Source organism: Urocitellus parryii, chromosome 12, assembly GCF_045843805.1.
Source record: "Urocitellus parryii isolate mUroPar1 chromosome 12, mUroPar1.hap1, whole genome shotgun sequence".
Taxonomy (NCBI): Eukaryota; Metazoa; Chordata; class Mammalia; order Rodentia; family Sciuridae; genus Urocitellus; species Urocitellus parryii.
The window spans coordinates 18,471,038-18,577,871 of record NC_135542.1 but is presented as its reverse complement, the minus strand read 5'-3'; the positions used below and the strand labels follow the sequence as shown (position 1 = coordinate 18,577,871).

The 106,834-nt window shown below is 48.5% G+C and overlaps 1 protein-coding gene across 1 annotated transcript; it reads right to left on the bottom strand.

Annotated features, from left to right (window-relative positions):
• Window positions 1-6,271: 6,271 nt before the first annotated feature.
• On the bottom strand, window positions 6,272-106,212 carry Mertk (MER proto-oncogene, tyrosine kinase). Its single transcript, XM_026380056.2, has 19 exons — window positions 106,048-106,212; window positions 85,800-86,202; window positions 74,560-74,660; window positions 72,228-72,401; window positions 56,879-56,965; window positions 52,763-52,878; window positions 46,581-46,764; window positions 43,086-43,237; window positions 33,890-34,043; window positions 31,209-31,362; window positions 27,478-27,563; window positions 25,530-25,625; window positions 24,583-24,663; window positions 21,785-21,877; window positions 20,388-20,506; window positions 14,568-14,677; window positions 12,709-12,868; window positions 11,946-12,082; window positions 6,272-7,322 (listed from the first exon to the last, which is right to left on the bottom strand). The coding sequence occupies exons 1-19, from the start codon at window positions 106,106-106,108 to the stop codon at window positions 6,824-6,826; spliced, it is 2,967 nt and encodes a 988-aa protein (XP_026235841.2). The 5' UTR covers window positions 106,109-106,212; the 3' UTR covers window positions 6,272-6,823.
• Between the last annotated feature and the right edge of the window lie 622 nt (window positions 106,213-106,834).

Genomic DNA, 106,834 nt, shown 5'->3' with positions numbered 1-106,834 from the left:
AAGCACACTGTCCAACCAGTCTCGTCTGTAGTACTGAGCTGTGCTAAGCCAAAGCTGCCTTGTTGATGGTCAGGCTTAAAAGCAAAACCAACTGTAATTTTTAAAAGGCAATAGAGCAGAGCCATCTGGAGTCATACACCGCAGAAAAAATGCCATCCACAGAATAATGAAGGGTAGTCATTAAACAAACAGCAATGACAACCTCTTTTGGGGAAAGAAGTGTTAGAATCCAGAATGTCTGTAATATGTGATCAGAAATATCTAGTTTCACCAAAGATACATGAAAAATATAAACAAGAAAGTTATTTATTCACTGTGCATCAAAACAAACAACAACAAAGTTGACAGATATTGTCTCTGCAGCTATTGGATTTAGCAGACAAATAATTTATTATGAAAACACATCTATTTATAGAGAGATCTAAAGAAAACATGTCTTAAAACTTTTAATTTTTTTTTTTTTAATGGGAGATTGAATCCAAGGGAGTTCAACCACTGAGCCGCATCCCCAGCCCTTTTTTGTATTTTATTTAGAGACAGGGTCTCGCTGAGTTGCTTAGGGCCTCGCTAACTTGCTGGCTTTGAACTCATGTTCCTCCTGCCTCAGCCTTCTGAGCCACTGGAATTATAGGCTTGCAGCACTGTGCCCGGAAAAACATTTTAGTTTTTACTAAAGGATAGCAATAAAGAAATAGAAGTTATTAAAATAACCAGATGGAATGTCCAAAGTTGAAAAAGTACAGTAACTGAGATGAAAAACACTCTAGGGGATTCAACAACATATGTGAACTAGCAGAAGAAAAAAATCAGCAAACCTGAAGTCACATCATTAGAGACCATCTAATCTCCAGTGTGGAAGGACAGAGAGTTGGAGAGCTGCACATTTTTATATAAGAAGCAACTGTGTTTGTTGCAATCAGCCATCAGTAACCACGTGGGTAGAGCAGAAGCCTGTGTTCCTGTAACTTCTCAGATGGTCACTGGTGTGGTGAGTTCTGGTTTCCAAACCCCAAGTCCTGGCCTGTTAACTGTGAGAGCCAAGGTCTGGGGCCTTCCAGCTCCCTTCAGGGAAGGCCAGTGACTCTTGGTGCTGAAGTTTCTTACAGACCCCAAATGGCATCTGCAGGCCTGACTGAGCTGCTTCACAGTGGCATTTGTGGACCTCAACAAAACGTGTGAGTCGGAGCACTGTGAACAACACTCTTTAAGAAAATGACTCATTTGAAGCCATCTGTTCCCTCCTCTGCACTGTCATTTAAGACGGCAAAGCCTATATTGTCGTTGTTTGTAAAGTCCCAATGCCTAGCACAGAGCCCTCCTCTCTGTGAACATGTATGAATAACCAATTTGATTGTCTGTGATCTCATGTGACTGTTGCTCAGAAACACTTTCTTGGTTAGAATTTATAATTGTGCAGTCTCAATAAGTTAATCAAAAACTATCATGCCCTTGTAAGTAATCCCAGCGACTCAGGAAGCTGAGGCAGGAGGATGGTGAGTTCAAAGCCAGCCTCAGCAACTTAGTAAGCCCTAAGCAACTCAGTGAGACCCTGTGTCTACTAAAAATGTAAAAACGGGCTGGGGATGTTGCTAAGAGGTTAAGCATCCCTGGGTTCAATTCCCAGCACCCAAACCAAAAACCTTTCATGTTCTTAAGAGTAGGAAGAGTGAACATATATAATTCTTAAGTTTCTCTTTTAAATATTTATACATGAAACTCCATTTTCATAAAGGGTATTACATATGAGAATATCCTAAAGTAGTGGCCTGTGGGTTACAGTTTCTTGAAATAAGCATTACATTTAAAGACCAATTGAAGTAACGACACATGCTTTCTTGAGGGACGCGGCATGGTGCCGTTTTAAAAGCAAGAAAATAAAATCTAAAAATAGGAACATCTAAATATGGGATCATCACTGATGCCCATTAAAGAAAACAGCACTTCCCATTTTCCCACTTATCACCTAAAGTCACTGAAGGTCTTTGGAGAAGTGAAGTTGCTGCTGCAGCTGGTTTATTTTGGGGTCACTTATTTTCCCATGGAGTCAGCAGAGTTCCGAGTCGAGTCGTCTGTGCCTGGGTGCGGAGAAGTGACAGTCGCCCTGCTGGTTCACACAGGAGGACTGGTCTGGCCAGAATCAGTCTGACCTGTCAGATAAGAGGCTGTGGTTTGGCCCATTTCCTGTGTGGGGAACTTCTGCTCCTTGGAGGTGACGGAGGCACAGAGAGATCCTCCTCTTGCTGGAGGACAGACTCTACCCCATCTGCTATTGATAAGGCCCTGCTGCCAGTCATAACCCACATAGGAGGAGGGGTACTTTGGCTCACCTGGCAGCCTCTGAACCCCAGGAGGAGGTGCCTGCCCAGGAAGGGCGTGGCCTGTGGCTGGCCCTGCCACTGTTGATGCGGGGGATGAGGACCACCTCCTGCATTCTCAACTCCCGGCCTGTGTGTGTCACTGGCTAAGGTGACATTCTCCCTCTCTCTCTTAAAATCAAATTATTTATTAATTTTTGGTGCTGGGGATTCAACCCAGGACCTCACACATGCTCTGCCACTGAGCTTCCTCAACCTGTCCTTCAGTTCTATTTTTGAGTGCATTTGTGTTACTCTGGAGGGAGCTGATAACACAATCAGGGAGAATGTTTGTAATGTGACGATGTTGGTGGGTTTGCACAGCATAAGGTGTGATGCCTCAAATACCTCACTAGCAGGTGTGAAGTTCTCTCGAGGCCTCGCCTCCCTGTTCCTTGCACAGGGTGAGGCAGAGGTGCTATTTTCTGTCCTGCACACTTCAGGAATCCTGGGCCCAAGGAAAGTCAAGTGACCTGCCCAAGACCATCCGAGAAATCTGGCAGGATTCGCTCAGGGCCCAGCTCTTGGGACCTTGCTTCTCCTTTCACTTAGTAAAAAGAGCAAGAAAAGAAAAAAGCCAGGTGTGGTGGCAAACATCTGTAATCCCAGCTGCGTGGGAGGTTGAGGCAGGAGGATCTCGAGTTTGAGGCCAGCCTCCGCAATTTAGCAATACCTTGTCTCAGACTACACAAAAAATAAAAAGGACTGGGGATGGAGCTCAGTGGCTTCAATTTTTAGTACCCAATAAACAAATAAAAGAAAGAGAAAAAAAAAGGAAGGAAGAAGGGAAAGATTCTCCGCCTGAGTCCCAACCTATAGGAATACTTGTAGTGTTTCTGACATTTATTCCCTTGGCCCCTTGACCTCACAGCCCCAGACCTGGCTCAGCTGAAGACAATGACCCCACTTGGTTCTTCCTGTATTCTTTCCCATTTTTTTTGCCCGTAAGAGCCACTCACAAAGTAATTTGAGTTTATACAACATTGAATGTAAAAGGCTGTTTTCAATTTATGCCCAAGAGTTGCCAATAACCATGAGCCAGGGAGCAGGGAAAAAGGTGTGGAGAGAGGGCTCCTCTGGCAAACCCTGATCCTGGCCCCTGCAGGACTGCTCCACCCACCACAGGCATCCTGCCAGCATCTGATAGGATCAAGTGACAGTCTACCTAGTCCCAGGTGGCCACTCTCCCGCCTGCCCCAACTGGTTTCTTGCATAGGAGCAGAAGAAAAGGCTCCTATACAACTTCACCTTTTTACTCAATAAGGCTGATTATCATATGGACTTAGCTGCATTATTAGATGCTAATGAAGCTGAGCAGGTTTTCGCAGGGGACCTCTCAATTCCAGAGAACCTTATGCATATTCAGCCTTGGCTTATGAATATTCACCCCCTAAACAGGCAGGTGCGGCTCTACCTTGGAGCTTGCTGGCACTCAGTTCCTGCTTTCACAGGAAACTTGTTCTGCCACTGAAACTGCTCATCCTGAAGTTTTCTTCTGGAAGATTCAAGAAGAGGTCACCTCAGCCCTAGAGACCTCCTCAGACTCTTGACCCAGGACAAATGGATGGTTTGGAAGTTTCTGCTTTCCAATTTTTCAAGCACTCAAATGTGGCTCAGAACACGGTGGACCCAAAGTGTGCCAAGTCATGGGTGTCCAGTGTCCTCCTCCCTCCACACACCACTTTCACCAATGCCCCAGTGCATGGCTGGGAGCTGGACGGAGTGAATCTCTGCCATGTTTGTGGATGTCTCTGTTCTGCTAGGGCATAACTGGCCGAGGCCCCCAGGTCACATGGAAAACCAGAGTCAACTGTACAGGGTTTGGGGGAGTTGTAGGGGTGGCAGGACATTTGAGGAACTATTCATTAAATATTCTTATATTATAAAATTAAAATTAGAAATATAAAATACAAAGCATAATCACTCTGATACTAAATTTACATGGAACTTCCAAATAATTTTTTCCTTAAATTTTATTTAGCTGCTTCTGTAGCTCACAGATGTGGCCCTTCCTTTCTATATCAGGTTTTTAAAAAAATTTTTTCAATATTTATTTTTTAGTTTTCGGCGGACACAACATCTTTGTTTGTATGTGGTGCTGAGGATCGAACCCGGGCCGCAAGCCTGCCAGGCCAGCGCGCTACCGCTTGAGCCACATCCCCAGCCCCCTAGATCAGGTTTTTGATCTAACCTAGCCACCCTGAATTCCTGATGAAGCCTTTAACAGAAAGTCCTTCAAATCCCTGATGACATCGACAAGAAACTTTGCACAAGGATGTTTTATTCTGATAAAACTAGGGATTGAATCTGATGTTTTATTGATTTTTAAAAATGACCATTTACAATGGGCATGGTGGTGCATGCCTGTAATGCTAGCCACTCAAGAGGCTGAGGCGGGAGTTCAAGGACAGTCTCAGCAATTTAGGGGGGCCCTAAGCCACTTAGTGAGACCGTGTCTCAAAATAAAAAATAAAAAGGTCTGGGGATGCGGCTCAGTGGTATAGGGCCTCTGGGTTCAATCCCAGTACCTCCTCACCCAAAAATTAAATGAATGTTCAAAAATTCTCAACAATATTTCCCCTGCTTTCACTGATCCAAGATAACGCTGGCATTTCTTATAACTATGCAGATTGTTTCCAAACCCTTTGGAACATTTTGCAGTTAGAGAGGAGCAGGCGATGGGGAGCCAGGACAGGGCTGTGGCAGCTGGACCCCTGACCCGTGTGGACGCTGGTCCCTGAAGACTACAGGGGCCTGAGTGAGCCTGCTCACGAGTGGGGAGCAGATGGCTCTGGGGATTCCCTGGCCTGGGCCTGCTGAGCTGCCCCAGGGGCATTGATGGATCCACTGCCCCATGGTAAATGACCTCTTCCAGCCCCAGCCTGACCAGCTGTGGAGCAGGGACATTGGCAGTACCTACCAGTTGGAGTTGTCCTGAGGATTCCATGATGGTTGTGTCTTACCTGGCATGTGGTCAGGACATCTGTTTACTAAATAAAACTGGAAGGTCCGAGGATCTGGAGTGACCCCCTACTTTGATTTGGATAATGTCCCCCCAAAGTCCATTTGTTAAAGGCTTGGTCCCCAGGGTGCTGCTACTGGGAGGTGATGGAACCTGTCGGAGATGGGCCTTAGGTCATTGGGGGAGTGTCCCTAAAAGGGGTCTGTGTGACCCTGACCTGTCTCCCTCTCTAATTCCTAGTTCATGATGTGTGCACTTGACCTGCCATGTGCTCCTACCATGGTCACTGCACCCTCATCAGGGGCCTAACCACTGTGCAGCCCCATCTTGAATCTGAATCTCCAGATTGTGAGCTACACAAACCTTTTCTCTTTGTAAGTGAATTGCCTCAGGTATTTAGTTGTAGTAATGTGCACCTGCCTCAAATCATATACTGAATCAGATGTCCTAAATTTTAGCTCTACCACTCTCTAGGGCACTTAATCCTTCCAGGCCTTGGTTTTCTGGCTTAAACCTGACGCTGGCACTGTACCCACGGCGTAATGACACACATAAAGTGCCTGAAACATGACAAGAGCCCAACAAACAATGGCTATCATGAAGTGGCAGGATGTGGACCAGGGTGTGCTGAGTTCTAGAACTAGGCATCTCCCAAACAGAGAAGTGCCTCCTCACCTATCAGTTCCCTTCTCAATTACTTAAAATCTCTCCCATCAGGTTGTTTTTTTTAACCCTTTATTATTTTGTAGCCCTCATCCGTGGACTCTTGGGGTGGTTTTTCTAAATCTCTAAAGCGCACTGACAAGAACAGTCAGAACAACTCCTGGGAGACCAGCCGTCAGCACATCCCTTCACGGAGGCACTGAGGCTGGGGGGACCGTGTCTCTCTGGGTCTTAAGTAAGCCCAAAGCATCCCTCTGCGTTCATGTTTTATTGGAAAGTCCCATCAGAAAATTAATCAGTTACAAAAATTTAAATATTAAATGAATCACACGATTCACAGAGGCACATCAGATTTCTCAGGAAGACGAGAAGCAAAGTCAAATTTGGCATTTCATTTTACAAATATATTTACACTTCAGAGTCATGAAAAGAACTTTAAAAAAAACACAACTCTGACTCTGTACAAAAGCGATCATCGAGGACTAGCAGGAGCTTAGCTTTTAAGATCTGCAAGGTAAGTGAAATGAAGGGAGTCTTCTTTTATCAAAATATAACATTCTCTCTTTTCACAATATACATATATATTTTTTTCCTCTTTTAAATAAATATATATTATGTATTTTCATTTTCATTTTGGGGGAGTGCTGAGGATGGAACCCAGGGCCTCGGACAGGCTAGCATGTGCTCTGCCCCTGGGCTACACTCCGACCCTACTACGATCTGGAATGGAGATTTACTTGGTGATATCATCCGGTGCTCGGGGCCGTGGGATTGACTTGGAAAGGCCCTGGATCCCCCGACGTGGGCACCTATTCGATTCCCGCACGGCTCCACTCTGCCCGCCTCACACGGGGATTTCTGAGTCTCTGGAGGAGTCGTCTGCGAACAGCAGTTCATCTGACGATGGGTCCCCCCGGGGCAGCGTGCTACAGTGGGACCAGGAGACCCCATTCCTGACGCGTTTGTCCTCCGGTAAAACTCCGTCCCTTCCAGCCGAGTCCGTGGCGGCGGGAGCAGATGCCAGATCGTCCCACTCCTCGCTGCCCCCGTTCAGGATGTACCTTTCTTCCTGCAGGTTGTTCTCATGAACATCCGCGGTGACGGCGGAGGTGCAAGAAGCCATGATGGCATCGGGGTCGATGTGCACGTCCAGCTGAGCGGGAGGCGGCTCCTCGGCCAGGCCCTCGAGGCCCTCCAGCGGCTGGGTGTTGACGTAGATGATGTCCGCCTTGTCCTGCGCCTCAGGCAGACTCTCCAAGAGCTTCTCCAGCTGGAGCCTCAGCGCCGAGAAGGTGGGTCGGTCCAGGGGGTCAGTGCTCCAGCAGGAGTACATTATTTCATACCTGAAAGCCGCAAAAGAGAGAGAATGACCTCCTGGCACCGTTAGTGTCACTCACCCCATTCCATCTGATGTGGGCAGTAGACTACTGTATCTTAGGGACAGAAATGTGCGGTTCCGATATTTCACACTGAATTCCATCCTGCTGACCTCTGGCCAGCTCCACTGACAGGCGGTCCTCTCGCACCCATAGCGCTCACTGATGCAGGCGAGGAACAGCTCTTCTCATCTGTCTGTTTTCTGAGCCTTTGTGGACACTGGCTCACGCCTCCAAGAGGTGGAGATTCTCAGAGCACGGCACATAGGGGCCCTGAGGCTGGGCACAGGACCCTGAGATGACCCTGGGCACCTTCCCCGGTCCCCTAGTCCTGATCCTCATCTTACGCTTAGGAGTTCTTTTTAGTTTCCCTGTTTTACCCTCAGTAGATAGTCATTTAGACTTGGCAGTCAATTTTTATTTGTATTTTTGAGGTTTTCATGGTACAAATCAATTTGCATGACTCTGTTTTCCACAGAGCCTTTCCTGTTTGCAGCCTGAGATGAGCTTTGAGAGACTCGATCCCCGGGGACAGAATGTCCTTTTCATTGCTCCATCGAGGGGCTGCTGCTATGCAACTCACTTCCTTTGATTCCACGTTTCAGGACAAAGTGTCTAATCTGTCTTCCTCCCCCACAGAGAAGAGCAGTGATATCGTTTAGGACTTATTTTCCTTTTGTATTCAATACTTAACGAAACATAAAAACATAAATACAATATTTACAGACACAGTGAGCATGTGTACAGTTTCTCCTGTTCCTATACAAGGGAGATTTCAGGGCGTGGATCAAGGTGATTGACAAGACGCCAGCCCTGGTGGGGAAGAGGAGGCTGGGACATTGGGTGAGTTAGATTTTATGGATGGAAAAAGAAACGTTTGGTCATTGCCACTGGAAGTGGTCATTTTTGTTCTTCAGTTCACATTTTACAAAAGATGTGGCCCTATAGGTTGCCAGAGGACTGTTCAATGGGCACAGAGTTCCAGCTGTGCAGATGAGGAGTGCTCAGGAGATGGGTGACCTGGGTCACACACTGCTACTGAGTCGGATGCCACATGTTTAAGATGGACCATGTTATGCATATTTTGCTATGATTTTTAAAATGCCATCAGATTAACTTGCTAAATGTATGCATTTCTGAATTTACTCATAGTTGTTCAATCTGAGGATGACGGACAGCAGTGTTGGGAGCCTGCTGAGAAATGTCCCCAGCTTCCTTGGCTGGGTGCGTGTCTCTACCCTGGCCAGCCAGGACTGATCCCAGCTCGGCTGCTCGGCCCACGGAGACTCTCAGCCTTTTTCTTTTCTGGGACTGGCCGATGTTGGGTGGAAGTGGAGGAACAGGGGGGGTCAGCAGGTAAAGGGGGCTTCCTCGAGGGGCAGGTGGTGTGCAATGGGTCCTCGGTGCACACAGGCAGCTGGGGCCCGGGTGCCCAGGTGCTGGAGGTTAGCCGTGGGAAAGGTGGGCATATACAGGACAAGGCAGCGCTGTGACGGGTGGGGGGAGCCTAGGGTGGAACCCTGATGAGGACCCAGAGCCAGCATTTCTGGGGTGCGGCCAAGCGTGGGCTGGGTGCCTCAGCCTTCACTCCTCCCTGCAGCCTGTGGGAAGGTGTGAAGAGAGAGTCCGGCTTAGGTTCTACTAACAGTGAGCGCCCAGCCCCTGGGACACCAGCTGCCTGTTCCTACCACTGACGTGTCCTTTGTGTTGACAACCCAAGCCATTGTGCAGCATGTATCTGTGGACAATAGCTTGCTCCCTCGGCCAGCCACCCACCACCCAGGTACACGACCCCACTCAAAGGAAGAACCCGACAGGGGGAGGCCCTCGATCAGATCAAGGGGTGCCCAGCGCCACAGCCCAGCTTCCTAACCACTCAAACACCCTGCCTGTCACAGGTCAGATCCTGAATTTGGGGTTGACCCTAAAGGCAATGGGAACGTGGAAAGGTCATGTCTAGAAGTATTCCATGATCAGATTATAGATTTATTATTTATTTATGGTGCTGGGGATCAAATCCAGGGCCTCATGCATGGGAATCTAGAGCTGTACCACTGAGCCACACCCAGCCTCAATTATACTTTACAGAGGTCACTCTGATTGCCCTCCAGCATGTCCTAGGGACCTGGGGGCAGGGGGAAGGAGAGAGGACAGGTACCACGCATGCTCACTCACTCATTTCTGCTGTGATACCACTGTGACACAGGACAGGGAGCGGATGAGCTCAGGCCCTGTCCAGGGCTGGGGTTCTATGGTCTGACACTATTGGTGACGGGAACAGAGGAGGACAGGGATCTGGAGGACATCTGAAGGCGGATGGGACCCAGCAGGACAAGGATAAAACGAGGTAGCTCCTAAGTGTCATGCCAGGTAGCAGGACCAGCATCAGTGCCGCACACCATGGTGCCAACCAACTGGTGGGAGGGTCCTGAGGGCTGTGGGGACATGACCAGCTCAGCTGGGGAGATGTCCCACAGAGGTCCCCAAGGCATCAGAGAGCAGCATCCCGGGAGTGGGGAGCAGGGCCTGCAGGGTGTGGGGAGGGGTGGCCTGTGAAGGGCAGGACTTGGGAGCAGTGTGATTGACAGCTCTGTGATTGACATCGCTATGTTTCAGAGTTGACTTGAAAAAACCAAAGAGCAACTAAACAGGAGCGAGTTCATCCTCGCCGAGTCCAGACAGCATCCTGGATGAGAAGCTTAGGATATTCCTTTGGCTTTTAAAAGGAAATGCCCCTGGAGGAAGCACAGGGGTCTCCTTGGGGGCGGGGGGACACTTTTGCTAGCCAGCATCCAGATGTGGGGACAGTGGCCTATGTGTCCCCGCCTGGCTCCCCAGCCACACTGCAGGTGCTGACTCTGCCACCCTAATGTTTCAAAGGACAGTGACTCTGCAGTTCCGCAGAGTCTGGGTCTATGGAGACATCTCAGAGTCACAATGGGACACAGCTCAGGCCTTGCGAAGACCCAAGCTAAGCACCACGAAGGTCAACTGCTTTGGGGACAGCTAAGGGAGACATCCTGGTGACACTCTCCCAGTCAGTGCTGTGCCACCGACGGTGGGGGGGGGAGTGGGGCTTCCAGAAGCAAACAACTCCTCAACATGGAGCCCTGGGACCGATCCACTCGGGACTTCAGGATTCTCTAAGAGACTCACAGTGTCAGACCACCGTGACCACCGGCAGGGTGGGGGCTTGGGCGGAAACCGTTTCCTTCTGTTTGCCTTAGACAGGCCTGGGGGGCTACCTGGCCTCCCTCCCTCGGGAGCTACAGGGGCTGAGTGGGGCGGCTCTGGGTCCTGCACATGCTCCCTGCCCCAGCGCCCACCATGGCGTCCCAGGGCAACGCCAGCGCAGGGCCAGGCTCCTGAAATGTTCCTGCTGACTATGGGGAGAATGTCCCTCTCCAAGCCATGGCCCTCACTGCACAGGGCAGACTTGGTGCCACAAAGGGTCAAGTCACTGAGACATGGGCAATATTACAGGTCACAGTCACTACTTTGGACAGGACAGCAAGGTGCTTGGGGGATAGATTTGCAGTGCTGCTGTAACAACTGGCATTAGGTGAACACTTCTTCTGTGAGCCTCCCATAGGTGAACCCTCCACGTGCTTCTTCTTTTCTTGACGGGGGTTAATCCAGGAGTGTTCGGCCACTGAGCCGCATCCCTGGCCCTTTTTATTTTTTTATTTTGAGACAGGGTCTTGCTGAGTTGCTGAGGCTGGCCTTGGACTTGCCATCCTCCTGCCTCAGCCTCCCCAGTGGCTGGGATCCCAGCTGTGGTCCCTACGCTAGGCACCGTCCATTGTCTTATTGAGCCTTTACCACAGCTCTCTGAAGACCATCTAGCTAACTGTTCCTGCAGCTGATGAAATGAAGCACAGAGAGGTCAAGTCCATTGTCATGGTCACACGTGGTTAGGAGGTAGCCCAGTCTGTTCTGACCCAGGGCCAGGGTCTCTTCCCCAAAGTGCCTCACCTTGAAGATAAACAGGGACCTGTGGGGATGGGACATGCACCGTGGCAGGAGCTGGGAGCACTCACAGTGGTGTCAGGGAGCATCTTGAAACACACATTTCTAGTCCTAGTTTGTACCAAGAGCATCACAATCTCCAGCCTGAGAAGCTGCATTGTTAGACCATCCCCAGACCATTCTGATGACCAGCCCATCTCAAAGTCATGGGCTCAGATTTCTAAGTTTACTGACAAAAGATATGGACGTAATGGGTGTGTCTGACATGCTGTGTAGAAACAGAAGGACACTGGACCCAAGGAGTCCATTCTAGAACCTCATGCACCATGAAAGAAATCTGTTTACTGATGGGATACATTTCTTGGAGGTGCCTTAGGAGTTTGAGAACATGCGGTTGCCCTGTTTGGATGTGTCCACTGGTCGAGGCTGAGACCACCTGGAAGAGTGAGCCACATCCATGGGGGTGCTCATGGACTACTCCCACACCAGGAACGGCCACTGGCCATGCTCTGCATGCCCACCTGCTAACAGCCAGCCCCCATGGCTGCGTCCCCCCACCCCATCTCTGCAGTCAAGTGGCCACCCCTGCGTAATGCCCAGTGACCCAGAGACCCTACTCACAGGTCGTCCAAGCAGTCCTCGGGCTGCTTCAGCCGGTGGCCGTGGAGAAGGTAGTCATACATCTCGTGGTTCTGGACGCCGGGGTAGGGAGTCATTCCCCGCGTTGCTATTTCCCACATGGTCACGCCAAATGCCCACTGCGAACAAAGCGGCAAGGAGTCAGGACACGAAGTCCTTCCACAGAGGCTGAATGGACTTTTTCATCGGGAAAGGTCATTTCCTTGAAGAGCTAAAGATGGTGCACAAAGCTGCCAATTATGTCTGAGACCCATTGTCTCCTGACCCTGCAAAACCGTGGGGTGGGAGTGACACAGCTCCTCGCTTTTACGAAAGCTGTGCTGGAAAATGCCACAGAGGCAGACGCAGCCTCGCCTTGTTTAGTGGCCAGCTCTGGTTGGCTGTGGGCATGGCTTTTCCCAACCTGGGGCACAGGGTGTAATCACACAACACAGGGGTTCCAAAGAGCCCCTGCCTGAGCTCATCCCCCTCAATGTGAACATGAGATGTCTCAGCTGCAGGCAGGAGCTCATTCTTCCTTAAAAGGAAAATGGGAATCGGGAAGGTCCCATGCAGAGCACAGACTACTAGGCTTGACTGTTCTGCCTAGATTAAAAGATTTAGCATGAAATTAAAGTGAGGTGCCAGCACTCTCCCAATGCTGATTATCAAAGAGCACAATGCCCTGCGAGGCGGCCTCTGTCATTTCTTCCCATGCGTCCCCATCTTTGCACTGGGGCCGAGGCAGAGCCGTGTTTGTACCCACCACGTCACTTTTGCTGGTGTAGACTCGGTCGGCGAGGCTCTCCATGGCAATCCACTTCACGGGCATCTTGGCGATGCGGCCTTGGCGGTAGTAATCACCACTGTAAATCTTCTTGGAGAGGCCAAAGTCCGCCACGCAGACGGTCATGTCATCTCGTAACCTGCAGAGAGCAAGTCTGTGTCCTCAGCAACCTTGGAAGCAGACCTTTCACCCCAGGTCGACACAGACGTCATGGAAAACATTCGTAAGTGACCAAAGAAGTCACAGGACCCCGTGAAGCTGAGGGTCCTGCTTGGGCCAAAGCACAACAAGAGAGGGGACCAGAGGGGTTACCACCTTGCATCACTCTGGCCTGCATGGGGACCAGCCCAGCAAGGGCTGTGCCCAGTGGCAGGAGACACTGGAGGGGGCAGAGACGCAGCACCACAGCTCAAAGCCCAGGCCCTGGTGGACTGAGCTAGTGCCCCACTAGCTGTCCTGCCTGGTGTCCTGAAGCCGTGCTGGCCCCGTGAGCTAAGCAAGCACCAGAGGCAGGGCAGTAAACCGAACAAGAGATGCCGGATTTTTGTTCTGTTTTTGCACTACAGATTGAACCCCGGGGCACTTAACCATGGAGCCACATCCCCAGCCCCTCTTTATTTTTCATTTTGAAACAGAGTCTTCCTAAGTTGCTAAGGGTCTTGCTGAGTTGCTGAGGCTGGCCTTGAACTTGTGATCCTCCTGCCTTAGCCTCCCTAATCACTGGGATTGCAAGCGTGCACCACCGGGCTGGCTCAAGATGCAGGACTTCTTGCTAACACAGTGAGATGGGTGTGTGAGGAATTAACTGAGAAATGAAAAGGGACACGATTGCATTTACAGCCCAAGCTATTAAAACAGGTCCTAGAGAAAAGGAGGAAAAGAAGAAGGGAGGAGAGGCAACGGGGGAACGTGGGGAGCTGGAAGAGAACTGGAGGTAGCTGACTAACTTGTCCCTGTTTGCCTGACACTGATTTGAAAACTGGAGGTCACACATCACACTCTGGGAAATCTCAGTCTAGGGCAAACGGGACAGCTGGTCACTGCAGCTGGTAGGAAAAGGGGAAAGGAAATGTTAAGAGCAAAATAAGTCTTCATGATTCTCCCTTCATGGCAGAAGAAGTATTTAAAGAAAAACCAGTGACAGGCTGGGCTGTGGCTCAGTGGCAGAGCGCTTGCCTGGCACGTGTGAGGCCCTGGGTTCGATTCTCAGCACGGAATATAAATAAATGAATAAAGTAAAGGTCTAGCAACATCTAAAAAAATAAATTAAAAAAACACAGTGACAAAGCCAACGATCACGGTTATTGTCTGTGCAGGTTTGTCCCAGATGATGTCTCCGTCAGGCTGAATCAGAGGGGTGGACTCAAGTCCAGGTTCTTGTAGGGTAGACCCTCGCCCGCTGGGAGGGCAAAGCTCCCGGGGTTCAAGATACAAGGCTCCTTCACTGGGAAGCTGCACGAACATGGGACACGACCTTTACCATTCCCCGTCATCATGTCTTTATGGTCATGGTGTCATGTAAGTCAGGTGACTCACACGGGGATCCAGGTCCAAAGCTAGCTGGTGACCATGGGAAGGACCAGGCAAGTGACAGGGTGGAAATAGAGATGCCAACACATGAGAGCGCTCTGGAGGCCAACCAGACCCTGGGTTCAGGCAGACATGAATCCCCCAAGCAAAACCCCACCAGAACCGGGGCCATGGAGACCCCGCCCAGAGCAGGCCCCGCTGTCCCTTCCAATCTCACTTCCTCCTGGTCAGCAATAGACCACTGCCCAGATTCACAAAGATCAAACGCCAGAAGTCCAGCGCCCTCTAGGATGACCCGGGACACTTACATGCAGTTCCGAGCAGCTAAATCCCGATGAAGAAAATTTTTGTTGCTCAGATACTCCATTCCCAGGGCGATGTCCACCATGAACTTCAACAGGGTCTGCAGGGGAATGTGCTGCGGGCAGAGGAAGACCGTCTTTTAGAGGGAAAACTCGGCAGGATATTTCCATCCTCGGTGCTCTCATTTGTTAGGGTATGGGGTGGCACAGCAGGAAGATATTTCATTTCACATCACCCACATCACAAATATGATTTTTTTTAATTTTAAGTATTTATTCTTTAGCTTTAGGTGGACACATCCTTATTTTATTTGTACGTGGTGCTGAGGATGGAACCCAGTGCCTCACGCCTGCCAGGAGAGCGTGCTACCACTTGGGCCACAACCCCAGCCCACAAATACGGTTTTAATAAAGACATTTTTAAAAACCTGAAAACCTTTTGGCAAATACCACATCTCTTCTCTCCATCTTTAAAACCATTTACAGGGAATACCATTGTTTCTTTTCACAGGTTCTGAGGCCAAAGGCCACCCTCAGTGTCCTAAGAGTCTGTGGGAGGCCAGGAGGACGAGGGGGGGGACGGTGTGGTCCAAGGAGGGCGGATGAGTGCCCAGGTGGCCGGCCTAACGTTTTGGAGGTATTTCCACTGTGAACCCCCAGCCCTTCCACCCACACTGGACGCTGAGATGTTCTGAGGGTACTTCTCTTCCTCTAGGCACCAGTGGCTGGCCCCTTGTGATGGACCGCCCCTTGTGATGGACCAGAATTCAGGTACTCATTCAGGATGCTCACTTTGTTTCTCGAGGGCCCTCCTCCTGTGCCTTTCCACCATCCAGGGTTTCTCCATGTCATAAAAACCAGGCTAGACTGCCGGGAGAGGCCATCTGGCCCTGGCAGAGCTGCCTCCGAGCAAAGTGACCAGGGAAGACCTCCATGGAATAATTAAACGTTTTAACACGGTCACTGCCCTGAAGGAAAGGGCTCACCACAAGTTCCTGGCAACCGCGAGCAGCCGCGTGGGTGTGCCCTCCCCGAGGCAGGGGACGTGTCACGCTGGCTCTCCTGGGAACAAGAGTGTTCCACAGTGATCCTCACAAGCCTCTGCATTTCTAATGACTTCTGTTTCCCAACCAAGACTCACGTCAGTTAGGCACCGCACGTGAAACGAAGACGCCTCAGTGATCCTGGCCCAGAAGTAACGCAGTTACTGAAAATGCCCACAAATATTTGGGGCATTTGATTTTCTGGATGCTAATTTCCAGAAAAGGACTCGGATCCTAAGGAATATCAAATGTGCTGTCATTCATGACAGGGTAATAAGTATCAGGACCTATTCATTTGTACCAAGAATCACTAGGTTATTTTATTATTTTTTAATATTTATTTTTTAGTTTTAGGTGGACACAATATCTTTATTTTATTTTTATGTGGTGTTGAGCATCGAACCCAGCGCCCCGCGCATGCCAGGCGAGCTTGCTACCGCTTGAGCCACATCCCCAGCCCACTATGTTATTTTTTGAAGAGCATGACTAAAAGTCATTCAAAGAACACTTGTGCACCACAATCACCGAGTTCAGTGAGATTGCAGGACACAAGATATACAAAATCGACTGTATCTGTGTCCACTAGCACTGAGCAATCAGAATTGAAATTAAGAAAACTTCATTTATAATAGAATCGGAATAAAGTATTTAGACATAACTTTTCAAAAGATGTGTGAACTTCAATTCTGAAAACCACAAAATGTTGAAAGAAATCAAAGACCTACATTCACAGGAAGAGTGAGTTCTGAGTTCATAGATTGCAAGACTTAATACTGTTATAATGGCAACACCCCCCAGCTGAGCCATCCATTCAGAAAGAAGCCAGAACACCAGCTGACTTCTTTCAAGAAATTAACAAGCTGATCCTTAAGTCATATGAAAACTCCTGGAACCCAGAACACTCAAAACCAGCCCGAATGAGAACAAAGTTGGAGGATCCACACAACACAGACTGACTTCAAACTTACTACAAAGCAACTGTCATTAAGACAACACAGAACTGGGGCAAGGACAGACATAGAGATCAATGGAATAGCACTGAGAGTCCAGGAGGTAGCTTTTACAAAGGACATCAAGACCATTGACCACAGGGAAAGAAGAGTCTTTTGAACAAATGGTTCTGGGACAACTGAAGAGTCACATGCAAAAGAAGGAAACTAGATCCCTATCCCAAATCATACACAAAAACTAACTCAAATTACCAAATGATGGATCAGTTGGGTGCGGTGGTGCATGCCTATAACCCCAGTGGTTCAGGAGGCTGAGGCAGGAGGATTGCAAGTTCAAAGCCAACTTAAGCAACTTAGCAAGACCCTATCTCAAAATCAAATGTAAGAAAGGGCTGGGGATGTGGCTCAGTGGTTAAGCATCCCTGGGTTCAATTCCTGGTACCAAAATAATAATAATAATAATAATAATAATAATAATAATAATAATATAAAAAAAGTGTTAGTAAGGATGTGGAGACTCTTCTTCATTGCTGGGGAGAATCTGCCACTTCAGAAAGCAATCTGGCAGTTTCTCAAAAAGTTAAACATTCAGTTACACTTGACCCAGTAATCTCACAGGTAAGTACAGACCTTAGAAAATTTAAAATCTATGTCAACTCAAAAATTTGTACACGTTATTCTTAGAGTGTTATTCATAAAGCCAAAGGGTAACAGCTCAAACATCCATCAATGGATGGGCTGACAGAATGTGGTATGTCTACACAGTAGAATATTACTGGGCCATGAAAAGGAATGAACTACAGGCAGATATGTGCTGCAACATGGATGAGCCTTGAAAATAGTACGTTAGTGAAAGGAACCAAGCAGAAAAGCCTACAAGTCAATCTGATTCCATTGATTTGCAATGTCCAAAAATATGCCAATAGAGACATAAAGTAGATGAATGGTTGCTTAGAGCGGTGTGTGAGTGGGATGGAAGGACTGGGAGGCAGCTGCTAAGGAATGGGGTGATTTTTTTTTTTTAATGATCATGAAAATCTTCTAAAATTGATTTTACGACTCTTACGAATATATTTAAAGCCATAGAATTAAACACTTTAAATGATAAAATTATATGGTGTTTGAATTATATGTAAAACTGTTACCAAAAGAAAAAAGCCCTGTTACATGGAAATGAGACAGCGTAGAGGGTGGAGGGGAGAGAGAGAGGGGAGAAAGGGGGAAGGGCTGGGCAAAAAGTGGGCTTCTCTCCTTTGTCTCTGGAGGCTGGCATGGGAGGGTGTGATGCCTGGAGGAGCTGCTGCCATCTTGTCACCATGAGGAGAGGTGGCCGCAGAGGAAGAGCAAAGGAAAGGAGCATTTCCAGAGACTCAACGTTGAGGGCAGAAGTGGCCAACTCCAGAGCGGGCTGCCACTGGGCTCCCCCTCTCGAGAACCGGCCCAAAGTCACCCAGCTATCTTCCCTGCTCCACCCCCCTCCTCTCCTCCCAGTGCTCTGCCACTGCCACACGGGACGACCTGCTCTTCCTAAAACACACGTGTGTCCCAGATGGCTCCTTCTGGTCTTGGTCTCGGGCCTCCCGTGGGTCTCCATTATTCCTTCACTCCTTCATTCACCCCTTCCTGAAGCTCCAGGCAGGTGGCTCGTCTCTCTTGTGGCTGCTACCCTTTGTGACGTCAGCCTCTCTGAGAACTGGGGACATCCGTCAGACTGTCCACACCGGGGAAACAGTGGCCCCAGAGGCCCAGCACCTGGGGCCTGCTGGAGAAGCAAGCTTACGTGCCCTGAGACCTGGTCCTGGACCACGCTAGCAGGGGCAAGGGGTCTTCATTCCCAGGAAATCGGCTGCCCAGGCAGTGACAAGAGAACCAAGTCCATCTGTGCGCTCTGTGTCTCGCTGCTCTGTCTGCAGCCACCAAGTATGAACGCACAGTCCTTTCTGATATTTATAGCCTGTGGGCGTTACTCTCCATTCTTGAAGATATTCTTGTATTTTTGCAAAGACAAAACTATTCATGAGTTAGTCAAAGCAGGGTCCTTGCTTCCCTCACTTGTTCAAAAACCTAGGAGACCACAGGAGAACGTCTGGCAGGCACAGACCGGCGCATTCTGACATTTATAGGGCAAGGCATGAAACTAGAATGGCTAAGACAACTCTGAAGAAGTGCAAGAAAGTGGGAGGAGGTACGTCTGCCATCTCAGACTTACAACAAAGCTATAGTGATTGACCAGCGGTCGGGGCGAAGGAGGACAGACGGTCAGACAAGCAGACAGAGGACTCGGAAGCACACCCAGTGTGTACGGCCAGTCGATCTGGACAAAGGCGTAAAGGCAATTCAGGGGATTAAGGGTGGTCCTGCATGAAAACCTCACAGACCTTGAACTAAATCTCACACCGAACTAAAAATAGGTCATACACTGAAATATACCATCGAAAAGCACAGTAGTTTTAGAAGAAAACAGGAGAAAAACTTCTTTTTTTAACCAGAGATATTAGGTACAGAGTTCTCAGACATGACAGCAAAAGGCATGATTTATGGAAGGGAAGTGGAAGCAGGTGTTTCTATTGCACCCAGAGTCTTGCTATGGATTGCAGCCGAGGGGACAAAGGGGGATTGTTGGAGAAAGCCCAGGTGCAGACTGCAAGGTGCTGGTCCCCCCAGGACCTGCAGTGATTTAGGGCAACACCAGCCTGAGTGACTTCTGTCCTAATATAGGGTGACTCCTGACAGGCCAGCCCATCGCTGTCCTCGCATGCTCCGACTAGAACTGGGCAGGACGGTCACCTCTCTGACAGACAGAGAAGGCAAGTGAGAGAAAACAAGGGTGGGGGCCAGCCAGGCACGCAGTAGGACACCCCACAGACCTGCTCACGGTCACATCTGTCCACAAGAAACACCGTGAGAGGGTTTTCATTTCCGACCAGGAGGCCCAGACCTATGTATGCCTCCATCAACGGATTCCCGAAGTCACAATCCTGGAGTCACCACTAAAACGGCCCTCAGGAAGCCAGCCTCTAAATCTGTGGTCTTAAGTTTTCTGGGGATCTCTAACTGCCTCTGCAGCCACATCCAAAATTACCAGGCCTCTTAGTCCCGACTGCTGGTGGGCCAACATAGGAGGTGAAATATCACAAACATATCTAGCTGACAGCTACTACTCAGTGCCCTGGACTCTCCCTCTCTCTCTATCTCGTGTGTGTGTGTGTGTGTGTGTGTGTGTGTGTGTAGAGTTGGGGTCTGAAGCCAGGGCCTCACGCATGCTAGGCAAGTGCTCTGCCACTGAGCTGTGCCCCTGTTCCCTTCTCAAACTTGTTTATGTTGACACAGGATATTGTTAAGTTGCCCTGGCTGGCCTCACACTTTCTGTCCACTGGCCTCCGCATCCTGAGTAGTTGGGATTCCAGGTGTGATTATAACTCATTTTACTAGATTAAGATGATCATAAAAGTGTGTTCCCTAAATACTAGGCACACTTCTCAGGCTGCAGTCGTGACATTGAGGATGGCCTTGTAAGTTTATTTTAGGTGGCCTTCCCGACATCGGTGATCTCTGCAGAGTGTATGACTCGGGGTGCAGGCTGGGGGCCAGGCCCACCTGGCCCCAGAGTCAGGAAGGCTGTGGCCCGAGATGGTGCAGCAGCCAGCCTGCTCCCACCATATATGGGAACCACACTGCCCATGAGCAGGTCTGCCTGGAGGATGGATGCACAGTGGCCACTGAATGAAGGTCAAGGTCAAGGTCCTTTCTACTGTCCTTCTCCTCAGTTTTGAACTCTGAGGCTGGGGCTTTCCCAGCTCTGACATAAAGGAGGGGTGACCAAGCCCACTTACCTTTGGTCCTGTTCCCAGACGGGAATGCAGCAGATAGGTGTGCAGGTCCCCGTACTTCATGAAGGGCAGGACCACCATGGGCTTCGGGACGCCTTGGGAGCCCATCTCTATACACACACCTGAAATTCCAAACAGGAGCAGGGCAAAGTGCCTCATTATACGGGATCGAAGAAGCACTGGGGGGCTACCACTGAAACCAGGTGCCAAAAAGTTAGCCGCTGAAACCCCAAAGCACCTAACTCTGGCTGTGCTGTAGGATCCGGAACCCACGCAGGCTCCACTGCCTCCCATTTTGTTTTTTATTTCCAATTAGGGTCATTCTTTGTGTTTCTGCTAGACTCCCTCTAAGAGGTTGTGACCTCATTAGACTCCGAGGCTAACCTAGCTTCATGGAATAGTGGGTTAATCATGGGAGGAAGTCCACAGCAACTCCGCTTAAAACTACTCAAAGAATTTTGAGGGCCTATAATTCAAACCCACTTTTCTAAATTTTAGTAGTTTCCTAAGGGAGAAGCCACAGCACCATTTACCCTGGTTCTAGAACTAGAGCCTGTCACCTGAGCCTCCTGGCAAGAGTATCCGCCCACTCCTCCTCTGGCCATTACAAAGTGCAATTGTTCTCAGAGTCTGCTACAGCCAAGGGCTGCAAATAAATAACAATTGTTTCTTTGACCAAATATTGTATCCAATAGTCTCTGCATCTCTCTGCAGAGTCAATCCTATCAAACTTTGAAAGACCTCCCAAGAAGTTATCATGTGTCAAGTTAAAGGGCAGAAAGAAAGAAAGAAAAGAAAGAAAGAAAGGAAGAAAGAAAGAAAGAAAGAAAGAAAGAAAGAAAGAAAGAAAGAAAGAAAAGAAAGAAGTGAGCAGAAAATTCCATCATCTCCAGCTGTTTCTCTTAGAATATGCCACACCCACACTTCATCTTGTCTTTCCATCTCGCCCAGCTACAAAACCAGATTATGATAAATCATGTTCCCTGAAAGTGCCCAAGTATCGGAATCATAAATCAGTACTTCCAACATTAGTTCATAAATTCATTTTCAAAGATGATTTATGGAATTTCTCTCCTTTCCCCCAATGGCATCTGATTCACGGATAACCTTAAACTAATCAAGATCATAACATGACCAGCTTTTGTGCCTTGTCTTTGAGCAGCTTCCATTCTTCTGGCATTCTGTAGACACTACCCATCCCTGAGCCCCTCGGTGTCAAGAAACTCTAGCCCATTTTTACTCTCAGCCTCCGAAAACAGAACCCTGAGGGAAAATCTTCTAGGTGAAAAAGCTCAGCGCTGTCAACCCCTCCAGGATAGGAAGTGTGGACTATGAACTACAGCACCGAGGATCTTCCCCTTGGCCCGCCCTGCGCCCCAACCTGCGTTTCCCAGGGGTACCTAGAAGCCGGATAACGTTCGGGTGGTTGAAGTCCTTCATGCAGGCTGCCTCGCTGAGAAACTCCTCGATCTCCCGCTGAGAAAAGTTGTCCACTGCAGAAATAAAGGGAAACTGAGGCATGACGCGTTGACTCGGGAGGGAAAAGGGTGGGTGGTTGCAATTCTGTTCTCTAAGTCTGGAGAAGACTGCACTATGGAAACAGTGAACATGTGAATGGTTGTCAGGGGCTGGGGGCATTGAGGGGAGAGAAGAGAGGCACCCAGAGGAGGAGCACAGGTGGTGAGGGAGGGGGTTTAGAGCCATAAAACTCTCCTGCAACACTCTCATGGTGGCTGCACATTCTTCATACTGATGTCAAAATCCACAGCACTGCACATCACCAAGAGCAGGAATCTAAGGACATCAGCTAACAATGTGTCGCTCTGGGCTCTTAGCTGCGAGACTAAGATGCTCGTCACAGGGGAGACTGTGTGTGGAGGGGAGAGGAATGCATGGAAACTTCTGGACTTTCTGTCCAATTTTTCTGTCAACTTGGAACTGCTCTAAAAGAGGAAAGTATTAGTAAAGAAAAAAGAAACAAAAAGCACCTCCCCCCCAAAAAAAAAACTAAAACTAATCTGTTGCAATTATCTTTATCTTAAATAAGGAAAGAATACCTTACGTCTCTATTTCTGTCCCCATGTGTCACCCAGACTCATTGCTCAATCAGGCCTGTGAGACGGGTACACTTTCATACCAAGTTCTTGGAATGAAACCAATTTAAGAGAACTGATTGAAATCCAGCCTTATACGTCTGAAATAAGCCAGTCACAAGAGGATCTTTACTGTGCGACTCCACCGACAGGAAGTGCTTGGAGTAATGAAATCAGAGTAGAGCAGTGATAGCCAGGGGAGGGGGCGGGAGTTAGTGCTCGACGGGTACAGAGTTTTGGTTTCATAACAGGAAAAGGGTTGGAGACGATGGTGGCGATAGTTGTACAACAATGTGAATGTGTTTACATCGCTGACCCACACACCTGAAAATTGCTGGGATGGTGGATTTTATGTATATTTGACTACAATTCAGCACGACAGACATGTCACAAAGTCAGGCTTGTTCAACAGGAGAGAACGAATGACTGTCAGCCCACCCGAGGCCATCCAGCAGCGCCCGTACCACGTGACTTCTTGATTATTATGTGTTATTTTTAACAATTTTTTAAAAATTATTTTTAGTTGGACACAATACCTTTATTTTATTTGTTTATTTTTTTCTTAATGTGGTGCTGAGGATCGAACCCAGAGCCTCACACATGTTAGGTGAGTGCTTTACCGCTGAGGCACAACCTCAGCCCCTGAATACATTCTTATGATCTAATTTATGCTTTCATGTCTAGTAAAAAGTGGATCTAACTTTTAGGAAGGCTGGGTGCGGTAGCCCACACCTGTAATCCTAGACGCTCAGGAGGCTGAGGCAGGAGGATGGCAAGTTCAAGGCCAGCATCTGCAACTTAGTGAGACCCCATCTCAAAGATCAATAAATAAAATAAAAAATAAAAGGGCTGAGGCTGTGGCTCAGTGGTTAAGTGTCCTCTGGGTTCAATCCCTGGTTCCAAACTGTTAATTGCTTACCCAAAATAATATAGAACAGGTACAGGTGGTTAATAAGGAGGCAAAATCAAGATGGACCCATGTGGGGGGCCATGGCTGGATGGACTCTTGAACAATCTAGCTCAGCTGTGTGGCCCCAGGTCTGCATGTCCTGAGAGCAGGACGTGGGACATGTGCTACCTTGCCACTACAGCGTGGTTATTTTATGGTCACAGAAACAGTCTGGTACAGCTTGTCCCCTTTCCGGCTCTTTGACTTAGATAACTCAGCAAGTCACAATAGTTGCCTTATGTGCATAAATATTTGCACAGACTCTAGAGCTGTAACTGACACCTGCCGTGATTTTTGTGAAGGCTGCAGTGCATTCTCCTCCACTCTGCCACCCAGGGAACTCTCTAGAATGCAACCTGTTCTGTCCCTCTCTTGCTCTACTCCTTGCAGGGTAAATGCAGATTCTGTGCTGACCAGTGAGGCCCTCCCTGCCCCTGAGGGTTCTTCTCTGCTGGCTTGGAGGGTCTACCTTGTGTCAGCACCTCTTCATGTTTTTATTTTTTAAAATTTTTTTTACCAGGGATTGAACTCAGGGCACTCAACCACTGAGCCACATCCCCAGCCCTATTTTGTATTTTATTTAGAGACAGGGTCTCACGGAGTTGCTCAAAGCCTCGATAAGTTGCTGAGGCTGGTTTTGAACTAGCGATCCTCCTGTGTCAGCCTCCCGAGCTGCCAGGATTATAGGTGTGCACCACCATTCCTGGCTCTTCATGTCTTTGATCAAGAAGTTATTTCTCTGCTCTCTGGGAAACTTCCTTCCCAGGAAGCCCACAGCTTCTTGGGACCCATGCAGCCACCTTTGAAGGTGGAAGTGATCCAGCATCCTGGAGAGACGAGCCTCAGCGAGCCCTGGGGTGGGATGCTGCCACCAGGTCACCACTGCCTCAGAAATTTACATCTGAGCTTGACTGGATGAGGCAGAGGGGGCGGGAGGATTCCAGAGATGGCAAAGGTACCACAAGCTGTTGCTTTGGGGGTAAAGAAACATAATGCATGCATGCACGAGGAGCTCACTCCCCGTTAGTACCAGTGGCCCACGCTGCCCTCTGGCCCACTGGCCACGGAGAGCTGAACACCGGCACTGGTCTTGGGAGCATCCCAGGTTAAAGCGCCTGCCTGCTCCAGAGGAGGGGTCTATCCATTGAAAACTCACACTTCATGGTCTTCACTGCCACCTTCTGAGAGGTCCCGTCTGGCTGCTTCAGACTGCCTTCCATCACAGACCCAAACTCTCCTGCAAAGTGAAACAAAGTCTACGTGGATACTGTGCAGATTCTGTCCCCACCACAGAAACCCCAGAGTGCTGACCTGACACTTTCATGTGGTGTGAACGTGACTCATCCCCACGCAGTGGGCACAGCCGGGCACAGGCGGCCGGGGGCAGATGCCTGTACTGGTCTCCCTCCTGCCCTGGGCCTGGGAGGCTCGGACTTTGTTTAGCTCTTCCCTTGGTTGGGCATGACAACTGACCCAAGGCACTCATGGGAGAACATGGCACATGTTACTGAAGCTCACACAGCACAGACTTTCCTTTCTGGTGCCAGGGATGGAAGCCAGGGCCTCCCACATGCCAGGCAAGTGCTCAACCCCGGAGCAGCATCTCCAGCCCGAAGCACATACTCTTGGCATCATTAGCAATCATCCTAAGGACAATTTGGCACATGGAATACCTGTTTCCAATCGTGTTCCTGTTAAACTAGTTAGGAAGGTGCCAAGAGACTCCCTTAAGTCACAGGAATAAACCTGAAACAGGTGGCACGGTTTGATTTCCAATAAAAGAAGGGAATTCATACTTTTCAAGCTTCCTGTGAGATCTAGGGACTGTGGAAGCCTTTTCATATGGTGAAAAAATCACTATTTCCATTTTAAATTATAAGGTAGATCTGTTTGTATTACAACTCAAAGTTACACAATATTTTGTTATTTTTCAGTGCCGGGAATTGAACCCAGGGCCCCACACATGGCAGGCAGGTGGTCTACTACTGAACTAAGTGCCCATGCCTAAGAATGTCAATCTATTTAATAAATACATATTAAATAAAATTCCCCCCAACTACTTACCTTCTTACGGCATGTTTTAAGAGAACTTAAATTGCTCACCTTCGCCCAGAATTTTCCCAAGGATCAGGAGATTCCTGTCAATCACAACATCCTCTAGTTTATTCTGCAGCTCCTCGCTGACTCCCAAGCTGTGCACTGCAGAAGGAGGAACAGAGATGAGGGAGAGTCTGTGCTTTCTTTCATTTATGTACGATTTGCATTCTACTTTAAGTTCTATATAGCATTCCCACAGTTGTCATTTGGTACCCATTATTTCTTTTCCAGAAATTCCACTAATAAAACATCACACCTGATGGTGATTACAGGGTGTTAAACGAATCCTTCAGGGTGGGGTTAATTCTGAACAACTATAAACATTGGAGCCTTGTTTTGGGGGGCAGGTAGCGCAAGCCTATAATCCCAGCAGCTCGGGAGGCTGAGGCAGGAAGATTGTGAGTTCAAAGCAGCTTCAGCAACTTCAAGAGGTCCTAAGCAACTTAACAACAACAACAACAAAAAAGGGCGAGGGGTGTAGCTCAGTGGTTAAGCCTCTGGGTTCAATGCCTAGTACAAAAACAAACAAACAAACAAAAACAACAAAAAGCCCCTATTCTCTAGTAGCAGCAATAAGGAATCAGATTGGTGGAAAAGAGGTTTGCTCTTGATTTAAAAGAGTAAGGAAAATGAGTCAACAGGCACTTGCTAGAAAATCATTTACTATTATATCCCTAACTAGGTGTACGAAAGAGCCATAAGGACGTCCCACCACCCTCACATTCCAGGGAAGCAGGCACACAAATCACAGGGGACATCCTGTGATGTCTCTGCACCCACGATGGGACCTCGGAAGTGCTGAACGGAGTACTTTGGGGAAGGAGAGGGAGAGGTCACCTAGAGTCAGGTGTGCAATATAAAGAGGTCTATCCATCGTGGGCTCGTGGCACTAAGTGTTAGGCATGAGAGGGATTAACCAGAAAAGGAAGAATTCAATCATCATTTGGCAAATGATCCAGTCCGAGCTGCTGAGGCATAAGCCAGACTTGGAATTTTAAAAAAGGAGATCTGAATAATTAGAACACATGAGCTCTTTGGAAAAAAGTCTACCCAAAGGGCTCTCCAAGGAAGGAAGAGATTGTACACAGAAAGCTTTTTTAAAAATGCCAGGATAGATACATGTAAAACACAAGGCATATAGATCAGAAGAGTGAAGGCATCACACTAACGTCCCTCATCAAGTGAGCTCTCACTTCAGAGGAGCACAGCGGGCTCCATCTTCCTTATGTCCTTCTGGTTTTGTCTTGTTTGGGCAAATATCCAGAAGAAGGAATTTGATAATATTTGCACACACTTTCTACACTGTTTCTGAAATTATTCAAGAACACAGTTATCTGTTTGTCTCCACTTTTCAAACCACAGGCCCCACGCTGATTCAGCAAAATACAAACCAGAGTTGCTACTGGCATGTTGGCAAACCAGCCCGAGCTGCTTGCCAGGAAAACAGGAAATGAAGTTCAAGATTAACTCCGTTGCTCTGCTGTTCCCTTTAAACCCCTGGCCTGTACCCCATCTCCAGACCCAGAACGTTCCTCTTTCTGCGTTTCGTGGCGTTATGAAAACCCTTAGCCCTGGTTTCTTTCTTTCTTTTTTTGTCCCAGGGATTAAATCCAGAGGTGCTTAACCACTGAACCACTTTTTATTTTGAGACAGGGTCTTGCTAAGTTGCTGAGGCTGGCTTTGAACTCACGATCCTCCTGCCTCAGCCTCCCGAGCTTCTGGGATTAAAGGCGTGCACCACTGTGCCCAGCACCCCTGGTTTCTTAACTCCAGTTTCACTACAGATTTCCAGTAACTGGGACGGCAAGATGCATGTGACCATGTCTGACTACATTTCACACATTAGCAGTCCCCGCTCTTCACCTTTTTGGCTTTGGTTAGAGTATGTCTGGGGGTCATTCTTTCTTTCCTCTCCACTATTTTACCTTTTGCCAAAAAGGAAAAGTCAACTTACAGGTGAGTTCGATGGCTCGCCGGCAGAAGGACTTCTTCGCTATATAATTTACGACTAATTCAGCATCCTCCTCCGTGAACGCACTCCTGGAGGATGAAAACAAGCACATTCCACCTTAAAAACAGGGATGCAGAGGCACCTGCTGATTCCACAGGCACCTGTCAGCAACAAAAACATTTCCCACAAGGAGAAATAGGTTTCTCTCCTTAGATCTATTTTAGGTTTACTTGGCAATATCAAAATGGCTGTGTCCAGGCACCACCAAGTGCAGAGAATAACTAGAATATTCCCCAATCGACAAACAATCCGAGCAACTAAATAAAGCAGCACAGGATGACCAGTATAAAGTGAATACGGACAAGTCCACGCTGATGTAAACATGGCTGACCCAGGGGGAAGAGATGAATCTCCTGGAAAGAATTCCAAGTGTTTTTTGTGGCTCCCACACCCTTCAGGGGTGAGGGAAGCTCATTCCTCATCTAGTTAACTGAGGGCTGTGAAGTGACTTGCTTCCATAGAGAATTATAGAAAGGGAGAGCAGGTTCACAGCAGAGCGACCTAGCAAACCCTCCCTGAGCCAGGCAAACGAGGTCAACATGGACAGTGAAAAATGGTCGAGGGTCCCCTTGATCTGACGTAATGAAGATGGCACCTCACCTCTGATAACCCACAGCCCCAGGCTAATCGTGAGCAGAACACCTGACCAGGTTCCTGAAAGCTGTCAAGATCGTCAAAGTCAAGGACAGGGAGAAACTGCCCCAGCCCAGGGGAGCCTAGGGAGACCCAACAACTAAATGTTGGGAGGTGGGAACCGAAGTGGGATCGCAGGAAAGAAGAGGGACAATAGGTGAAAACGGAGGAAATCTGAATACAGTGTAGATTTTAGCTAACGATAATGCAACAATATTGGTTTATAAATCATAATAATAAATGCACTATGCCAAATTAAGCTGTTAATAAAGGGGAAATTAGGTACAGGACATATGAAGGTCTTTGTACTATCTTCTTAATTTTTCTATAAATTAAAACTATTCTAAAAAAATAAACTCTACAGGTTGGGAGGTGGCTCAGTGGTAGATTACTCTGCCTGGACAGTGTGAGGTCCTCGGTTTCATCTCCAGCGCTGGGGGGGAAAAGTCCATATAAAAAATTAATTTGGGGCCTGGGGTTGTGATTCAGCGGTAGAGCACTCGCCTCGCATGTGCAAGACCCTGGGTTCGATCCTCAGCACCACATAAAAATAAATAAGTGAAATAAAGGTATTGTGTCCAACTACAACTTAAAAAAATTCATTTAGTCCATTTAAAACTAATCAGTAGGAAAGTAGTATGAATTAATTAGTCTAAATTGTAGAATTGCTGGGCTCAGTGGTACACATCTGTCATCTCAACAACTCGGGAGTCTGAAGCAGGAGGATCACAAGTTTGAGACCAGCCTGAGCAACTAAGGAGATCCTGTCTTAAAATAAAAAATAAAAAGGCTGGGGATGGAGCTAGTGATAGAGCACCCTGGGTTCAATCCACAGTGTCAATCAATAGGCTTCCTTTCATTTTACCTTGGACATATAAATTATTTTAAAAGAGATAAAACAGTTTCGAAAATAATTTATAAATGTTAATATTACTATATAAATAATTAATAATATATATGTAGGCAAAGCAAGGCAGCTTGAAGGAAGGAATATGCCAAAATAGCACTATAACCATGTATGAGCCCAGGTTACAAATGGGTTTCACTTTCTACTTCTGATTATTCTACATAGTCTGATTTTTTAAAACTATAAGAATGTTAATTTTATAACTAGAAAATAAAGATGTTTTCATTAAAACAGGTGCAAAAAAGGTGTCTATACAAAATGAACAAATGAATAGGACTCATTGGGAGGACCCAAGGGAACTGGCTCTAGTAAACATAAAAATAACCTGTTATTAGTTTTTGCTGAGCTTAATGGTTCTTGGAAATAGTTGTATTCCTAAATGTTAGAATAGTTTTGTGACCTTGTTAATGTATTTGCTGAATTTAGCAGCCCCACTTTTTGGTAAATTCTGTAGCTTTCAACCCTAACCTTTCCTAGGTTACTGCAACCAAAGTTCAATCAGCTAATATCTAGCATCCATTTTAGTGTTAGATTTATAAGTCAGTGGAGGCGTAGCTAATAGAAGCACTTCCAAATGAAGCCCTTCTTCTACATTTCTCAGTTGTAGGACTATAAGCCACATGTGGGCAGCCTCCATGCCAGTATCATGCGTCTCTGTCTATTCAGTGCCTATTACAGGGTCAATTTTTTGAACATTCCTTCTTTTCTCTAGATATGAAATGTAATCTTCAACATACCTTCAATTCCTACCTATAAATGGACACCTTGTGTTGTCCATGCACTGAGTTCTCTCAACTTGCACCAATACCTTGCTGTTCACTAGGCATATTTTTATGTTAATGAAGACCAGCACCCTCCATCAAAATTCTGTGTTTTTCAAAATTGCAGATTTACTTTTCCAGAGGAATTTTCAAATCAGCTTGTCAATTTTATCAACAACCCAGCACCAATTTTGATGGTGTTTATATTAAATTTATGGTTACTTTGGGGAGAACCAAGCTCTTGACAATATTCTTTCTCTCTTTCTTTCTTTTACTGGGGACTGAACTCAGGGGTGCTTAACCACTGAGCCACATCCCCAGCCCTATTTTGTATTTTATTTAGAGACAGGGTCTTGCTGAGTTGCTTAGTGCCTCGCTTTTGCTGAGGCTGGCTTTGAACTCACAATCCTGCCTCAGCCTCTCAAGCCTCTGGGATTACAGGTGTGCACCACCAGGCCTGGCTTCTTGATAATATGGAGTCTTCCTATCCATGAACATGGTACATTTCTCTCCACGTATTCAAGTCTTGTCTACTTGAAAAACAACTAACTGCTACAGAAAATGAACAAGATACATTAAAAGAAGGAAAAAAATAAAGAAGGAAAAGAGAAAAGAAAGGAAGGAAGAAAGGAAGGAAGGAAGGGAGGGAGGGAGGGAGGGAGGGAGGAAAGGACAGAGCAAGGGAGGGACCCAGCTACCCACAATGATACCAGCTTTGGTGAATTTTCCCCCCTATATTTTTATCTACTTATACAAGTTGAGTATCCCTTATCTGAAATGTCTAACTGGGACCAGAAGTATTACAAATTTCAGCTTTTTCTTTTTCAAACTCTGGAGTATTTACTTATACATAATGAGATATCATGGGAATGGGACACATGTTCAACAGGAAATTAATTTATATTTCATACATGCCTTATACACACAGCCTGAAAATAATTTTATATATCTGTGATAATTTTGTACATGAAATGAAGCTTCACAGAGCAGCATCATTTGGGTGCTTAGAAAGTTTTAGTCTTTGGAGCATGTCAGATTTTGGATTTGCAGAGCAGGGATGCTCATTAAAAAAATAATAACAGGGTCACTTTTAAGGCTACTGATACAGGTCGTCATGTAACAGCTACCCAGTTTAAGTGGTGAAGGCTTTTGGAGGGTTCCTCTGTACAGCCCTTCACCAGGCTGGCTCTGCTGTTGGATGCCATGGTAGGTAGGAACTGGCCTGGGAAAGGGAGCTGTCTGCTCCAAGCTGCATAAGACAGGGCACCCATCCTGGGCAGCCTGAAGAGCAGGGCCAGCAGGACCAGCACCATGGCCTGACCCAACAACCTCATCAATATCACTGGGCCACAAATTTTCACTGGGAAACTTACCCAAACCTTGTCTCCTGGAGTCTTTTTCTGATGGCCATAGAAATATATAAAACCAGCCCAATCAACATAAATCCACAGAAGCAGCCGAGAATGACCAGCAGGGGCTCTGTGTTGCCAGGCGCCGGAGTTGATGAGGGGGCATAATCCACTTCACCTGGTAAAACACCAGAAAGGTCAAGGCAAAGCGATTCTCTGGGATCCTAAATACCTAAGAAGTACGGCCTGTAATAGGGAAGGACAAACAGTCAAGAGCGTTTAGAACTGGGCTCACCTTCAGTCTTCTACAGATGCAGGCAGCCCCCACTGGTATAATCTGAGACCATTTGGGGTGTTTTGTTTTGGGTAATGGGGATTGAATCCAGGGGTGCTCAGCCACATCCCTGGCTCTTCCTGTTTTGTTTTGTTTTTTTAATTTTTTTTTTATTTATTTTGAAACAGGGTCCTGCTAAGTTGCTCAGGGCCTTCCTAGGTTGCTGAGGCTGTAATACTAGCTACTCAGGAAGCGAAGGCAGAAGAAGCACAAGTTCAAGGCCAGCCTTGACAGCTTAGAAAGACCCTGTCTTAAAATAAAACAGGGCTGCGGTTGTAGCTCAGAGGTAGTGGTCCAATTGGATTCAATCCCAGTACCACAACGAAACAAAGCAAAAGTTCTTACCACTGAGTAGTTTGAACAGGGTTAATCTGCTCTAGTGATGTAACTTTATGACACAGAGAAAACACATTTTGCGTCTTTGGGAGAATTGTCATATGCCTTTCTAAGTTTGGATCAACTTCCAATGTTCTATGTTTTTGTGATTTCAATTTTGCAAAGTCACTTTTGAGAATTATTTTAATATGAAGATTTCTTTTCTTCACACCCCCTGAGCCCCCCACTCCAGTGGAACTACCCAGGCCATGTGCTAGGCAAGCACTCTGCCATTGATCGACATCCCAGTCCAGAATGTGCAGGGGGTTTTGTTTCTCTTTTTTGCTGGTGTCGCTTTCTTTGGAACCTTTCAGCTTTTTCCTCACCACCACTGCATTTATGTTAATCAGCTGACCTCGTTAAATTCCTCAGGCTGCACAGTGAGCCTCCAAACCACTGCAGAGTCAGCGTGGAGACTGCTGCTCTGCTGACCCTCAACACTCAGTTCACTCCCAATGTTATCGCTTCTCTTTCTTTGTGTACTTTCATCCCTGAATCCTCTAGTTTTGCAGAATCAAGTGTGCCTTCACTGGGAGGCTAGAGGCAACCCAGCCACCGCCTTGGCCTTTGCAGGAAGTGCGCCCTCTAAGGACACGAGGGAGCCGAACAATGGTTGCGCAGTGGCCAATCAGCGACTGAGTTTGAAAGGAGCCATCTGATTGGTCGCAATCATCTGCACGTCTCTTATTGATAAGGAGACTTGAGGACTGCACAGCCAGCGGAGGAGTTCATGCTTGATGCAATTACAGTCCATATGCAAGGGCAGCTAAAACTTGGCCGCTGTTGGGCAAATGGTATAATTTAAGCTGCGATAACTGACATTTATGTATGCCGGAGCTGTGCAGAGTGAGCAAAATTTTTAAACACATCATAGTTTATTATGTATGAGACGAAAGTTCTGCGGTCTTAAATAAGCTGTTTTAAGCTATGCCTTTAGTGTGAGGATCTCTCATTGTCTTTGAATCTGTAGGAGGTAGATACACCTTTGTTATCCCATCACCCGTAACTGATGTTCCCAGGTACTGAGGCCTGGGGCTGCAGGAATGTAATATGGTTCAATTCACCACTCAAAGGGAGAGAGCCTGTTTGAGGGTCACTGGGAACAGACAGGAGCTCAATTATGTGCTCTCAAGTCCTGCTACTGGATACAAGGCCAGGCTTGGCAAGAGCTTGTAAATCTGTAACTCACTGGGATACAGATGCTTGCGCATGGATTTTATGACCGTGGTTTACCATCAGACAGCCTAGAGCCGGTCAGAGTTAGAACAAAGGTGGCTCCACTGGTCTGTGGAAGCCAGACCAGCACTTTGGCTGCTCGGGGCACCACGGTGGCACCTTGCCAAGGAACATTCCAGCAACCCGCAAAAGCCAGCATGCGTGGTTGGGCATTTAGCTCAGTCAGCCCAGGGCAGTCGGAAGATGGCTTCTGTAGGAAAGAGGAGGTGTTCTGTGCAGAGTAGATCCCAAAGCACACTACCCATGAGGCGAGAGCGCTGCTTAGAACAGCAAAGCCAACGCCTGCAAATGCACATAATAGAAGGCTCAGCCACATGGCCTGTTCAGCCCAAGCACAAGCGCCTCTTCTAACTACCTTCAACAAGTCAATGTTGGTAGAAATGGCAGGAGGACCTGGCAGTGTGGGGATTCTGTGAAGCGTGTCACCATACTGAGGACCCTGATCCTTGCACACATCTTTTTTTTTTTTTTTTTGTACCAGGGATTGACCCCAGGGCACTTAACCACTGAGCTATATCCCCAAACCCTTTTTATTTTTTATTTTGAGACAGAGTTTCATTAAGTTGCTGAGGCTGGCTTTGAACCTGGGATCCTCCTGCCTCAGCCTCCTGATCTTCTGGGATTATAGGCATGTGCCACTGCACCCGGTGCGAACATGCTTTTTGGTTTTTAACTGGGTGCCATCCTATAGGTCACTATAGCAGTATGTGCACCACCAGGACCGCTGCATCCCATCAGGCAAGAAGGGCCCTGCTCTCACCGTACGCAGGGACAGATATTTCCACTGGGTCGCTGAAAGGCCCAACGCCCCCTTTGGTGATGGCTGCGATCCTCACGGTGCAGGTGGCGTTGTGGACTTGAACAGGGATCTGAGCCTGGCTGCCATTCTGGCCGACTTCTTCAGAGAGCTCCTTCTGGGGATAGAGAAAAAAAAGGAAATGAAATTGGAGGCACCAGCTGCACGGGGTTCCTCCTGTGGAAGGCCATCCCACCCATGTCCCGGGGACAGTGGCCACATCTCCGCTCCACTGCGTTCCTTCCTCACTCAGGACACAGTGGTGGAGTGAACCCAAACACAGGCAGGGACGTGGGCTGGGGCTGGCAGCAACACCAGGCTTTGCAAACTGGGATCAGGAGGGTGAGGCACTTAAGGTGGTCCTTAAAGAAGCTTCCAGAAAGGACAAAGCATGTAGCACTACCTTCAGAAGGCAAGAGCGAGGTGAAGTCCTTGAGACCCCCCTGCAGGATCCCCCATAGCACAATGCAGAGTCACACCATCCCTCAACACTGCAAACCTGGTAACTGCCTAAGCAGGGTCCAGAGTTTTGAAATTTTAAGAATTTGGACTAAAATCTACGTACAAGAGGATACGATACCAATGCTACTCTTTTTTGCTCTCAGTGTGACAAATACGCAATTGGTTTAATCCTCAAAACCTTGTTTTACGTTTATTTTTTAATATTTATTTATTTTTTTAGTTTTAGGTGGACACAATATCTTTATTTTACATTTATGTGGTGCTGAGGATCAAACCCAGTGCCTCATGCATGCTAGGTGAGTGCTCCACCACTAAGTCCCAGCCCTTGTTTTACGTTTATTTATGTTGTTTTTAAAAGTCACTGTTATGTGACTCTGAGCCATTAAAACACAGGGGGAAAAAAAGTGTGTTTACATGACACTTTCCCCTTTGTTTCCCAACCTCCAAGATCAGGATGTTCACTGATGCAGGAAAACGATTCTGCTGGTGGGGCTGGCTCTTGAATGAAAACTGTAAGGTTGTGAAGGCTGAGAGCAAGCCTTGGAACATGGCTGAAGCTCTGAATTTCGAGAATATTAGTTTGGAGAGGGGAGAGAAATATCAGTCTCATGGGGTACAGGTACCATCCATCATCAATAAACAGCAGAGGCAGGGTTTGGAAGGAACTTTATTCCTGGTCAGTCAGTCTCCTGCCCGTCATTCTAGAGATGGTGTAGGACACAGCCAGCTCAGCCCTTACAGACAGGGTGTGACCAAGCAGCCCCTGGGTTGCTATCAGGGATCATTTCTCAATCTAAACAGGAAGTGACCATCAGAGCTCAGAATGCCCCAGACACCCAGGCGTGGTTGAACACGCCTGTAATCCCAGAGGTTCAGGAGGCTAAAGCAGGAGGATGGCAAGTTTGAGGTCAACCTCAGCAATTTAGGGAGGCCCTAAGCAATTTAGCAAGACCCTGTCTCAAAATAAAAATTAAAGGGCTGGAGCTAGGACTCCGTGGCAGAGCGCTTGCCTAGCATGTGTAAGGCACTGGGTTAAATCCTCAGCACCATATAAAAAAATAATAAAATAAATGAATTGTGTCTATCTACAACTAAAAAAAAATTAAATTTAAATTTAAAAAAAATGCTGAGGATGTAGCGCAAAAGGTAAAGCATCCCTGTGTTAAATCCCCAGTACAAAAAAAAAAAAAAAAGAAAGAAAGAAAGAAAGATAAGGGATGAAAGAACAAAATGTGACCTTCAAAAATATGGGGTTTTCTACTCCTCTCGACCGGGAACCTGCAAGATTGGCCATACTTTTTGCTATTGTGGTTAATTATGTACACAAAGGAATAATTCAATTGGGAGATACATTCTGGCAATATCTTTTTTAGAAATAAAGCAATTTTTTTTATGGCAGACCAGTTTTGATGATGGCTCACTTTGTCATTCTGTTTTAATTTGGGGGTAGGGAAATCATTAGGTAGAGAAATTCCAGGGTCTACATCCCAGAGCCCTGCCGTGACTCAGGTCTACCACCGAGAAATAAATAGCACGTCTACGCCACAGTTTATTGCCTAAGAGCTCCTCAAAGTTCAAGGCTGATAAGGAACCCTGGGCCTGTTTCTGGCTGTGTATTTTTTTTTTCCTATAAAGACTCAAATACAATACATCAACATGAGGAATTCTCTCAAAATAAGAGGAAAAGCACGATGCACAATTGGGAAACAATTAAATGCCCAGAAGAACAGAAATCACAACAAAAACCAAATCATCCTTTTGGAAAATTCATAAATATAAATTCACATCCTTTGTGTCCATAAGAGGTTGGTTCTAGATCCCCACTATAGTAAATGCATGTAATTCATCCCTACTGGGTTTTTTTTTTTTTTTTTTTTGGTACCAGGGATTGAACTCAGGGCCACTCAGCCACATTCCCAGCCTTTAAAAAAAAAATATATATATATATATATATATATATATATATATATATATATATATTTTATTTTGACACAGGATCTTGCTAAGTTGCTTAGGGCCTTGCTAAGTTATTGAGGCTGGCTTTGAATTTGCCATCCTCCTGCCTCAGCCTCCCAAACTGCTGCGATTACAGGTGTGCACGACTGTTTTCATGCCAAGTATGTAAAGATGCTCCCGTATCCGTATCCCCAAGGGATTATTTTCATTCTGATTTTTGAAAGTTGTCAGAGAAACCCATTTCAGATTGGATTATGAAAGAGCTAACATTTCGGTACCATCAGGGTGCGGGTCACATAAAGTAGGGCTGTTTCCCTGGCACAGGTGGTCTGGTGGTGGGGCATGTGCGTGCCATGGGCCAATTGCATATTTCTCATTTAAAGAGCCTCCATTTTTTTTTTTTTTTTTTACCAACATAAAGATCATATCCCCAGGCTGTAGAAATCTGAGAGCCTTTTCAGGTACTGGAATTGAATTTAAAATATGACATTGGATTACAATTTCACTTCCATATAAAAGAAGACATAAGGAACTTTGCAGGTCAGGATAGTAATGGTACACCTTTGGCAAGACAATGTCTTTTTTTCTTGTGGGTGGCATTAAAGTTAGGCAGGGTGACTGCAGTGATTTGTTCACAGCTATCCAAAGGCTTTATTATCCCCAGGCTCTGAGAGAATTCACAGCCCTGTGACTCATATAACTGGATTTAAGAATATGGCCCATTTTATAGCCTCAAAGAACAGTAATGCTCAACACAGAAAGAACCATCAGATTCTAAAAGTTGCTGCCACACAATGATCACCAAGGTGACGTGTTCAAAAGGGCTGCAAGCAGTCTCTCAGGCACCAGGCCCACACCCCGACATCTTCCTCTCTGAAACATGTCTTTTTTCTTTTTTTTTTTTGCAGTACTAGAGATTGAGCCCAGGGTTGCTCTGCCGCTGAGCTATTTCCCACTCCATTTTTTATTTTGAGACAAGGTCTTTGAACCTGCCATCCTCCAGCCTCAGCCTCCCAAGCTGTTGGAATTACAGGCGTGAGCCCACACTGCGCCCAGACTGTATCTGTTCTTACTTCTTCCTGCTGAGGGGCCACACTGTGGAGCCTGAATAAGAGACACTGTGTTGGGAAGAGGGTTGAAGGTCTCTGGCAAAAGCGGTGGGCTCAGGGAAGCTCTGGCTTTGGAGTCAGTCACACCTGGGTTCTACACCAGCTCTGCCCGTGCCAAGCTCTGTGACTCTGGGTGGGTTACTCAATGTCTCTGAGCTTCTGTTTTCTTGGCTGAAAACGGAGAATACCATCTTTCTTGAGTTAAATGAGTTCCTATAGGTAAACACCCCAGAACCTGGCATGCTGCAAACAACCAATGGTAGTCATTGGTATCCTCGACTGTGTTTTTCTTGGGTCTTTCTCGCTGTAAACAGAAAGCCCTCTTCCAGGCTGACTCTGGGTATCTTTCAAGTCTTCCTGCAGAGGAGAAAATTACCAAGCTGTCAGTGTCCCAAACCAGGAAGCTGGCTGGACTTGTTTGTGGAGATCACCTCCTGGCAATCTCCTGGCTTCTCCTGGCAAAGTGGACCACCCTCGATGAATCCCTTAAGTAGCCCGTCTCACGAGAACCTGGCCTGTGACTCATGCCTTACCGCCAGCTCAAATGCTCTGCCTCCTCTGGCTGGGAGAGGAGACGAGGAATGAAGGAGGTGTGGGCAGGCGCCGACACGCAGGTGCCTCTCCGCTGCCCTGGCAGCCACTGCCCGCTCAGGAGGAGGCAGAGTCAAGGAACTGTTTTGTGAAGTGCAGCTTCTCTGGGTCTTTGAGGAAGTCACTTTCAAGGCCATGGCGATTTCTGCTGTAAGGCTTCCTGCTAAGATCTCTGTCCTTTTCAAACAGACTAAACCAGCATCAGGGTCATAATCCCTACCAATGAGCTCCAGAAAAACCACACATGAACACATGAGTTCTATGGAACGTGTGGGCAATCCTGGGTCAAAGCTGACTTGCTACACAACATTCAAGGGCCTTGAACTTGCCAGTACACACTCTGGTTCTTCAGGGGCGGTTACCATGCAATATGTTCTAAACTTATTTGCTGAATGAACTCTCTCTTCGTGGAATGGGAACAGGGATGGGGTGGGGAAAAATGAGCCCACATCTCATCAGAGGCACATTCACAGAATGTCTCCAGCTGGCTTGGGTGGTGTGTTGGGGTCCACTCCTTGGTTCCACAGTGCCTACAAGGCAAGTTCAAGGCCTTTTAAAGATAAGCAAGACAGGGCTCCAAGTTAAAAAATAAATAGTGTGTACTTGCTCCTTACCTTTGGACTTTGAGCCCTGTTTTGGAAGGTAAGGGGTATCGAGAAAAATAGAATTTGAAAAGGTAGAAATCAGCCAGGTGCAATGGCACTCGCCTGTAATCCCAGAGGCTTAGGAGGCTGAGGCAGGAGGATTGCAAATTCAAAGCCAGGCTCAGCAACTTAGCAAGACCCTCAGCAACTTAGTGAGATCCTGTCTCAAAATAAAATATAAGAAGGGGCTGGGGATGTGGATCAGTGGTTAAGTGCCCCTGGGTTCAATTCCTGGTACCAAAAAAAAAAAAAAAAGGTAGAATCTTCATTGAGATGTAATAAACATCCATCTAGTGAAGACCAGAGGTTCTTAGTCTGCACACAACACAACAGTTGTGATGACAAGGGCACAGCCCACCCTCCTCATCAGTGCACAAGGCGAGGCTTGCCGGAGTGTTTCCCTGGAGGTGGAGGCCAGCTCTGGAGGCTGAGTGATGGACACCGGCTCACTGCAAACTTCCCTCTGGACAGGTTTGCCTCCCTGCCCTGGACTTCATCCACGTTCTGCCTCTTGTTGCCCATTATGCGCCAGAAGCTTATCTGCATCAGGGCCTGTTCCCAAAGTATCGTGAGCCACCAAGTCTTCTGTTGTCACGAGACCGTCGTGATGCACGGAGTACAGAGTGGGTGCGGGGGCAGATGACCGCCTGGCCGGGATGATCTGGCCCCTGCAGGGAGGTGAGTGACGGGAAGGGTCACCGCCCTCACAGTGGTGGCATCATTCTCACTGCAGAGGGGATAGGTTTGATGACACACAGCACAGCTGAGTGCTGGTGGCACTTGGCTCATGAGGCCACAGTGACCCCTAAAGCTTTCATTGCTGCTGCGCTTCTCATGCCTCAGCTCAAGAGAAGTGGCTTCGTCACGCTGGGAGGAAAGAACAAAGGCTCTCCGGACACGCTGGCTTGGCTTCAGGCCACTCGCGTGTCTGCTGGTGACCCCTACCTTCTGCCAACAGAGGCAGAGGACATTCCTAAGGAACTGAACCACAATTACTGAGCCTTTCGGACAGGCATGTGACGCCGAGTGCCAAGGGGGAAATGCAGCTGGTCCGGGGGCAGCTGGCACAGAGGCCTGGGTAGAACCATCCTCTCCTAGGCGTGAGGCCAAGCGGGCTCTCCCCACTTGGGGACAGTGTTTACGTGAGGCAGAACACGGGCCTGAGCCCTCTTCTTTTTCCTCTATTTATATCACCTCCTGCTTCCAGAAGACTGCTTCCTGACAGGAGGGGAAAAGAAAAAGAATACACCCCGGCTGTCCTTTGGGAAAAGCAGTTCTGATAAATGATGGAGAGTGTGAGAGAGAAAATAACTGCATATCTGTTTCCAGAGCACCCGGAGCAAACCTGCCCCAAAGTTCTACCTTCTCCTCCTCAGGTTTCCCTGGCCAGAGACGCACCAAGTCGTCCCCAAGTGCAAAGCATCCAGCAAACAATGGCAAGGCAGAATGTGCACCTGACTTCCAAGACAGCCCGGGTTATGCTGCCTTAGCCGGCATAGCCCCTTTCTGTCCTGCCCTGTGGACATGCACAGCAATGCCAACTGGAGCAGGCTGGACCCAGGCCCCGGTGCAGTCACCCCAAAGGAATGGAGAGACCACAACCGTGCCAGCTGGTCAACTGTGCCATAACGATAAAGTAAAAGCACTGCGTGCCATTAAAATATGGCATATGGAACATTTCATATGTTTTTGAAATCTTAAAAAAAATGATTGGAATATAATCCCTGCAGCTCAGGAAGCTGAGGCAGGAGGATTGCAAGTTCAAGCAATTTAGCGAGGCTCTAAACAACTTAGCAAGACCTTGTCTCAAAATTCTAAAAAAGGGCTGGGGATGTAGCTCAGTGGTGAAGCACCCCTGGATTCAACTCCTAGTACCAAAAACAAAAACAAAAAACATTGGAACAAAGTTCAGACCGTCATCGAGGGTTGTAGCTGTTGGGCCATTCACCCTGCCCCTCTCCTGCTGAAGAGCTGGACGACTTGTGCAAGGCCACGTGTACATCCTTGAAGATGCTGAGAGGAGGCTGTCACAGGGTGAGATGGGTCTGGGACATGACCACACAAAGGGAGCCTGCTTTCCCTGGTTGGTGAAGGAGAGCCAGTCCCATCAGTGAGACCAGCGCTCCTGCCCTTGTGCGTCAGAGTCAGCATCTCCCCAGTTCTTCCTTTCCCGGTGGGCAGGGGCCCTGTCTGGAAGTTGCCCACCCAGCCACGCTCAGCCTCCATCCCCAGCTGCCCCCGACTTGTCTTGGGCTGAGTTCCTGCGGCAGCAGGGACCTTCAGGATGGGTATGGCTGGTGCTAGGGAGGCAGTCCCTATGTCGCCCAGGATGCCCTTGGCCTTTGTTTGCTCTTGTGGATGGAATGAGCACTCACACTAGGGAATCATTACTGGGTGAAAGGGATCATTTCCAGCCTTGAGGTAGAAGCAGAAGCCACCTGACATACGATGCACCTCACCAATACCTAGCCCAGTACCAAGCACATGCCGGTGGGTATTCAGACTAAACCTTGGTGACATCTGTGATATACATTCTCTGTGAGCCAGAAAACCTTCCAAGACAGGGGAGCTCCCAAGACAGGAAGGAGCTCCCAAGACAGGAAGCCAATTGCTGAGCTCCCTAGCTACTCTTTGTAGACCAGGCAGGTCACCAAGATGCTCTAGTGGAACGAAGGCAAATTTGAAGGCTATTTATATCAATAAACTCAACTTTATTCCATAAACTGACATAATCCTTGTCCATAATCCACAAGCCTCACATCCTACCCCTGGGCTCACGCTTCTCACTGGCTCCCTGGCCATCCACTAACTCTCTCTGCCTCGGCCTGACTTCCACACTACCCATATTGGGGGTCACAGCTCCCCAGTCCAGCTTCACCTCCTACCATGCTGTCACAAAGGACGCATGTTCCGAACCTTCGAGCGAGTCCTCAGTCCCTCAGAGCCACTGCATTGACACCTCCTTCCATGACATCCTTTTCCACCCGAAACTCCTCCATTTTCATCTGTGGAAATCAGGCCAAGCTGGGGCTGGACTGTGGCTCAGCAGTAGAGCGCTCACCTAGCATGTGTGGGGCGCTGGGCTTGATCCTCAGCATCACATAAAAATAAAATAAAGGTATGTGTCCAACTACAACTAAAAACAAAATATTTTTTAAAAAGTTATGCCAAGCTGTGGTGGTTCATGTGTCACCTCCACTGGGTTGTGCAGTGCCTGGCTGTTTGGCTGGACACCGTTTCTGGGTATGTCTGTGAGGATGTTTCCAGAGGAGATCAGCAATAGTATCAGCAGACTGAGGAGAGCGGATGGCCACCCCAGCATGAGAGGGCATTGTCCAGCCCCCATAGGAAAGGATGAGGAGGAGGATTCTGAGATGTGGTCTTCTGCCTTAGACAGAGATCTATGCACAGGGTCCCCTGGTTCTCAGCTTCCAGACCCCCATCCCACCCCTGGCTCTCCTGGGGCTCCAGCTTGCAGATAGCAGCTCCGAAGCCTTCTCGGCCTTTGACTGGGTGGGCCAACTCCTCATAATGAATCTCTTTCTGACCCCTGGCTAAAACAGGCCCAGATCAAGTGCCCCCTTTGCTGGGAGGAACAGTGTGCCACGGGCCTCCAGCATCTTTGCACAGCCTGCAGAACATGCCAATCTGCAAGGCCTCATCTCCCTGACCCTGAGCCATTCCGGGATGGCTCACCTGGCAATGAGGGAAGTCAGTGGCCACGGCAGGACTCCGAGGCAACTGCACCGGGGAGGGCTTGTTTGCTGGCTGCTACACAAGGCTCTCATTAGCTCTTGGCCCTGGGACCCTCAGCCACATGTCCTACCCCTGGGCCCATCATGTGGCCCTGAGGGTCTCGTGCCCCCTGGCTGGGGCTCCTCTGCTGGCTGTGCCATGGGTGGCCATGTGGCTTGGTCTAGTTTGGGCTCCTATGGAGCTGGGCCCTACTGGCCAGCACGCTTGCTTATCCTCTAAGGTTGAGGATCTTCCCTGACAATCTTCCTCAGAGGCTCTGAGCTGTCAGCCTGCCCAACCCCACAGCGCCCTGACCTCACACTGCGATTGCCTGGGTCACCCTCTCATCTTTCTGTAAGAGCCTAAATCCAGGGGCTGGGGAGATAGCTCACTTGGTAGAGTGCCTGCTTCACATGCACAAGGCCCTGGGTTCATCCAGGTGACAACAGAGGATGAGCTCCCAACCCATCTGTTGAACGGAGGCCTGCTCCGTCACCACCAATGCTCATTCAAGTCCCACCAAGAGGTGCCCGGCCTCATGACATCAGTTGCCCGGCCTCATGCCATCAGGCCAGGTCTTCTCAGCAAAACCAGAGCTTCTGTAACAGAAGTGAATCAGCAGGCCGAAAAGGGACAACGTAGGGGACTCAGGCTCTGACTTACGAAAGTCCCCGAGCTCTGCCACACGTGTGATATCCGGTAGCCCACCAGCTGCCCCGCCTGCGGCGCGATCGGGGGCTTCATCCACCTGACGTCCAGGTAACCTCCGGACTCATTCAGGGATACAGTGACGTTTAAAGGTGCCACCGATGGTGCTGCAAAGAAAAGCAGAGGAAGGTAAAGAGCCACAGGGACAAGCGCGGTGGAGCCACTCTCCTGGTTTTCCAGGAATTGGCCTTCAAGGGTCCCATGAAAAGCACACACACACAAAATGGAAACTGAAAACAGATTTCTGTCGTCACTTAGGGTCCATGAAATATGACGGGAGCCCCAACCAGTACGTGGTCCAGGCTCCCGGAGCCTCAAGATTCACTTCTGAAGCTAAAAAGGCCACAAGCACTGAAGTGGGATGACGGAGAAGGGCGGGAAGGAGGCAGGGGGCGCTCGTGGGCTCCTGGAGAGACCCCCAGGGTGGCCTGGACACCTGAGGGCTGCACAGTCCCCAGGCCGACTGGGGAGCAGCTCTGTGGTTTCGAAGATGTTGAAGGCAGGGTTGAGGTGAGTCTGAAACTGCCGCCACATGCAGAGGCAGGTTACTGATCTGAATAGAGATCATCAGTCAATGAAAAGTGTTAGGCAGCCTCCAGGGTCTGCAAGCCATCCATCGCCTGGGGACCACCTCAGACACTGACACAGATGCCCAAGTCCCTCCCACAAAATGCAGGATTTGCACAGAACACCCTCGTCCTGCTCTCAGTCATCTCTAGGCGACTCGTGGTACCTTCAACAGGGTAAACGCTCCATAAATAGCTGTTCTGCTTCATTGCTTAGGGAATAAGGATACCAAGAAATCTGTATGTGTTCAGCACAGTTGCGATTGTTCTCTCAAGTGTTTTTGATCCGTCATTAGTTCGATCTGAGGATGCTGAACCCACGGATGCGGGAGGCCCGCCGAGTGTGTGTTATAAGTGTGTGTGGGTGTAAGGACACAAGTGCATGGGTGCATGGGACACAAGTCAAGACCACTACTACACTCTTTGGGGAGTGAAGAACTTGACAGTGTCGATTAAAATTGAAAACAAGCTCTTTGACCAACGATTTTATTTCCATAAATTCAATCTACAGCTGGAGTTACATTCATTGCAATGTAATGGGAATATATGCCATCGGTCAGTAAATTATAATATAAATTTTGATACATTTCCCAATGGCATACTAACTACCCAGTCACTGAAAAGAATGAGGTATATTATGTGCATTGATACTTAAAAAAAAAAAAAAAACCAACAGGGGGATTGCAAAAAAGTACATGTTGGACCATTTTAGAAATAAAGAAGTGATTTATATAGAGAAGGAATTAAAAAATTGGAATAATATACACCAAACTGTATGTTGCCTATAATTGTATTTAAAGACTCCATATTTCTCATATGTCAGAAAGGAAAACAAAGCAAAATTAAACAAAAAACCACGATAGTCCTCCTCATCCCTACTGACTCTGGGAGCAGAAACCATGAAGGTGAAACTCAGCTCAGCTTGGGAACCGTCACAGTCACATTGCCAGCGCCGTGCCTATGGGATAAGACACACACCTTGCAGTCTGCTGCGGAATTTATGAGTGAGCATGCTGACTCCGCAGGCCTTTGTGTCTGCCTCCTCCTAGAACCCCTCTACAGTGACAAGAAGGAATTTTAAGGGCAAAAAGTAGTCAGTAGGTAGCCGAGTGTAGTGACACACGCCCATAATCCCTGCAACTCTGGAGGCTGAGGCAGGAGGATCATGAGTTCAAAGCCAACCTCAGCAATTTAGTGAGGCCCTAAGCAATTTAGTGAGATCTGGCCTCAAAATAAAACATTAAAAAGGCTAGGGATGTGGCTCAGTGGTTAAAGCACCCCTGGGTTCAATCCCTGGGACCAAAAAAAAAAAAAAAATGGTCAATGGTAGAAGAGAAATTGTAACCCATTTGAGAGCTGTAACTCAGCAAGTCTATTCTCCCCAAAGAACATGGGGAAGCTCAGTAGCCGAGGGCCCAGGTACTAAAATGGGGACAGGTCTGGGAAAATGTACATCACATTTTCTCTGTTCTTTGTGTATGTGATCAAAATAGACTCCACTGTCATGTATAACTAAAAAGAACAAACAAAAATAAAGTAAAACCTGTTCCTAACAACAACAAAGAACAGAGAAAGAGTTAAGGCCAAAAAATCAATAATGGAGATAAATATTTGACTAACCCAAAAGAAGGAAGAACAGGAGAACAAATACACAAAGAACAGAGAAAATGTGATGTACCTCGGTCCACCCCACTCAAATGGCAGTGCCACACTTGAATGGAATAAATGCCCCAATTTAGAGGCAGAGACTGTGAAAGGATTAAAACGCAGTGGGAGTTGGGGGTGGAGCTCGGTGGTAAACCACCGGCTTAGCATGTGTGAGGCCCTGGGTTCAATCTCTACTCCCCTCTAAAAGCAATGTGTATTCTGTACTTGTGCACATCTACACAAACATACATGTAAAATATATGTAAAAACAAAGTATATGCCACCTTATGAAACAGGTGTCGATACAACAGGTAGGAAAAAAAAATCAGTAGGAATACAGGTTGAAAACGACCATCAGCTAACTGGACCTAGTTGTCATTTATAGGTCACTCTCTGCTGTGAGAGCAACATGGTTACCAAGATGACCAGATGAAAGGGTCTCCAAGTTGCTTAGGGCCTTGCTAAATTGCTGAGGCTGGCTTTGAACTTGTGATCCTCCTGCCTCAGCCTCCTGAGCTGCTGGTGTGCACCACGGTGCCTGGCTGTGGCACTGATTTCTAATTTAGCTCAATCCCCCGTCCTCAAGCCCTCAAAATTTCAGATCCAGACCCGTCTCTCCATCTGTACTGACTGTGACGCTGACTGTACAGGGAGGGACACAGGGCGGGGAAGAGCCTGTGTAGGTGAAGTGAGGACCCTGAACTGGGGACAACAGAAACTACGTGACCGGAAGGGGACAGAACTGCCACGGCCATTCCCTTGTTCACAGAAAAGGAAAGAAATCTAAAATCAAAAGCGATACAGAGAAGAGTCTTTAAAGTGTAAGGATAGTACCTAGGTACAGTACCTAGGTAAAGATAATACCTAGGAACAGTACCTAGGTAAAGATAGTGCCTAGTGCCCGCGGCTGGGGTAGGGCCTCATGCAGAACAGCCTGGAAAGCACCTTTGGGCTCCTGGGACCTCGTGGGTGCTGAGCAAATGTTAGCCAGACCCAGGTCACTGTTTCTTGAGTTTAATGCTATGAATAATAACTTTTGTGTATTATATTTTAATTCAAAATGACACTGGTTTTTAAAAGTGTGCATTATCTTCCTGTGTAAAAGAAAACACTACCAGAGGTTAGCATGGATGTTTCCCCTAACCCCTTTTAAAGTGAACACTGAAAACCAGGCGCCAGGAAAAGGTCTGAGTGCTCACACACCCCGGGAGCGTCCACTGTGAGTCCCAGGAATTACCTCCTTCTGTGGTGCTGGCCAGAACCCAAGGGCTCGCTGCTGACCAGCCTATCTCGTTCATGCAGGACACGCCGACGCTGTAATTAGCCAGAGCTTGCAGCTGCTCGATCTGATACAGATGTGGGGTGGGCGAGGTGTAAAAGGTCATGAGCGAGCTGTTACTCAGCGGGTCAACTTCCTTGACCTGAATGAAGTGAAGGTACGGACCAGCATTAGTCAGAGGGTAGGAATGCTCAACCTGGCACACATGCCATCCTCTGCATGTGGCCCTTCCTCTGCACCTGGACGGGGACAGATCTGCTTCCTCTCCGGGCACACATGACTTCTCCCACCATTGCTCAAGCTACTGGGGTAGCCATTGGGGATGGTGGGAAATGCCTATCCTAAAGATTCTCACTGTGGCAGTTAACAAAGCAACTAAGTATGATTATATCATAATGGTTATAGCCCACATTATACTAGAAAATAAAATAAGGTAATCCCTCCTCCCCCAGACCCACTTCTTTTTTTTTAACATTTATTTTTTAGTTGTAGTTGGACACAATATCTTTATTTATTTATTTCTATGTGATGCTGAGGATCGAACCCAGGGCCTCACACATGCTAGGCAAGTGCTGTACCACTGAGCCACAACCCCAGCCCATCCCAGACCCACTTCTATTATTATCATCATTATTATTAATTTTTTTTTTTTGGTACTGGGGATTAAACCCAGGGATGCTTAACCACTGAGCCACATCCCCAGCCCTTTTTATTTTTCATTTTGAGACAAAGTCCCGCTAAGATGCTTAGGGCATTGCTAAGTTGCTAAGGCTGGCTTTGAATTTGTGATCCTCCTTCCTCAGCCTCCCAGGTTTCTGGGATTACAGGCATGTCCCTCTGCCCCATGCCTGGCCCCACCTCGATTCCTGATCTCATATTCCAGATGTTTCACAGAATATGCAACACAGGCAAGACCCTGCATATGACTGGCACAGCCTAAAATATTTACCCTGTGGCCCTTTAAAGACAATGCTTTCCAGATCTTCCTCTGGGTAGATGGATTTGTCGGCTTCACTTTTTAAAGTTCATGTTCTTTATATGATGTAGCCTGAGAATCCCCACTCTTGCCTTGAAGCTAATTTCCGCAGTGTGCCCTTTCTTGTTTCCCGTCTGCACTCAAATAGAAACTCAACTCCACAAGCACACACAGGTAATGCAAATTTTATGGCATTTGGGGGGGGGGGATACAGCAAAGGACCATTTACAGTTCATCCAGAAGTTTGTTCCAAATCTCCTTTAAACACGGATTTCCTCATCCCTTCCCGCACACACTCCACAAGCCTCCCCACACCCCTCTCTAAACGTCTGTGCGCACAGCAAGAGACCCAGAAAAACTCCAGTCCTGGGCCAAAGCTACCTCTCTCCCTCAAGCACACCTCCTGTTTGGGGTTGGGGTGATAGGAGATTTCTTTTTCTCCCACTGCATGTTTTTTTTCTACAACATGAATACTTATAAAACCTGAAAAGACAGACAGTACCATGTAAAACTAACAGCAATTTGGAAAAAAAAAAAATCTCCACTCCATAAGATATTGCTTGCCCTTAATAACAGGCGTGCAATTATGGGATGGGAATGCACGGTGCTGTGATTTCAGCATACGGGTTGCAGTGTAGGGCAGCAGGCCAGAAATAACCATTTTGGAACTCCACATCCCCTGGTGGGTGCCGTGAGGGGGTGGGGGCCGAGCTCCACCTCTGACTCAGATCCTGTGGGGGACAGGAAGGTACCAGTTGTCCCGAGGAGCCACCGGTGGAGAAACAGGACCCTGTGCTTATCTTGGGCGGCAGAATTGACTCTTTGTTTTCTCGAACTGGAGTACACACTCCTTCCTGTGACAAGCCACGAGGACGAGGCAGGCTCTGTCCCCACCCGGTTTCCAGAGTCGCAGGTGGAGCATCCCCAGGCACCCACACTCCTACAGCACGCCCCTGGAAGGAGCCGAGCTTCTGGAAGGTCCTTCTCATGGTCCCTGGGGAGAGGGCCTGGAGCGGCAAGGAGTAGGTGCCAGAGCTAAAATTAGACATGGAGCATGTGGCCCAAAAATGGGTGACGGAAGGGCCTAACGTCAGGACCAAAGGAAGCAGAAGGGTGTGTCCCGCTAGTGTGTGGATCTGAATCTCGTCCAGAACATTCATTTGTTACCAAGTCAGAGTTTAAAATTGTAGCAAAGCACAGAGCCATACTTGGTGGTTTCAGGAATGGGGATTCACTCTCCATCAGCAAAAGGTACAAGGGTAACTCGTGGGGCCCACCCCACTAACCCAGACCTGCTGAGGGAAAAAAGGACACTCGGTTCAATACGAATTTCAAGTAATTTTTAGTACAGATAAATCATAGAGCACTGTGTCCTGTGTTCCTGTGTGCTAAGTCTAGCAGTCCTGGTGGAGAGGAAAGGAGGACAGGATCCAAGATGGGCAAGAGGGCCTGGCCTCAGGCTGTCCCAGGGTGACGTTTCACGGTACAAAAGCCACCGCACAGACAGAGCAGGGAAGGCTTCTCTGTGACCATCTCCCACCTTCAGGGGTGCCTGGCGCTCCCAGTCCTTCCAGCCATCCCTCCCCAACTCACATCTACCCTGACACCCCCTCCCCAAGGTGTGGGGAGGGTCTTCCTCAGAGCCCCCCTCAAGTTAACGGTCCTCAGTAGAGAAGGCAACCCCAGTTTAGCAGGGCCCATTTGAAAAGGGCTGGTCCACATGTCAGTGACGTTATAAATGAAAAATGTCGACTTCTAGGGAAACCCGCTCTGCATGTTCCTAATAATAGAGCCCTAAAACACATGATGAGAAAACTGATAGAACTGAAGGGAGAAACAGACAACTCAAAAATAAAACTTGAGGGGCTGGGGGAGGAGCTCAGCTGCAGAGCACGCACGTTCCATCCCCAGGGGTCCCCCCTTCACAAAGGTTGAGACCTCAGTTTTCCACTTCCAGTTACAGATAGGCTTACTAGGCAGAAGAGCAACAAGGGAACAGAAGACCAACGAGACCACCAACCAACTCGACCCGCCACGTGTAGAACACGCCACCAACTACAGCCAAATACACATTCTTCTCGAGTGCCTCTCAAACAGTCTCCTTAACAAATTTAAAACTACTGAAATCATAATACGTATATTCTCCAGACACGATGTTATTCCATTAGATACCAGCAAAAGAAGAAAATGTGAAATTTTTACAACGACGTGGAAATTAAACAACATACTCCTATAACCAAGAGGACTAGGATGAAATGCCAGGGAAAAAGACAAAAACAAAAAACTTGAGATGACTCAAAACACAATAAAAAGTAACTTTATGTGATGCAGCTAATGCAGTGCTGAGAGGGAAATGCATAGCATATACGCCTCTACTTAAAAAGAAATCTCCCATCAATTACCTAATGGTCTACCTCAGGAAATTAGAAAATAAAGAGAAAATTAAACTGGAGCAAACAGAAGAAATTGAAGACTAAGGCAAAAAGGAATAGGATGGAGGTCAGAAAAACAACAGAAAAAATTTCAAAGAAACAAAGTTGGTTGTTCAAAAAAGATCAGCAAAACTGGCAAATCTTTAGCTAGACTGATCAAGACAAATGAGAAAGGGAAACTGCAAATTACTAAAATCAGGAATGAAAGGAAGGACATTACTATGAACCTCAAAGAATTTAAAAGGACTCTAATGGCATACTATGAATAATGGTAGACCAACAATTAGAAAACTTAGATGAAATGATTGAATTCCTAGAAACACACAGACTATCAAAACTGACTCAAGAAGAAATAGAAATCTGAGTAGACCTACACCAAGTAAAAACACTGAACTAATATTAAAAATCTTCCCAGAAAGAAAACCAGGGACCAGCTGGCTTTGCTGATGGATTCAAGAGAAATTTTTAAAAGATTTAAATATTCAAGAAATAAGGCATACTTCCCAACTCATTAAGCCAGCAAGATGCTAATAACCAAAATCAAAAAGAGCTATCATAAGAAAGCATAAAACGCTGAATAAAAAGCTCTTATGACTATAGACGCAATTAGATGGTGGTGTGGTTGGGAATATACTCAAAACCATTGGACTGTATGCTTTAGATGGGTAACTGTTACAGAATATGAAATAAACCTCAAAAAAAAAAAAAGTGTTTAAAGAAAGGTGGCTATTGGCTGGGGATGTAGCTCCGTGGTAGAGTGTTTGCATGAGGCCGTGGGTTCAATTCCTTCTGCCACACACACAAAAAAAGAGGCTATCCCTGATGATAGCGTGCTGGTACCTGGGAGGTTTACAAAAAAAAAGGTGGACGAAAATTAAGCCAGGATAGGTGATAATGTTAAACTCTTGAAAATATTTGTACTTATTTATACTTTTATGTATAAGAGCTTCTCCATGGCCACATCCCTCTTAACATTTGGTATTATCACACAGTCTTTGTCAGTAGAATGGATGTAAATGGTATTTGTGTCATATTAAAATTTTTGCTGATTTCCAATAATTTTATTCTTATGTTTTATTTTTATTCAGTACAAGGCCTCGTCTATATTGGCCACAATTTTTCAGTTGAGTCAATCTTGCATTTCTTACTGGTCCGTCTTTATTTTTTAAATCTTCTGATATTATTACTTTGTAATTGTTGGGAATATCTTCTCCCACTTGTAATTTGTCTTTTTATTATTTTTTAGATTTCTTTTGTTGAAAAATGTTCTTAAATTTAATATGGGAAATGTATTAATAATTGTGAACAATGCTAATTGAATCAAATTGACACGTTTAAAAAAAATGTTGTCTACTCTTCAACAAAGCCAAAATATATGAACCTAAATTTTCTACTGAAATTTTTAAAATTTTGACAACAAAAATTCTTAATCGATCTAAAAAAAAAAAAAAAATTAAGCCAGGCTTCGAATGGTGGGATGGGGTGAAGGTTATTTTTAGGGATAATGCTTATTTTTATTCCTCAGAGAAGGAACAGCTGTTAGATAGAGTAGGAGGCACTAAGGGCAGAGAAAGTAATTGTTTGCTATCAAAAACATCTGGTTGACAACATTCTTCAGAAGCCACTTCCCTGACTTGGCAGGCTGGCCTATGTGAGGGTGAGACTTTTTTAAGTAATAAACAAGGCATTTAGGAGACAGGACCATCCCTGCCCCAAGGGTGACACGCACGGCAGAATGCGCTCTCGTGATCAGCAGATGACCCTGGTGCTTGGTGACCTGCTCCACGCAGATGCTCCCCAGGCTGCGGAGCACAGGGGTCCCAGCTCTGCTCTGGGTGTCACAGGTGCCCGGGATGCCACTCAGTTCTGCCGCTCAGAGGCTGTGGAAGGGCTCGGACCCTGAAGTGCTCTGTATTTCTAGTCAGGCGTCTGCAAAGTCCCTGGGCCATTGTGGCCACCGGGTAAACAGTAGTGTTAATGCCACCGTTTCCATTTTTGTGAAAGGAATGTCCGGGAGCACAGCTTACATCAGGCCAAGGTACCATTTTAGGACCGTCAGCCTATATTTCTGACAGCATTCTTTTATGCCAGTTCTAAGTAGTGGTTAAAAATGGCTCAAGAGTCACCAAGGCCTGTAATCCCCAAGGTCCCCAGGGAGACACTGCCTAGGTGCTACTTTTAACAGCAGCAGGTGACCTGTGTGCTGCTGGCCCGTTGGTCCTTCACAGCAACAGCCCAGGAGGAGTCCTACTGGGGCTTCTCTCATCAGGAATGTGTTTCTGTAATCAAAAATGGATCCTCACTGGGCGAGGTAGCAAAAGCCTGTAATCCCAGAGACTCGGGAGGCTGAGGCAGGAGGATGGCAAGTTCAAGGTCAGCCTCAGTAACTTAGTGAGGCCCTAAGCAACTCATCGAGACCCTGTTTCTAAATTAAAAAAAAATAAATAAAAAAGGGCTGGAGATGTGGCTCAGTGGTAAAGCATTCTTGGGTTCAATTCCAGGTACTTAAAAAAAAAAAAAGAATTTTCCCTGGTCTCATGATGTTCTCTCTTGGAAACAAGCCTTCTTCTGGTTGGGTGCTGGGCAGTGAAAGAGAAGGAAGCACATGGTGGACAGAGGGTGGTGGACACTAGCGGGGGAGTCGAGGCATGTGGAGCCCGTGGGGGAAGCTGGCAGAGCGGGGCTCAGGAGGCAGGGCGGGGAGCAAGTCCTGCAGGGCACTGCAGGTTTACCTGGATGCTGCAATTGCTGAATGGAGAGTATCCGTCAAAACCTGGGACCCAGGAGATGAGAACGCTGTGAGCCGTGCTCTTGTGGATGCGGACTTCTTTTGGCGGGGAGGGAATTGCTAGGGAAACACAAAGGCACAAGCACAGTCGTGAGCCCTGGAGGCCAAAGCCACTGAACAAATGCGCTTCACCACTTTGTGTCTTGCGATTGGCACGAGGACCCCATTTCCAAGAGGAGCCAGCTGGACTGTAGGGCAACGTCCTTCCAGCAATGGGAGGGCTCTGCTTGTGCCTGGGAAGTGGGACTCGGCTACTTCTCTCATCCCTGAGAAGCCACGTGGAGGGCTTCCCGTCCTTCACTGAGTGCGTATTCTTGACACTGCTTGTGAGGCCACTTGGCTGGACACTGGTGTAGTGAACAGGGGCGAGAGCCACAGCCCTGCCTTTGTGAAGTGCACAGCCCCGTAGGGAGGCCCACATTGGCACCATGATGGTTGGAATATGAGGGATCCCAAGAAAACTCAGGTGTGAAGCACTGTGGGGATAGTCAGAGGCGAAATGATTAGATCGTGAGAGCCGGAACCTAATCAGTGGATTAATCCAGTGACCTGGGTTAATTGGGTGGTAACTGCAGCCAGTAGGGTGCAGCTGGAGAAGGCAGGTCACATGTCTTTGGGGTTTATATTTTTGTCCCTGGTGAGCAGAGCTCTCTCTCTCTCCTGGTGGCTGTGACCTGAGTTCTCTGTCCACCACGCCCTTCCACCATACTGTGCTGCGTCACCTGGGGCCGAAGTTACAAAGTCGGCCATCTAGGCACTGAGACCTCCAGAACTGAGTCCCCAATAAACTACTCCTCTCCTAAGTCGCTCTTGTCGGTCATTTTGGTCCCAACAACACAAAAGCTGACTGCAACCACCAATGACAAGAGGGCCCTGTGAGTAGACGAGAGGGTGGCACAGGGCTGCGTGTGTGTGTCCGTGTGCGTGTGTGTCCGTGTGCGTGTGTGTCCATGTGCATGTGTGTGTGTGTCCGTGGCGAGTCTGTGACCGTGTGTGTGTCCGTGTGCGTGTCTGTGTCCATATGTGTGTCCGTGTCCATGTGTGTCTGTGTGTGTCCGTGTGCATGTGTGTGTGTGTGTGTGCGTGTGTGTGACGCGTGCCTGTGTAGGGGATCAGCTTTCCACTAGGCCACAGGTGAGAATCAGAGGACAGAGCAACTGCTTCTGCTGGGGGCAGGTTCCTGCCACAGTGTGCCTGCAGCCACCTAAGTCCCCTGTGGGACAGGGAGGGCTATCTCAATGACAATCCAAAGGGGATTTGAAAGCTTGGGGCATCTTTTCACATTGAAGTTAATTGTCAGTAAAATTTAATCTAATACAAGACGATGACCAGCATTCTTGTGAGCTTACCATAGGCCATTTTGTGTCATTTGATTGTTGCTAAAACCCTATTAGAGAGCTGGCCTTACAGTCCCTTCCTGCAGATGAGGAAACTGCACAGAGAAATTAAAACTTGCCACAGGTCACAGAGGGGTATGAGCAATAGAAGGCCCTGAGCTCAGGACTGCACGACCCCAGAGCTTGTGTCCTCGGCCAGGACGAGGGAGGCCTACTGTGAGTGATGTAGGCAGATGGGCGGGAGCACCCACGGGCCTGGGAGGCTAGTCCACCACCTGCCCAGGCATGGCCTGGGCACTGTGACGTACCTGCTCTACACACAGTCCCTTCTGTGTAAATGGGGACAGGGAATACCTGCTCCGTGAGGCTGGGGTGGGGCAAGACAAGATCACATGTGTGGCCTGAGCTAGGTGGGGAGGGAAGGAAGCAGGGGGTGGCCTGGGCCACGTTCAGCAGGGAACCATTGAGATGATCTAGATCTGGCATGATGGACCTGCCTCTTCTAGATCCAAATCTGACCACATACGTTCCAGCAATAACACTTTGCAGGAGGTGCCAGGAATTGAACCCAGGGAGCTTTACCCCAGAACTACTTCTCCGGCACTTTCTTTATACAGATATACATTTTTGAGGCAAGATTTTACTAAGTTGCTAAGGCTGGCCTTGAACTTGCAACCCTCCTGTCTCAGCTTCCAGAGAACTAGCATTACAGGGAAACACCACAGTGCCCGGCTTCATAGCAAGAATAATTCAGAAAAAGGGGATCTTGGTTGCTCTGACATAAATTTTAAAATAAATGAAAGCCCAAAACACAAGTTTGGGAAACAAGATTCTTTACAAATTTACACCCACTCACAGATTTCTGAAATTCCCAACATATCTTTTGGAACTGTCATAATGGGACTTGTAAAAAAGGAAGGAAGTTAAACCCTTCCTCCAGGGATCAATTTGAGTTTGCTCACTTTTAAAAAAGTTCCAGTGAACTTTTAGAAACCGCCCTTTCAAAGCCGGGTGCGTTGGCACACACCTGTAATCCCAGCCGCTTGGGAGGCTGAGACAGGATTGTGAGTTCAAAGCCAGCCTCAGCAAAAATGAGGCATTAAGCAACTCAGTGAGACTCTGTCTCTAAATAAAATACAAAATAGGGCTGGGGATGTAGCTCAGTGGCCAAGTGCCCCTGAGTTCAATCCCTGGTTCCAAAAACAAACAAACAAACAACAACAAAAAAAAATAACACGGCACTTTCACAGCCTTTGTCCGGACAGACGACCTGCTGAAACTAAAATCAGCAAAAGAGAAGAAGAGTTTCTTTTGTAGTTTTGCACCCCTCTCCTGTGTGCCAACCTCGACCAGCACCAGCTCAAACAAGCTGCTTCTTTCCTGCATTGTTTCCCCAAAGATAAGATGAAAGAAACACGGTCCCAATATTACCTCTCCAGTGTATGCGATGTATCCAAATTATATAATATATGTATATGTAATATGCATCATATGATGCATTTATGTAATTTATGTAATTTATTAATAATATTAGTAATATAATTAGTAACAGATATGTATTAATTTTATATTAAAATTAATAACATGATTAATAATAAGTTATGTTATTCCATATATTATATGAATACACGTTACTTATTATATAAATTATAATACATTTTATGTGTATGATTTATAATATATTATGCATATGATATGTGATGTAACATTATTATAATATATATATATCTAAATTAAGATCAGATGGCGAAACACGAGGTGTGCTTGGATTCTGAGAGTAAGGAAGAAGACGTGCAAAGAGACAGGGTGGCTTTAGGGTAACCCTTCCTTTCAGTTTCGGTTCCAACACCTCTGGTTGCCACACCCTTGGGTTCCAGAGGAGGGAGGCCATGTGGAGGGTTGGAAGGTCTCCCCAGCCTGCTTCTGTCACTGTCATTCCCAGTGCAGGACACTCAGCCCCACTGAGATCCAAGCTCACAGGAAGCAGGGGGAGGAGGAGGAGGAGCAGGAGCTGGGCCCCCAGAAGACAGACCGTGACCTGCTCTCTCCTCCCGGCTCCTCCCTCTAAGTCAACAGCTGGGGACACTTGTGTCAGGCCCAGGTGGCCCAGGAAGGACAGAGTCTACTTCCTGGACTGACTCCTCAAGCAATCCCTCCTCCAGGGCTCTTCAAAGTTGCTGGGAGAAGCTCAGGGTGGAGGTGGAGGTAGGAGCTACTATGTTCAGAGGTGAACATGTCAGAGCTGCTGTGTTTGCCAAAGACTCATGTGCTAGGTATCATTATTATTACTATTTAGTGCCAGAGATTGAACCCAGGGCACTTAAGCACCGAACCACATCCCCAGCTCTTTTTATTTTTTATTTAGAGACAGGGTCTCGTTGAGTTGCTTAGGGCCAAGTTGCTGAGGCTGACTCTGAACTCACGATCTTCCTGCCTCAGCCTCCCCAGCTGCTGAGTTACAGGCGTGTGCCACCGCGCCTGGCTGTGCTAGGACTGTGTGAGCCCTTTATTTGCATTCGATCATTAAGCCTGGACAATAGGTAAGGTTTTGCAATTATCTCCGTTTTTCAGAACCGAATGCTGAAGCCACAAAGGTGAAGTGACTTGTCCGAGGCCATAAAGAAAGTCAGTGGAAAGCCAGGGCTGGACGGGAGCAGCTGTCTACAGGAGCTCACCCCAGGCACCCCAGCCCCAAGTCCGCGGGCCCTGCCCATGCTGCTCACCTTTGATGTTGATCTGCACGCCCTCGGACACGGTCAGCCCTTTGTCATTGTGAGCCTCGCAACTGAAGACCGCCATCTCCGTCAGACCTGCAGTGGGAAGGCACCATGAGACCTGGAGTAGGGGACGGGCCACTCCTACTGGAATCCTGGGCTCAGCATTCAACCATTTCTCAGCTCACCGCTTCAAGCCCAAAGCACAGAGTTCAGTGAGAAGGTGTGCAGACTGCAGACGACCAAACCATGAACTCACAACAAAAGCCCCTGGTCCCAGAGCAGGCAGCCCTGCACCCCAAAGGCAGCTCCTTCCCCTCCAGGCTCTGACTGGGGAGGTGGCAGCGTTGGTCAGACTTGCAATACTGCAGAGAGAGGGCAGACTCGCTGTCCCAGCTCCAAGAAGAGTGGGTTCTGAGGCTGGTCAGCCGGTTCCACTGTACCCATGTCACTCTGCGGGGGACATTTCAGAATACCAGGGAGAGCAGGGTGAGAGCACAGGGTCAGCATTTCAGATGAGCTTCTGCCGTGGAGCCTCTGCTACCAGTGACGACTGATGGGTTCCCGGAGAATTGCTAAGTGAACACAGGCCCTGTAACTAAAGGGAGGGAAGACGCTGAGCCAAAGGAAGAAGAGTCCATCACTTCAGAGGTGAGAGACACCTGAGAAATGGATCTTGGTTTTTAAAACCACCCTCCAACCAAAGGAACCAGGGCTGCATGGAATAAGGGCGGCTCTCGGTCAGGGCAGGAGCAGAGGGAAATCACCCAGACCGGGCATGTACCACTCGACGGCACATCCCAGGGATGAGCCCACGCAAGCAGTTCTTTCTGATAGTAGCAGGGATAGAACCCGCAAGTGCTCTACCACCAAACCACATCCTCAGCCCTTTTTTCCCTTTTCTTTTCAGACAGGGTCTCACTAAGTTTCTTAGGGCCTCACTAAGTTGCTGAGGCTGGCCTCGAACTTGGAAATCTCCTAATACAAATACAAAATCAGCACTCGGAGTCCACATGATATGGGAACAGCACCTCCTGGAAGGGGAAAGCCCAGGGCGATCCTAAGGAAAGTGCAACCTGCTGCAAACACCTGGAAAGGGCCCAGGTCCAGGACACAAGGAAAGTCTGAGAAACCGAAAGGCACAGGGGAGAGGGCGGAATGTGGAATCGTGAATGAAATCCTGGGACAAGCAAAGGACAGAGGTAGTGACAAAGGAAACCTGAACTCAGTCACCAGGAGGCATCAGGAATGGCGCATCAGTTGTGACAGACGTCCCAAGTGATGGCGATGCCAGTGTTACCGCTGTTTAGCGTCCTTGCTTCCCCCATGTTGAAGTATAACACCAGAGAAGCACACCGAGGCAAGGTCAGAGTGGAAAGCAGAAGCTTTATTAAGGACAGCAGAAAAGACTTCTCCCGGAGGAAGAAGGGGACCCAAGAGGTGGAATCCATGGAAGGGCCAAGTCTTCCCCTTTTTATAGTAAGGTTTTCATCTGCCCCCCCCCCCATTCCTGTCCTTTGTTCTGTTGTTTCAGTGATGGCATGTAGGTGGGAAGGCCCGAAGGGTGGGCCAAAGAAGTAATCTGGGCAGGAAGGACTTTGGGGTCAGCATCTCCAAGTTTGCTGAAAGCTGTTTCATTAACATTTCTTTGGGTTGGGCTCTGGGCCTTGGGGACATTCACATTCTGCTCTGCTTTTCCCAGACTCCATTCTCAACATGGCCTTCATTTTCGATTTTACTCCATATTAGACCCAATTTACCTAACTACACTGACTACCTATCTTTAAATCTGGCTTCTCCAGGACCGCGAAAGTGAAGGTGGGATTTACCCAGATCCCTTGGCCTATCCCCCCGCTTTCTTTAGATCTGAAACTGTGCTAAAATTCAAAAGGTCATGTTTTAAAAACACAGCTCTGTCTACTGTTTTGGTTGATTCTGCATCTCTGGCACACAGAAGTGTCCCTGGTAAAGAAAATGAGGTATATATACACAATGAGCTCCATTCAGCCACAAAGAAGAATGAAATTATGTCATTTGCAGGAAAATGGATGGACCTAGAGATCATGATGTTTGTAAAATAAGCCAAACTCAGAAGGTCAAGGGTTGGGAAACCTCAAGGTATGTGGAAACCAGAGAGAAAAGGAAAAGAAACGTATGGTGTGTGTGGGGGGGTGGTCTCAAGAAAGTCAAAGGGAGGTCAGTAGAGGAGGAATCAGGACGTAGGAGATGGTGGGGGGGAGTGCTGGGAGTGATATTGGCCAAATTATATAGTTACATTGTGTGCATGTACAACTATGTAACATCAAATCCCATCATAGGCACAACTATAATGCACCAATTAAAAAATATGGAGGCCGGGCTCAGTGGTGCATGACTGAAATCCCAGCAGCTTGGGAGGCTGAGGCAGGAGAGTCACAAGTTCAAAGCCAGCCTCAGCAAAAGCAAGGCTCTAAGCAACTCAGCAAGACCCTATCTCAAAATAGAGCTGGGATGTGGCTCAGAGTTCAAGTGCCCCTGAGTTCAATCCATGGTACCAAAACAAAAAGAAAAGAAAAGAAAAAATTAAAAAGCCAGGTGTGGTGGCTCAGGCCTATAATTCCGGTGACCTGGGAGGCTAAGGCAGGAGGATCACAACTTTGAGGCCAGCCTTAGTCCGTAAGCAACTTAGCAAGACTCTGTCTTACAAAAAAAAAAAGCGGGGGGGGGGGGGCGTGCTGGGATGTGGCTCACTGACTAAGTGCCCCTGGGTTCGATCCCCTGTACCAAAAAAGAATTGTGAAAAACACATATCACCTCCTGGATATGTTGAGGCTTGTATTCTAAAAATTTTCATGATTTAAGCAGTTGCAAGGGGCTGGGGATGTAGCTCAAGCGGTAGCGCGCTCGCCTGGCATGCACGCGGCCTGGGTTCGATCCTCAGCACCACATACCAACAAAGATGTTGTGTCTGCCGAAAACTAAAAAATAAATATTAAAAAATTATCTCTCTCTCTCTCTTTAAAAAAAAAAAAAAAGAACTTAAGCAGTTGCAAGAAACATAATTTGAGGACCTTGGGTATCTTCTATGTGTATTGAATACTGTCCTTGAACTTGCTGAGCATGCCCTCTACCACTGAGCAGCACCCAGCCCCACCTGGAATATCTTGGCACTAACATTGACATTGCCCATTGAAAACACTCTTTTTCACTGGGGGTTGAACCCAGGGGTGCTTAACCACTGAGCCACATCCCCAGCCCTTTTTTTATATGTTATTTGGAAACAGGGTCTTGCTGAGTTGCTTAGGGCCTCACTATGTTGCTGAGGCTGGTTTTGAACTTGTGATCCTCCTACCTCAGCCTCCAGAGCTCCTGGGATCACAGCATGCACCATCCTGCTCAGCTTCTTCGCCAGTCATGTACTTCTCCCTGAGAATTCCATCCTAAGAGCATTTGTGTGTGTTTGAAAGTCTTTGATGAATAACCCTAGGATGCTTCTTGACATCAAAAATACACTGAAATTGGAAGAAATTTTTTTTCTGCTGGGTTGATTCTATTTATTGTTAGGATTCAACTGCTTAAAACAATATAAGTAATCTTTAAATTTAAAAATGACAACTTTATTAGTAGTGCACCTTTTTTGCTGGATAAAGTTGGAATTTTCTGTCTATACGGTGGTCAGGAATTTCTTAGCTCCAAGTCAACGTAGCAGGGCAGCCATTCTCAAAGTGCAGCTCAGCGACTCCTTCCAGGACGCACCTTTCCCCACAGTCAGTCTTTCTCAAGTAAAAACCTTTCTCATGATAATAACATGTTGTCTGTTCTTTTCGCTCTCATTGTCTCAGGAATGTATGATGGAATTTTCCGGAAGGGTTTTCCAGAGGCTGCATGTTGTGTGATGACCTCATAACTCTCTCCGTTAGCCCAAAGGAATAGGTGCTGTGTATTCTTGTGTTCTAAAATTTTTCCATTTTAACTTCTAATTCAGATGCAGTTCACATAAAAGAAAGCTGTTGGGTTCTCAAGAATTTTTTTCTTTTATATTGTAGATTTAATACAAGGTGCTTAACCACTACCACTTCCCTAGAGCCTTAAAAAAAAAAAAAATTGAGACAGGGTCTCACTAAATTGCTTAGGGCCTCACTAAGTTGCAAGGCTGGCCTTAACTTGTGATCCTCCTGCCTTAGCCTCCCAAGCCACTGGCATTACATCTGCCACCACAGCTGGCTGAGTTCTCAATAATGCTTAAGACTATACAGGGGTCACTTTTAACCTTCCAGGTCCTGAGCTCCCAAAGGAGATGCTCAGGTCACCCACGAACTTGCTGGCTAGGTTCTTGTCCAAGAGACACAGGGGCTCCCTCAGAAGGCCCCGGGACCTACTCACCCACACTTTTTATGTTCTGGGCGACAGACAGGCAGGTTAAACCCAGCATTGGACTTCAGTTATTCTTATCAAAACTCTCGGAAAACACTACAAAGAACAAAATCTATCCAACCTGGTCAGGAGCAGAAAGTGGAAGACCATGGTGCAGCTGCAGGTCCTTAGAGCCGGTGACGGACGCGCCCCCAGGGAGGCTTGTCCACGCGGGGGAGGGGGGGCACCACTGGAGGTCAGGAGAGAGAGCGTTTTCTTTCTCTCTGCTTCTCTGCAAAGTGTCCACAGCTCAGGACAACCATTCAGAGCAAGCCTCCTGACGCCCACACCAGCTCAGAAGTGCCAACCACTGCAGCAGGGTGGGCACCCACACTGAGGACAGGCCACGGGTGCGCAGAGACGCAGAACCCAACCAAACCGAAGGCATCCTCCCTGCAAGCCAGACGCACCCTTAAAGCCCAATACAGACTTCCATATTAGCGGGGTTTACCGGGGACTGAACCCAGGGGCACTCACTCTTCCACTGAGCCACACCCCAGCCCCTATTTGTATTTTATTTAGAGACAGGGTCTCCCTGAGTTGCTTAGCACCTCTCTGCTGCCGAGGCTGGCTTTGAACGTGCGATCCTCCTGCCTCAGCCTCCCAAGCCACTGGGATTACAGGGGTGCGCCACCCTGCTGGGCCCAATACAGACTTCTTCATGTTCTGTGTGTGTGTGTGTGTGTGTGTGTGTGTGTGTTGCCGGGGACAGAAGCCAGGAACTGGCTCCTGCCAGGCAGGCGCTCCACCACTGAGCTGCAGCCCCCCTGCTCAGATTTTTGAGTTAGACTTTTATGGTTTACGACACTAGCTCCCCACCCAGAGGCTCACTTCTGAGTCTGGAAGGACCAGGGATGAGTGTGCACTAGGAAGGTGGCTTTGTCTTACTGGCCCATTCCCCTTCTGTGGATGGACAGTAACCACCAGACTGGAATAGATCTGTTTGTTTTATAACCCAAACCCTTGTGGTTTTCCAGGGAGAAAACCATCCACCCCGCTAAGTCTCTGAAGTCTCCACCCTGCCTCCCACTCTCTCCTGAAGGTCCCAGGCCACCAAGCCCCGAGTCTGCCCAAGCCAGGGCTTTGCTCCAGGCCACCCCCTCATGGCCACCAGTTCTCCTGCCCAACTCCAGGATCAAGGCTCACACCCTCCTTGCTTGGTCTTCTGCTGGTTTGAAAAAAAGATGGCTATGACACAGATCCAAAAGAAATTGTAAAGGAACATTCAGTAAACAGGATGTCCCCTGGAGGGAAGGACCATCGGAACTGCGGAGTTCCTAGGAAGACAGTCAGGCCAATTCTTGGGGGAGTAAGCAACCCTGCAAAATGACTACAGGAACAAGTTTGCGCCTCATTTAAGTTTTCTGGTGTCCACCTTTCCACCAAAGAAAGCAGCAGTGGAAGAACACACTCCAGAGACAAAGACGGGGGCTCAGAACTCTCCCCGTCCTGCCTGAGGCATTCAGCAAGGGCTCACGGAGTCCTCCCTAGCCACCATTTTTCCAGGAGCTGAGGATATCCATGGATAAAACAAAGGTCCCCGACCTTACAGAACTCACATTTGCATGGAGGAAAATGGACAATAAACAATAATCTCAATAAGTCGGTTGCATGCTGTGTCAGAAGGTGGTAAGTACTAGGGAGGAACAGAAGAAGATCAGAGGGTCAGGGTGGGTGGGAAAGCAGGCTATGATTGCAGGTGGCAGAGGGGCTAGAGGCAGCTCTTTTGAGAAATGAACTCTGGGGAAAGACCTGGGGTGAGGAAATTTGGGGGGTGAGCTGGGAGTCTCCTAGCAAAGGAAACAGGTAAGGCCTTCACTTTTTTCTCAGATTGGGGTAAGACACTTGGAGCTTTGAGCAGAGGACTGATGTGATCTGACTTGTGTTTTACTAGGATCTCTCCAGGGGCTACACAGAGCACAGACTTTAAACAAGCATGTCTCTTAATAGCTCTAAATTGTTTCCTGATTATAAAATAAATATTAAAAATGCCTAACTATGTGGGGTATGGTGGTGCACACCTGTAATCCCAGGGGGCTCAGGAGGCTGAGGCAGGAGGATCATGAGTTCAAAACCAGCCTTAGCAAAAGCGAGGCCCTAAGCAACTCAGTGAGACCCTGATTCTAGATAAAATACAAAAGAAAGCCAGGGGTATGGCTCAGTGGCTGAGTGCCCCTGAGCTCAATCCCTGTACCCCGAAAAAAAAAAAAGCCTAACTATGTCACAGCTGTCTGTGAGATTCAGAGTAAATCTTTACAGAAAGCACTGTGAGACTTCCATATGGATTTGTATAAATTCTGGCTATTGTAACTGTTACTATCATCACAATGAATGTTAATACTATAGCCAACTAAATAAAGTAAAAACTAGCTTAGCCATCTTCTGCATGTGGATTTAAACATAAAACAAGTGTTTTTAGCAAATAAAAACTAGGATCAGCTCAAGTCCATCACTGTCAAGGAAAGGGCAGCTGGAAATGAACAGTTAGTAACCAGTGCACACAAAAATAACATGAAAAAATTGGAAATCGCAACAGGAAGCATGCTATATGCTAGTCCCTTTTTTTTTGGTACCACAGATTGAACCCAGGGAGCTTAACCACTGGGCCACATCCTTAGCCCCTTTTTAATGTTTTATTTAGAGTCAGGGTCTTGCTAAGTTGCTTAAGGCCTTGATAAGTTGCTGTGGTTGGCTTTGAACTCATGATCCTCCTGCCTCAGCCTCCCAAGCCGCTGGGATGACAGGAATGCACCATGGCGCCTGGCTCCTTTTTTCCCCTTCAGTCCTGGGGAAGGAACCCGGGGCCTTGCACATCCTGCACATGCTGGGCACATGCTCTGCTACAGAGCCACCCCCAGTCCCATCAACCATTCCTGTAGCCTGCCCCTGGGACAAGGGCTTTACATTCATTTCACTGAATCCTTACAAACATTGTCTTAAGTAGCCACCCCTGTCCCTAACTGATAGAAAACAGTTCAGTGCTTGCCCAGGGGCCCACGACAGCAGGGTGGCACCAGTCTACACGCCCACCCAAGCCAGAGATCTTCAGCACTAAGCTGTCATGTGCTCCATTGTCATTGGTTATTAAATAAATACCATCCACTCATTTATTTTTGGTGTTGGGTGTTTTTGTTTGCTTGTGTTTGGGGTGCTGAGGATCCAAGCCAGGACGTTGAACACGCTAGGCAAGCGCCTCATCCTTGAGCAACACCCCCAGTGCCTCCCCCAAAGTGCTTCTTTAAAAGGAAAAAAAAAATTTTTTTTTAGTTTGAAAGTCTTTCAGATTCACAAGAAGTTGCAACACTAGCGGAGTCCGTGTGCACCCTTCACCCGGTCCCCACCCACGGGTTACAAGGATCTTACATCCTCCTGGCACAAAGAGCAGAACCAGGAGAGGCTTGGGTACACTGCTGTTCACTACAAGGCAGGACCCGTGAGACGGCGCCAGTTTTCGTCTTGTGTGGCTTGGGGGAGGGGAGGAGGGAGCGGCTCTAGTTTTACTCCCAGGTACAGATTTATGGCCAGAGAATTGTCTGTCACCCAACAGGAGCTCCCTTGAGTCACCCCTACAGGAACAGGCTGTCCCCTTGCTGAGTCCCTGGGAAGAACTGGTCTGTTCTCCAACAGGGTCCTGTGGTCAGCGGGAGAAAGTAATCTCCTCAGCACCGCATGCAACCTGTGCTTGGCAGGGTTCCCTCAGAGTGGAGTCCTAGAGACAAAGCTCCTTGGCTCTTGTCCCTTAAAGACAGCTCTATATCAGAGAGGGGAGGAAAATTTGTATCGAGAGGGGAAAAGCATATGGCCTTCCTTTTCAAAATGAGTTTTTCAATGGAACCAACCTGAGTACCCTCCAACAGATGAACGGATAAAGAAAATGTGGTTCATATACACAGTGGACTATTACTCAGCCATAAAGAAGAATGAAAGTATGGCACTTGCGTAAATGGGTGGAACTGGAGACTATTGTGTTAAGTGAAATAAGCCAGACTCAAGAAACCAAAGGCAGAATATTGTCTCTGATAGGTGGATACTAACAGGCAATAACTCGGGCAGGAGGGAAGAACAGAAGTTCACTGGGTTAGACAAATGGGAATGAAGGGAAGGGATGAGAAAGAGAAAGACAGTGGAATGAATCGGACATCACTTTCCTGTGTTCGTATATGAACACACGACCAGAGAAACTCCACACCACGTCCAACCACAAGAATGGCAAGTTATGCTCCATATATGTAGCATATGTCCAAATACACTCTAGGGTTACGTATATCTAAAAAGAACAAATTAAAAAAAAACATGCTTAGGCACAGCGAAAAAACTAAAAACTAAATAAGCTTGCTCAAAGTGGTCTAACCTCCAGGCCCATCTAACCCACGTCCCCAGGTGGAATTCTCTCAGTAGAAAGGACAGGGCAAGAGCCCCCAGAGGTCAGTGTCAAGAGGGGCTGGGTCCCCCTGTGAGCCTCCTCAGTGGGTGGGGGACACAGGCAGCTCAAGACAGAGGGGTCTCTGACACAGTCCCCCAGCACGCGCCCGGGGGAGGGACTCAGGCATCAAACCAAAGCTTGGGCGAGGTTAAAAATGGATGTAACTAGGTTTTTCTGCAGTTCTTGCACAGCGTTACAAAATCCAAAGGCCTGGGAACACTCAGCAAGAGCTGGCCTGACAGAGTCCCCGCGGGTGGGTGGTGGCCTATGCCATGCAGGGCTCTCCCTGACTAACCCAAGCCTCCTCTGGTTCTGCAGGGGGGGGGGGGGATCTGAAGTCCTGGGCTGGGGCGGGGCTCAGAGGTGGAGCCCTGGATTCCACCTCCAGCACCACAAAAAATACAAACCCCATTCTAGTAACTTCACAGAACTGGCAAAGGCCTGGCAAGAGGGCGCGGTGCATTTGAGGTCCCACTGGAGGCTCATTAGGCCTCGGGAGCAGCCCCCCACTCCACACGCAGGCCAGGAAGGAGACCAGAGGATCTTAGGCACTGCGTGGTAGTAACCCGCGGGTACTGGGAAGTCCAGCCAGAAACGATAACCTGGTATTTTAGAGGTATCCCTCCGCTGAAGCAGAGAGTGACTCACTATGTAGGTGGCTGGGGGCACAGGGCACGAGGACATGCAGCCCAGGACCGTGGTTAGGATGTGACAGCAAAAGTCTTGGCGAGGAGCCAGGAAAGTCTGACTCAAGGCCACAGTGTGCAGGAGCAGAGGGAGGGAGGGGCTGAGCTGGCATCTGAGAACAATGACGTGCAGATCTTGGTGACTGCCGGGTGTCTGGGAAGAGGGAAGAACCTGGCGATGCCTCAGGTGTCTAACGTGGCTGCAAGATCACATCACCCAACCTGCACAGCAGAGCACCAGTTACCCCTTCTGCAGTAAACGGGCATTTGATGAGAGCTGTGGGATTCTGGGCCGGCTGAGCAGAGGTGCTGGGCACTGGTCACCCCCTCCCCAAGGAGCCAAAGCAAAGGTGCACAGCTGCATGCTCAGGCAAATTTTTTTTTTTTGAGGAGGTGGGGTACTGGGGACTGAACTCAAAGGCACTTGGCCACTGAGCCATATATCCAGCCCTGTTTTGTATTTTATTTACAAAACTGAGTTGCTTAGGCCCTTGCTTTTGCTGAGGCTGGCTTTGAACTCCTGATCCTCCTGCCTCAGCCTCTAGAGCTGCTAGGTTTACAGGCATGCAATACCATACCTGGCCCAGGCCATATGAATTGTGATGGAAATTGTCATAAAATAGAATTGATCAAAATGTACATTTAACAAGTTCTTTTGATATCATTAATCTGAATCCTAGTAAAAGTATTCTTTTCTAAAAAAAAAAGAACAACAAAAAAAATGCTTTTTTATTGGTGCATTATAATTATAATCATACAAAATAATGGGATTCTGTGATATATTTGTATTTGCACATAACATAATTTGGTGAATTCTGGTTTCTGTTACCTCCTCTTTCCCTTCCCTCCACCCTGGTCCCCTGTCCCCATCCTCTCCTGGTCTCCCTTCTTAAAAAAAATACTCTTGCTGAGAAGTCAGCAGCCAGCTACTTACCGGCCTCACAACTAGGAAGAGTGCTTGAGCAATGGGTGCTGTTCATTTAGAAACCAGGGCAGAACGTCAACTCGGTAGTTTCAGTAAGAGTTCTTCATTTAGGTCACATCTGTCTCTACCCTGGAAATTCTACCACAGCTGAGTCCAGCTCTCTATGAAATGCTAGTGACCACTTCCACCTGGTGCCGGGCAGGCGTCTTCTTGCCAATGCTGCTCTGCGAGCCCTCGGGCGGGTCACTGCTGCCCTCCCTGCACCAGCCACTGAACTAGTTCTTGAGGATGTGCCCAGAATCATCTCAGGTCCTGCCTCAAAGACATCTCCTGGAAATTGATGGAGGGGTGAATCTGATGCAGAAGTGCCCCTTACCAGCGGGAGAGATCTCAGCGCTGCAGGGGATGCGAGGAACCGTGGACAGTACTGACCCCTGCTACACTGGGGTTTCCTAGAATATATACTGATCGTAAAGCTTCATTTACCACTTAGACACACTGCAAGCTTAACGATGGCATCTAACAGCAAAATAGGAAGGATTACCACAATGTACTACAATAAAAACGATGTGAGTGTGGTCTCTCTGTCTTTCTCTCCCTCACATTTCTGAAAATTTCCATGTGGTATTTTTGGACCTTGGTTAACCATGGATAACAGAAACCATAGAAAGCAAAACCTCAGGGAAGGGGGAACTAGTGCATTCTGAGAGAGTTATCAGACTGGCAAAACCCAAAGGCTGTTACCGTTGCATGTATTATTCTAGGAAAGTGCAAAATGGCCAAGGTCCTTTGAGGAGGAGTTTAAAATGTATCAGAATTTAAAATATGCCCACGTTGTCCTTGAACTCTTTCAGAAATCTTTCCTATACACAGATGGTTTTACACACACACACAAAAAAATTGGTAATTGTATAAGGTAAAGCCTTGGTTAACTCAATAGCATTATACAACGTACACATATCTCAAAACTTCATCTTGTGCCAGGCGGGGTGGCCCATGCCTGTAATCCCAGAAGCTTGGGAAGCTGAGGCAGGAGGATCACAAGTTCAAAGCCAGCCTCAGCACCTTAGTGAGGCCTTAAGCACTTTATTGAGACCGTCTCAAAATAAAAACTAAATAGGGCTGGGGATGAGACTCAGTGGTTAAGTGCCCCTGGGTTCAATCCCTGATATAAAAGAAAGAAAGAAAGAAAGAAAGAAAGAAAGAAAGAAAGAAAGAAAGAAAGAAAGAAAGAAAGGAAGGAAGGAAGGAAGGAAGGAAGGAAGGAAGGAAGGAAGGAAGGAAGGAAGGAAGGAAGGAAGAAAGAAGGGCACAAGATCAGAAATCTTTTCTAAGTCTAAACTAGAATCAGATGTCAAGAAAATAAATTAAAATCACAATACTGGATGACCTGACATCCACTAGGATGTCTAGGATTAAGATGACTGACCGTATCTAGTGTCACCAAGGATGTGGTGGTGACAGGGAACAGACAGCTGGGAGCAGCAGGAATTCGAGGTGAGGGGCTGAGCCCAGAGTGGCCCAGTGCCGACCTGCACGTGCTTTCTTGGAAAGGGCAAATTCCCTGCAGCCTGGCTTAAGGCTGCATTCCTCACCCAAGTACCCCTAGTGCAGGGGGTAGGTAGGGAAAGGCAGGCCCAGGCTCCTCCCAAATGAGCAGCACAAAAGGTACCCTGCAGGGGGCACCTCTGTGACCTTTATTCAGAGCCAAGCCCTCAACCACAACACCTGTAAGAAGGAGGTCTAGGCCCAGCTTAGGCAGAGTCCTGGATTTTCGCGTGTAATAGGAAAGCCTCCCCTCCTTGGGTAAGACCTTGTGCAATGGGGTCTCGGAAGTCTGCGGCAATCCTGCTGTCAGTCAAAGCCAAGGAGTGGACCTGAGTGGGACTCCTGGGAAACGTCCCTGGGACCCCCAGTAAACCTGGAGGGCAAGCTGGATGTGGTGGTGGTGGTGCACGAGACTGCAGCCTTCCCTTCCCCCTCCCTTTCAAGGGGGCTGTGGCCAGGGACTTTCCACCTGGCGGAGGAGACCCGAAATGGCCAATCAGAAGCTGAAGTGGGACGGACCCCAACCACCACAGTTCCCCGCGGCTGAAGCAATCGCCCTGACCAACCCGCTACAGACGATGACCCTAAACTCGGCTGCAGTGTGGATGGTCTGGGCTCCTCATCCCCGTTTCCTTATTAGGACTTCTCCTGCCTTTCCCGCCCCGAGGCCCTCACCCTTTCAGGGGCCAGTGAACCTCCCCCGGGAACGCCCCCCAATAAACCTTCTTGGTGCCTCATTCTTGTTCCCTGGTTCCTGATCCCGCCTGCCCATTTCTGCTTTACAGGGCACACCTGTAATCCCAGCAGCTTGGAGGCTGAGGCAGGAGGATCCAGAGTTCAAAGCCAGACTCAGCAACTCAGCAAGGTACTGAGCAGCTTAGTGAGACCCTGTCTCAAAATAAAAAATCGGGCTGGGGATGTGGCTCAGTGGTGGAGTGCCCATGAGTTCAATCCCCAGAACCAAAAGTCAATAAAACTGGAAGGCAGAGGGCAGGTCATCCCTCTCCTCCCTGGGAGGACCCACTCTCTCCCTCAAGAGTGTCCCCTTTTCCTTTGTTCCTATCCCTTGAATAAACTCATGCCACCTACTATGTGCCACACATTTGATCTTTACAGGGACCACAAGAACTGGTGGGAAGGGACCAGCCGGGTGGCTTTGGCTCTGTGACAGCGGGGGCAACCGGATCTCACCCTCTGTGTCGGGGAATGGAACATGGTATGGTCGCTTGGGAAACCAGTTTGGTGGTTTCTTCAGATGTTCAACATACACCCACTGTGTGACCCTGCCACTCTGTTCCTAGGTGCTTGCTAAGAACAAGTAAAAAACACAAGTCACCGAAAGACTTACAAATGAATGTGCTTGGTATCCATCACAGGCCACGGCCACCATCAGCCCGAGCTTCTCTCAACCAATGGATAAACCAGTCCACTCATGATACATTGGATGACTACCGCAAAATAACCCTCACAGGTCACAGACAACACGGTGCCACAGCAAGGAACATGGTCACAGACACCGTGCCATCGAGGGAAGCCTGCGTGAAGTTCAAGAGGAGGCAAAACCAGCCCAAGATGACAGACAAGGGGCAGTGCTGCCTGTGACTGCCCAGCAGGGACCTCGAGGACGTTCGGAGGGGACAGTGACACTGAGCTGCTGGTTACCCGGTATCTGCGTTGTATGTCAACTTTATCTAGGTGGACAAAGTGTCTCTTAGGGGACTTCAGAGCAGTCACCCTACAGAGGGCAGAGAGCCTGATGTTAAGTAGATTTTGGGCACAGAGTTTGCTTAGTTATCAACCACCTGGAGAAACTCAAACTCAGATGAAGGGAGAAAAACCCCTCAGTTCCTCCTGCAGTCAGGGTTGGAAAAGCAACGCAGGGGCCGTCCCCAGGGATGGCATCCCCCTGCTGACCACCCACGGCCTAAGGAGCCACTGAGCCCTGCTGCAGGCCTGGCCCTGCCTCAGGCCCTGGGTACACAGGTGAACTCCTGGAGAGGACCCATAAGGAGACCTAGGACTTGGACAGCTGCAATGGAAGAATCTGAGAGGAGGAGTCAGTGGAGTGTGGGGATGGGTAATCAGGGAGGGAGTCTCCAGTTGTGGATGGAAGGAAGGGCAGAGGGGAGGACACTTGAGGCAGAAAGGAGAGAGTGCAAAGGTCCTGGGGCAGAAAGGAACGTGACAGGGTGGAGGAGAGAGGGAGGAGCCGGGTGCAGGAGCAAGGCAGGAGGGGCTCTGGGCGACAGTCAAGACAACTAAAGCCACGGCAGGGTTTTCAGCAAATGGCTGACCGACATGGTCTACTGCTAAGGAGAGAGGACAGGAGTGGGGACAGGCCAGTGCGGGAGAGCTGGCGGTGACCGGGATCACAGGATCAGCAATAGGGCTGGAGAAAGGGCCGAGTCAGCTGTACTGTGCAGGCAGAACTCGGAACTGCTGATGGCACTCAACGTGACAAAAGAGGAAAGGGAAGAAAGCATGGGCGGTGGGTGACATTATTTACCCAGAAGGGGAATTTGGGGCGGAACAAGTCTGGGGTGAGGGAGGGTTGCATTTTAAGATGTCCACATACTCAGCAAGCAGAAATACCAGGGGGTAGGGCTGGAGACTCAAGTTCAAGGCCATTGTGGGAGAAGCAGCAGGGCCAGGATTGGGGGGGAGGGTGCTGACATCCAGAACTGACCCCCCCAGCCCCCCCCCAGAAGGAGGCTCAATACAGAGGAGGAGGGTGTCCCCAATGCCCAGCACACCCTCAGGCACAGCAGGGAGGGGACTTCCAGATGCTGCTGAAAGAGGCAGTCAGGGGCAAGGGGACCAAGTCTGTGAACAGCCTTGTCCCCAGGGTGGGGAACAAAGCTGAGGCACCCTTGTTTGCATGGAAATCCAGCCTATGGAGGATGGCAGGCAGGTCAGCCACAGTCCCTCAGCAACTCAGGTTCCTGCCCCTGCAGTGTCCAGTGGCCACTTTCTTGCTATTGATCTCAGTGAGGTCCTCACCTTGGTGGCTTCGCAGGTGCAGCTCCTGCAGGGGCAGCAGGACCAGGGCTGCCCTCTCCCACGGGGTGGTGAGCAGGGCTCGGGCTGACTCGGCCATGTTCAAAGTCACCTGCTTGGCCACCTGACCACCGGAGCAGTGCACTCGCCCACTCCCAAGCCCAGCCCCTGATACCCTCCCACAGTGGTCCCTACCCGCCTGCCCATGCGCCTGGCCCCCTAACCTCGGTGGCCATACCTGCACCTCTCACCCTTCTGTCCTGCCGATGGATGGTGAGCCACCCGGTCACCAAGCTTTTGATCTCTTCTGCCCGAGATCAAATAAATACATAAATTAAAGAAAAATAATAGTAATGAATGAGTACACGAGCACCCGCTTGGGCTTACCGGGCACGGTGAGAATGGAGGGGGATTTTTCGGGCTGTTCATTAATGCGGCTGCTGTTTTGCACCCAGAAAATGTTGACGGGCTCAGGGGGGCCCACGGCCTGACAGGTGAGGTTGAAGGCGGTGTTCCTGGTGACGTTCATGCTCTCGGGCTGCTTGGTGAAGTGAGGAAGTCCTGCAGAGAGAGTTCGGACCACAGCTGTTCCCCACCCAGATCAGAAGCAGAGCCCATGGGAGGTCCCAACTGACCAGCACTTGGGACAGGAGATTTGTGTCCCACTTTGAGGTTGAAATGGACTCCCTAAATTTGGATAAAACAGCCCAGAGGGTCATTCTTGCCAGTCCGTCTCTAGCTGGCTTTCTAGGACAGTCCCCAAAGGTGCTTGGAATGGGGACTCAGAACTGGTTTGACCAGCAGGGGACAGTTCTTAAGTGTTGTTCTGAAGCCTGGACCAGCTGGCAGGTTTCTCACCAGAACAAACAGAGAAGCTATGTAATACAGCGGCCGAGTGTGGAGGCCAGTCTCCTGTGTGTGAAAACGGATTTTGAAATCCAGACCGGACGGCGGTTGGCACACTCAGACCCTGGGCTGGCGCTTCAGCACACGCACCCCACAAAATTCAGACAGTTGTGTAGGGCAGCACACTTTCCAAAGCACGTTCTCAGGTAAACAGGACAGACACAGCTCCATGGTTGTTGTGCTCCTGAGATGTCCTACCGTGACTCGAGACTCAGGGCTACAGGGAAGCTTGGAAAATATCTCTGAGAAGGTGGTGAGTACCATCTCAAACCCACTGTCCCCAGGCATTCAAATTGTGTTCTTTGGGAGCTGGAATCTCGCAGATCTGAGGTGGGACATTTGTGAAATAGGATTCCTTTTCCTGTTTCAAGATTTTCCAAAACTTAATGTGTTTCTTTCCTGGGTCCCCCCTCCCCGGAATTCTAATAAGTAAAATGTCCTCTACATTTTTTCCCCCAGATTAGCAGCAAATCTAGGAGACCCCCTCCCCTTTAGTTGGGGCACTAACAGCCGGACCAGTGCAGCGGTCCAAAGGGACTTCCCAGAGGAGCCCCCTCCACCTCTCCCACCCTCTACCCATTCCTCTCTCCTGCCTCCCTCCTGCGGCACTAGTGGGTATCAAGTTCAGGTTCACAAATGAATGGGTAGCGGAGGAGCCTTTGAGCCTTTAGATGGAAACACTTGTGGCTGAAAAGCCTGTTCTACAACCTGCGACGGGGAGGCTCAGGAAAAAGTAGAAAAGACAGAGGGGACCTGATGGCTCTGCTGGCCGGGCACTTTCGAGGGCAGGGATGCAGATGCCTGGGAGGGGAGCACCCAGGGGAGGAGCAGACCCAGACACGCCAACCCCACCTGCAGGACCGCAGGCCCAGGGTCACCTGTGCTCACCTTTCCCACCCGGTCAGGTTCCTCAAAGGCAGACGCCTTATCTGGTGTCTGACAACTCCCATGTGATGTTGTGAAATAGGGCATGGAATTTCTTCAAGCTATGTGCCCAGAGAAACTGGTGGGGGCCTGAAGCCCCAAGAATAGTCCAGACTCAGCTGCTAACCCAGTCCAGTAAACCAGTCACCCTCCCGTGTTGGACCAAAACACAAACAAGACAGGAAAGAATGCCCAGTAGCACGCAAAGGGCCACTTGCCCAGGAGGGCAGTACCTGTGCCAGCTCCAAGAACTGGACAGCAACGAAAAAAGTCCTTAGCTTTTTTTTTTTTTTTTTTTGGTACCAGGGATTGAACCCAAGGGTGTTTAACAGGGTCTCACTGAGTTGCTTAAGGCCTTACTACGTTGCTGAGGCTGGCTTTGAACTCGCAATGCTCCTGCCTCGCCTCCGGAGCTGCTGGGATTAGAGGTGTGCCCCACGACGCCTGGACAACCTCAGGTTTTTTAAAATGTAAACAACTGTGGACAAGGAGGTCCACAGTCCCTTTTGATTTCTCTGGTGCTAGTACAAAGCTCAGGCTTTTAATGACTGAATTAATTTCACTATGATTTAAAGTCCAAAAAGAGGATCTTGTGAAATTTCGTTGCTGATGGATTTGCAAAGTTTACAGAGTCAAAAAGGGGATAGGCCAGGGGCTGGGGCTGGGGATGGGGCTCAGCGGTCGAGAACTTGCCTTGTAGATGTGAGGCCCTGGGTTTGATCCTCAGCACCACATAAAAATAAGTAAATGAAGATATTTGTGTCCATCTACAACTAAAAAAAAGGGGGGGGGCAGGGGAGATAGGCCAAACGCCAGAACAGTGCACACAAAATGTTTATTACAAGTCCTAAAACAAACAGCTCTTGGGCAATGGGACCCCCGGCCTTACCTTGTACCTCGATGTAGATGGGGTCGGACACAATCTCATCGTTGTTTATCTTCATCTTACAGACATACGACCCATTGTCTGAACGCTGAACACTGATTATACTGCAAAGAAAATACATCAAGATATTTACAGGAGGGGCTGGGGATGTGGCTCAAGCAGTAGCGCGCTCGCCTAGCGTGCGTGCAGCCCGGGTTCGATCCTCAGCACCACATACAAACGAAGATGTTGTGTCCGCCGAGAACTAAGAAAAAATAAATAAATATTAAAATTCTCTCTCTCTCTCTCTGTCCCCCCCCTCTCTCACTCTCTCTTAAAAAAAAAAAAGATATTTACAGGATTATTTTGAGCCCCTAGCACAGGAACATGCAGTTCCTCACCTTCTTTGCTGCGTGCTATGATGGTTGACTTGATGTGTCAGCTGGGCCGGGCGGTGGTACCCAGCTGTCTGGTTTCACACCACCAGAGGCTGCTATAAGGTTTTTCTCAGATGTCATGGACATTTGAATTGGCAGCCTCTGAGTAAAGGAGAGGCTGAGGCAGGAAGATTGCAAGTTCAAGGCCAGCCTCAGCAATTTAGCCAGGCCCTAAGCAACTTAGTGAGAAATTAAAAATTAAGAAATCCTCGGGATGTGGCTCAGTGGCTGAGTGCCCCTGGGTTCAATCCGCAGTGCAAAAAACCAAACTGAACAAAAAAATAGCATCAGTGAAGACTGGGGTGGGGGTGGGGTGTCAGGGCCGCTGTGGCACCTCCTTCTCATTCCTGGTGTCCAGCAGCACCACAGGGCTCTTGCCTGCACTGCCTGATGAACAGGCCCCAGCAGTACTCTTCTGCCTTGGGCTGCTCTGTCTTCCTTTCCCTCCCCTTCCAGTGGGAGCATGATTCTGGAGTGCACCAGGCGAGGTGACGGCATTGTGCACATGTGGGGGGTCAGGGTCAAGGAAAGGCGAGATCCTGCCATGCTTTAGGGCCGTAGCTGCATATCCCAATACCTAGAGGGTACCAGAGACGAAAGAGACCTTGCAGGCCAAGTACCTCCAAGTAGGGGCTAGCTGAGTCCCCGTAAGTCCCTAAATGTCACGGTGATGGGAAGGGGCTGAAGCAGGAGGCACGGAGGCTCCCGTCTCATGGCACCTGGCCACTGAGGGTGAAAATCACTGGCTGCTCAGCAACCCTGCCTTTCAGCAGTTCCGAAGGGTTCTGTACGGCTGACCAGTCTAGGCTTTGCAGCTCCAAGGCAGACCACGGCACTGAAGAGGCGTGGTTCCCACAGACTCCACACCCCACCCATCCTGCTCTCCAGGCAGGGCCCAGGGCTTGACGGAGCCCACTGGGGGATGGCACAGGCAGAGGACACCCAGGCCTTGGAAGACTGGCTCTACCAAAGCTGGGGGCCTCACAGCAGCAACAAGCTTGCCACATGACCCAGCAAGAAAGTGCTTCAGTCAGCGTTGTCTCGCTGGACCAAAACATCCAACAGAACAACTTGAAGAAGTCTATTTTAGTTCACAATTCAGGGGTCTCAGCCCATGGTCAGCCAAGTGCATTGCTCTGGGCCCAAGGTGAAGCACAGCATCACAGCATCCTGGTGGAGAAAAGCTGCTCACATATGGCAGCGGCAAGTAGGGGTTAGAAGGAAGGGGCCACAGGGCAGGGGCCCCCTTCCAGGGCACACCCACAGGGACCCACCTCCTCTGGCCACGCCCTACCTGCCTACAGTGACCAGCCAGTGAGTTCATTCAAACTAGGATCCACAGTAAGGTTACAGCTCTCCTGACCTGTCCCATCGCCTCTGAATCTTCCTGCCTTCACACAGGAGCTCTTGGGGGACACAGGGCATGGCACCAGGAAGGCTGCTGAAAGGGGGTACACCCAGTCCGGGATGCAGAGTACACCTGTGCAGAGCCCCTGAGAGCCCGAGAAACCATTAGATCTAAGCGTCAGTTTGGCTACGCACCTGGGACTGTAGGAATCAGACTGCACAAAATGCCCAGGAATACCTGAAGCCAACCACCAAGGAAATCCAGCCCAGGAATGAAACCAGGATGCAGAGCACAAAGGGAAACCGATCCAAACTTTGCCTTTAAGAACTTAGTGCCAGGTGCAGCCGCTTGGGAAGTTGAGGCAGGAGGATCTCAAGTTCAAAGCCTGCCTCGGCAAAAGCAAGGTGCTAAGCAACTCGGTGAGACTCTGACTCCAAATAAAATATAAAATAGGGCTGGGGATGTGGCTCAGTGGCGGAGTGTTTGCCTAGCACGTGTGAGGCATTGGTTCAATCCTCAGCACCATGTAAAAAATAAATTAATAAATAAAGATATTGTGTGTCCCTCTACAACTAAAAACTAAAAAATAAAATAAAATAGGGTTGGGGATGTGGCTCAGTGGTTGAGTACCCCTGAATTCAATCCCCAGTACCCCCCCAAAAAAAATTACAACAGGAAGTGATTTTCCTATTTGAATTTTGTATCTATCCAAATGACCCTAAGGTCAGAATGGAGAAAGGGGCATTTCTGGACACGTGTGTCCCCAAAAGTTAGTGGATAAGGGCTGGAGATGCCAGAGGGAAAGCCAGGAAGAGGAGGACCTGGGCTCTGGGCAGCAGCACAAGGAACACAGGAGGAGTGGGGTCCCGGGGGGGCAGCACAAGGAACACGGGAGGAGTGGGGTCCCGGGGACAGCACAAGGAACACAGGAGGAGTGGGGTCCCAGGGGCAGCACAGAGGAGGCACAGCTGGGCCCCCGCAGGAGGGAATCCTTTCCACACTGAAGCCTGAGATGGCAGGCAGCCAGGACAGGTGTCTCCCAGGAGGAAATCAGAGCTCAGAGTTCTGCAACTGTGACAGGACAGGACGTAGGACTTTCCTCTCCAATTTGGGGAAGAATGAGCCATCAGTATTGAACAAACCAGCAAGCAAGGAAACTGCTGCATTCAGGGAAATCAAGACGCTACTCAATAATAAAAATGAAAACCACAAAGAAAAAAAGCCATTCAAGAAGTAAAATATAATTATAGCACAGTGCATGACTCAGCCAAAAACAGAACTTCCATAGCCACCAAAAAAATGTGACCCTTGGGTACTGATTCAACCACAGCTATGAGTAACACCGTATTAGATTAACACCCCTCCTGGGACTGGCACACACACACAGACATGCCTGGGATGGCATCAACCATCTTTAGAAAGACACCCAACGGATGGGCAACCTCAGCTCTCCATGGGGAGGTGGCTGGGGGCTGGAGCAGAAGAGAGAAATTCTAAAAAGTCAGACTGTTTTATTATGTGTACACACTGCATTAAAAAAAAAAATGACACAGAAATCTCATCAGGCTTTGGTCAAATTCAGACATGTGAACCAGGGAGGAGAAGAGGACGATGGACTCAGCCACGGCGTCTAGACAGGAACCACCTGGGAGCTGCACCGCTCACTCAGGGCAGTCCGGCTGGTGGCCCCAGGACCTTCTGCCAACTCACAGCAGTCCCTGGCCCTCGGTCTTGCCACGCTGGGCTGCTCTGCTGGGAAAAGGCTCCTAAGTAGTTGCTGAGCTCTGGAATCTCTAAAAGCAATGAGAAGGGACGGGGGGTAATGTACGATGTCACCTATATGCTTCTAGAGATGGAAGGAAAGGTGGGTCCCAGGGGCCGTGGGAGGGAAGAATGGGGAGCTCTTGTTCAAGGGGGACAGAGTTTCAGTTTGGGAAGGTGGAAAAGTTCTGTGGTTGGCTGGCGGCACATCAGTGTGGATGGGGGTGACTTACGCGGTCTAAAAGGGGTGGAATGTTCTGGGTCGTTCACCATGATAAAAAACAAAAAATAAAAATGATGTAATAAAGAAGCACAAAGACCCACTGAGAAGCTTCCTGCTTCTGGAACAGGGCTGATGAGAGATGCCGGAGAAGCCAGGGCAAGGGCTTTGGGCCCAGGATCTCGGGGGTGTGAAGTGAGTCGGTGACCATCGGGCCTCTGCGGCCACCTGCCTGCCACTGGTTTGGCTCAGTTCTCATTTTCTAGCCTTCTGCTGATTGCTCACGTACAATCCCACTTTCACGGCCACCAAAAGCATCAAGATGAAGACCTGTCACGACGCACCAATCAGTCACAAAGGCCAAGCGCAGGAGGGCTTAGCACAGCGCTGGGAGTCTCATGCAGCCAAGAGCCAGCTCGGACCCAGGGGACCCCAAGGGAATCAGGATTCAGGGGACCCAAACTACCCGCTTGACATCTTAACAAAGAAAACTGAGAAAGTATAATTCTTTAGCACTGGGACTGCAGCAGACCCCCAACCAAACAGAAAGCAAACACTCCCCCTCACCACATGTCCCCCAGCAGCCAGATCTGCCCATTCCTAGAACCTTGGTTCCTGTTTGCACTTGAGAGACTGAGGTATCCCCGGTCTTGCTGTCTGATGGCCTCTGCCTTTCTAGAATGCTGACCATCTAAGCTAGAGGCCTTCTGTGTGCTATCCTAGAGTTCAGGGCTAATTATTCCACAAACTACAGCCTCCCTTGGAGACTCCAGGAAGAGGTCTGGGCCAAGCAGCATCCGGGGCCTGGCTGAATGGCCACCCTACCGCCCAGCTGGCACTGGATGCAGACGAGGAGGGTAACGGGCCAGAGAACCCAGGAGGAAGCTCAGCCCAGTGACTCAGGCAAAGGAGGCTGGTAAGGGGGAGTTTGCAGCTGGAGTTCACATGGACCAGGACTGGACAGGAGAGAACGGGGTGGGCTTTCAGCCTTAATCACCAAGCCATCCATGATAATGCAGTACCCGACCCGGGAAGATGACTCCTGGTCCGTCACCACCAGACATCCACGATCAACAGGAAAAAGACAAATGAAAGGTGAATTATTAGCATAAAGTAGACTCAGCTCAGGGGGCACTCGGCAGGAAGTAGCACATTAGTTACTTCCTCCAATGGATATGCCCTTGACCTTGGCATTTGGAACATAACTTACTGCTTTCCCTTTTTAATTTTATTTGCATTATTCTATATTTGCTTCTGTTTTACAATCACAAAATACAGAGGCATAAGGGCAGCCATTAAAGTATTTTGAAAACTTTTAATAATCTAGGGAAATGTTTATGTTAACGAGTGTAATGAATATGACATTATAAGATTATGTTAATAACAACCTGAATGAAAGAGGCTATATAAAATCATCTATATGATAAAAGACTAACTTATTTCAAGAACATTAAACTTACATATGCTTGAAAAGATTTTTTGGGGGGGGTTTGTAAGATATGGAGATATATATATATAATGCCCTATATATTTTTTTTTCCTAGTGATTGCTTTTAAAAATTTTTTTACATCACCCTATTTTTTTATTGGTTCTTTTTTAGTTATACATGACAGGAGAAAGCATTTCAATAAAATTATACAAGCATGGGATATACCTTATTCTAATTAAGACCCCATTCTTATGGGTGGACACTTAGGTATATTTCATATGTGCACATAGGCAAATTATGTTAGATTCTATTTTTTGGTACTGGGGATTGAACTCGGGCACTCAACCACTGAGCCACATCCCCAGCCCTATTTTATATTTTATTTAGAGACAGGGTCTCACTGAGTTGCTTAGTGCCTTGCTGTTGCTGAGGCTGGCTTTGAACCCGAAATCCTCCTCCTCAGCCTCCAGAGTCGCTGGGATTACAGGCGTGCACCACCATGCCCAGTTTATGTTAGATTCTTTCTACCGTCTTTCCTATTCCTATCCCGTCCTTCATTTTGTTCCCCTTTGTCTGATCTACTGAACTTCTCTCCTTCCCTTTATTGTGGTTTAGTTTTCACACATCAGCAAAAGCATTTGACCTTTGGGTTTTGAAGATTGTCTTATTTCACTTAGAATGAGAGTCTCCAGATCCAGATCGTTCCATTCACTGGCAAATGTCATGAACTCATTCTTCTTTATGGCTGAGTAATATTTCACTCTTTATATATACCATAATTTCTTTATCCATTCATCTGTAAAAGGGCACCTAGGTTGGTTCTATAGCTTAGCTATTGTAAATTGGGCTGCTGTAAACATTGATATGGCTATCTCACTGTAGTATGTTGATTTTAACTCCTTTGGGTATATACCAAGAAGTGGGATAAGTGGGTCAAATGGTGATTCCATTCCTAATTTTTTTGGGGGGGGGCAGGGGTACCAGGGATTGAACTCAGGGACACTCAACCACTGAGCCACAACCTCAGCCCTAATTTGTATTTTATTTAGAAACATGGTCTCATTGAGTTGCCTAGCGTCTGGCTTTTTGCTGAAGCTGGCTTTGAACTCAGGATCCTCCTACCTCAGCCTCCTGAGCCACTGGGATTACAGGTGTGTGCTACTGAGCCTGGCCCATTTCTAATTTTTGGAGGGATCTCCATACTGCTTTCCAGAGTGTTTGTACCAATTTGCGGTCCCACCAAGGATTTTTTAAATATACATGTTATCGTTTTCAAAAAATTTAACACACACACACACACACACACACACACACACACACAAAGCTAAGCCCAAGTAGTTGTGAAAATCTTTCAGGAATCATCTCATGAAGAAGTACCCAATCTCTAATCTTTCCAGAGAATGTGGGATTTGTACTTAAATGCTCTTGAACTCTTGACCTATCCATCTTTCTTCCCCTCCAGTTTCAGTGAACGGAGGTCTGACTGCAGGATGCGGTCACTCAGGGTGAGAAGCTCCCTCCCCCAGGTCCTCAGGCTGGGTCCTTCTCCCTTAAAATGACACTTCATGGCCAGACTTGAAGTCCCAGGGCACTCCACCTCAGCACACTAACAGGACCTCGCCGTCCCTGCCCTTGCAGCGGGATCCCCTTCCCTCCGGTCCATCTGTAGCCACAACCAGGGACCAGCGCAGCTAAGAAGGTGAAATAGGGACGGCCCTGGACTTGGGATTTTTCTGACTGCAGGATGGCGTGAAAGCAATTCTCACTCAGCGAGACCCGCACTTTGGTTTGGATCTTGACCTTTTCTCCAGGCTGGCGACAGCAACAGCATTGTGACTGATACTCTGGTGATCCCGGGCAGAGGCCCAGCTGCAGCCGCTGGTCAGCCACCTACAACGTCTTGGTGCTTAAAAGATGAGTGCAGATACAAAGTGTGGGGCCCTCCGTCTGGAGACCTCATCATTTCCAAAATCCAGCAAATTCCACCCACACCTACCTACAGGGACTGCCGTACATGACAGTGACATCTCATAGGAGAACAGCCCCTGACCAGCTCTGTAGGCTGTGTTTCTCTGCTGGGTCCCCTAACCCTTGCCAAGACATACTCTCCATTTTGTGTCCTCTTCCTGTAATTTCATGACCAGCCGGCTGTCTCCTGACCTTAGGCAAGTCACCCTACAAATGGGGACTTCAGAGATCTCAATTGAAGGATAGCAAGTTTAGGGTCTTCAATGTCCTTCAATGCCGAGCAATGCCATACACATTTATAATCTTGATGACGTCACTCTAACTGACTTCCTGGAATCACACTGGACAGACACGGGGGCACCTGAACCCGACCTTCATAAAGTTGGAGTATATCATAAAGATGGATTTGATGTCATGAATGCCACCCAGTTCAGCTGAGTGTTCATCATTCCTACGACTTCTGACCAGGAAACCTGCTTTAAGGCTTGGTTTTGAGGTAGATAAGATTATTCTCCTTTAGAATGGACTGTTCACATAGTAAGTTGAATACAAGCAACAAAATTAATTCAAAGTTTCTCAAAACGTTCACCCAGTTCCTTCTGGGCCCTAACAGCTAAGACCCTGACCTATGCTGAGCTTCAAAACTCTCCCACTCAAATGCTCTTCAACTGGGTCCTTGGAACCCTCCCACAGCTGCCAGGCACTGGTCCATCACTATAGAAAGAAGGCTGGGAGATGTGGCAGCTGACCCAGGGACCCAGGGACACATGGCTGGCCATACCCAGAGAGGCCACAGGGGTGCACTCCCCCCAGATGACACCCAGTGAGACCCAGGTGCCAGCCTTCTCTTTCTTTACGCCTGTAAACAACTCCTCCCTCATTTGTAACTAAATGATGATTTCACTTTTCTCATCGCAAGTTGCATCTATCGGCAGTAAAGCATCTGCATTCTGTAATCAACGCAAAGAAATAAAAAATAAAAAGTCCAATGTCGCGCACGTGGCTGGGTGGACTGGCACACACCTGTAATCCTGTAATTCCAGCAGCTCAGGAGGCTGAGGCAGGAGGATCAGAAGTTCTATACCAACCAGCCTTGACAATTTAGTGAGACTCTACGCAACTTAGAGAGACCCTGTCTCAAAATTAAAAATAAAATAGGGCTGGGGATGTGGGTCACTGGTTAAGTGCCCCTGGGTTCAATCCCTAGTTCCAAAACAAAACAATAGAAAAAAAAAAAAAACCCACACAGAGTTAAGACAACTAAGGGGAGACATGGAATCATGTTGTTTGCCTGGGGACCTCGGCAGACCCAGGAGCAAGCTATGACCTGGGCCAAGAGGGCAGAGAAGTACCTCTCCGTGCAAGTATTGACAGATTAAACTGATGGTGACTCAACCCTGTGCAAGGTGGCTTTCTGAAAAGGAAACAAAATGATTCACCGAAAGGCATGACCCAGTGCGGGACGCTGCCAAGCGTCAGGTCAGGGAAAGTGAACACAGGACACATCCAAGCGGCTGCCGCGCTCCAGGGAGGGAGGATCCCTGGAAGGTTCTTGCTCCCACTGCACCCGGAGAGCAGGCACCAAAACCTAAATGAGGCTGGAGGAGGGGTTTTACTGCCTGCAGCGCAGCGGGAAGGCTACAGGTCACAATAACCTGTGGTCCATTTGAGGACGACCTAGGAGAGGCTCCAAGACCGCAAACACATGAGGAAATGGAAATGTTAACTAAGTGATTGGACAGTGCGCTGTGTGCTGCTGAAACATCACCCTGCACCTCATCCAGATGTCAGATTAACCTGGGCGCAGCACCCGCCAGTAATCCCAGCTACTCAGGAGGCTAAGGCGGGAGGACCAAAAGTTGAAGGCTGTGTTGGACAACCCAGTGAGACTTGTTCCAAAAATTTTAAAAAGGACCTGGCACGGTGGTACACGCCTGTGATCCCAGGAGGATCGCAGGTTCAACCAGCCTCAGCAATTTAGGAGACTGTAAGCAACTTAGTGAGACCGTATCTCAAAATAAAAAATAAAAAGGGCTGGGGATGTGGCTCAGTGGTTCAGTGGTTAAGTAACCCTGGTTTAATCCCAGCTACAATAAATAAGTAAAAAAAAAAAAAAAAAAAAAATTAAGAGAGAGAGATTTTTTTTGAGAAAGAGAGAGAGAATTTTTTAATATTTATGTTTTAGTTTTTGATGGACACAACATCTTTTTTTTTTTTTAATGTGGTTCTGAGGATCGAAGCCAGCGCCCCACGAATGCCAGGGGAGCACACTACCGCTTGAGCCACATCCCCAGCCCAAAAAAGTAAAATTTTAAAAGGGCTGGTAGATAATTCAGTGTTATAACACCCCTGAGCTCAATCCCCAGTTATACACACACACACACACACACACACACACACACACACATAAATGTAAAATTAATACATGCTAATAAATAAAGCTAAGAAACAAAAGAGAAGTGGGGAGAAGCAAACCAACAACCCAACAGCTTCAGAGGAAGTGAAATACCAGCCTCTATCTCAGAGCAAAGCCTGTCCAAGGAAGGGGGCGTGACCCTTGTCCTTGGAAAAACCCATGGAGGGAGCACTCCTAGGCACATACCCACCCTGCTGAGTTGTTTATCTACAAATAACAGGAGAGATCTGCTGCCCCAGATCTCTCAGTCAGGCTAGGTGAGGACCCATAGCAACCCCCTAGCAGCCACCTATCAGCATGAGACAGGGAAATACCTGGGATGCCAGATGACCCCTCAGTAGTTTATGGTGGTTGATAACATGTTGGTAAACCATGTAGTTCAGCACGTACACCCCTCATGGCTTAAACCAATCAGTTCAAAGGAATCCCTCTCTTGTACTGACCAATCACCCCTATGCAACTTGTTCCGGCCAGTGAATGTGCTAATCAACGTTAAGAGTTGTTTTATGATTTTCCCACGGTGTGTGATGATTTGCTAAGAGATGCTATGATGTATTTGGGGTCCCTGCCTTCCCCAAAGAGTGTATAAAACTGCTGCAAACCCTGGGCTCGGGGCCTCTTGAGCTAGCTTGCAATAAACACCTCTTTGCTGTTTACATCGATCTTGGGTCTCTGGTGGTCTTTTGGGGGTCCCGAATTCGAGCATAACAGAAGAAGCGCACGATACCAAAGGGTGGGTGAGAAAGCAGCAGCTGGCTCATGAACCGGGCAGCTCCATCTCTAGTAGAATGAAGCAGTCCCGACACACCTCCCGCCTCGCCTCAGTGGCTCCCTGGCTCCCCAGCTCCTCCTGCTAGCTCTTGCTGAACAAAGTGGAAAACTGAGGTGTGAGGGGCAGCCAAAGACCTGCCTCATGTCCTAGGCTGCTGGCCCTCCACCTCCTCTGCCCGCCTGCCTGAGGGCTGTGGCACAGGCACACAGATCCTTGGGGTCGAGGAGGGCAGAGCAATGTGGTGAATAAAGGGAATGGAGGGCCAACTGTTTTAAAGTCTCCACTAATGGTGACCTTGATACCTTCTAAAGCCCCTTGAAAAACACCTTCCCATGAGCTGGGGCAGAACCTGTGCTTAGTATGCCCAGGGTCTTGGGATTGATCCCCACCACGGCAAAGAAACAAGCACTATTTCTGCTCACTAGTGGAAGTTTTTTGTTTGTCTGTTTTTTTCCCCTACAGGACAGAGGATTGAACCCAGGTGTGCTTAACCTCCAAACCACATCCCCAGCTCTTTTTATTTTTATTTATTTTTTGAGACAGGGTCTTGCTGAGTTCTTAGGGCCTTGCTAAGTTGCTGAGGTTGGCCTCAAATTTTCGGATCCTCTTGCCTCAGCCTCCCGGGTCTCTGGAATTACAGGTGTGCACCACTGCTCCTGGCACTGGTGAGCTCTTTTCCTAGCTGCACTGGACGCTGACCTGCAGCTCAGGGGACAGGTAGCCACCATCTCCCACCCCAATTATCTGCTAACAATCCTAGTGGGGCTCAGTTTAAAAGAAGTCAACAATACAGATGCTCACCTATTTGAGACAACCGAAGGAATAGAAAGGCTGTTTGGTTTGTTGTTTTAAATTAGGAGGCTTTGTTTCAATATAATAACATCTAAAAAGAAAAACAGAAAGCACACACACCTGAAGGATGCAATTATGGATGTGACTTCGTCATCTGGGTAAAACTGGGTGATGGAATGATGGGCTCCAAGCTCCTTCCCGTCTTTCCACCAAGTAATGGCAACGTCCTGGTAGATATTAGGTACACTGATGGAGCAATTGAACTTGACATCTTTGTGTTCAGAAAGTATTATGTGTCCAACCGTGTGATTAAAGGCAATAGGTGGCAGCTTTGACGCAGCCGAGGTTGCCTGGGGGACAGCCGTGTTCCCCGGATGTGGTATTCCAGCCTGGGTTGGTGAAAACATCCAGGCAGGCTGGACCCCGCGGCGGTGGACAGAGGACCGTGGCACGCGGTCAGCTGGCAGGTTCCTGGGGAAAGGTCCTGGGGACAGCTTGGTGTCTTCCTGCACCTCAGCAATGGCTGAAAAGCAGAGAGCCTGAGTGTTAGTCTTCAGTCTGGGGAAGATGCCCCACCTCCCAGCCGGATGGGAAGAAGCAGGGCATCCTCAGTGCCTTCAGCAAGATGCGCAGCCATCACTCAACATGCAGCTCAGCATACGTCTCACGTCCAAGTTCATGCACTTGTTCATAGCCCCCTTCTGAAGACAGCTTCAGAAATAAGACTGAGGCTTGGGATGGGGCTCAGTGGTAGAGCGCTAGCCTGGCACGCACAAGGCCCTGGTTCAATCACCAGGGAGAACTGGGGTGATGGAGAAAGGAAGGGAGGGAGGAAGGAAGGAAAAGAAACCCCCACCCCCCAAAAAAAAATCTTGCTGGGGATGGAGCTCGGTGGTAGAGCATCACAGGGCCCTGGGTTCAGCCCCTAGTACCGCAAAGAAAAAAAAAATCTTTTAAAAGGTGACTCATTCCAAGCCCTTCATACCAGCTTAACAGGAAGGGGCCAGCAAGGAGAGCCAAGATCCCTTTTCTTGCCGTCTGCTCCATCTCAGACTGTGCTATGAATCCTGCCAACAGTCTTGAAGAGACTGACTGGTCCAAAGAGATGAGTTTATGGGTTTGGGGGGGGGCGCAGGGGAGAGGAGTGCTTTTGTTACCAGAGCTGGAGCCTCCAGAAAATGCCTGCCTGCGGGAATGAGCCGGGAGATGTTTTCATTTCATCTGGCTCACAACTGTTTCTAAAAATATAGGCTCACATTAGTTGTACTTTAGGTTTTCTGAAAGGCACATTTGGAGCGTCCATTCTAAGCTGGTTGTTATTGGTTCAAGCAAAAAGATGAGGGAAATGCAGGGCCACGCATCACGCCCTGGGTTAGTGAGGTGGAGCACAGAGAGGGTCCAAACCTGCCCTAGGGCTGTGCCTCTGACTCACTCACCTCAGAACCTCATACCTGCTGGGCTCCGAGGGTGCCCAAGGGAGCAGCTGGCCTCAGCCCTGGGTCACGCCAGAGTTGGTGAATAAGAACAAGGACACACCCCCACCCCTCCACCCCTCTACCCCTCCACCACCACCCCACAAACTGGAGTTTCCAATGAATAACAAATAACTGCTAGTGTCAGTGTCAGCCAGTAGGTACCAGACTAAGGAAGAGAGGAGCAAGAGACCTAGAGGCAGAGAGGGGACCTGGGGACTTCTCCTCTGGCATCCTCTATGCCCTGTCACTCAGGACGGCCAGCATCTCTCAGCCTGGGCATCCCTGCATAGGAGCTCTCAGTAAGGCACTGTGGAACTGCTCCCCCCCTGCTGGGGCCCACTCTCAGGGCGGTGCCTTTGGGACCTATCTCCTTAGGGAGGCAGGATGAATGCCAGGCAGAGGACAAGAGATTTCAGTGCAAAAACCCAGGAAAACTGGGATTACAATGGTGCAGGCCGGTAATCCCAGTGATTTGGGAGGCTGAGACAGGAGGTTTGCAAATTTGAGGCCAGTCTTGGCAACTTGGTGAGGCCCTAAGCAACTTAGTGATACCCTGTTTCAAAATAAAAAATTAAAAAAGGGTTGAGGATGTGACTCAGTGGTAAGTGCCCCTGGGTTCAATCCCCAAACAAAAAAACACTAAACCTTTCTGATTATAAAGATAAGGTAACTGGTTATACTAAAAATGCAAATATATATCAAAGTGCTTAGATAAAATAGCAGCAGTCCCAGCCCTGCAAGATAACCAAGCCCTCTTTACAAACTGGGGTCTAACTTTCAGTCCATAGGAGTCCAGCCGCCAAGGAGCTAGCTGCCTGGGGAAGACCAGCCCTCAGGAGGTCCCCAAAGTCCTGAGTGGGCAATTCACCCCTGGGCACCCAGCACTAGGGATGGCCTGAAAGAGGACTCATTCTTGCATTCCATGGGCCAGAACTTGGTTGAATGATTCAACTGCCAATGACTATTTACAGAGCATCCCCAGGTTCCCGATTCGCAGCGACAGCCCAATAGGTAAAGTAAGGTCTGTCCCAGGCGCAGAGCCGCAGGGGTTAAAGCGGAGATGGGAGTTGGCTACAGGCTGAAGGCAGAAGGGAGGAGCAATGGCTCCCAAACTGAATCTTTGACCTCATCTGCAGATGGCGTTTGGTGGTGGGCTCCTCAGGAGGTGAAGAGGATCGGATGAGCCTCTGGGTGCAGGTCCCCAGTCACCGCACTTGTCAGAGGGGAGGGGCAGCACCCTGCTGGGTCTCACTGGGTGTAGCCTCTGGTTGGGGGGGAGGAGGGTCTACAGGAAGGCCCTGTGCCCCACCCTCCCTAAGAGAAAGGGCCAGACCCTGGGTGGCCGTACCCCTATTTCACTTTCACCCCCAGGCCACTATGTGGATTGTGTCCCAGGGCGGCTTCCCTGTTTCCCAGGTTAATAGCTAGATGGGCATTGTTCTATTAGTAGAGTCAGAGTTTGTATAAATGCAAAGGGTTCTGGACTGATCCAGAGAGGAAAAAATACCACCGTCCATCACTTGACCTGAATGGCCAGTCCTAAACTGTAAATCATTAACTTGGCTGTAGCCAATGCCCTCAGAACACCTGGAGAAAGAGAAAGAAGGCCACTGTAGGAGGAAAGGGACCCGGCTGGCGTGTGCACAAGTGCACCAGGGCCCAGCAGAAAAATGTTGCGTGGGCGAGCAGGGCCAGCTGAGGGCACAGGAAGGGGAGAGGTGGCGGGACCACGCGTGCCCCAAGAGGTCTCAGCTGAGGTGCAACAGGAGGCAGAGGCCCAGGCACAGTGGACAAAGGGTGAAGTATGGGCCTGGCCCCGGGGCACATGCCGAAGATCCCAAAGACTCAGGAGACCCAGGAGGGAGGATTGCAAGTTTGAGGCCACCCTCAGCAACTTAGCAAGACCCTCTTTCAAAATAAAATAAAAAAGGACTGGAGATGGAGCTCAGTGGCTGAGACCTACCCCACCCCAGGTTCAAACCCCAATACGGAACACAAAGAAAAAAAAAAATGACAAGACTTGGTGTTGGGGGGGGGGGGCAGATGCTTCATGTGGCTCACAGCTGCCACAGAGCTGCCAGATAAAACCAGGACACCTCTTTTCAGTGAGATTCCAGATAAACAATGATTATGTGGCGCAGGAAACCAGCTGGAGCCCGAGCGCCAAGGAGTTCATGGCAGACCACTGTGGCCACAGGTCAGCCTCTGGGCCCTGGAGCACAGGTCAGCCTCTGGGCCCAGCCTCCTGGGTCTGGAGGGCACAGGGGGGCCCCACAGCAGACAAGCTGTCCTGCCCCTCTGAGCCCTGGCTGGGAGGGTCTGAAGGGGCCTGGGCCTCTCAGGTGGCGCCTTCTCCCTTACTGCCCTGACCCCACATATCCATTTTGGCTAAAAAATAAAAATAAAAAGAGCAGACGCCCCTCCCCTTGACCTTGAGCACACTCTTCAACAGTGGAAACCGGGAACCTCAGAGCCATAGGCAGCCCCTGCCGGCCCCTTCAGCCTGCACCCCACTTTTCAACACAGGTATTTGGCTTTTTTTCCAAATAAGTACTTTAAAAAAGGCGCTTCCCAAAGCAGCCTGCAGCCCCCAGGCCTCTGCTGTAGGGGGTCACCCAGGGAACTGAAAGAGCATTCCAGAATCCATGACTTTTCACCAGCCTGCCATGACCTCAAACTGAGAGAACACTGGAATCTTCCAGGGGAGGTTTTTAAGCTTTGGATGTCTGGATCCCACCCAGAGCTTGAGTTTATTGGCCTGGGGTGCAGTTTGGGCACTGGGATTTTTAAAACTCTCCTCTGGTGATTCTGCTATGCAGCCAGGATCAGGCCTCTGCTCTAGGGAACGGGTACAGAGACACCAAGCACCCCCAGCTGGTCCTGAGGGTCCTGGATTGAGCCCAAGAATCTCTACCCAGAAGGCTCGGGTCTGACTGGTGTGACTTGGGCGATGGGGGCTGTAGGAGGGGTGGGGTGAGAACAAGGACCCCAGAGTTGGAGGGGCAAAGGTGAGCCCCAGCTCAGCCATGCAGAAGCCAGACGACCTTGTGTAAGTCACCTGTCCATCCAAGACTGAGTGTCCTCATCACAAAGGGAGATTGACGACACCTCCTCTTGGAGAGAAGAGCCACGCACTGCAGATAACAGCACCGAAACCAAAATGAAGCAAGGACCATGTGAACACATTGACAAACACCGCTGCTTGCTATAGTGCTCTGCTAGGTCCTGGGTGCAAGACTGCCAGCATCATCTAGCTCCGCCTTCATCCACAAAAAGAACTTACAAATGTGCAAACGGGATCTGCAACCACTCCAAAGTAGGACTGGGCAGAATAAGGCAAGGGGAAAAGTATTCTAAATTCCAATGCACCTGCCAAGAGAGCATGCCAAGATTGTACTTATAGATTTCCTATCTATGTTGGAATGATGAATAGAAAGTGCTCTTGTAAAAAATTAAACCTTTTCTCGATGTGCTGACCTGGTGATATAGGAAATAATTATAAATTTGGTGTAAACATTCTGAAATGCATACAAGTATTCTGCAAGACTTGCAAATAAAACACACCGTGCCCAAGGTCTGGCCTACAAAGACACACAATGAATGGCAGTTATTATTTCCATCACAAGAGATGAGACATCTGATCAGAGGTGCAGCTAGTCACGCCTGGACCAGCAAGGCCAACATATGGAACCCATTAGGCTGACTGAGCCCTCCAACCCCCCGGCAGTGAAGCAGTGTTTACTTAACAGGGGGTGTTCCTGTGCTCTCCCCTGGCAGGCTGCCAAGTGTCAGGAGCGGAGCTGTGACAACACTTTGGCCGGGGTCAGGAGGCAGAGGTCTGGGGCTGGTTCTCTTCAGGGTCCACTTGCAGCCTCAGGAGTCCCAGGAAAGACTCAGCCCACAAGTTTACCACCTCCAACTCCCTGCCCCCACAAATGTTTCCTCCAGCCCACTGATACCTGAATTCCTAGGACTAAAATGCTATTCTTTTTTTTTTTTAAAGAAAAATAATTATTTCCTTATAAAATTTGACTATCTCTGGAAGACCAAACCACCTAGCAAAAGTCTGCTAAGTGATGGAAGGTAAAGAAATCCCCTCCAACAGCACAATAGGTGCACTTTTCTCTATTTCCTCCCCCCCACAAAGTATAACTTTAAGACACTGGGTTACATATAAGATAAACATTTTTTTTCAAATTCTGAAAGACTTGGAGACCAGGAAGTAGGTGGTGTCTGCCAAAACCTTGGGAGCTGTTATTTAATGGGAGTCAAGTTTCAATTTTACAAGATGAAGAGAGCTCTGGGACTGGACGGTGGCCACAGTGGGACATCTTGAGTGTATTTAACACCACAGAACTGTACCCTTAAACATGGGGAGGATGGTAAAATTTACGTCAGGCTTACTTTACCACAATTTAGAAAAAAAAATAGATGAAGGGTGGAGAGAAAACAAAGGGCACCAGCTAGAGACCCCAGGGCCCAAGAACAACTGGGTCTGGGTTTTCTTTTTTGCCCCACATATTCCACCCTTGGAGCCAAAAGTCAGCAAGCTGGAAATGCTAAGAGGCAAAGACCAAACCAAATCAAGCAAATAGCAAAAACCTGCCCTTTCTAAAGGACCAGGAAAAGGGGGGGCTTAGCCAGACAGAAAACCCAGGGAAAGCTCGGCCAGAAGAGGAACTCAGAAAAGCCCCCACCCAGAAAAGCCCCTGGGCTCGGTCTCCACCCATATCAGCAAGGGTTAAAAGTACAGGGTGCCACAGCCACACAGCAGGAAGCAGGAGCAGCCAGGGCCTGGAGGTCACCCCAGAGGCCAATAGCAAAGAACCTGCGGGATCCTTGACTTCTGCCCTACTAACATCAAAGGACAATGAAACAACCCCCTCCTCACACTGGGGAGGAATCTGAGGCCTCCTGGAGAGTCCAGAGTCAGCTTTCCCTATGAACCAGTGAGGTCATCCCTCTCCTCAAGTCAGTAGAATAGCCAGGAGGGACTCCTACCCGCCCTGACCAGGCAGCAAGACCAAGGCAGCAGATGATCTCCAGCCAGAACAGCTAGAGGGAACCAGGTGGAACAAGATTTAAATAAGATCCAGAGCCTGGTAACATAATACCCCTAGTAGCCAAGTTACAGTAACATTCTGATTGCAAACCAAATGAAATGTCAATGCCAAGATGACAGAATTATCTGGAAAACCTTTAATTAATTAATTAATTAATTAATTAATTCAAGGGTACCCGGAATTGAATCCAGGGGTGTTCTACCAATGAGCTACATCCCTAGGCCCCTGCCATTTTTATTTTGAGGCAGGGTCTTGCTAAATAGCCCAGGCTGGCCTCCAACTTGCAATCCTCCTGCTTCAGCCTCCTGAGAAGCTGGGATTACAGGATTACACCACCTAAGTCAACCAGAAAAAGCTTTTAATGATGCAATCATAGAAGTATTTCCATGAGCAGTTATGAATGTGCTTGAAACACATGAGAAAAATAGAAAGCCTCAGAAAAGAAACACCAAGTCTCAGTAAATAAACAGAAGATACAGAAGAGGACCAAGTGGGAGTTTTAGAACTAGAAAATACAATAACCAAAATAAAAAACACAACACATGGGTTGGACAGCAGAAGGAAGTGGGTACAGGAAAGAATCTGTGTGCTGGAAAATGAAAGAAGAGAAAATTATCCAATCTGAACAAAAAAGAAAAAAGAGAACAAACAAACAAACAAGAACAATAACAAAATAGTCTCTGGGACCTTTAGATCTTTATTACTAAAGATCTAACATTCATGATGTTGTTGGGAAGGGCAAGCTGAAAGAGTTCATTAAGAAAGAAATATGACACAAACCTAGATTCAAGAATCTGTGTGAACCTCAAATAGGATAAAGCCCCCCCAAATCCACACCAAGATACATCAGAGTCAAACTTCTGAAAACTAAAGACAAAACATTTTGAAAGTACTGAGGCAGAAAAAACACCTTGCTACAGGGGTGAAGCGATTGAAAGACCATGAATTTCTCATTAGAAACCACAGAAGGAGAGGGGCTGGGATTGTGGCTCAGCGGGCCTAGCACGAGCGGGTCCCGGGTTTGATCCTTAGCACCACATAAAAATAAAGGCACTGTGTTGTGTCCATCTACACCTAAAAAATAAATATTAAAAAAAAAATACAGAAGGAGAGAAAAGGGAGTCACAGTGGTTCTCAAATGCTGAAATGAAGAACCATCAACTCAAACTCTATCCGCAAAGCGAGGGGGGATAAAAGTATTCCAAGATGAAGAAACCCTGGGCTGGGAATGTGGCTCAGGCGGTAGCGCGCTCGCCTGGCATGCGTGTGGCCCGGGTTCGATCCTCAGCACCACATACCAACAAAGATGTTGTGTCCGCCGAGAACTAAAAAAAAATAAATAAATATTAAAAATTCTCTCTCTCTCTCCTCTCTCTCTCTCTCTTTAAAAAAAAAAAGAAAAAAGAAACCTTACAGCAGATCTGCTATGAACAGCCAGAGGAGGTCCTCCAGACACAAACCGAACAGCAAAAGAAGGAAAGTTGAAATCTCAGGAGGGAGGAAAAACACAGGAAGATAAAATACAAATAAATACTCAGACTCCTTCTGCGTTTTCTAAATTATATGTGATGGTTGAAGAAACGTTGCAACACAGATGTGGTTCTCTATATGAGGTGATAATACTGAAGACAATCACATCACAAACCGGGGGTGGGGGGAGGTAAAGGGAGTCGAAAGGAGGAAGGGATTCTATCATTCCTTTCAGATGGCAAAATATCAACACCTCACATACCAGTAATTATACTAAATGTAAATGGCCTGAACACACCTATTAAAAAGACAGATTGGCAGAGTAGATTTATAAACATTCTATTTGCTGTTTATATGAAATTCACTCCATAAAATGGCAAGTTGAAATTAAAAAGAGAAGATGTATCATGTAATCATTAATCAAAAGAAAAATGGGATAATTACATCAATATCAGGTAAAGTAGATTTCAAAGCAAAGAAAACTATCAGAGGCAAAGAGGTACATGATAAAATGATGAGAGAGTTAATCTGTGAAGAAGACAAAGAACTCCTAAATAATTATGAACCTAAGCAAAGAGCTGCAAATTATGTGAATCAAAAACTGACAGTGCTGAAAGAAGCAAATAGATCAATAATTATAGTTATAGGTGGTACCACCTCTCAACAGTGATAGGTCAACGAGATGGAGAATAATCAAGGACATAGAAGAACTCAACAACATGGCTAAGGGAAATAATCTACCTTTGCAGAACATTCCACCCAACAAGAGAACATATATTTTCTCCAGAGGACAATGGGACACAAACAAAGGCAAGCAGTCTGTTGGACCATAAAGCAAATCTCGACAGATGGAAATCATGTCGTTGTGTTCCCTGACCACAATGGACATAATCAGAAACCAATGACAGAAGGTAACTAGAAACTGCCCAAATATTTTTAAACTAAATGTCTAAATAATCAATGGATCAGAGAAGAACTCTCAAGGGAAATTTTTAAAAATACATTGAACTGAATGAAAACACAGCATACAGAAGTTTGTGGATGCAGCTAAAGCAGCGTGAAGGGGGAAAGTGATAGCACCAAATGAATACGACAGGAAAAGGGAAAAGTCTGCAGCCCGTGCTCTGAGCTCGGGACCCAGAAACAGCAAAACAAACCGAAACAGGCGGAAGGAAGGAAATACGGAAGGAAGGAAACTGAAAAGGATAGCAATGGAACAAAGAGCTGATTGCTTTAAAGGATTGATAAAATTGACAAATCTCTAGCAAGATGCGCAAACAGAGAGAAGACACAAATGATCAGCATTAGGAGGGGAGGGGGGACATCACTAGAGTCTCTTTGGGCTGCAAAAGGATGAGGGAGGGCTGGGGTGTGGCTCAGTGGCAGAGTGCCTCGTTGGCACAACCCAGGCCCTGGGTTCCACCCCTGCATCACAAAAGAAGAAGAAGAAGAAGAAAGGGGTGATGAGCAAATATGAGGAATAACTCTACACCCAAACCTGAAGTCAGGGGAGATGGACTAAGTCCTCCACAAACACAAACTACCACAACCTAGTAACACGGAACAGGTAAGCTGCCAAATAGCCGGTAACTAGTAAGTAACTATTAAGCTCCAGGGCTACTCCAGTGGAATTAGGAAATGGAATTCATAACTTAAAAAGTGCACTCCAAAACCCAGTCTTCAGGCCCACATGGTTTCACTGGAGAATTATACCCAATGCTTACAGAAGAAGCAGCACCCATTCCACATACACTCTTCCGGGAAGTAGAGGAGATGGCACCCCACCACGGATTCTGGACTTAGGACCATGTGGCTTTAGATGAGGTGAAAGTGACACACATTCAATTCTGGCTTTCGATGCTTCCCAGGATGGTGGTGTGCAGCACGATCCTCCTATCACGATGTGGGGCAGCGGCACCCCTGCCTCCATCAGCCACAAGCTGCTCTGGGGTGCTGGGGCCAAGCCAGGTGTTGGGTCTGTTGTCACGTGCATTGCCAACTGACCATGTTTCCAACTTGACGATGAGTTTATCAGGACCTACACTGATACGTCAAAGAACCTCTGGATGGTCCCTCTCTTCCACTGAGAAACAGACAAAGGACCCAGCATCCCCCCCCACACACACACACACATACACACTCATACACACACACACACTCGCTCACTCTCCATCAGCCCTCTCACCTACACAGTCATCTCTAATCCTGTGAAGGGAAAATCCTGTCCCTGCTTCACAGGGGAGGACTGTGTGGCTCACAGGTGCTAAGGGACCTGCCCAGGTCTGCGTGGCTAGGAAGGAGTGGAGGGGAGTCCCAGGGCCAGCCCCCCCTGGCCTGGCCCGATGTCCACACACAGGCTCCAGCTGCTCAGCTGGTCCTGAGAGCTGAACAGGGGGGCTTCAGGGCAGAAGGACAGCTACACACCAGCTGTGACCTGCCCTCGAGCATCTCCCGACCTGCCCAGAGCATTCTCTGGGAGAAATCCCAGATGTGGAGCAGCACTAGCAACAGGAGCTGGAATTGCACCACCCGCAACCCGGCATTCCCACCCCTGAAGACGTGTCTGTCCACAAGGCGACCCTCAGGAAGGCAGGGTCACCTCGATTCAGGTCATGCTTTTGCCACACGCATTTGACAAAACTCATCAAACCCCACACTTTATTACAATATTTTATTACAACAGATGGAACCTCTGGGCAGAAAAGATGAGAAGAACGTTCATGTCCACACGGCTTATGAAAAAAAACCCTGGGGGAAAGCCCAGGATAGATAATCCTAGAGATAAGATGAACAAAGCTATGGTACAGTGACATTTTTGCTTATGAAGATAATGAACCAGGGCTACCCTTTTCAAACCAGATGAATCTAGTGAACTCAACATGGATTAAAAAAAGCAAACTGAGGGGCTGGGATCATGGCTCAAATTAGTGCACTTGCCTGGCATGTGTGAGGCACTTAGGCTCAATTCTCAGCACCACATATAAATAAATAAATAAAGGTCTATCAACAACTTAAAAAGAAAAAAAAAATATATATATATATATATATATATTAAAAAAGCAAACTGAAGAAGAACGCTCCCTTTGTACATGCAATTTTATAACGTGCATGTTGCAAGCTCCTGTAAGCATCCTCAATACCCCTTTCCCTTTCTTCCTATAAATAGGAGCCATCTGACCCACTAAAACCTTGCTTTGCTGCCCTTCCTTGTTTGGGGGTCACCAGGGAAATGTAAGCAGAAGTCTGCAGCATGGAGCATCACATAAAGCTATCACCAGACTCAGCTGGTAGGAGATGGTTAGTCTTTTGTCCTTCTGGCTTACTTCTGCCTGGAAGGCAAACAAAATGCCTGGAGACACAGCAGCCATCTTGAGACAACGAATTCTAAAACCATCACTAAAGACAGCTGAATAAAGAGCCCGTTCTCTGACTCCAACATGGAGCTACTGTCTCAGCGGGGCCTGGATGCCCTCAGACTCCTTGGTTAAGAAACCAAAGTGAGGTATTCTGTTACAGGGAGCTAAATGTATACCCTAAGTGACACAGTACAGGACAATACTAGAGTGTTCTCAACACCCACGTGTGGCCAAAAGATAAAGAAATGCAGGGGAATCTCTGGGCACGGTCATGCATACCTATAATCCCAGCAACTCAGGAGGCTGAGGCAGGAGGATTGCAAGTTCAACTCGGCAACGTAGCAAAGCCCTGTCTCAAAAAAAAAATAATAATAAAAATAAAAAGGGCTGGGGAGGGCTGTAGCTGTAGCTCAGTGGTAGAGCGCTTGCCTAGTATTTGTGAGGCACTGAGTTCAACCCTCAGCACCACATTAAAAAAAAAATAAAGTTATTTTAAAAGGGGTGGGGGGTGGGCGTGGGGGGTTGGGGCTCAGTGGCAGAGCACTCTTGTGTTCAATTCCTGGTACCACCCTGTCCCCAAAGAAAGAAATGCACAGGAACTAAAACACCCAATGTCAGGTAGCAGTTGTCTTTGGGTGGGCTGAGGGGATAAGCCTGGCGGGGAGCCATGGAGTACTTCGACTGTGTGGCTCATGTCTGACTTCTGCTGAGTGATGATCACACATGTGAATTCTGTTAACTGTGTACCCTCTGGTACAGCCCCCATTTTTTTTTTTTTTGGCATTAACCCAGAAGCACTTTACCACTGAGCTTTTTATTTTTTATTTTGAGGGTCTTGATAAATTGTCAAGGATCTTGCTGATTGGCTGAGGCTGGTCTCAAACTTTCAATTCTCCTGCCTCAACCTCCTCAGTAGCTGGGATTACAGGGGTGCACCACTGTACCTGGCAGCCTCTGGGTTTTGAAAGAGCTCCCCAGGTGGGTCCAGAGCACACCCCCTATTGAGACCCCCGTTATAGCTGTCTGTGTGCTTATCCTCCTGCCAAAGAACTTAGGAGGTGTACATGCTACAATGTGTATCACAAAATACAGATTCTTAAATTTTCAAATATAAAATTATATCATCACATTGAATGAACAGACTTTTAAAAAATGAGCTAGGCCTGATGGTGCACGCCTTTAATCCCAGCAGCTCAGGAGGCTGAAGCAGGAGGATTGCAAGTTCAAACCAACCTCAGCAACTTAGCAGGTTCCTGTCTCAAAATGAAACATATAAAGGGCTGGGGATGTGGTTCAGTAGTCAAGTGCTCCTGAGCTCAATCCCTGGTACAAAAAAACCCCACAAAAACCTGACATCATTTTCCCTATATGGCTGCGGCCCCTGGGGGACACACCCCACCCCCTCCAGGAAGACTTAGTGCATCTCCCTGCCTCCCAGAACCCCAGAGTCCAGGTTCCCAGCAGACTGGACAGGAAGGGGCCATAACCTGAGGATGTCCACCATTCTCAAAAAGATCCCTGCATTTCTACTCTATTCTACTGATCCAGCCAGAGCTGGCAGACACTTCATTGTGGGCACGGACAGCCCAGGTGGGGCACGATGCATTTCTTAAGACACACTCTGCTCAGCCTCTGCCCCCTTTCTAGGCTGATGCCCAAGGCTGTTCACATCCAGAACGAGGGACAGGGCTCAGGCACTGGGTATGGAGCCTCTCTGTGAACAAGGGTCCCCTCCTTTCCCCTTCAGGAGGAGTCCTTGCCCAGAAGAGCCCCAGAATCATCCATCTGCTCTCCTATTTGAGGCACCACCCCAGGGGTGCAGGGTAACATCTAAACTGGAGGGAGAACTTCCTTCTTCCTTCTCCCACAGTGGTTATTTATTTATTTTAAACAAATGCTACATCGAATGAGCTTCCTTTTTTTTCCTTTTTTTTTTCTTTGCTCCCAAATTTTGAAAGAACCCCGCTTTCATCTTCAGGTCTCCAGATCACGTGCCAGAATTGTCAAAAAGGCTTGGAGGCTGGCCTCACTTCCTTCGCTGGGGCAGCCTGCCATTCACTGTGCCACGGAAGGGCAGCCTGTGGATGCACACAGCGCTGGGGAGGTCATGAATATTCATCACCTCCGGGAGGGTTCTAGAAGCAGTGGGAGTCTCAGAAAGCAGCTTTCAGCAAGTTGGGGTCTCCCTCCTAATATTCTCTGGGAAGACAGCCTGTTCTTACTTGTGAAAATGATTGTTTTCAAAACGGTAATGAAGCCGGGCTCCCATTAGGAGCTTCAAGGAGAAGCCCCCAAGGCTTAAAATAGCTGAAGAGCCCCTGCTCCAAAACAAACAAGGCTTTCCTTTGTGCAACTCATGAGAGGCCAGACCACAGCGGAGGCTGTTCTAAGATGTTGGCGGCCCCTGAAGGCTGAGGCAACCAGAGTCCCCAAGAAAAAGCAGTTCACGCAGAAAAGAGTGTGTTTGCCTGGTTAAGTGCCAGCCTGAGACCCAGGACGGAGGAGGACGGGCCTCTCCTGGGCAGGGCCAGCAGGACACTAACCCTGGCTGATCAGAGCTCGCCCAGGACCATGGCTCCACTCGGCAGATGCAAGTGAGAAATATCTAGAAGATATGGGAAGGTGAGAAACATGTAGCAGACCCCAAGTACAAAGAGAATGTACAGGTGTGACCTGGAGGGCCACCCTAATTCACACAAGAAGATGGATCTTCTCTGGTGCATTCATCTGCCCAATAGCCTCAGCTTTGGGTATAAAACTTCTCAGCATGAGTTTGGTCCAAACATGAAGCCTATATCTCTCGGATCCCCTTCCTCTGTCCCTTTGCCTCTTCCCCATCCTGCCACCCTAGAGACTCAGGAAAGATCCATGTTTTCCTTAAGCAAAAAAAAAAAAAAAAAAGCTCTGAAGGCAGAGAGAGATGAAGAGGAAGGATGAAGGGGACTTCAGCACAGGCTTCTCAACGAAATGCTAATAAATCACCCTCCTTCTTTTATCACTTTAAAACACGGCAGCCTGCAAGGGCAGCCAGGGCAGGGCAGCTCGGGGCTCCCTCCACTCAGGCCATATCCTCTGGATCCTGCTGCCCCACAAGCCCAGCCAGAGTGTAAGGGGTGCACACCCCAGGACCCGGAGCCGCCACCTGCCCCGGGTGCTCCTGGGGGCTGCGGTTAACAACCTTCCGCTCAGTACAAGAGCCGCAGTTCAGATAGAGAGCACTAAAGCCCAGGAGGGAGAAAGTGCTGGGCTGGAGGGTCCCCCCAGGACTCCTGCTCTCCCTAAGGGGCCCCCATCCCTGAAGGAATTCCCCACCCCTGCCAGACTGCACTTTCAGCATCTTAGCTGGAGGCTGGTGACAAGGAAGGAGTATGGAGCAGGAACAGGTCACCCTCAGGCAAGGGCCAGGAAAGCCCAATGAGAAGAGAGGAGTCCCCTGGTGTCCCTGATACGTGGCCAGCTCCAGGCAGGAAGTTCAGGGAACAGGCGTGTTTTGGGGCTCCCCGCCCCGTGCACTTCCTGCGAGCCCACCCTGCACACAACTCACACACGCCCAGGGTGCCCCCTGACAATCAGGGCTCATTCTCTCCCTCTGCGGCCGAGTTGGAGCTCGTTGAAAGGAGAGGAAGGATGTGGAATGCCCAGGCTCAAAAGGCCCCCAGAAAACAAAAACAGAACCACCACACCCCCTCCAGAGTGGGGCTGTGTGGGAAAAGCCGGGCAGGAATTGGACCTCATTTTTATACCTTCCTGAGAGGCACGTGACAGGAAGCTATTCCTGCACCAGGTCAAGGGGAAGATGTGGGGGGTGGGGAGAGCCAGTGGCATTGGAGAACTGTCCAGTCCTGGGTGGGCTTTGCTGGCAGAATTACCAGGAAACAGATTCCTAAAGAGCCACAGCAACAGCATCAGCAGTAGGGGGTGGGCACCCCAGAAACCCTTCATCAAAGCACTGTGGACAGCAGAGGGTGGCCCCCAGTTGTGCCTTCAGAGTTCAAGATTTAATTTAGGATACATTTCAGTGAGAAAAGAACCCTTAAGCAGGGCATGGTGGCACACTCCTGTAATCCCTGTCGCTCTGGAAGCTGAGGCAGGAGGATTGCAAGTTCGAGGACAGCCTCAGCGATTTAAGGAGGTCCTTGGCAATTCAGTGAGATCCTGTCTCAAAATAAAAAAACATGGCTGGGCACAGTGACGCACGCCTGTAATCCCAGCGGCTCTAGAAGCTGAGACAGGAGGATCTCAAGTTCAAAGCCAGCCTCAGCAAAAACAAGGCTGCTAAGCAACTTGGTGAGACCCTGTCTCTAAATAAAATATAAAAACAGGGCTGGGGATGTGGCTCAGTGGTTAAGTGCCCCTGAGTTCAATCCCTGGTATGAAATTAATAAATAATAAAAAAACATAAAGGGCTGGGGATGCTAAGCGCTCCTGGGTTCAATCCCTGATACAAAACAAAACAAAACAAAAAGCCTTCTGCCGAACACCTTTTGTCTAGGAAAAGCGATTACCTCTAATTTGAGTTCAGAAATGGAGAGGGAAATTATGGCTAATATTTTTTGAGCACTTACTATATATCCTTAGCTCAATTCATCCTTCTTGACAGCATGAAATGGATCCCATTGCACCAGAAATAAACTGGAGGTCCTAAGGGTCAGCTGGTTCCCCAGGGCCCACAGAGGTCAGGCCTCTCAGTGTTTTGATTCCAGTTCCGAGAAGCACATATGGGAAGGCTCTTTTTCAGTGTTTATAATAATTAAACTCCTCTGCAGAGAGGCATACCAACCCATAGCCATGTGCTGTGGATTAAGATTAAACCAGTGATCATGGGTCAGAATCAAGGCACTCAAGGCAAAGTGCCCCTGGCCAAGGAGCTGTAAAAACTGCTTTACACACACACACACACACACACACACACCAGTTTTTGACTTACTTTCCTAGGTGGAATGGTTAGAATACAAAATACTTTGGGGCTTTCTGTAGTCTGAAGATCTACATTCTCTTCATTACCTAACTTCTCCCATAATGCAATCACTTCGATGCCGGGTGGGGAGGTGTAGGTAAAATAAGAATTTCCTGTGAATCAAGCTAAAAGCTTTCGGGCAAGCGATTCAGTGATTTTGTTTCTGGAAAAGTCGGTAGGGAGAGACCAGGAAGAAGCACCTAACGAGACTCCGGTGTCCCCACTCCTGTGTCCCCCCAGCCCCTGTTGGCCTGCACTGTGCTGGGAGGGAAGGGTGGATGCCGGGTGGATGACCCTGCCCTCAGAGCTGATCTCGTAGTGGGGGACAGTGGGGGAAAAGCCAATCAAGAAAAGAGCAAGTAGCAACAAATCAGGTACAGATTACTGTCACCAGCAAGTTAAATCTAGTTGGAGAAGGGTTAGTAACTGTGATGGACAGTGGGAACGCTCTCAGGTGAACTCTTAGCTGAAATTCAAAGGTCCAGAAGGAGCCTGCACACTGAGCCCTGGGGGAGGATTCCCGCTAGAGGGACAGCGCTGCCAACGCTGTCCAAGTACCAGGCAAAGGCATGCACCCTCCCAGGTGGCCCAGCAGCAGGAACAGGGGGAAATGACTAGAAATGAGTCAAAGTCTTTGCCTGGGGGAAGGAAAGGGAAGCTATTGGGGATGTTTAAACCAGCAGATTCATTTTCAAAGATCCCATTCTGGCTATGATGTGAGCACTGGTTGGGACAGATGTGTGGCCAAGGTCCCAGCTCAGCTTTGCTACCAGGCAGCCTGTTCCCAATTCACTGGCATTCAGAGCCAACCTCTTCATCACCAACAGGTACTGACTACTAGTTCCTGCGACAGATGACACAAGTTACTCACTGGCCCTTCTCCAGGGATTATCTAGAAATTATTTCAAAAAATAAGATTTACAGGGCTGGGGATGTAGCTCAGTTGGTAGAGTGCTTGCCTCCTATGCACAAGGCCCTGGGTTCAATCACCAGCACCACAAAAAAATAAAAATAAATAATAAGATTTACAAACATAATTATTGTCAATTTAAAAAAATAACTATGTTCCACTCAGCACTTTAAGAAAATGGGTCAGAGTAAATTTTTTAAATTCATCCATTCATGAAAATATGGCCTGCAAGGCTGGGGATGTAGCTCAGTGGTAGAGTACTAGCCTAACATGAGCAAGGCCCTGGGTTCCCTCCCCAGCACGGCAAAAGAAGGAAAGAAAAGGTCTGCTTACTTCCAAAAAAGCATTTGAGCGGCATTTGAGGCCATTGGGATGAAGCCCATAAGCAACATGATAACTAAAAGTTATCCCTGGGAAAATGTTTACAAATATATTGGAATATCAACTTGGGAGAGAATTATTATTATTAACTAAACAGTTATTAAAGTCTAATTTGCTCTAAGAGTTCGCACAGCTCCATCTCGGGCTAGGTCTTCACCATTTCTTCACTTTTATCCAGTTTATTCTTTCTCCTCCGTCCTCTCCGGGGGCCCTCCCCTGAAGCCTCCTGGTACTCGGGTTTGCTGCTCACTGGCGCCCCCAAGAGAGAGTAAGCAGAAAGGAAGTGTTGGCAGGATTGGCAATGCCAGGGGATGAGCAGTTTTAAGGTCTACATTGTTCAGGTTCTTGTGGGTTGTGTTTATGTCTGTGTTTGCAGATGTGGGGGGAAGTTTCTGGGTTAAAGTGATGCTTAAGTTTTAATTATCCATCCATTCCTGTACAATGTAGACTCTGAACACATTCACACCTTGCTTTTTTCCTGTTGAGTCAGCAAATCATGCAGGCCCACAATATGCAATCTGAAAGTCTTACAACTAGACAGAGTCTAATTTCCATTCTTAATCTTGTTCTAGGACACTCTTCCCTCTGTTCTAACCCAGCCCATGAGGGTCCCATCCTGGAACTGGGTAGAGCTCAGTGGTAGAGCAGTTGCCCGGCATACTGGGGGACCTGGGTTCTATCTCTAGCACCTCAAAAAAGAATAAATAAATAAATAAATCCCAGTCTTCATGCTTTGCACAAGATGAGCTGGATCACTCAGAAATCTCACAGGTAAACTTCAAGATAAAAAAAAAATCGAACGATCAGAGAAATTGGAAAGCCTTTTTGTTCTCCTGCTGGGTGGATCTTAAAAGAACTATGATTACCTGCCTAACACTGATCATAGGCCACTAAAATTCCTCATTACAGCTTTTTAAAAATTTAGGAAAGAAGAACATCCAATTTTTAAAATATCTTACACACAAAAAACTACTGTTTCTATTACATTTTCCGTAATGTCTACCACATTCACTACCTCCAAGACTGTTTACGGCCAGTCATGGTTAGAAGCAAAATACACCAGATTTGCAGCAGATTATGAGAAAATGGATGTGGCAGAAACGCAGAGGAATTTTTGAGGATTTGGTGGGGGCAGGGGGTGGAGAACAGAAGTGCCTCAGTTCTTTGCCTGGTTCTGGCTCTTGATGTTTGTTTCAAATTGCTCTCTTGCCTTGTATTATGAAAAGCTTATGTAATTGAACGTGCATAAGAAGAATGTGTTGTTGAATTTTTCATTTAACCTGGGCGAGGTGGCACACGCCTGTAACCCAGGGGGCTTGGGAGGCTGAGGCAGGAGGATCTTGAGTTCAAAGCCAGCCTCAGCAACTTAGCAAGATCCTAAGCAACTTAGGGAGAACCTGCCTTTAAAAAAAAAGAATATATATATGTCTGGGGATGTGGCTCAGTGGTTAAGCACCCCTGGGTTCAATTCCTAGTATTAAAAAAAGAAAGAATGACATTTTCATTTAAGCAACTGAACCTTCAAAGGAAAAAACTTAGTTGCTCGACTATAAATGGAAATTTTCCAGGTATTCTTAAAAGGCATCTCTGAGAATAATAGGTGAAGGTTAGCCAACCATATGCATGATTAAATGAGACAAAAACCGCAAGCTGAATGGAAATAAAACCTTTTAGGGAAGGGAAAATCCGAAGGATGTGTTTGTTTAGTCCTCCTCCACCCCTTCCACTTCTTTTTCTTTTGGGTAAAGCCTGGTAAGTTTCTTCTAGCTTCCTCGGAAGAGCATCAGCGATCCTTTGAAATCTGTCAATCACGTACCCTCCAAACCAGCCGTCGGCTCCACTGGAACCTGGCTGGCCTGGCTCCGCTTACTAACGAAAAGCTTTACTGAAACGTCCGAGACACTCTGGACCGACAAGAGATGAACCCGGACGCCGCCCGAGCACAATAGATCCTCTTCTGCCGCAACAGGGGTGAAAAGGATGCTCCCCCTTTCCCAGGCCCCCACCATCACAGGGGGGCGTGCGAAAGCGAGCCAGTGCGGCAGGTAAGGGCCCAGTGGAAGTCGCCAGAACACCACTGGCCTGACGCCCAGGCTCGGCCGATCGCGACCTCCCAGTCCGGCGACTCCAACACCGGCAGCCAGCTCGCTCGCTGGGCGCGGGTCCCCCGGGAGACCAGGTCTGCAGCTTCCACAAATCCCGCCAGAACAGGGCCCAACTGCGCAACGCGGGCTAGGGGAAAGTTCTTGGCTCGGTCCAGACCAGACTTGCATCCTACACTCCTCTCCGCCAAAATCTTTGGGACTTGGGCTGGGGCTGGGGCTCAGTGGTAGGGCGCTCGCGTGGCACGTGTGAGCACTGGGTTCGACCCTCAGCACCACATAAAAATAAAACAAAGGTATTGTGTCCACCTACAACTAAATACAAACAAACAAACAAAACTTCGGGGACTCGAAGCTCGCCCCGCCGAGCTCGATTCCCTCCTCTGCGCTGAAGGGGAGCTCTGCACCCGCTCCCCCAGTACCCACACCGATTCTACTAGGACAAGCACCCGGACCTGGCCTGGAAGCCCTCGGGACACTCCGAAGGCTCTCTAAGGGACTGCGTGCGGTCAGCGAGTGAGTGGCCTCGACCGCTCCCCACTTCGGGCCCGGTGGGGCTGCAGGATGTTTGCAAACTCGTCGGGCAGCCCGAGCGCCGCGGTGGACGCGCTGCCAACTCGAGCGCCCGCCGGGCCCGCGGTCCCGAGCTCTCACCTCCACTCCAGAGCGCCGGGAGCAAGAGCCCCAGCAGCAGCCGCAGCGGGGCCAGCCCCATCCTGGGGCCGCGGATCTGGAAGTTCTCTCCGGGAGGAGGGACGCTCCGAACTTGTTCAGTCGCCAGCCAGGCGCGCCAGCGAAGCGCCCCCGTCCCGGCGGCCCGGGCAGCAGGCGCCGGAGTGGCAGATTTGAGCCGCCGACCTAAGGCGCCGGAGGCTGGAAGGGGCGGACCGGAGCAGGTTGGGGTGGAAAAGGGGCGGGAAGGGGGCCGCGCTGGCTGGGAAAGGGAAGGAGCAAGCTGGAGACGGGGCGGGGAGGGGCGGGTCCGGGGCCGAGCCCCTAGCGACGGGTGCGGGCAGAGGGGAGGTGCCGGCGGGGGCCGATCCGGGCTTCACCCAGGCAGGTTGCGGAGCTCGGGGCCTGGGGGAGGGGCGGGAAGGGGAAGGAAAGGGAGCGGGCTGGAGCAGGGGCGGGCCACCCGCAGGGCGGAGCGCCAGCGGAGGGCGGAGGGAGGGGCTGAGGAGGGAGGGAGATCCAGAGAAATAAAAGAAGGGGCGTATGGGAGGTGGGAGGAGAGGGGCGCCGGGTTCCCCGCGGGCCCCGCTTCCCACGTGTGCCTGGGCAAGAAGAGGAGGTGAGGGGAGGACGCCGGAAGCAGCCCCCAGACCCATCAGGAGGGTCCAGGACTGGGGACCTAGACGCGCCGCGGGGAAGGGCCGGTCGCAGCGCCCGGGCAACGAGTCTAAGAGAAGTGACACTCGTGGAGGTTCGGAGAGTCCACGGA

Coding starts and splice junctions, on each gene's coding strand:
- Mertk (XM_026380056.2), bottom strand. CDS start 106,108: ATGGGGCTGGCCCCGCTGCGGCTGCTGCTGGGGCTCTTGCTCCCGGCG. Junction 56,966..72,227: donor CTCCATTCTCACCGTGCCCG/GTAAGCCCAAGC, acceptor TTCCCACTGCAG/GTCTGACGGAGATGGCGGTC. Junction 52,879..56,878: donor CGTGCAGATCAACATCAAAG/GTGAGCAGCATG, acceptor GTGTTTCCCTAG/CAATTCCCTCCCCGCCAAAA.